This window comes from Tiliqua scincoides, chromosome 2, assembly GCF_035046505.1.
Source record: "Tiliqua scincoides isolate rTilSci1 chromosome 2, rTilSci1.hap2, whole genome shotgun sequence".
In the NCBI taxonomy this organism is placed as follows: Eukaryota; Metazoa; Chordata; class Lepidosauria; order Squamata; family Scincidae; genus Tiliqua; species Tiliqua scincoides.
This window is the reverse complement of record NC_089822.1, coordinates 55224477-55347218: the sequence shown is the minus strand read 5'-3', so window position 1 is coordinate 55347218 and position 122742 is coordinate 55224477. Positions and strand designations below refer to the sequence as shown.

At 41.9% G+C, this 122742-nt stretch overlaps 1 protein-coding gene across 4 annotated transcripts; it reads left to right on the top strand.

Moving 5' to 3' along the window:
• The first annotated feature begins 1500 nt into the window (after positions 1 to 1500).
• Positions 1501 to 121229, top strand: ZNF608 (zinc finger protein 608). Of its 4 annotated transcripts, XM_066616577.1 has the most exons (11): positions 1501 to 1582; positions 3748 to 4006; positions 4793 to 5807; positions 53781 to 54036; positions 108177 to 108264; positions 109014 to 111438; positions 114910 to 115327; positions 115780 to 115952; positions 117522 to 117675; positions 118947 to 119028; positions 120280 to 121229. In XM_066616577.1, exons 3-11 carry the CDS (start codon positions 4953 to 4955, stop codon positions 120284 to 120286), a joined length of 4458 nt encoding a protein of 1485 aa, XP_066472674.1. In that variant the 5' UTR covers positions 1501 to 1582; positions 3748 to 4006; positions 4793 to 4952; the 3' UTR covers positions 120287 to 121229. The 4 variants fall into 4 exon arrangements, with proteins under 4 accessions (XP_066472674.1, XP_066472675.1, XP_066472676.1 ...); XM_066616578.1 differs by lacking the exon at positions 3748 to 4006 and having other exon boundaries at positions 1506 to 1582; XM_066616579.1 differs by lacking the exon at positions 1501 to 1582 and having other exon boundaries at positions 3578 to 3873.
• The last annotated feature ends 1513 nt before the right edge of the window (positions 121230 to 122742 follow it).

Sequence of the window (122742 nt, the reverse complement as noted above, 5' to 3'; positions counted from 1 at the left end):
GTGTGTGCATGTCTCTGAAAGCCTGAGTGTGTGTGCGTTTGTGTGTAAAAGCCTTTGTATGTCTGAAAGCCTGTGTAAAAGCCTGTGTGTGTCTGGAAGCCTGTGTGTGTGTGTGAAAGCCTCTGTCTGGAAGCCTGTGTGTGTGTGTGTGTGTCTGCCTGCAAGCCTGTGTGTGTTTTAGAAAGATGGGGGACAGGCTCTGCTGGCTAACTTGCCTTCTTCCAACACAGACTTTGTCAGCTTTCTGGCAGTGGAATGTTCTTGCTATTTTAATGTATTCTCAGTTCTAAACGCAAAGGACAATGCAATTGTGGACGCCTTGCTTTCATTGGAAGGAGGTTAACTGGAGGGATGGGGGGGCTGAGAATAATAACTGCATTCTCACTGATGTGTTCACGTGGTCGTTAAGTGGTTTCTTGCGATTCCAGTTCAGTGCTTGCGGTAGTAAATCAGCCAAGCTGGAAACAAAAGGGTTACTCCTTTCCATAATAGTAACGATTAAAAAAAAAATCGAACTGTCCTACTTAAGTTATATTGCAAAAAGGAGCAGAATATAAAATATGGGGAAGAGGGGCTTGCACACAGCAAGGGCTGAGAGAAGGGCGATCACACGACATGTCCCTGCAAACAGGGCGGGTGGGGGAAGGGAAGGCTGTCCATGCAAAACGTTTGGGAAATCGGTTTGCTCCTGCACCGAAAAGGCACACCCAAAGCTGTAGCAAAAGGATCTACACAAACACACACACGGTGTCACGTTGTTACAAATGTTCAGCGAGGGGCCATTTGGAGAGATGGTAAAGGAGATTTGCAATTCTTGTTTGGGGGGAAAAAAAATACATGCTTGGGGAAGCCATTGGTTGTGGTTTTGTGCAAAAGGGGGCACAGAGCACCGAAATGCCAGCAGGGATGGAGCCTTCCCGCCTGCCTCCTGTGCACTTACTCAGCCCTTTCCCCGTGCCTTTTAATTTAAATAAAATGTATGGGCTAATGCCGTAATTGAAATGGGAAACATGATTTGTATCAGCCTGTAGCAGGAGGCTGCCTATTGCAGCGCTCAGTGAGCAGCCTGCTGATTGCAAAATACAAGGCTAGATGTGCGGGGACGAGCATTCCGCGCAATCAACCCCCCCCCGCACGCGCTCTGGATGCTCAGAGGAGCGGCCATCCAATCAGAGAGCCCGGTTTCATAAAAGCTGGCCTGTGATTGGGCAGATGGGAAAGGGCATTGGGAACAAAGAAAAGTCCCTTGCAGGTACGGAGCCTGAGCTCGCCAGTCTGTGCACTGTTGCAGCAAAGGCAGCTGGTTGTGTGTAGTGTGTTTAGATGAGACTCTGTGTTGTGTGTGTGTTTTAAAGGAATTTTTCCTTTTTTTCCAAAAAGCATTTTCTTTTCAGTAGAAAAAAAAAGGAAAGTTCATGCAATCTGGTGCTCTTTTTTCTTCTTCTTCCAAAGCCCCATAAATCTATTGAAGGCAATAGATCTTTTTCTTTTTTTTTTCCTAAATAAAAACCGGCAGCAACCAAAACATACTCAATGCAGTTGTAGAAGGAATAAAAGGTCAACTCTCGATTCAATTCAGATCGTAAGTACAGCTGCGTGGTGTCTATAGCACTTTAGAGGGGATTTTTTTTTTTAAATTATGATGATGATGCATATGCAAGAGGGGAGTGAGTGTGAAAAGAAATTGGTGCATCGGAAAGAAACTGGTGTGTTTGGGTTAAAAAAATAAAATAAAGCCAACAAGGTGAGGGATCTTGAGCAGAGGGTGAAAAGCCTTGCAGTTTGTCACACAAATCATCCTTAACCTGCACTAGAGGAAGGGGAGGGAGGGGGCGCGTTAAAGCATATTAGCTTTTGGGGGGGCTTAACTGACCAAGTGGGGGAAGTAAAGGTGACATAATTATAGACCAGTCTTCATATTTCCTCCCCCCCCTTTTGAGCCTGCCCTGCAAGAAGTGATCAAGGACCTTGTGAAATAAAAACTACGATTTTTTGATTCCTACATGCAAAAGAAATCATGTCATGCTAAAACTGGGGCAAGAGAGGACGCCTGTGTGTGTGTGTGTTTTTTTGGTGCAGTGAGCGTTCATTTTTTTCCCCACCACAAGGGAAAAATAAAACAAAAAAACCCGCCTCTCCCTTTGCAACCCCTTTGGTGCAAAAATAAAAATCAAGCCCCCACTGATTGTGAAATGGTTTGGTTTGTGGCTTTTGCAACCCCCCTACCCCCCCAAAAAAGATTGCTAGGAATAAAAAAATAAAAATAAAGAGCCCTTCCTTCCTTCCCAGCTGGTGCCTCTTAAGAATTCCAAACTGCACACAGAACAAGAACTGGAGGAAAAGGGCTTGGAAGGTGGTGCTTCTCCCTGCAAAAGGAGCCCAGCGCTCGCGTGCAATGTATTCCACCCACGCTTGCTGAGCTTGCTCCAGAGAGAAGCCCCTGCTGCAAGAAGAGTAATGTCTCAGATTCATAACTTGTGGCTGTGCCAGCAGCAGCAGTGGAAGAGAGAGGGGGGAGGGAGGGAGAAGAAAGAAAATAGACCTTAATTTTTTTCCCTCTCTCTTTTAAAGACCAGATCAGTATTTTCTTGATACGGTTGTCACCCATTTTTTCCCCCTCTTGTTCTCACGACAACCAATTGAGCCCTTGATCCTCACGTGATGTGCAAAGGGGAAGGGGAAAAAAAGCTGGAACTGTAACCAAATCGCTCCTTTTAAGAGAGGGCTGGTTGTTACTAAACCGCCCATCCCCCCTCCTTCCCTTCCTCTCTATACATTTTCTTTCCCCTCCCAGCGAAGCAGCCACTCGCTGCACTTTCCAATCTATCAACAATTCATTACAGCTTTTAGCTTCCAAGCGCCAGCTGATTAAAAATACTCAAAGCCAAGCTCCCCCCCCCCAAAAAAAAGTGGAGGAGGAGGGGTAATAAAAGAGAAAGATGCATTGGTTGCAATGATATTGAATAAAGGGAGAAACACACACACACATCACAACCTTTCTCTGTCCTGAAAACAAGGTGGCCCATTTTTATCTCTTTGGACTCTAATTGCTGCATTATGACTTAAGTCACTTTTGGGGCAGCCTCATTTCCTGGACAGCATCTGGAAAATCTGTTTTTTTGTGTTTTTTTGCATTTAACCCTGCTTTAAATGGTGGAAAAAAAATCATATGCATGGGAATTTTGGCTGGTATTTTTAAACACACTCTTGTTTCTTCTGCTCTCCCACCAAGTGTTTGGATAAACCGGTTTATCAGACTCTGATTGTATTCCCTCCCTTTTCCTTTTCTCCCTCCCCCCTCCCCCCCTTCTCCTCCCTTTCCCCTTAAGTTAGTTCAAGAAGTCAGATCTGTCAGGACTGGAGAAGGGAAAAAAAATGCCACTTCCAGACTAACAGGCAGAATCCAGCCCAGATTTTCAGTCCTTTCTTTGCCCCCCTCCCCCTCCCTCCCTTTCACTAATTTTCCCCGATGTTAGCACATTCTGCCTTGTAACAACCGGACGCCTCTAGGTTTGTTTCATGGAATCATTACTTACTGATCAGGATGGCTGCAGAATCTGGAACTGAAGACAGGATGTGAAGTTGGGGAGGAGGGGGGGAAATCAAAACATTTTTGCATTTTTTTAAATTTTTTTTTATTGCAATCACATTTTGATGCTTGTTCAAGCAAGGGGAAAGAGGAAAAAAAAAACCATATTTTGGTGCTGGAGGCTTCTGGTGGTGTGAATGTGAAATACTGTCTTCCAGCCTGCAAAGCTGTGTGGAGCACAATATTTAAGGAGGAAAAATCACATCAGAAAAAAAAAGGACGCCTGTTCGTGTGCCAAAGTGGAGGGAGATATGTTACTCGAAGATTACTCTGGCAGCAGCAATGTTAGTTGGTTTTTTACTTCTTGATCACTTGCTCTTTAGAGTAAAATGAATTGGGGCACTGAGTTCTTGCTGAGACCAGTGAGGACAGGATTTTGATTTGCTGGCTTAATTAAAAAATGAGAAAGGATTAAAGGTAAGCAATGTATGTAATGTGTATGTAAATATTTGGACACTCAACCATTTAAAAAAAAAAGACAGATTCCTTTAAAAAAATAATTTTAGCTAAGCTGTGTGACACACACTCATTTGCGGTTAGAGGCCACCTCTGTAGATCATTTAAAGTGTATGTCTTAATCAGTTTCCTGTACAGTCAGTAATACTAGATTTAACAGAACTGTAGGTGACCTAAGGACAGTAGAACCACTTTTAGAAATGTTATCTTCTGTACGTTTTTGTCAACATGATGCATTTTTCTCTGATCTAAAGAAAATTTCTGAAATGAATGCACTTTTATTGGTTCTTTTTGTGTTTGTCAGTGCCCTGCTCTGTGTGTCCCCTCCCACACAGAAACAAGTTAATCCAATCTAGAGAAAAGTCACACAACTTGAAGGGGTCTGGTTTAAAATTACAAAATCTGTGGAATGCATTTTGGGAGGGAAACTGTCTCTCTTTGTGCCTAAGTGCTGATCCAGAATCACATTCCCAGCTTGGTATTTTTGAGCTTTGTGGATTTAAATCCTGAAAGGGGTTTGGTTTTTGTAATTTTTTTTTTGTACATGGCATTTTAAAGAGTGTTCCAGGATGATGGGATGCAACTCTAGGGAAGATGTTCATGATCAAAGGCTTCCGTTTACCCAACCTCTTAAAAATTAATATGTGGAGTGTCCTCTCTGTCTCTCCCTTGCCTCTATATTATTATTTTTATTATATTCTGGTAATACCCAGCCAAGAAATATTCGACTTTTCCCCTTCCTCACAGGAAAAGGTGGACCTGGACTTCAGGGTATATTCCCAGATATACCTGGGGAAGGAGAGCAAGAAGAATTACACTTTAAAAAGCCCCACGGAGATAAACGAATGTCCCCTCATCTCCAAAGGAAAGTTCGTCTGATTTTTACTCAAGAGGTCTCATCTTCAGGATGTCATTGAACACTTCCACCTCTGGCAAAGGTGTGGATCCAAACACAGTTGATACCTACGATAGTGGTGATGACTGGGAAATTGGGGTTGGGAATTTAATCATCGATTTGGATGCTGATTTGGAGAAGGATAGACAGAAATTTGAGATGAATAATTCTGCCACTTCCAAGGATTGTGGGGGTCTTACTTCTAGTGGGGTTAATGCTACCTCAACCTTAGCTGATGGCCTAAAATTTGCTTCTGTTCAGCCCCCTGCTTCTCAAGGGAATTCTTCACACAAAGAAACTAGCAAATCAAAAGTGAAAAGGAGTAAAACTTCGAAGGATGCTAGTAAATCTCTGCCTTCTGCTGCCTTGTATGGAATTCCTGAGATCAGCAGTGCTGGCAAGAGGCAGGACGTCCAAGGGCGCCCAGGCGAGGCAGCTGGCATGAATTCAGCATTGGGTCAAAGTGTGAGCAACAGCCCAAGTGGCAGTAATAACAGCACCAGCAACAATAACAACACTATTGCCTTGTGTGGGAAAAATAAAGAGGAGAAACCAGGGAAAGCCCAGGGCAGCAGAGGCTCCAAACGGGATAAGGATGGCGGGAAATCCAGGAAAGAGAAGCAACTTGACCTGCAGCAGGGGCACCCCAACAACAGTAGCCAGGCTCCTCCTGGGCACTTGTATGGCTTTGGGGCCAAGGGAGGTGGCGCTGGGAGCAACAGTCCTTTCCACTGCACCTCCTCCACGGTGGGGGATGTGAGCAAGAGTGCCCCGGATTCAGGGTTAATGGGGAACTCTATTTTGGTAAAGAAAGAAGAGGAAGAAGAGGACAGCCACAGGCGAATAAAGAAGCTGAAAACAGAAAAGGTAGGACAATCTGTTTTCTCACTTGCTCCATCCTTTCTCCATTGTCTGATAAACTTCCAGTTGTGTCTACTTCTTGTGTTTACATATTGTCAGATCTTTCCAACTCTTTTCTTCTTGGCTAGTTTTCTCACGCACCTACTTGTACCTTGGAATGAATATCACCTTGTGTTTGCTGTGGATGTGTGTTTGAAGGAAAAGGTGCCCAAGTTGTCGTTCCTGCATTAGTTTTGGCTTCAGGGTGTGTATTTTGCAAGTTGTAAACTTGTCTTGGTTGGTGGGTGTGCTACTTGGAATGCCTCTCTTGTGTGTGTGTGTGTGTGTGTGTTACTGCCTGTATCCTGTACTAAAATATTGGTGGTGTCCCATCTCCCCAGGTGTCAAAGACATGCGCATCATCCCTACAGACAACAAGGAGAGATACAAAGAGGATTGGTCCTTTTAACCACTACTATGAGTTCCTGGAGTCTTGTATTTTTTTGTGGTTGAGGTAGAGTAAGGTTGAAGGGTCACTGTTGCTTGTACAAAAGCCAAGAAGCCCTCCATAATTCAGAGACAGCTATATGAAGTGCATACAATGTGCTTGTAAAGAGGGTAGTGGGGGAGGGGAGGAGAGCGCATGCTGTACTGATATCTGTGTGCAAAATATTTCCCTCCAAATATAGGGGAATGCTTTGTCCTCTATCCAGCAGTCTCTCTTTATCTACATTCTGGATGTGCACTGCCTGTTTTGTTGAGTGGTTTGAAAAATGTGTGTGTTTTTCTTCCTCTTTACTAAAGTCTGAAGAATGTGCTCCTGCTAAGGATGAATGGCCTTGCATCATGAGGGGAGGTGGCAAGAACTGGTTTCTCTTGGCTATTGTTGCTCACTTGGGCAGGGTTTGGTGTACACAGTGATTGTTCTGTATCCAGGGGACAGAAGGTTTCTTTGTCATCTAGGGAGCTATTGTTGCCTTGTACTTAAGAGCCAAATTAATTCTACAGGTTGTTTAAACCAAAACAAGTTTTTCCCACCCCCACCCCAAAAATACCCTTCCGATTGATGGTGTGACACAATTGTCTACAGTGGTTCATTGTTCCTTATTTCCAGTTTCCGGGCTCGATTTTCAGAAGTGGGAAACTTTTGACCTGGTGTATTAAGTACACAGAGTTGTTTAGAAGTGTTCAGGAGCACTGAAGGTGTGGGACAGGTTTGCACTATTTACAGCATGCGCAGCTCTTCTTGATCTCGGATTGGTGTCTAATGCTTTAATAAATAGTGGGTTTGTAACCCTCCCCCTTCCTCAGACCTGCCTAGTTATCTGCTGCAACAAATATTTGCTTAATTAAACAAATCACAGTCTCTTGGACAAGATCCCATTTTAATATTATTTAGTATGCATGCCCATCTCATTTAGCGCATAATGTTTAGTTTCATTCATATTTAGTGCTTACAAGCATGGCTTTGAAAGGGCTGTGATTCTTTCCTAAATGAAGATGAAACATACACACACACAGACACAAGATTGGTTTGCTTCCCAGAGACAAGTGTGTCTGTGTTCTGGTGTAGTGAAGTGCTTCTGCTTGTTCTGAAAGCTATCCTAAAATCCCAGGCTGGTTTTATTAACTCAGTACAGTAGGCATTTGCTTTTGTTGCCAATAGTCTTCAAATTGCAGTTCTCTAATCTGCTTTAACTATCTAGATAAATTGCCCTAATCCAGTCTTCACAATGGTTGTGGTTAAAGAGTCAGAGCCATTTGATTGGATTCAGTGGATGCCTGGAATGTGGGAGGTACTGCCCTTTTGTAACCCCCTTAGCCTTTTAATCTTTCAGCCAAATGTTCACATTCAACAATTTTGTTTAGCTGGCAATCTGAACATTTCAGTATCTCAAAGGCTGCTGTCATGGCAACAAGAGATTAGAGAGTGGTGTGGTTTTCTCCAGTTTTTGTGTTCCTTTTCATTCCAGTCACACAGGAAATTATATGAGGAATGAATTCATACACAAGCAAGTACATTTCAGCCAGTGTAATGTAAATGAGGTAATGTGTAAACTAGGAACAAACTGTCTGGAGGAGCATTTTGCCAAAGGAACACTTCACATTGCTAGTTCTTGCCTTTATAGAATTGGTGGAGCTTGAATTACCAGCAACACCCACTGCTGTTGGCTCATACTGACTTTAATGGCTTCACTTGTTAGAGCCCTGCAGCGTTGCCCATTGTCTGTCACACTGGTGTGTTGGCTTACTGTCTAAAACATCCCTCAGGTTTTTACTTCTGGCAGAAATTCCTTTCAATCAAGCCTTGCGTGTGCGAATGCAAAGCCTTGATGTAAGACGAGGTGGCAGGTTTTGATGCAGTTTTTGAGACAATCAGGTATAGCTCTTGTTCAGATAAAAATGTATCATAAGGAAATGAAGATTTAATCTTTCTCTGTCTACATGGATGGGAAGACACAGATATGTGACTTGCACAAAAAAAGAGTTTCCTTCTGAGGGTGCTTTTTTCTAACAGTGGAGGTGGAATCAATTTTAAATATCCTTTAAATGGCTTCTGGTTTAAATTAAGCCTTGCTTTTTCAAGTACACTGTATGACGCTGTCTTTTATGCGTTGTTTTGTGGTGGTGGTTGTTTTCTTTCCTTCCGTAGAAAGCTTAGAGCAGATTCCCAAGAGGTACAGTCCCTATTTCATCTTCACATCTAGCTTAAGAGTCTCTTTTGGGCGTCTATGTCTCTGCTTCAGAAAGTCATGCAAAACATGATCAATTGAATCCTATAGTACCTAATTAAATCAATGACTGTTCTTGAATCCTCCTAAGGATGCCACTCCCCTAATGTGTGCATAAGTATGCTGGAATTCTAAAACGTCTGAGGTTGTGTATTTGTTTTGCTCATAGTGGTTAGCCCACTAGTGACATTTATAAATAAATAAAACAAAGGTTTTGATTTGAAAGGAAAGATTTGATAGTCAAGTTGTGGCAGGCGAGCTAACCATGCATGTCAGATCTCTACCATAAGAAGTTATAGAAATTATTAATCTGGGTGTGTTTTCCTAATGTGTTCAGTTTTGCAATTTCTGAGTTGCTCCTTAGATTGTATTTCTCTCTCTCTCACACACACACACACACAATATGTTGTGTCACAGTGAACGCGCATAGATGAGCAACATACATAACTACTGTTCATTGTTCACACTTGCCAAAACCAGCACAGAATCTGTGTAATGCCTCACATTGTACCTTAGCCTGTTGATATGCATGGCCTCCAAAACAATATGCACACTTGCCCAATTATTCTGAAGAATTCAGATGTGTTATCATATTATGTACATTTTCCAAGGCTCAACACTGGTGTTTGCAATGGCTGATTATCCTGCGCATAGCTGGCATACCTCACATTTACTGGAACACACCCATTGTGGGACTCTGCACACATCTTTTCCTTTTTTTTCCACAAGTTCCAAATTTAAGTCCTTGTTTTGACTTAATGAGTTTATGGAGAAGTTTGGTTTCTTTTAATATGTTTGCAAATGTTACTTCTAAGGGGTCATTTATTCACTAGGGGGAGAAAAAAGGGCACAAAGGTCACTGGTTGTAATTAAAGAACAAAGCCTATTGTTGCTTGACAGCAAACTGTTTTGAAAGCTTCAGAAGGGATTTAGCTGTTGCAAACATTGATAACCATTGGGTGTTTAACAATGAGCCCAGCTCCAAGTTCTTAACATTCTATAGTGCTGTCTACTAGTGTGACAACGTTTTTGGGTCTGGGTGAAGAGGTGCTGCCCTTTGGCTGAGGAGAGCTTTCTTTGTGAACCCAGTGACCTTTCAAACCAGATCCATTCTGCACTGAACTTATCTGCAAGGTTAAAGTAACACTGAAACAATAGAAAATAGCCTAGAACATGTATAAAGCAAAGCACATAAACAGAAATTGTTGTTGTAAATTGTTTGGAAGGAAAAAAAAAAGAGTACATTTCACACAGGACACCAGTAAATGTAACCATTTAAATTACTTCATAAATACCTAGTTAAAAAGGAAAGGATTCTCAGGATGTGTTGAGGTTAAGTTTGTTCTCCATGTTTCAAAAGGCATTTCTGCAAGCCTGTTTTAATTAGGGGTGTATAAAGACTTTTTTTGTTTTGCAAAGTAGCACTTTATAGTCTAATAAATGAAATGTATGTTAAAACTGCTAAGCAAAAATCTCCTGTAACCACAGAGGTGTTCAATAACCAGATTCAAGTAACTTGGAATGACCATCTGTTCCTAGTTCCCAGTGTAAAAACAGGCATTAAATAAATTGAAATTTGCTCACATTTTTTATTTAAAATGCTCACCTGTAAGTTGTAGATATGTTGTGAATTTGCTAGAATATAAGAAAGCCAGGGAAAATATATGCTCATATGTATGTTGTTTTTTTTAACCATCTATACTTTTATTAAAAGGTTAGTTTGGCACTGAAGAACTGAGAATAGAAAATAAACTCCTGCAAGCAACCACGAGGGTCAGTTTTTCAAAGATCTCATTATTTAGCAAGTGCCGGAATTGTTCTGTCAATTTTGCCCTCAAAGACAAGAAATGAAAAAGAAAATTGGGAGGAAACAAAGCTCTCAAAGGATAATTTTTGTAAGTTATTACCAATTATCAAATTGTACATGATAAAAGCTGCTCATGACAATTTTCTAGGAAGCAGATTCCTCAAAGTAGTTAACTGCAATTGTCAATGCAGCAGTTGAAAATAATTATTTGCCTAGATAAAAAAAAAAACTAGATTTCTGAACTGTTAGGGAATAGGATTCTTGGCTGTAGACTCTGTACCTTGGCTAAAACATCATCCGGCCTTTGTTTGAGGTCTGTTATTGAAGCTAATGACTGGTCTTGTGCCGCCTTGAGATAAATGGCATTATCTCTGAGTAGGCTGACAGGAAACAGACATGTTAATGGTGAAGCTGCAGGGAGGATCTGCTGTAGTTCTGACAAAAGAGTTAAGCATGGACCCCTGGTTGCTATCATTAACACATAATGCATTCCTGCTTTTCCTAGCAGGTCTGTGATAATTGGAATGCTACTTTATCAACAATTACTCAAACTACAAAATGGATTCCCTCCATATCTCAGCATATAAAAACTTGTGAACCTTTTGCTAGAAAAGAGTGAAAGTATTTAAATAACAATTATGTTCTGTTTGTAAGTGTTATTTATAGGAGAATCTTTTTTTAATTAAATAACTGCAGTTTGTTGGAAATTAAATACTATTTTTTAACTATTGGAAATGCACCATTCTTATAACATTGCACTTTAAAATAAGGCAAGTCAGCTGACTTGTTTTAATCTAGTTTGAAAGCACCAGTGTCCATAAGGACAAAGAGGCATTCATATTTTGTAAAAAAAAAACAACAACACAAAAATTATAGTCATTCTGTTGTAATTGCAGATGATTGACTGTGCTGTCAGATTTCATTAACATGAGAATACAAAAGCTTATAATGGTAGTATTAGTACTGGTATGACCCAGAACTCATATGAAATAACATACAGAATCATACCTGGAATTTTTGACACCCTTGAAATAATAAATGCCATTTAGGGTATTGTCATTTAGAATCCCACTTGCAACATTTACCCTTCTATCAGGTTGAGAGTACATGCATAATAATACCTAAGTATCTGTACAGTATTGCAGTTTTCTTGTACTCGAAGTACTTTACACATATTATCTCAATAATCTTTACAACAATTTTGCAAGATAGACCAGTATTATTCCATATTGCCAGTGGAGGATTAAGGCAGTAGTGGCTTTTTCTTAGTTAATACACTAGTGCCTAAGCAGAAACTGGATTATCAAGCTCATAGCTCATGTTCTTAACCTCTATGCAACACCCAGTCCCAAAGTATCATACCCTTTTGATTTGGCAACTCAATCCTATCCAGGGCTTACAGTGGCAAATCTCACAATCTGGATCACAATCCTGGACCTGTGGTGCAAAAGCAGTGTGCTGTTGTGTGCACTGGGGCTGCTGGCACAAATGGCTGGTGGCCTTGTACTTGGATCTGTGGGTTCCCTACACTCCCCTGGACTGAGCAGGCATGTTAGTGACAGGGTAGTTTGGGAGAGAATTGGTTTAAGGTGGGGAGCAGGCTGGGGAAGGGGCGGTTCAGGGGCAGGAGCATCTGGATCTTCGTGCAGCCATGCATGCCCCTTTCTCTACCCCAAAATGCCCTCTGAGTTGCCTTGAACCAGCTAAATAACTGACAGAAGTCCAAGGAGACCCATTGACAGCCTGGCAGCCTATGGGGTGGTAAGGAAAATATTTACCCTAGACCATCTAATTCCCTCCCTACATAGCATGCAGCATATGCTTCAGTAGTGGTGCTGCTTGCTGTGGACTGGTGGGGACAGATTTGGGCCTGAAGTTAATTAATCTTGGTTATTTTACAATTCCATATTTGCAAACGTGAATGGGAATTTTGACTCCATTCAAAAGATATGAAGTGAAAAGTGTAGGGGGGATATACCTTTTTGAAAATCTTTGGAAGGTGAATTCTTCTGCTTGCAGATGTCCTCCTGTTCTTTGTGCGTGTTATGCTTTGCCATGCATTGCTATCTACATTGTGAATAATCAGGGCAATTGATAAGAACTCCTTTCCTCCCTAGCCAAATCATTACTGTCATTCAGCATCTGCGCCATATTTACAAACCTTCAGATGTCCAGTTGGCAGTTAATGCAGGACAGAGACTTTTTTGTTGCAGTCCTCAGGTTGTGGCCTGCCTAGAGAGATTCATTTGGCTCTGTTGAGATCTTATACCCGTCCTTGGATCTACTGACCTTAAGCTCCTTCCCCTTTTTGGGTAATTTAAGCTCAAGGATAAAAGAAGGGCTGGATGGGTTGGGGAGTGTTTAGTTCCTTCATACAACGACAAGAAAGCTTACAGAGTATCACACTTTCTTAAACACTTCAAAAACCCCAAACTGAAGTCTACAGAAAGGCTGTTCAAAATTGTTAATGGAGAAGCATATATTCACATACAATTCCAAGAACAAGAGAAAGGGCAGCTTACACAAGAAATTTCTCCTAGAGCTTACGTACAGCTGGCAATGAGGCTCCTCTCCATTCCACACTCTTTCATAGCCTCAATCCTTAGCCAAATCAGCTGACCAGCATCTTCCCCTTCAGTAATCACATTAAATTACCCCAGGTGTTATAAGAATAAATACAGCCTAAGCAAAACAAAACCAGCTGAGGCCTTAAGGGGGCCAGCACATAGCAGATGCTGAGTCCAAACCTATCCAATTTTCCAGTGCAGTTGTGCAAGTGGGGTATGGGTTGCATCCTGCAGTGGAGGGGCAGTCCCTTGGGCCTCCTCAAGGTATGGGAACACGTGTTCCCTTACCACGGGTCTGGATTGTATCTACACCAGAGCTGGAAAGTTGGATAGGATTGGGCTCTCCCTCTGTAACTGGCGATTCAGCAACTGGCAAAGATGTTTTTGTATCTTTCACCAGGCATTTCAGTTATGTTGTTGATCTCTTGCTGAGTTGGCTTATGTTTCCCTACTCTTCTTTGTTTTGATTATTATTTTAATTGATTAACTGTCTGTTTTTAACATTGAAATAGAAACATTGCTTTATTTTGTATTTGAGAGCCCCTCTGGGGGTTGAAAGACAGAACAAGAATACCTGAATAAATTAAATTAACTGAAAGGTAGAGCTGATGACATAATAGTGATGATTATGTTAAAACCAGGGTTTGGAATATTTCTCTGATCAAGTATCTGAGCCTTATTGCACATAAACCTTTCCGATAGCCTCAGACTGGGAAGAGCCAGACAAGTGCTTCTTTGTCGAAATGCAATAAGTTCACCCTGATTCCATTTGAGGTCAGCGTCAAAGTCAGCCAGGTTGACCCCTAAAGCCCCCAGACCCATCTGTGACACCCAGGAGAATTCTTCTTTGTTTCCTGCCCAGTTTCTGAACAGCAGATGGAAGAGAGTTCTCTGTCCCACCACCTGCCATGGCTGCTGCTTGTCACTTCCATCTCCCACTCTCCATCGCTTACCGGATATCTGTGGACCTTTTTCCTCTGTGCAGCCTCCTTTTTGTTAAATTTCTGGACTGCCCCAGAGCACTGGGGGTGGGGCATCTCAGAAAATTTAACATGGAGGAGCCTGCACAAAGGACTCCCGCTGCCGTGGCTTCCCCTACATTGCTCAGCAAGCTATGCACTTACTTGGTGATGGGGAGCTACAGCAGTCCTTCCTTCTTCATCTAGGCTCTTCCATCCATGTTAAATTTCCAGGGTGCCCTGTCTCTGCTGCTACTGAGGTGACATGGAAGAAAAGTCTCCTCTGTCTGTTATCCAGTTTCTTGGGAGCTGGTGAGTGTGCATGTCCTTGCAAAAGGGGGCCCCACCAGGCTAGTGCCCCAGGTCCCTTGGAAGGCCAGTGCGGAAACTATTTCCTTCACAAAGTGCCTTCTTCTCTATTGACTAAACTGGGTTCGTGGTACATAGTTTCTTCTGTATTAGTTAAGCAGCTGTGAGTATATAGCATAAAAACATGTACACCATGTTAGATCAGGGGTTTTTAAACTCATTTCATACAGTGAGCTAAATAGCATTAATGGTTCCTGCTGAGGGCCAGAAGTGATGTCTTTAAGCAGGTGATGACCAGAAATAAGCATTTTTTTTCTTGCTTACGAATTTCATTAGCTGCAAATGATGGCAGAGAAAATATGCAAATCTTGACCATATTTTCAAGGCATCCCAATTATGTGGACTACCCTTGAGCACCCTTTGACCACCCTGCTTCTGCTTGAGCCATCAGTTTGCGATTCAGCAGCTGAGAGGTGCTCTCTAAAGGGATGGCTCAGTAGAAGTAGCTCTGCTGAAAGTGCAACCCGCATGATAATTGGGCTTTCCCAGTACCTCAGCAGCTTCTCTTCACCCCTCTTAGTCTTCCTCTTCCCCTCACCTGAGATTTTCCGTTTCTCCCTCCCAGCACCTCAGCAGTTCCACTTCTGCCAGTGTGTCCTTTGCAGCTGAGAGCAGCTGATGGTTGTGCTGGGAGAGTCCAGTTATCACACAGTCAGGATTAAGAGATTCTGCAGGACATATCCGGTCTCTGGGCCTTATATTTGACACCCGTGAATCAGATAGTCTGAGATAGAATAAAAAGTTTGATAAACCTTCAGTTGAAACCTCAGGGCGTCTGTAACTCAGCCTAGCATTATAAATCAATTAATATAATGTGCATAATTGGCAGAAAATGTAGGTGGTATACTCTTGGTACCACCAGAACCCTACCCACTTAACAGCAGTCAGCAGATTGATCAATGCCGTTCTTTATATCATACGATTTATATCAGGATCAGGATCAATCATGAAGTCTACAGGCATTACCATTTACTCCTGTAAATGTCTTTCAACATTAAGATGACCAGTTCTCAAATTATGGATATTTGTTTAATAATGTCAACATGGAAATTTATTTCATAAGCAACCCAATTTCGTTCAGTAAATAAGATTCAATCTACATCATGGTGCATTCTGGGGCAACCTTGGGCAAAAGAGAGGAGCCTCCAAGTAACCAGGAATAGGCAGCTCAAAAGACTTGAATGTCAGATCAGTGGACTCTGGGGTACACTTGTATTGATTCTAACAACTATATGACAGCCCAATCCTGAGCTGCCTGGGGAGCCAAGGCTCAGCGGCACTGAGGAGGGCTGCTGCCGAATCCAGCACCTCCCATGCTACCGCAGGAGGTGCCTCAGGAGAAGGGGACATTCGTCCCCTTCTCCCGAGTAAGGTAAGCCCCGCAATGGAAAAGGCGCTCGTGTAGGGCGCGCAGCCCTCCACGAGTGCCATGGATCCTGTGGAGCGGAGCTCCGTGGATCCTCCTTCCCCCTCGGCACTCTTCCCGATCGCCCCTCCCACCAGCCTCCCCCCTCTCCGGAACGCCTCCTGCCCGCCCCGCCTACCCTTCCACAGCTTGGCGGTCCCAGACACCACCGAGCCGCGGGAGCTGGGCAACCGCCTGGCACTAGTCCAGCACCATTATTTATTGCTTTAAATAAAGCCACCCTACTTAAACCTAAATATATCATGTTACCGCCCAATCCTATGCATATCTACTCAGAAGTAAGTACCATTGTGTTCAATGTAACTTGTCTGATCTCGAAAGCTAAGCAGGGTCAGGCCTGGTTAGTACTTGGATGGGAGACCGCCTGGGAATTCTGGGTGCTGTAGGCTTATACCATAGTCTTTCAAGACTGAAGGTTGCCAACCATTTCCAGGAAAGCTTGGATAGGATTGTAGCCATAGTTTTATTTAGGGTCATCACCACAACATTTTCATTTTAACATGAATAGTTAGCCCTGGGCAGCCATGAGGTTCCATTCCTGGAACCCCTGTGGATAACCAAATCCACAAGTCTGGGTGCTCATCTCACCTGTGGACATGACCTGAAGCATCTTCTGACACATTCAAGGGTCTTTCTGAAGCCTGGAGAGGCAGCATGCAGTCTCTTCAGGCCTCAGAAAACCTCCTGGATGTGACTGAAAGGCACTTCCAGTTGTATCTGGAAGGTCTGATGGGGCCCTCCACCGTGAGTTTGGTACCTGTGGTGAGTGACATTCGTGAGTCCTGAACTGGTGGAATAAAAGAACTCACCTGTACATAAGGCAGCTAATTGAAAACTAGTAGTTTTGCAAAGCCAATAATTGCCACTTGGGCATATAATTAAACTAGTTTAGCTTGCCCCTCTGCTCTTTTTCTGATTTAACTGCACTAATTGCTGAAGTTAAAAGGAAGTGTTTTAAATCTGCTCAGAGTGACTTGAAGAACAGTTGGTTTGTAGTTTGAGTTGAAAGAGTATTCAATGGATAGGAGTTAGTACTTTTCCCTGCATCTCAGCTTCTGTTGAATTTTCCTTCAGATAGACTTGACATTGGAGCAGGTAAGCTGTGGATGATGGTGTGTTATTTTGAACTATAAAGATGAATTATATGCAGTGTTTATACCAGACTTTTAATTCTGATGCCTCTGCAGTCATTCTCATCTTGTTTTCTCTAAGATGAGCTTTACAAAGAACTGGATTTTGGCACTTGGTCCAAATAGCATATGGATTTGAGTTTAGCAAATCTCAGAAATCAGGTTTGCAGAGCTCCTGTCAGGGGAGAGACTTTTCCTACAACCTGTTTTGCTGTGTAACTTACAGAGAGGTAATTGGGAGAGGTTGGGAAAAAATACCAAAAAAAAATAATGGTTTCAGGATTCCCCTCCAAGATCCTTTCAGATGGCATGCGCAGAATTTCGCTTTCTCTGTTAAAAATATTTGAAGGAGCATAAAATCTGCACTTTACAGGTGCTCGCCACTTAACAACAGTTCACTTAACAACAGACCACATACATGATGGTGGTCAAAGCACAATAAAGATGCTCTTAATGAGGCAATCGCATCTCCCATAGCCTGCAGCAGTACCTGTTTACTCAACAGAGAGGTTCTTATTGCAAAGAAGAGGCAATCTATCTCCAGTAGCCTGAGCAGCCAGCTAGTGTCTGGCAGGGAGTGTCTGTTTACACAAAAAAGGCAATAGATTGGACTGAATGTTCACTTAATGACCTAATCACATAATAACAGGATCGAAGAACATATCCCCATTGTTAAGTGGCACACTTGTATGGCCCACACATCATGTAACAATACAACAGTCACGAGCATTTGTATCAACATACAAGATCAAAATTTTTGGCATTTTATGACTTTAGTATTTGTGAAACAAAGGTGTTTAGTGGCTAGATTAGGACCCTGGATACCCTGGCAAAGGTTTCAGACAAATTATTTCAAACATAGCAGTTGCTCTCTTGGATCAGGTCAAAGGCCCATGTGTCCAATATCCTGTTTCTCACAGTGGCCTACTAGTTGCTTCTGGGAAGCTTACGAAAGAAAGTCATACCTCCCCTACCTACATTGTTCCCCTGCAACAGGTATTCATCTGCAGACTGCCTCTGGATTTGGAGGTAGCACATAGCCATTTTGACTCAAAGTCATTGGGATGCCTGTCCGTGAATTTGTCCAGTCCCCTTTTTAAAGTAATCTAAATTAGCTTCCATAGCCACTTTTTATGGCAACAAATGCCACAAACTAATTATGTGCTGTGTAAAAAAATCCCTCTTTTTTGTCTGTCCAAAATCTTCTGCCAATCAGTTTGAAAGAATTTCCCCTGGTTTCCAGCATTGTGAGGGACGGAGAAAAGCTTCTCTATCCACTCTTTCCAAAGCAAACATAGTTTTGTAGGTCTCAGTCATGTCTACCCTTAATCATCCTTTTTCTAAGCTAAAGAGTCCCAAATGCTGTAGCCTCATAAAGAAGGTGGTTCGGACCTTTGGTCATTTTGGTTGTCCTCTCTTGCACCTTTTCCAGCTCTTCAGTATCCTCCTTGAGGTGAGCCAACCAGAACTACTCATAGTATTTCAAATGTGGCCGCACCATAATTTATATTGGAGCAATATAATATCAGCAGTCTTTCTTTTGATCTCTTTCCTAATGACCCTTGGTGCCAAATTTGCTTTCATCACTGGTGCTGCACATTGGGTCAGTGTTTTTATTGACCTGAAGATCTCTTTCCTGGTTTGTCACAGACAGCTCAGACCCCATCAGTGTGTATGTGAATTTAAACATGTGGGTTTTTTGTTTTGTTTTTTGCTCCACTTTTCACTTGTTGACATTGAACTGCATTTGCCATTTGGTTACCTAATTAACAGATCCTTTTGGAGCTGTTCAAAATCTGCTTTGGTTTCACCATCCAGAATACTGTGATGACATCAGAAAACCTGGGCATCCCACTGTTTGCTCCTACCTTCAGATCCTTGCTGGTTTTCTGTGCCACGTTTCCTCATTTTATGCTATCTTGGTGTGCAGGTTAGGTGCTTTTAGTATTCATACCTGAAATCTGTGCATTCTTATCTCCTGGGAATCTTCATTGTCAGCTCTTAACATAGAGGGAATGTGTCCACAGGGACGCTTAAGCATATTTTGAACTGAATGAAGCTTTTACAGTTAAATGTATTTGTTTTTTCTATTTTGTTCAATAGTTTTAGAAAACTGATATTTAGGTTGTGAAATTGGCTCGTGTTAACCAGGAAGCAGATGGCATTGTGCCACAAAAGTATAATTTTACTTAAAAGAACTTTAAAGGTTTTGATGTTTTTCTTTTTCCTCTTATTTCCCTGATGGCTTCTTTTTATTGAAGGGTAACTTGAGGAGACCTGGTAACAATTTTATTGCCTTCCCATAGCAGTTTCAAATAATAGCATAGTCTTGGGTTGCCAGTCAATTTTATACCAGTCAGCTTGATTCTGGTTTTTATCATGTGGCAATAGACTATTAAAAATATATGCTTGTAGTGTTCCTTAAGAATCGGACTCTATTTTTATGCTTCAGTTAACAGCAGAAGAGTAATTTTCAACCAGTCATAAGGCTTCCTAGCAATTGCCGTCTTTCATCCCATTGATTAAAGAAAACACCTGAGTTTAAAGAGTTGGCTTCCCTAGAAGTTTTTGAGAACATCTGGTGTCACTAGCAGTTTGCAGTCTATTGTTTAATTTTGCACATGTACAGTCAGTCCCTCATAGGTATTTTATCTCAGTTTTCAAACATATTTTCCTAGCCATAAACTTAACTCTGTTTGGAAATCACTTACAGTCATTTGTTCAGCTACATTATGTAGCCCTATATGAGAAAAATAAATGTTCTTCTTTTGCCAAAGCTTGCTATGGTTTTCTTTTCCCAAAGAAATGAGATTTTATAGTTTTTTGCTGTTTCCTCAACCTTGGAAGTCATTAGGAAGACTCAAAAACAACTTGTAGCTTCCTTCCATAAAGCATACATGGCCAAACCATATTATTTTTGGATTTCCTATCACCTTCTTGGATAATTTGTGTGGGTGGCTCGTATTAAAACTGTTTGAACAGGAAAGTTAAGGTCTTTAGATTTTCATTCTTCTGTGATAAAAGTTTGATATATGGCCTGCCACGGTACATGAATAATGCTATCAAATCTAGGGGCTTTATTGTAGTCTTATAACTGTAGTGTAAACAGTACGTGTCTGTTTATGTGGCTTATGTTCTATATGTCTTTCTTTTTGAGATAAGACAATGAAATAAACGTAAGTGCAAGGGGCAGAAAGTACTCCCCGGTTCACTTCATTAATCTGCTGGCACCATTTGAAGGGTGGTGCTTTTGAACATTAGTGGAATTGAGCTGGTTTAAACTGCATGTACAGAAAAATATTCATAGATTTTTTTTTAAAATTCTATCCTGTGCTCCTCCCCATGAGCTCAAGGTAGCTAACATAATTTAAGAACAAATAATAAATTAAATATCAGATACGTTGATCATTGATTCTTTCTTGCCTTTAATTACTGCAATTTGACGGCTGGTTTCTGTGGCTCCCCAGGGAACCACTGGCCTAAGGAGCCCGTGTAAACTTGAAGTGTTCAGGTTTTATGCATTTATGTTCTGAAGTCACTCACCAACATTTTTCATGGCATTTCAGTTGATAGTGAATTCTGGGGTAGAAAGGGTGTTTTGGTGTTTATATAATGTAACGGTTTCCTCTTTCAGTGCTTTAGAACAGAACTGCAACAATTCCTCCTGATTGTGGTTTCTACACTTAAGTATTGGGAGAGGGGGTCACCCAGTGCCATGGAGCTTGGGCAAATATGCTGGTTTCCACCTCAGCTCACATGCTTTGCTATCAGATGTGGCTTGGGTGTTTCACATTGGTGACTGTTACTACATTACTTTTGTGTCAACCACTAGGACTGGATATGACATCTCTGCAGGAAAGTATTTCACCTGCAGCTTGGCTTTGTTAATTTCACAGCTCAGGGTCTTGTACTGTGTACCCTGTTTTCATGTTAGGCTCTTAGAACTGTGTTGGCCCTGGAGTTTGTTTCCTAAATCTATTTGGACTGTTTGCATTTGGATGACAACTGCCTCTATCCTTCACCTTCTGCAGTCCTTGAAACTTACTGTCCTTCACCTTTGCATCTGATTGTGAAACCTTATCTGGTCCGAAATTACTGACTGCTAACACTTCAGCTTCATGCCATATCACATCAGGCTAGGTATTCGGTTGGAACAAGATATTCTGCACAAACTTATGCTGTATTCACCATGTCTTGCCCATTTCTGATATTTTGCTTGTTAGCCACATGCAACTTTTCTCTCTAGGTTGTGGTACCTCATGGCATTTTGTCTATTAGAGCAGTCATCATAAACTTTGTGGCATCCAGTTTAAACCAAAATCCCTCCAGCACTCAAATGATTTGCTTATCTCATGCCACATGGTTTGCTTTGTGGAAGCAGCAGGGATTCCAAATCTGCAATTAACAATGCACTTTTTTGTTCCTCTGGTTTTGTGTATGTAAAAGAGAGAGAGATATCTTTTTGTGTGTGTGTGTGTGTGTGTGTGTGTGTGTGTGTGTACATACACGTGTGTGTGTATACACACACACACACACACACACACACGTGTGTGTGTGTGTGTGTGTAAGTCATTGTTTTGATTTTGTATGTCTTGATAATCCTGAATAGTATCTGTGGAAGTAGTTCTGGCATTACCTGCATGACTAAATACTACTCACTATAAATAAGGAATGCAGAAAGGACCTTAAATTAATAATTTGACTGATTATTACTCTAACTGATCGAGTTAATGTGGGCTTTCTATACATACTGTATAAATAGCTGCTTTGCATTTTTATACTTTCCTTCTCTGCCTCCACTGAAAATAATAGTTTCATAGCTATATGCTGTTATTGCTGAGATATGACTGAGAGAAACTGCACTCAGTACAGTGAAGCACATTCATTTTCATCTAGTACCCGTTTATTGCCTTGAGCACTGTAAATCTGTCAGCTCTTCAGGATGCTTTCACCTCTTTCTTCATTTGCTCCAGCTTCTAGTTTGACAATGTTCCCCTGAGGCAGAATTCTAATCTGCTTCCAATTAGTTGCAAAATGTGACTGAAATTTCCACATTACGACTGCTGTTTTACTTGCAGGAACACATCTAGAAACAAATTAATGCTCTTGAATATTTATTTTCTGAGCCCTTGGATTAACTTTAAGGGGGGGAATTGCCAAATGTTTCCAAGTAACATCCAAAGGCTACATTTTTTTAACTCAAATTCTATTTACAAATGTTTTTCAGTTGAAATGTTGTTTGTGATTTTTTTTTTAAGGCTGAATGTAAAATATTTGTAAAAAGTGGCATTCTGGGATTACTGAATGGAGATGGATGGAGAAGAATCCCAAAGTCACCCCAATAAATAAATAAATAAATAAATTTTAAATAATTATATATGTATGTGCCAGACTGTTGGAAATACAGATATTCCAGTTTCTCAGATATCTTTGAATATAGGACAAATGTAGGTAAAAGGCACTCCTCTTATACTACACATATTGGTGCTTACTCATTTTATAATAACTACAGTGGCTATGATCTGAATGACTGTAGTGTCCTGCATATACACAAAGGCTTCCTGTTCCTATAGGGGAGGGGAGGGCTCCGCTGGAGTATATTCACTATATGTATGATGGGCTACATCTGAGGCAGGAATTAGCAGAATGTGTTTGAGGTAATGCACATATTTGGACCACAGAATATATTGGACATGTTTTTTGATGACTGGCAGTTTCCCTTAGCAAATATAGTGTATCTGAAAAGAGGTTTGATTTTTTTACCACAAGTAGTTAATAATTAGATTAAAAGTAATAATCTTGTTCCCAACCGTACAGAATGCCGATGATAAGATGGTATAATTGAGGCCTGGAAGTTCAGATCGGTGAACTCTAAGAAAATATGCCTTTCCTTTAGAGTAGAAATAAGGGAAGGAAATGATGCCCTGCTCAGAAAAGCCTTTCTCCGAACATAATGACTGGGGGCTAGTAAGTGATTATTACAGCTCTGTGTCTTCCTTTTATACCGAACAAATAAGTCACGGTCACTTTGACTCTGTTAAGTAGAAGTGGCTTATACATTGTGCTGTATACTTAAAGTGAAAAGACTGATTCTCAAAACCCATTTTAACAATATATATTTGTGGGGAAGCCTTTGGTTGATGAGGTGTTTTTCTGCTTGCCCCATGAGAGTTTACCACAGTTGTCTTTATTTTAAGTTAGTGGTGTATGGGAACCATTGGATTCTACCTGGGACCTTCTGCTTAGGAATAGGTTACGTGGTCCCTGCATTGTATTATCATGAGTAGCTTATCTAGACAGAAGCTGTGTGTTTTAAGTATACAGGGACTAAATTTATAGGTGCAAATTTTTCATACAGCTTAGCACTCTGCAGTTTGGCAGATTGATGTCAGCAGCTGTAATAGACTTTAAATAGGCTTTCAGAATTTCATTGAAAGTGAATTGTCGAAGTTGATATTGTTAAGTACCTGTCATTTCTAAATGAGATTTCCACCTGTGCATTTAGTTATTGGAGTACTGTATCATCAATAATTCCATTATGTATAGTCGGGGAAAAATAATAGTAAAACCCCCTAGATTGACGTGATAGTTTGTAGCACAATAGAACACACTTATAGGCATGCAGTAGATGGCTATGAATGTAATGCTGCTTTGTATGATCGCATTTGTTTACATTCTTCCCACTAAAAGGATCTGGGGAAAAAAATGGAAAGAAACTGGGAATAAGTTTCTTGTGTGATTGGAAATAAACATGCAAGTTATCATCCACTAAATTATTCAATGACTTTCTACCATAGCTTTTTCTCAGTAGTTAAGAGAGTTCACAGCTAGAATCTACTATCAATAAGTGCTATGGGATTTTGTGAAATTGCATTTGTTTTGTAAAGCTTTCTCTGATTATATTTGATTGTGCCAATTGTTACGCTTACGCTATGTTCTCTCCCATTTATTGGTGGTTTGCGGTATTTTTTTATGTTGCTTTACTGCTTTCATATTTGATTATGGTTTTTAAAGTTATGTTGTTAGCTCCGTTGGGGCTTTTCCAGAAGAGAAGGGATATAATGTTTCATAAAATAAACAAATTCAGGGTCATCCAGTAATGCCCTGCTTGTGGTCTTCTCTAGGACTTCTGGTTGGTCCTTGTGAGAAACTGAATGCAGATCTGATGTTCTGATTCGTCAGATTTCCACCTGCTATTAATCCTTGATTTTAACCTTGATCTTCTTGATTCAACACCATTACTCTACTCTCTATCGTCTACATCACACTAGAGAATGAGGAAAACTAAGTAGAAAGAGGCCTTGGAAGGTAGGGAAACCAAGGCACATAGATGTTGGAAGTGGAAGAAGAAATGGAGCAGCGTTGAGTGCAGATGGCAAAACAGGAACGTAATGGAAAAACCGGCAGGAAAAAAATCAGAGTTTGTGGTGATGGTGGGTCAGTTCAGTAGGCTCTCTTGTAAGGTTAGCTCACACAGGGCCTAAGAATATGTATTGTGTATTATTGGCATGACAGGGTCGGATGAAAAATAAGGCTCTGCAGTTTGAGGTGCTGATGAGGTTAGCCAAGACATGCAGTACACAGATGGCAGTAGAGTTATAACAGTTGAGTTATGAAGTTGGAAGTAACTGAGGATAGGAGAAAGTGCTAGGAACAGTGTGATTTTTTTTGAGCAGTTAGCAGGCAGTGAATAGACAAGAAAGGTGTGGAAGCTAAAGGACTGTGGGCTAGGGAGCTAAGCGGAATACTATTGTTGCAGCAATATTTGTATTCCGAGAGGTCGCATTTAAGAGTTAAAGCACTGAAGCATTTAACTGGGACCATCAAATGCCTGAAGAAAAAATACATGCCTCAGCCTAGCTAGGATAAATACTTGCATAAAACCAAGCTTGTGCTCTTTCATCTTTAGGTGGTTGAGTAACTATGGTTGGGATCCAAGGAACTATTCAGCTGATTCTGTGTGCCCTAGGGAATTTTGGACACACAATACTCAAATAGCAGTCTCCCCCCCCCCCCCCATATCATATGAAAGGCTTGTTTTGAAACCGAGAGGAGCTTCCAATAATGTTTTTAATATTGCAAGAGGTTTTGCCATTCCAAGGAAAAAAAGGAAATTCTACTGGCCATACAGTGTAACTTTTTGGATCCCAGCATGTACTACACACATCTTCTTTCCAATCCCATTTTTGGGCAGTGCATGTGGACCTATTGGAAAATTAGCAATAGGACCAATCATTACTGGGCAAGGAAGTATGAAAGATTGGATTTAATTTTCCCCCATTGCCAAACAGAGTTAGCATTGATATTGTACCATATGGGTGCACACGGTTGGATCAGGGCCAAAATATTTTGGTGGATGGTTATTTTGTCAACAATTTTAAATTTATTTTAAAGCAAAGTTTCTAAACATTTCTAATTATATATATATAGTGTATAATTAAATCAAACCGATTTTTGGACCAAAATTGGTTGTGAAGCATAAAATGCTCTCAGTGATGCCCTTCTAGTTTTTATAAACTCTCAATTAGCTGATTGCTTTTAACCTTCAGGAAAGCTACGTAACAGAAGAACCCATGAGCTTCTACATTGGACTGCAGCCAAGCAGCCAGAGAAAGAAGGGGGAGGGATATGAATAGTTTAATTGTAGAGCAAATCATTTGTTTACAGATTAAGACCTATTTGATAGCCAAATCCTATGGACAAGAAGGTGAAAGAATGAGGCTCTGAGGTACAGGAAATGAATGTCTGGCTTTATATTTTGTGACTATGGTTTGCTATTTTTACCCCCTCCTGAAGCAAAGAAGCCAAGGGAAGGGAGAAAAAGTGGAATTGTTTAATAGCCAGGACTGCTGAGCAAAGTGCATATTTGAAAAAGCAACAAAAGCGTGGGGGAAGGGGAGTATCCGTAAGCCTTTGCCGTCTGACAGGAGCCTGACAACTCTGGGGCACCAGTTGCTGGCAAATGGAGCTTGCCTCTTTTGTTTGCTTGCATTTAAAAGGGAGCGAGAGACCAAGGCAGAGTGAAAGAGAGCGATACTGCTGTTAACCTGAACAAACACAATACATTCGCTTGAACTTGTATGGCTGAAATGCAATTTGGCTTTCAGAACGTTATTCCTCCTTCCCCAAGCCCTTCCTCCTGACACAGAGAGAAATTACATAAATTGACCTTTGTTCCAATAGCTGAACTAATTAGCAGCTAGGAAGAGCTCATAAATATATATCAAGAACAAGTCAGCCACTTGTCAACCTGAAGCCAACCATGTTGTTGTTGTTACGTTTTTAAAGCAATATTTTCAGTGTGTTCCCCAAACAGATTAAGGGCGCAATCCTAACCAACTTTCCAGCACTGACGTAGCTGTGCCAATGTGGCATGCACTGCATCCTGCAGTAGGGAGGCAGCCAAAAAAGCCTCCTCAAGGGAAGGGCATGTTACCTTACCTTGGGGCTGCATTGTGTCTAGGCCAGTGCTGGAAAGTTGTTTAGGTCTGCGCCCTAACTCATTGATCAGACTCTGAGACGTTTTCCCCCTGAATCCTGGATATTTACTATGGGGCAAATTATGGCCAGATAATGCACTTAGCTCACATTGACTTGTAAATGGATCAGTGCCATTTACTAGGGAAATTACGCTGTCCATCAACTTTGTCTTGGCAAACTTGGCCCCTCTTTGCGTTTCCATTTTTTTAAAATAAGACCATTCTGATACAGTACTGAATACAAAAAATATTTGGAACACATGAAATATTGAACACCTGTTTTCTTGTAGCTTTAGAGGCTGTAATAATAATTGGTGTTCCTTCATGTATGCATTAAATAGACCTGTTGTTTCTTTCACAATAGAAGAACCTGTCCCGTAAAATATAAAACTCCCTTATGAATCATACTTGAACCCAAAATCTGCAGTTGCCCAGTGTCTTTTTGCTCTAAAAAGCATCCTTCATGTTGACTCTTCTTCGGGAAGTGGAGAAAAGATGATCGCGCACTTGTTCTTTAATACCAAACTGTATTTGAGCATCACATTGAGACCGTCCCAAATAGGCTTTCTCACTGATTGTGGTGTTAGGGAAGTCCTCTGAGTGTGCAATAGGGTGTGCTCATAGGCATTAAGGTTTGTGAAAATGTCTGTGTACTGGAGCATTGTGTGAGCGGTGGAATATCCTGCAGGGTATGAGACTGCATTTCTCTAGCCATTGTCTCATAAGTAAGTTCCACTCATCTCAGTGGGGCTTATTCCCATGCAAGTGAGTGGAGGATTACAGCCTATGAATTAGGTGATTGTATCACAGTTAGCTCATTAGCTGCCATGCTGTTTTGTACCCTACACACTGTGCCAGCAACTGTAACAACTCCATGGGATGAAATTTCCCCACTGTGAATCTGTGAACCCCACCTGCCATGACACTGCTAGATCTTTTCTCTGTCTTATTTTATTTGCAGTTTCAGAAAAGAGACAGGGAGAGGTGATATAACTGATGTGCATGATACTTTAACAACACTGAATGGATAATAGGTGTGATAATTTAACTTTAGATCTGCTATATACCTAAATAGGGTTTCTTCCAGTGATCTTCTGTAGTCCTTCTATAAACTTATTTTTAAGAAGAGTTACAAATGATAATAATGTTTTATTACCTTCTGGGGATCCTGGTCTTCTTCAAAGTAGTGTGAAGGGAAAAAGTAGTGTGAAGGGAAATTAGACATTTTCATTGGCTGTTCCAGGCATAGTTCTGGATCTTAGAAGTACAGTGATTTGATACATTGCTTTTTATTTAGAATTAAGTTATTCTTGCCTAAAGAAAAAAAAAAAACAACCCAGTTTTTTCTTTCTGGAAGACTGGCCTGCTCTGTTACCAATGTTTCTTCATGAAAAATTAGTTATGTGTTAATGTCAAAAGCAGTGTTAGCAATCCTTTGAGCATATTATATTACCTTGCTGTACTTCACTTTCCCCACCGGCAGACTTGGGTTATGGTTGAAGGAAATGAGGGATCAGGGTTCTTTTTTAAAACTTTAAGGATTTAAAGCAGGGGTGCTCACACTTTTTTGGCTCGAGAGCTACTTTGAAACCCAGCAAGGCCCGGAGATCTACCAGAGTTTTTTTTACAATGTTCGCGCAATCATAACATACAACATTTATGTGTACAATGTATGTTGGTGTACCTTGAGCCCCACTGAGTATAACAGGACTTACTCCTGAGTAGACATGCCTAGGATTAGGCTGTGAGGCTGCAATCCTAGCCACACTTACCTGGGAGTAAGCCCCATTGAGTACAATGGGCCTTACTCCCGGCGTTTCCTCCCAGAGGCACCTGAAGCGGGGGGGGGGGGAGTCGGCACTCCACGATCTACTCAGTTTGCCTCGCGATCTACCGGTAGATCGCGATCCACCTATTGAGCACCCCTGATTTAAAGGGTTTGAGGGAAGTAGTACCCTGGCCCAAACTGATGTGTGCTGCCTCTAGACTACAGCAGTCATTTTCAGTCTCTGTGCCCTAGCACACTGGTGTGCCGCAGATGGTCTGCAAGTGTGCCGTGAGGGTTTTGGGGGGAGGGTCATTTGTTAGTACGGCCACTGGGGGATGCAATCCCCTGCTGCCAATGGGTGTACCTTGTCAGTTGTCAAAAAACTGATGATGTGCCTTGACAATTTTAGCGCCTTGTCAATGTGCCATGAGATGAAAAAGGTTGAAAATTGCTACCTTACATGGTATTTGGGAACATACATACTTGAGAGTTGAGCAGTCAACTTACTAAAACAAAAACCAAGATTTATTTACAAGGAGAGAATCAAAAATGGGCTAAGCAGGGGAACAGTTCAAATGAATAAAGAGTTTTGAAGATGACTGTATACAACTTCAAATAAGAGAGGAAACATCCCATAAAGTTGTCCATAAGGAATGAATAACATGACCCTTCAGACCTAACTGCAGATCTATAGTCCCAGGCTGGGGTATGACTGAAGACTTCAGGTTTCTTCACTGTTTAGGACCTGAGTCTAAGTAGACCAGGTAACTGAGATTCATGATTGAACATACTGTTTTTAAACTTTAGAAAATAGCAGTCATTGGAAGGTGTGGGTGTTTCAAATTGGATTGGGACCATTGTGCCAGAGAAGTGTTGAACAATACACTTAGTACATTTTATTGTTGAAAATTGTCCTTAAAGCTGCTATTTTCCTTATTAGGGGAAACTTGCACATACCTAAGTTTCTCCTAATAGGCTAAATAGCAGTTTCAGAGGTGATTTTCTTTGGGAAATCAGTGCTAGAGGCAACCATTAAACTCCTCCTTCATCCAGTGTCATATACTCCTCCAATTTCCCCACTCCCTTGGCTTCTATTTGCTTAAATGTAAAGAGACAGGAAATGTAATCCTAGATTTCCATGGCCTTTCTTGTTAGGCCCTTATCTTCTTACTTCTTCCTCTGATTTCTGCGCTCTGGAAATAGCAGTGTTTTAGCGTTCCAACCATTACCTATTTGGGCCAGCCATATCTGTCTAAAAAGCATTGTGCGACACAAGAATATGAGTAGACAGATGAGTAGTTGGGTCTCAGCCAGTAAAACTAATGCAGCTTCAAAAGACTTGCTGAAATGAATTCTGAAAAGCAACTTAAAGTAACTAGCTTCTTGAAGTAAAGTAACTATTAACTTGCCTTTCAGCAGAGGTGTTGATTTAGTGTAGCATAGCAAGTCCTAAGCACTAATCATCTATCTTTTAATCCTAACAACAACTCTGTTGTATATGAGCATTATTCCCATGTTTCTGAGTGAGTGAATGTAAGAGAGTGGGTGAAGCAGAATGGAATTGTTGCCTAATTCATGGCAACAAACCAAAGCAAACCAAATTCTGATTGAAGGTTTTCCTGGTTCACACTTTGCATTCTTCGCTATACCATGCCGTGATGGGCCTCCATTAATAAAATAAAGTTGTATAGCTACTGAGATTTTAAAATACATTATATTAGGTGTTTTTTATGGAATGTTAATACTTTGCTCCTATATGATATCAGTATTTACTTCTGAAAATAATATATCCTCATTTCGAGCAGTATGTGCTAGATCAGGGGTATCAAACCCGTTTCAAACCAAGGGCCAAACCTGCATTCATGATACCTGCTGATGGCCGGAAGCGATGTCATTAGGCAGGAAATGATGTCATTAAACAGGTCATAACTAAAAATAAGCACCTTTTCTCTCTTAGGAACTCATTAGCTGCAAATGACAGAAGATAAAATATGCAAATTTTGATCGTATTTCAAGATATGGGACAGCCCAATTTTCATGTGGGCTGCCCTTTCAGAAGTAACACCTCAGCACTGCTCAGCAGATGAGAGCCTGAGGGCCAGGTAAAAAGACCTTATGTTTGACACCCCTGTGCTAGATTGTGCCCTTGGCCCATCAAGTCCTTACAGGCATTGGACTGCTAACGTACATAATTGGTACTAAAAATAACTGGACATATTTTCAAATCTATCAGAGTAGAATGCTGATCTGGAGTGTCTAGCCTTTTTTCCCGCCTCTGTCAAGTTTAGGAGTCTTTAAACAAATGCATAATTCAAATTTGCAATTTGCCACTCATCCACTCATCCACTTGGGTGAAACCCTGAGTAGTACAGGTCACTTATCCTCACCCTTTTCCCCTAATGAATGAAAGGAATGGATGCAGTCACATATTGTAGCTAAGGGCTGCCTTGGCTACATATCAAGTCCTAACTTTTAAGCAGTAGAACAGGCATCTGGGATAAAGAAGGGAATGAGAGAGGAAAGGGTATGGGAGAGATAAGGCCAGAAGAAACAGTGCTACTGGAGTGGGGATGGGGAATGAGGACTGCAGTGGATAAAGTATCCACTGATAATTACAGTATTTGCAAAACTGGTTTCATTTTCCACATAGCTTCTCACCCTTACAAAGGTGCATCTGATTTTGTTACTGTAATGCACCTTAAGCAAGCTAATCTCTACTTTGCATTTTATTAATAGTTTATGACTATTAATACATTTTCACTGATGCCTTGTTTAAAATTCTCATTTAGATGCCTTACTTTTAAGATCTAGATTAGAGCTACATCAGTGGTTCTCAAACTTTTAGCACCAAGAACCACTTTTTAAAATGAGAATCTATCAGGACCCACCAGAAGTGATGTCGTGACCAGAAGTGACATCATCAAGCAGGAATGTTTTTAACATTCCAAGGCTGCAATCCTACCCACACATACCCAAGAATAAGCCCCATTGACTGTCATTGTTAAAAGCTTATACAGAGTAGCCTGTTAAAAGTACAGATCTGCAACACTTCCCCAAATGCAGTGACATACCACGGTAGCATCAAGTATAATATATTAAAAATAAAATATTGAAATGAAAGAGGTTCCACAAGAAATGGGTTCACGACCCACCTGGTGGGTTCCAACCCACAGTTTGAGAAACACTGATCTAAATGATCAGTTTCTGCATGCTAAGTGGAAGTAAATTCCATAGAATCAATGGAATTTAGGCCTACATAGTATTCTAGATGCCACAATATCAAGTAAGTGAGAATAATTCTTATTTGGTGTGGAATATGTGGTAGTGTTATAGCCTGTGGAATTCTAAATGTAATATTAGTCTTACATGAAACCACTCTCCAACTTCAAACAGCTATGCCTCCTACTTCAGGATATACTGGGTTGCATCTGTTCTGCCCTTCTTCTTGCAAGAAATGATACAGCATCCCAGAACACTATGAAACATAGTGCTGCACATGGAAAGAGGAATGCAAACAGGCCCAAAACACTGTTAAGATGCTGGGACGGGAACTGGCCATGCATTTAGCAGTAAAATACAGGCCTCCATATTTTGGGGGGATCTGTTCCAGGCCCCCTATGGATAGGAAAACTGCGGTTATGGGGGAATGCTATGAAAACAACAGCCCCAGCCTGTGCTTCCCATGCAACCATTACATTTCCTTGTTTTTTGGATAGTTGCACTGGAAGCACATGTGTTTCTTGCTTAAACATTCTTCCTTAACTGAAGAACTGAATGTGCAGGCAAGAAACCTGCATGCTACAGAGAGACTAGCAGGAAGCAGGAAATGTCTTCCAGTGTGGCTACACAAAAGACAAGGTAATGTAATAGGAGCAGGGGAGGCTGGATCCACAGATAACTGAATTTGCAGATATAAAGGTCTGCCTGTAGTTTCATCCTCCACAGGGTATCCTATTTACACTAATGGCCATAGGAGGAGATACTCCTAACTCTATAGATGATCCTCTGGTTGATCTCTTTGCATTATTTTGTGACTATTGGTTTGGGAAGTCATTCCTGGCTGTTGAGCAGCCATTTTCAACTACTGTGCCGTGGAACACTGGTGTGCCGCAGTTGGTTTGCAGGTGTGCTGCAGGAGTTTGGGGGAAGGTCATTTATTAGTATGGCTATTGGGGGATTTGAGCCCCCTACCGGGAACATGGTGTGCCTTGTCAATGGTCAAAATACTGATGGTGTGCCTTGGCAATTCTGGCACCTTGTCAGTGTGCCATGAGATGAAAAAGATTGAAAATCGCTGCTATAGAGGTAACTTATTGTGGCTGCAATCCTATAACCCTTACCTGGGAGTAAATTCCATTAAACTCAAGCAGGCTTACTTCTGAGTAGATTGTGACTGCTCAGCCTGGAAATGACAGTTATGTGTTATGCAGTCTGTATTCTTCAGGCTGTGAAGCAAAGAATGTTGGGGGGGGGAGTGGATGGGAGGGAGAGAGAGAGAGTTCAACTGTCTTTCGTGCCTTCAAGTCTCTCTCTTCATTGCCTGCTGACTCTTCTGGCATTTTTGAGAGTTCATTTACTATATCTGTCATTTGACCAAGCAATTCAAGAGAAGATGAGGCTTTTAGAGGTAAGATTTCCAGTTAATAAAAGATGCTGAAATGTTACAGTGTGGGAAGGAACTATGGTGATGAAGGTTTATTTAACACCAAGAGCATTCTGGCACAAAAAAAGAAAAAGGTAACCTGGGACTTTATCTTTGGCATGATCTATTTAAAGGGAATCAGTTGGGACAGGAGAGAAGATATTTTTCAAGAAGGAGGCTTGATAACAAATCAGTTTAAGAAATGGGAAACTGAAGAGAGTGTTCCAGAAAGCAAATATAAATAAAAGCATGTTAACTGAATTTGTTGTGAAAGGTTTGTAATATTGTCACCATTATTTCTGACCCCTGCACCTGTGTCTTTAACTACAGCTTGTTAGACAGAAGTTTAGGAAGAGAAGCTTTTCTTAGCTTGGAGATACAGTGGGTAAAACTACACAGGCGAAATACCTGTGCTGGGTTCCTGTCAAAGCACTGGAGCAGGACGAGAAAAAAGGTGGCAACTCTTTTGCCACGTATCTTTTCAGTATATATTTGGTATATACTATTAAAGATGTTTATCAGGTACCATTTTCTGTATTGCAAAAGAGGTTGATGCCATGTTTGATATTTGTGACAGTTAAACTGTCTCTGCCCTTTGCCAGATTAGCTAGTGACAAGCCACAGTTTTTGCATTCAGAAGTGCTGAATTATGTTGAATTACAGTTGAATTACAGCTGTTGAATTACAGCTACTATTCACACTCACATAGTTTTGTGCTTTGTTTTAATGTATTCTTTGTATGTACTGACACTGGAAAGAGGCATATGGCATTTATTAACCGATTGCAGAGGAGATTGCATCTCCTCAGCCTTCATGTGCCTTTGTTATGGATCCTTGTACTACTAGTAATTCAGACTTCCTTGAGGGTTTTTGGTTGGTGTATGCATATATACAATATGTTTATCACTCCCTGATTTTCTGTAAAGGTTTCAGCCAAAAACAAAAGGCAGTCGTCCCCCCATCCCCCCCCTTACAGTTAACCTCCTGTTTGAACCTGACAGTTTCAACTGGCACCAACCCATAACTCCATTCTAGAATGTTTACCTCCAGATGTTTACAGAAAGACATGGTGGGAGTTTCCAGTGATGACTGATACCATTTTTGCTGTTGAGAGGAGATGCTTTGCTGCTAGTTTAAATAACCTTGACTGACAAGTCGTTTTAGTTGATGATAAAGAGGGAGGGAAATAAACTTTTCTGTCATTCAGAGGGAATACATGCTTTGTCATAGTGTTTTCATATTACTTAGGCCATTAGAAAAAGAAATTAATGCATAATTGAAAAGACAAGGGTGTGTTTGCCGTGCTAGGTGTGGTTTTAATCCCCAAACTCAGAAAGTGAACATATTTGTCCAGATTGGCTTTGCAATGTGTGAATTCCTCTAGAGACATAAACTGTTTTTCAGAAAAAAGCAACAAAGGAAGCCAGATCAAGGTGTCTGATAATTTAATTTTTCAGGCATATACACAAGGATTTGAGGATATTTTTCAAAATCCTCGTATATGTGTCTTAAAAATAAATGCCTTCTTATGCAATGCGTGTGGTATTAATAAATGTATAAAACCTTGATCTGGCTTCTTTAGATATTTGGTGCACGTTGAAATCTTCTTTTCTCTTTATTTCTCTGGCTTTCAGAGGTGACAGTGTAATAACATTGAATGTTTGCACCCCAATCCTTGCTATCAACTAAGCTTTCTTATTGAGGGGAATGTTTTAGTTCTCAGATTAGTGTGTCTTCATTGCTCACATTGCCTCCTAAAGCTTCAGGATATCTTAAAATGGCTGCAGATTATGATGTATGAATCTTCTAGTGAAAGTGCCGCTTTGAATGTGAAAGGATATGGCCATGCTGAATTGGTCTTTTAGATGGCCATTAGCACTGCATAAGTGCAAGCTTCTTTTTTTCCAGATAGCATTTATTCTTCACAGCTCTCTTTCTGCAAGTATTTGATGGCAGTGCCATTTACCAAGCACTGAATAACAATGAGTATTTTAGTGAAGTAGTCTTCTGAATGAGGCAAGCTGAAATGAATATCTTGGCATTAAAGCTGAAGTTCAGAATTTTTCAAAGGTAACTGAATTTTCAGCCATTTTTGGTCACCTTCCTTCGTTTTGGCATTTTAAACAGTTCTGAACTTGCTTTGTAGGATTAACCTTCCAGTTTCCTGACAGTTCCTTGATGCCTTCTCCCAGTAAGAATAGTTTTTGCTTTTTGAGTGTCCAGAGTGCTTCCAAAACTCTGTGAGTGTCCAGGCGTATTATCTTGATAGAACCCTTGTTGGCATCTTTCAGTTTCAGAAGACTATGGTATCACGCTCTGAATGGTGCTTCTGGAAAAGAGTGTCCTCTCCAGTGCGCGAAGCCTGGGTAACCCTTACAGTAACCCTATACAGGCATGTATCACTAGCTCCATACTGCAGCCGAGGCTAAGAGGGAGGCCACCAAGTGAGTTCACAGCGGAGACCAATGCAAGAAAGTCTCTTTGCCACTATGGTATACTGCAACAGAACCAGTGTTATTGATTCCCCCATCAACCCATTTTGGACTGAATGCTATATGGTTTTATATATCATATGCATAGATATACTCTTTGATGCCCCCGACCTGTAAAACTGAAACAATAGGGGAAAAATGGATCTTTCATTTCTTCTCTTTACATGGTTAACAGCCTACCTGTCTGGTTGATGGGGGGAGGGGAATCTTCTTTGTTTTCATCAAAACGAAGCTGGATTTCAAAAATATGGGGACGATATAGGACCCAAAAAGCAAACTAAAAAACAGTCTGTTCACAGATCTTGTATTTCAGCTGAAGTTTAAGAAAGTTTTGATCACCTCCAATTCTGAACCAGTGTATTTAAGACTGCTTTAAAGTTTTTTTTTTTTTACTGTTCCGTTTTATGAAAATGTGAGTGCAGCAATAAAAGCCAATATGATCTGCTCTTTTGTGATGGACCAGACCGGAACCCTTGCGTGGCCAAAGATGTTTAAATGGCTCCTGTTGCCTAGGTGTATACAATGGTAACTGATGTGAATTCCTAAGAGTGTTCATGTATTACAGTTTTTCTACACAGATGATTTTTGTGGAGAAAAATATATAGTTGCTGTGTGCAGGGCATTTCCTGCCAAGCTACTGAGTCAAGCCGAAGGGCTTGGTCAAGTCTTTTGAAATCTTTCTTTTGAGAGACACATCCCCATGCATTGTCAAATTTTCAAATTTCAACTGCTTTTCAAATTTCCCCCAGTTTCAGAACAGGTTTGTCATGCAACGTGGAGGTAGGAGCGGGAAAGACAGTTATGTTCAAAAGACACATCTTTTTTGGCACCCAGAACTAGTTGTGCAGTTCTTGACACTGTACTTGTGCTTCACACATTATGGTAAACACTGAAATAGTCCTGCTTAAAGTTTATCTCTATGAAAAGCAAATATGCGTAAATTCTGAACATCATAAGCAAGAGAACTGCAGATAATTTCCCTGTCTAGTTTATGGTAAGGTGTGTGGCTTTAAAACCCCATCTTATTTGCAAGTTGTGGTCATTGCTAAGTTAGAACATACAGCCGGGGCCTCTTTATCATCGGATTAAGGTTTTACCTCACCGCGGGTCCCAAACCTGTGGATCTCCCCACCTGCTGTTCTCATAATGCAATTGGAACTGTGTTCCGGTCACATTCAGAGTCCCTTCAGAGGGCCAGGGAGGCCATGTGCTGCCTCCCTGGACCCTAGGAGGCCTTCTAAGGCCTCCAAAAGTCTGAAAATTGGCACTTTCCATTTTCAGCTGCTGATTTTTGGAAGTGCTGATTTTTGACCTCCGAGGCCCCCTGAGGGTCAGGGAGGCTGCGCACGGCCTCCCAAGCCCTCAGAAGAGCCTCCAAACACGACCAGAGTACAGCTCCAATCACGTTTGAAGGACAGCAGCAGTTCATCCGTATATTTAATTCTGCAAATTTCAGTATCCGTGGGAGGACCAGGAACGGATCACCTGCAGATATCAAGGCACCAGCTGGTTCCTTCCTACCATGTTCTATATCTCCTGCACTTTGAAACTGAGTTTTAGTGATTTCCAATGTTGTCATTGCTTAGTAATTTTTAAGTGTAGCATGATGTTAATCTGCTTAGGCCAGTGTTTTAAAAGTACTGTAAACTGCTTTGAATTAATACTTAAAAATATTTGATAGAACTGTTTTAATAAATAAAGTTTCAACATAGAGCAGATGGACAGCCCAATTGTGAAGTTGGTGGCTCTGCCGGGTGCAGTGGTACCAAAATACTTCCTCTTTAGAAACTGGGGGCCATGGGGGCACGCAATCTGTGATAGTTAAATCAGGCTCAGCTGGTCTAATAGACGGGTCAAAAAACAGGGACCTATAGTGCTCCATCCAGATGGGAGCCTCTATTAAGGGTCCCATATACCCTGGCCAAGAGTGACCTGATATAATTTCCCAGATTGTTTTTGAGTTATTAGAAAGCACCGCTTTCTGCAGGTGGTGCCAACTGGTTTGCATTACATTGTGCGAGCAAGCTTTAATTTTGTTGGCTAATCATTGTTTAATGGTGGGGGCAGTTTGGCAATACCCTTGCTTCTATATTTGTAATATATTTTCCGGAGTTGCATTTTTAAGTTTCTACACAAGTCACTAAAAGACCGGGAATGATTATTACCCTTAGCTCCTAAAAAGGAGGGGCGATTTTGACCTAAAGCAAGCAACAATGAGTTTACAAAATCCTCAAACACAACCATGGGTGAGTCAAAAGTGCCCGGTTCATGATGATTCGAATTCTCAAGGTATTTGCTATCCTCGGGCACCTTGGCTCGAAATAAAGTTTTAGCCTTATCGTCCCAGATTATTTTAGTTGAACTATGCGGGACTTTACGTGAACAAGGGGCAGAATGTAACAAACCTAAGTTGAGATTTAGATTTAAAGTGCAACTTAGTGGCAAATTCTCACTTAGGAAAGGGGATCCCATGTTAAATCCCATAACATTCGGCAGCAAAGGTAGCGACACAAGGATATAATCAATCACACTGGCCCCCTGTGGAGCAAGGAAAGTAAACTCGCCTTCATTATCCAGGTTAGCCAGTCCATTTAACCAAGTCAGTCCATAAGTCGCACAAAAGTTAGCTAAAAGGCATCCAGAGGAGTTAATATCAAATCTTTAGAAACATGTCTAATCACGCAACTTTCAGGTAGGTTAGTTACATCATCATCAACCTGCTTAAAAATTTCATTACTAGAGCCCATGTGAGCATTCCAGTCACCCGCCTATAGGAGCTGAGCATCAGAATGTTTGGTCTCAAATCGTCTGATAATGGTGTTTAAGTAATCCCATTGGCAGGCCCTCAAATAAGCAGCAGGAGCGGGCGGAATATAAATATTAGCTACACATAGACCTCTAGGGGTATTCTTGACCCTTACAATTTGAATCAGACAGAAGCTATCAGCCATGTAAATAAGGTCTAGACAAATGGCTGGAGTATACAAAATTAACTGGCCTCATGCTGTCAAAATGGACACAGTCTTTGATTGTGCCAATTTTCAAAAAAGGGGATAGGAATTTACCCACAGATTATCGCCCTATAAGCTTCCTTTCCCTACCTGGGAAATTATATGGCTCTCTCTTATTGAATAAATTGACCTCTTGGATGACAGACAATGATATCCTTGGGGAAGAGCAAGCAGGCTTCTGAGCCGGCAAATCTGGGTTAGACCATTGTTTAGTCCTAGCCCATTTAGCCGAAAAATATTTGGATAAAGCACATTCCAAATTGTACGTAGCCTTCCTAGATCTAAAGGCGGCTTTCAATTCTATTAAAAGAGATTTGTTGTGGTCCAAACTCGATAAATTAAATATTGACCCCTGGTTACTCTTCCTAATTAGTAAGCTTTATTCAAACAACTCATGCCAGGTTAGGGTGAACTCTGTGGGTGACTTAACAGATTCTTTTCCAGCTAATAAAGGGGTTAAGCAAGGCTGTGTCCCCCCTCTTTATTTAATTTATTCATTAATGACCTTGCCCCTTTTTTGCTAGAGACTGATTCCCACTGCCCAAGACTCAATCAACGCCCTGTTTTCTTTTTACTTTACGCTGATGACACGGCGTTACTCTTGTGAACGTGTGTTGGGCTAAGGCGTTTGATTTCTAGGTGTATCCAGTATTTCTCAGACAATGCTCTACAGCTAAATTACTCGAAATCTGAAATTTTAGTCTTTGAAAGACGATGGAAACAGCGCTCTTGGGTCTTTAACCGCAAGGCTATTCAACAGGTCAAAACCTTCAAATATTTGGGTTTGACCTTTCATCATAGTTTGTCCTGGGTTCCGCAGCGCAGAGCCACTCTCAAATCTGCTAGACTATCTTCACAGGGCATTTTACGCTTTTTCTGCGCAAGGGAAAATTCCTACATCCCTGCAGCCCTGCGTATTTTTAAAACCAAAGTCGTGGCCCAATTATTCTATGGGATAACAATTTGGATTGCTGTTTTTAATAAGGAAATGGAAAGAGTACTTTCAATTTTTCTTTATAAGATTTTTGATTTACCCCATTGTGTCCCGTACACTGCACTTTGTTTAGAAGCAGGACAACAAAAACTTGAATGTACAGCTTGTTGTAGATTTATTAGTTTTTGGTTAAGTATTTGTTTTAATAGGTGGAATAACTCACTGATTCAGGATTTTCTCTCTAATTCTTGGACTTACTCTGGCTATATTCACCTTTTTAGTAAGCTACGATCGATTGGTGTATCAGAGGACCTGGTGGGTAATGACTCTTTGATGCGAACCAGAAAGGTCATAATCTCTAGATTGAAAGACATTGAATACCAGGGAATCCTTGCTGAGGCAAATAAAACCCATTCACCCTTGCTTTTTCAGATTTTCCCCTCTTCTGGCCAGTGTTCTAGATTTTTATATATTTTTGATAATCCTTTATCTTGTCATGCTTTTACACTCACCAGATGTAATGTGTTCCCTTCCCAGGAACTGGATCTGAAATTTCATAAAACTACGCAACAGCGACTTTTTAACGAATAACGAATAATCCGAATAACGAATAATAATAACGAATAATATTTTAATGAATAACGAATGTTATTGTGAGTTGGGATCCAGGGAGTCTCTGATCCACACAGTGCTCCACTGCCCGCTTTACAAGGAGTCTAGATCTATGCATTTGGACTCATTTTTTGTCAATCACTCTGATTGTCATGATGAATTGAAATTACAGATATTACTTACAAATGAGAATATGGCAAAACCAATAGCGGACTTTTTATGTGAGATTTTAACTAAATGTAAAATGGACGGAAATTTTATCTGAATCTATATTTATTCTTTTCTGATGACCTGCTGGAATGCAACCGTTGTGTAAGTTTTATGCCTAACAAAGATCGTCTGACTGTCTGATACCAAAACAGTTACCTCTACAACCAGAGGCTGCCAGAGGTCTCCTTCGCAAAAGGGGACTTTCATCCCCTTCCCCTGGGGAAAGCCCCAAGCCCCGTAATGGGGATTCTCAAGTCTGCTCCAGCTATTTTGCTGGCACAGACTTGAAAGACTCCATGTTGGGCCTTCTGACACGGAGTTCAGGATTTGGCAGAGCTTGTCCCACCCCATCCCACCCTGGTTCCTCCTCCCACCTTTCCCTCCCTGCAGCCCAGAATGCCTCTCCCCCGCCCTCCACCCCCAAGGCCCTCACCACTACCTGGGGCTCTTACCTAGCTCCAGGCAGTGTCTGGCCAGCTCTTGGCTCAGTGCCAACTGGCACTGGGCAAGTACTAGTGCTGACTTGGCGCAGGTTGTCACAGATGTGCCTTCCGGCATGTTTATGACACCCAGTGTTGGCACTGGAGCTCACTGCAGGCACTGACCCAGGTCAGGATTCGGTTCTGACACAGTTGTGCCTGCCTTTTAATTCTGGGAAAATTGTGAAAGCTTTTCCATATCAGTCTGCAATGAATTAATTTGTCAATGTGGCCTGAATGAGAGCTCCACTGCATGTTTTAGATAAATATAGCCCAAGACAAAAAAGCTGAAGCTAAATCCTTGTTAAAAGACAGACATGTAAACTAGCTATCATTTATCAGAGTGTGATCACCTTTAGGTTATTGTCTGGCAAAGATATTGTATAACTAGATTCTTGCCATGTGCCTAGAAGTGGCGCAAAGGTAAGAATGTTGAATATTCATAATTATTTTGGTGAAGTTATTGTAGTGCAAACTAGCTGCACCAGCCTTTGTTTTTAATAATGTCCTTGCGAAAACATATTCATGTTTAAGTAATGTGGTGCAAAGGTCCTGAAATCCTGTTTGTGCTGAATTTAGCAGCTGTTTAGCAGTTGACCCTTGTGAAGCCAGGGATTTTGTTTCTTGTGGCCTTTTGTCCTGAAACCAAGGGCTATTGGATTTATGCATTCATATGCTTATTTTCCATCAATAAGGACGTGATTCTTTCCAAGGACCTTGGGTCAATTTCTACATACAGAGACCCAGCCTTCCATTTAAACTGTTAACTAGGTGTTTTGCATCTATTGTAGTGACTAGGAGACATTTCCTCATAGCTTTTCAAAAGTGTATTAAATACTCTATTATGAAGTCTGGCATGAAGGGTCTGACTCTGACACAGTGGTTTTCCTCTTCAAGAATTACTCAGTGACAAAGACTTATCCTTTGGGGCAGTGTTACAATTTGAGTTTGTTTGAATGTTTCCTTCAACTTAGATGGGGAGGGCAGGCGGGAGGTAGATAAGGATCTTCTGGTAGATCTGCAGATTACTTGCAGGAAATTGGCAATAGTTTCTGACTCCCAATAGATTAACAACAGAATGTAAAATGCAAGTTTAAAAAAAATGGCAGTGTGTTACTGGCTTTGTGATAATTGCATGTACCTCAGTCTCAGCATTATACTGTACATCCTTAAAATAAAATTATTTATTGGTTGCCTTTGACTGTGCAGCTCTGCTGGCCGGGTTTGAGCTCTAAGTTAGAATCCTTGGTCTATATAGTAACTCCGATGTAAATTTGTACTTTTATATGTGGACTACCCCACTGTATGGTTCATAAGGTGCAGCTGGCTGTACCCCCTGAGTAATGTTTTGAGTCTGCAACTGGTTTTCACCAGACTCTGGTTGGTGGACAGAACTATATGATCATAAAGGGGGACCCCATACTGATTGAGTTGCCCCAGGCCTGCTCCCTGCCCTCATCCTTCTAGTGTTGACTTTGTTGATGGACCTTGGCATTCTACTTCAAAACAAAAAAAAAGGCTCTGGAAGCCTGAAGTTTACTTACTCCCTGATCTAGATGACTAGATATTTCACAAAGTACTGTATGTGCATGCCTATACAGTATCCTAAGGATGTGTTATACAAAGTGAGTTAGCAAGCTGGGATGGTTGCGTTCTGGACAGCAGGTGAAGAATCATATTTTAGATTGCATCTTCCTGCAACCCTTCCGCTGAACCCCTCACACCTCAGTGTATCTTCCTGCAACCCTTCCGCCCAACCCCTCACACCTCAGTGTATGTAGCAAATGGATGGGCTTACTATATGCAGGGTGTCTTTTGTATGGGGAAGCTCAAAAATATGACTCCCCCATGTTCTGAAGTGGATCAGTCTAGTTTCCACCACTTCAACTTACTACCACTCTGTGTAATGTGTAGATTGGATCTCAGTTGGAGCAGCTGAGTGTGCTGCTTAGCAGAAACATTGTATATAACTGAGTGACTCTGCCTCATTTGTAGTTGAACTGCAGTTGTCATAGCAGTATAAACCACTCTTCATTCTGATATGTTGTTCTGTAGTACTGCAGTGTCAGCAGGAATGACTTGTTCATGGGATTTTATTAGTTGTATGGAACAACAACAAAGAGTTTTGAAGAGTGAAAGATTTATTGTGGCATAACTTTAATGGACTAGAGAGCCTTCGTCATCCCACAATGCTACCTTAGTTAGAAATGTTTTTAGTCTTGACAGTGGTCTGCTAGTACACATTTCATGCATGTTAATATTGCCAAGAGCTACTCTGAGGATTAGGCGTACAGCATGTAGCGTTCATACAGATGCCAGTTTTTTCCCAGAGCATTTTAATATTCCTGGATACAATGCCAGGTTAACATTCATTTCTTATGCTATTGTCTGCATTCCATCCACCAAGCAAGTGTGATAGAGTGATGGTGTTGAAGAAGATGGCTCAGATGTTAACATACAGCACTGAAATGGTGTTTGTGTTAGCATAAAATGGGTAATGATTGGAGCATTAAGGATATGTCCTATATAGGGTAGCTGAAATACACTAAAAGTGACTTGAGCTTTTGTAAATTCTTATAACCTTCAGAAGAATATAGTTCACACAATTTTGCTCTACTCCCGCATGCAGTACTGTGATCTTGTCATTGATTATTACTTTTATTAGTGTTTAGAGTTCATCATCTGGTGCCCAAAACCTACATAAACCTGAAATGTAGTGTCATAGATGGCCTTGGAAATGGAGTTCAACAACTTGATATGACCTCTATAATTTAAGCCAGTCTAATTCATTAACATGTCATTATTGGAGAGACATTATAGAGTTGTTCATAGTTCATTGATTATTTTGTTTAATTCTCCTGCTAGCAAAATATTATTACCACCCAACAATCCTGGATAGGCCAGTGGAATTCAGAATAACCAGGATCTGGGCCTGTGAATGATTCAGCTACCAAGTGATGGGATGTGATTGAAAAAAATGCACTAGGGCTTATGTTCTTTCAGTGTTAGGTTTTTATTCCATGTGAAGCAGAATCATAAACTAACAACAGCAGAATCCTAAATTAATATTGACTTTACCATCCTTCAACATTGACTTGATAGGTATCAATTGCTTTCTTCTATCTTCAGGAAAAAACACCTTTTTCTTAAGGTGCCTGAAGTGAATATCCATAGCAACAAGTTGGTAAGGAATACACACTGAAAAACAAACCTTCTTTTGTCCTCTGAAACTACTGGTACTTAGCTTTTATGCTAATAAAACGATACTTAACCAGTATTGGCAGGAACTAGTCATTTCCTTATTGCTGAGGTGACTAGATTCTCGATTTAGTTGAGTTAATTCCATGTACAGCTCATATAATACTGTTGAAATGGCATTTACACAGCTATGCCAGTTACACAGACAACGTGTTGTTTTTCTTTACGTTGGGAGAAAAAGGAACTTCTGTGTGATCGAGCCCACTGGTTCTCACCATTTTTGATGTGTTCATTTCATATGAGACATATAGTGTACAGAACTAGGCCAAGTTCAAAAAGTGTATAGAAGACTCCTGTTTCTTAAGAGCAACCACAGGTTCCATTGAAAGCTTTTGGCACAATCCTTCCTCTTTTGTGCACACAGAATCCTTTGCCTGTGCAATTCTGCACACATGGAAGGAGTCCCTAGACTGGCTCCCCTCTAGTGCATTTCAACTGGGAGTGCTGCTGGTGTGCTGTGCAGTAATATATAGTTCTTGACATTTCCAAGAAGATGAAGCCCTCCTGCACCTCATGTATGTTAATCAGCTGCTATTAAAAATAAATAATAAATAATCAGCATGCTACCACCTGCTCAGAAACTGGAAGTGCCACTAGGTTAGTGTAAGTGAAATTGTGGATTGTTCTGGTTATTGGGAAGAGCCAACCATATTGCTGTAGGCTAGTGAGAGATGACAGGAAACTTCATAGAAGCTTATAGGGATTCCCTTTACACAAGAAGTTGCTCACATGAAGTCTTTGTATATGTGGGTGGGAAAGGATTGTGCTAACTTCCTTTTCTGGGTGGATTTCACATAATCAGAGTAGTCTCTTAAAAGTCACAGCAAACTTACCGAATTGAAGTATGCTGTCCTATGCACCTTAAAAAATTATGAAATTTAGGAGGAGCTGAAGAATCCTAAGATTTTTGTTCAAACTGAAAAAATCTGTTTTGTGTGCACTTTAAAATACATGTGGAAGTGAACAAGGCTAGAAGAATTCCTGGAATGTGTTGGCCCAGGCGTCTAAAATTTTACAACTGCCACTATGTAAATTGAAATATTTATAATAGTTAATAGTTGCCTCTGGGGAGGACGGACGGACATGAGATTGACACCTAAGGATGTGGATAAATTTCTGACCATTTTGTCCTTCTCCTTTTGCAGTTGTTTTTGTTCATGTTGTAGTTGTTTAGAATAATATGCTTAGGAGGCTGCCTCATTCATTACGATTTACAAAATTTCTGGTTTGGACTGAAAGAATAGGGGTGATATTTTTCCAAATATCTGTGGAGCTTTGATTTAGCAAATATTTTAATAATCGCTGCTCTTGTATGAGAGCTGTTGTTGCCTTTGAAAGGAGAGGCACAAAAGGCTTTACTCCCGTTAATACACAAATAGAGCGGCTGCAGCCTTTTACAACTTCCCATATGTTAATGAAAATGTTTCCTGAAAATTGGCAGATCCACACATAGTAGCTGGTGCCAACTATTTTCATGGGCCAGTTCGAGGCACAGCAAGAGGGGAAAAATGCCTTGTTTTAGTGGCTGAATCAGCCCGACAGGCTTTCACATTGCCCCTCCTCTTATTAATATTCTTTTTGATGTGAACTTGTAAAACAGAGGATTGGCTGTTAATCTCCAGGATCTCAAGGGCTTTTGGCATTGGCCCATAATTGATGTGTTCACATGGCTGACTACTAATGATTAGACAGCCGTGTTATCTCCCAGAAAAATCAGTGTTGCTTATAAATCACACTTGATAAACGGCAGTTTCATTTCTTCAAAGCCTCTGTACATGTCTACACACTTTGATAGAAGTGCCAGAGGCATTTCATGATTTTACAAGAGCTTAGGTTTTGCTAGGCAAAACATTTGAATTTCTGTGAAGGGTACAGACATTTTTCAATGATCGGAACAAAATGAATACATGCTAGAACAGTGGATAACTTTATATGCTGTATATGAGATTTGTTTAAAAGGATTGACCACAGGTAATTGCATATTGCTTGCTTTTTAAAAACAGGCAGGGTTACAAAACTTTTGTTTCTCACGAGTATATAGCTGCAAATAATCAAAAAGAGAGCAAAAAATAATTTGTGACTTAGAATTTGTGGACTTAGACTCATGGACAGCCCAATCCTAACCCTGGTGGTACCCAGGACTCCAGCAGTGCTGAACCGGTGACTGCTGGATTCTGTGGGCACCGGGCTAGTGCCGGGAGTCTCCACAGGGTAAGGGAACGTTTGCTCTCTTACCCCAGATAACGCAGCCACGGTGCCAGTGGGTCTTCTTGAATTTGTGTCCACTTGTGAGCTGACACAGACCCAAGGAGGCCCGGGTCAGGCTGCCCAGGCCAGGAGAGAGCACAGGATATGGCGGCAGACCCTACTACCATCTCCACCTCCTCCCAGGCACAAGCTTCTCCTCCCCCGCCATTCCTCTCCCACCTTCCCCAACCATCTCCTTGCTCCCAGAAGCTGCACTGTCACCCAAGAGTACTTACCCCCAATAGTGGCGCTTCACCCTCTTCTCAGCGCCAGCGCTCCTATTCAGAGGGTACCTTTACAGCACGTTTATGACATCCAGCACTGGTGCTGGAACTCTGCGCTGGTGCTAGGGCACATTAGGATTGGTCCCTTACAGCCCAATCCTATGCATGTCTACTCAGAAGTAAGTCCCATTAGTCAATGGGGCTTACTTCCAGGAATGCATGGATAGGATTGGGCTGACAGTCTACAGACCTCCCTTAAGGCGTTCTGAAACATTAAACAAGGCGTTTAATGTTTCTACTTGTATTTTCTGCCCAGCTTTTAAATTAAGCTGTTAACGCTTCTTCAGTTGTGGCAGGTGTACGGAGAGGAAGAGACTTTGTCCGCCAACAACATATTCCAGCGTGCAATAATGTATCTTATTTAACAGTATGCACCATCTAGAAATCTCAGTTAGAAATATGTCACTTCTTGTGTCATCAGTTGTTGACATTTAGTGTCACTGGTACAAAGCCCTGTCCTGAGTTCTGATGGCACTCCCATCTCCCTCCCCCCACCCCGATGGCATGTTGGGCCACTGGTACTGAGACGTCATGGGCCTGCAGCCTATGTCTGACATGGCTTAACTCTGATACCTTCCATGTGACACCTGCACATGTAGAGTGGCCTGTGGATCTGTGTTGAAATTTATAGTCTGGATATTGTTTTCTGGTAGTTCTATCTGGTTACCTTTCTAGCATCACGGACATGGCTTGCAAAGTGACAGTTTGCCACAGGAGGACAGAGTTAAGTGAAAATCAAGACATCTTTCCAGTATATAAGGAGAACCAGACTCTGCCACTCAAGCAGATTGCTGATCCTTGTGCTAAACCTTACATTTTCTGCACATTTTGCCAACTAGCTAGCTTTTCTCATATTTGAGAAAGTCCTCTGACAGTGTGTTCCTGAGAAACCCCCGTCACATGGAGAACCATAGTCAGTTGTTAGCATTTTGTTTTGTCTTATGTAGGATTTTGTTCCTTTGTAACTGTAATGGAAGACAATGTGCTCAAGTGTAGGAAAGGGGCCTCGCTGCTTTTTGTTGAATTATAAAAGTGAGGGAGTATTCCTGGAAGTGGGAACCTCAAGATGGGGGGAAAGTAGTCTTCTGATATTTGCAACTTTCATAATTATGGCTATATGACATCCTTCACCTCCTACTGCAGGGAAACATAGCCTTGGAAATATTAAAACGAAATAAAAAAGAAGGTTCACACAGTGGCATGCATGGGAATCAGGTAGAATTGTGTCAGTATTTACATCACAAAAAGCATCATGCAGGTGCCAGTGGCTTGTAACTATCAGCTCTCACAATAGCTCTAAACAATGCTGTCTTCCTAAGTACAAAACAATGCATTTCATTGCTCCTCTAGAACATACCCTGCAAGAAGCCTGAGCTTGAATGAAAATGCAAAGAACTAAGTAAAGTAGAATTAGGAGCAAATTCATAATTAACCCTTATCTTTGTAAAGGAAAATTTTGATGGAAGTTAAATCCTTGTGTCGTGTGTATTTAGTATTGTATCAAAACAGAAGGGGCAGTTCTGGAAAAAAGCTTCAGTTAAGCAAATGGAAAGTTGGATAGGAATCATACTTAAAGAGCTGAAATGTCTGTAACAATGATAGACATTTAATTAATTTAACTATCATTAATGTCAATCATTAATGGCTTTAATTTGAACCAAATTCCAAACTGGATTTTTGTTTGGTGCGTGTAAGATTTGATCACATGGTGATCTTTGGGCCTAGGCTTGATGCTTTTTTTCTTTATATGCGACTTTCCCACAGTCAGGACATGAAAGGATCCTGCACTTGGATTTTTGCACTTCCTCCTATCCAGCAGGAAAGGAGTGTCTTTTCTATAGGAATTCTGTGTTATTCAGTGGAATCCACCCTGCAGGGCAGGAAATCCCCTGCAGAAGAGGTCGAATTTTATTGCTCTGGGACTGTGATTCTAGAGATTTGTGAGTAGGTCAAGGAGACTGCCTTTCATGTGCACCGCTTAATTTTAGCATCTCAAACAAAACAGTAGAAAACATTGAGCAGGAATTGTGTACATGAAGGAGAGATCACTGTTGTGTTTCCAATAATGGTGATGTTCCTTCTCATTCTTCCTCCCTCATGGTCTTTTTTTTTTTTTTAAAGTGCCTGTATCACTTTCAGAATGAGAACTGCTCACCAGGGCGCTTACTCTCTTTATTGGTAGATCCTTACTGTCAGCTTTCTAGTAGAGAGCCATCACTGCCTGAGGCAATCATACACTTGGGCAATGGAAAACTGCCAAGCACAACACTCTAAAACTTTGTAGCCTTCATTGCTAATCAGGTCCCCAAAAGCTCATGAAATTAGATGAGGGAAGGAAATATTGCCACAGTATTTTTTCTGGAGGCTTTCTAAGCTGCCAGACGGTGTGCACAAATGCAACAATATGTGCCACTAACCTGCCTACAGTGTGGCATGTTTTTTCTCTTCCTTGGAACTTCTTCTGTGATAAATAGCAGGGCTACCTCTCAGCATGCCCTAACACCTGGGAATAATCATGCAAAAATAACAGTGAGGAACTGCAGAGTGTCTGTTCTTGACATTAACTTTCCTCTGACTGCCACCAGCAGATGTTAGGCTTGTGTAGCTTTTCCCCTCACCATCCCCCACTTGAGACGTCTGCCTTCCTGCTTCTTGTTCCTTTTTAACCTCTGGTACCTCTATGTGCTTTGAGGGGTTCTACAAACCTTTTTGAGGAGAGCTCTTTATTCACTTAATCTTGTGGTTAGTTAACAAGCAGATCTAATAATAGAATTCACAAAAATGGAACTGGGTTGCAACTTAAACTGGGCATTTTTTGAAATCACAATTGAAAAAAAATGTATTTTTCACTGACTCCTGGTGTGTGAGCCAGTTCAAAAGTGCAGAAAGCACATGCTGCAGTCTTTGCAGAATTCTGTTATGTAAAACGATGGGAGCTTCCATGTTAAAATGCGTCCTACATCTAAGCATTCCCCTGCATATAAAAAACTCAGGGGGTCAGGTAAAATGCTATTTAACATTCTCCTGTTTAACAAGCAGGGGATTTTTGTTTTGCATTGTGGAACATTCAGATGTGATCATCTAATTGCATTCTGCAGTGATAGTCTATTGTTTCTCCAAATTTGATCATCAGCTCTCAGTAATTGACACTGCCAGCTTTGATTAAGCTGGTCACATCTTGAACATTGTGACTACTATATAAGATCTTTGCACAGTATATTGAACCCTGAGGTATTGAATGCAAGATCTCCCTTAGCTGTTCAATTTGGCCAAGGAACTATGTGGAAACTTGTGTGTCTATGTGGACTGGTTTCTCTAGATTGCATATACACTACTGATCCTGTTGTTTTGAAGAAAAAATATTTCCTGTTTCCCCAAAGACTGGGGGGTGGGTGGGCAACGGTTAGTGGCAAGCTCAAATAGAGGCTGACTAATAATCCAAGGCTGCAATCCTATACACACTTATCAAGGAGTCCTACTGAACTTTCTGTACTGAACTTAATGACTTATGCGTAGAAGATTAGATTTGTTTGTAAATGTTCAATTTGTAAATATGCATCTTAAAACTGGTAAATCATGAAAAATGCACACTTTTTCCTAAGCATCCACAACATATAAGTTCAAATTGTTTCTCAATATGACAAAATGATCCTGACAACTCTAGGAATATTTCCTAAATCGGTGGTTCTCAAACTTTTAGAATGAGAATCTGTCAGAACCCACCAAAAGTGATGTCAAGACCAGAAGTGACATCATCCAGCAGTAAAAGTTTTAACAATCCTAGGCTGCAATCCCACCCACACTTACCCAGGAGTAAGTCCCATGGCTCTTGAGCCACCTAGTGACCCACAGTTTGAGAAACACTGTCCTAAGCTATTTCAAGGAACTGGTCAGTTTCAACTAGAATTTTAAAATTAAAGTGTTTGAAAAGTGCTGCTGTCGTCCTACATGCTGAGAAGTAGATTGGGGTGTTGCTTCCCTGTCCCAGATCTGGAGGAATGCTGGCAAATATTACCAGAACAAACTCTATTTGCATTACTTCAGAAGCATGAAAAGAAAACTAGAAGGCCTCTTTATGAGAAGTCCCTGTGATGGCCAAAACTCATGTAGTGAAAACTCTGGCCATGTGTCATGAATGTAGTTCAAAGATAAATATTTTTTTTTATCCTTACTTAACTGACGACTAGTTTGCAAGGAACATCTGTTTTTGAGGTCAGTTGGTTTTTTATTTGCCTGTATGCTTGACTTCTTGCTGAAAAGCTTTCTTGCTTTTAATGCTGCCAACATCTTAAAAGTGTGATGGCAGCAGGATAAACACATAACAGAAGTGCAGAACTTCTGTACTCAGTCGTGCTTTTTTCAGATTTTTGTCAGATAATTGCCAAACTTGAATGTTCAAAAAGCCATGTTTTAGTCCACTCGCTGAACATCATGAAAGACTAGGTTTGCCTTTCAGGGTTTAAATATGGATTATCTGTAGAAGTTTGAGTGCAGTGGGTAAATTAAACTCCATTTGTCTATGTATTTTAACGTATTTACGTTTAGAGTTCCAGTACATTAATTGCATTGTACAGTTATCTTTAGATACTTGCCTTCTTCTATTACAGCGTATTTTTTACCCATGAATAGATTTCCGTGGTCTGCAATTACTTTAGAGTGGGGACACTTTGAAAGTGTGAGGGAAGGGACCCCCCCACACACACACACACTCCTCATGTTTTAGTCCAGAGGTTCCCAAACTGTGAGCCATGCTGGGGAGCCACAGAAACCAACCAAGGGAGCCACAGATTCCTTGTGAAAAACCCACCACCTTACACAGTGTATAGGATTGTAGCCCTAATGGGGAGCCGTGGCCAATAGGTCAAAGGAGCCACAAGTTTAAAAAGTTTGGGAACCATAGGTTTAGTCATTTCTCTTTCTTGCTACCAGGCTGTAGTCCTACTCGCCTAGCAGTTTCAACATATGTACTGTCTTCTGTATACATGGTTGTTGGAAGTGTGTTGACCATGTCTCATTTGATGGCTTGGTTTCAAAGAACTGCTTAGGCACACTGAAAGGCTTGGGTATGCACTGTGGCCTCTTTGATGTCTTCCTTTTAAATGACACATCTCTATGCTTTTGCAGATTGCTCTTCAGACTTTTCTCAGCTTGCCATGGCAACGTGGTGAACTGATGTTCAAGAAGTGCAAGTCCAAATGTCACTTGGGCATGCAGAACCAGCCATACTGCTTTTGGTAGAATTAATAGCATGTGCAGCAATACATGTGGTCCATGTTCTATGTTTTCTAAGGATCCAGTCTGACTGATTTTTAAAATGAATTCCTGCACCAAAACAAGTACACGCATGTGCTCTCTGTGTGCGTATATGTGTGTGTGTTTGTGCACATGTTGGCCTTGTACTGAATTGGACTACTAGTTCATCTGATTGGCAACTGTAATAGGTAGGTCTTTCCCAGCCCCACCTAGAGATGGCAGGGATTGAGCCTTGGATATTTTGCATGCATATAGGTTGTAGCACATGCCCTTGTAATGTGTGAGAGGCATAGGAAAGGAAAAACATGCAAATGAGCAAAAGGATTTTTGTTCTGCTTACACATTCCTCTACTTTCTTTTTTCTGCTTTTTCTTGGCAAGATGGGATATAAAGTCAATAATTTCATTTTTTGCATGCCCAGGTGCTTCATTTACTTCCCTATTCCCCCTTTCATCTTTCCTGCCTACTTTCTGATTGTGAAAACTTACAGGAGACAAAAAAACCAACACAGATGGATGTGTATTCTTTAAAAATATTAGTACAGTTTACCCCTTTTCAACAAAAAAATGTTTTTAAAGCTGTTTTTATGGAGCATTTTCTTCTTTTTCTCTCTTTCTGAACACTGTAAAGAAAGGAGGGAATGTTGGTAAAAGTGGGTTAATCAATATCTTCTATGGGGCCAGTGATGTCCCTTGGGATGTTATGTACACATACATTCACATATACATATATTCACATATCTATAATCTAGTGTCATATAATCTACCACTCTCTTCCGCTTAATACACCTGTAGTCTTCAAGGCTGCAACTATGAGTTTGATATTATTGGTGTAAAAACATAGGCTGTAGTTTCTTGCAGGGTGGGCCCCACATATTGCTTAGCTAGGCATTAATATTAGGAATGAAGAATGCTTGAGAGCCCAATCCTGTGCTTGGTTGCATGGCTTCGTGCCACTGAGCACTGTCGCAAATGTGCCATAAGGCACGTTTGCAAACCTCACTGCCGGGCTCCCATCCGTGCTAGCCCAGCGCCGGCCGATGCTGGGCTAGCATGGTTGCACAGCCTCCGCGGCTCGGCAGCCTCATAGGCCGCCGAGCCATGGCACGGTAAGTAGGGGCGGGGATGGGGCGGGGAGGAGGCGTTCTGGGGATCGGGGAGGCCGGCAGGGGGTGGAGAGAGGGCGGGGGGAGGCATGACATGGGGAGGGGGCGGGCTGGAGGTGTACCGGGGGAGGGAGGGAGGTGGGTCCGTGGAGCTCTACTCCGCAGGATCCAAGACGCTTGTGGAGGGCTCCGCGCCCTACACAAGCGCCTTTACCTAAGGTCGGCGGTAAAGTGGGTAGCCCCATTGCGGGGCTGCTTAGCTTACCAGTGGGAAGGGGATGAAAGTCCCCTTCTCCTGAGGCACCTTCCGCCGTAACCAAGATCCAGTGGCAGCCATTCTTGGTGCCTCCGAAGCTGGGCGCCCCAGGCAACTCAGTACTGGGCTGTGAGTGTAGTCATTAATGGAGTTTTATTATGGTTCTCAAAGATGTTTGACATCCACATAAACAGTGATTTGCTTGAAGTTGGAATTTTTACTTGAATCTATTTAGAAATAAATTACGCATAGCAAATCTATTCCATTGATATAAATTAAATGTTAAAGCATCTTGGTTCATCTCTGTGGAATAAACATTCTGATTAAGTTCATGCTACTGAACGTCTGAGAAGCCCTGGGAACGAAAGAGATAGCAGAATGTACATCTAAAAGATAATTAGGCGAATTATTAAACCAGTCTAGTAGTGCCTATTGTTGGCAGCTTTACAATGTATAGTTTCAAGCAACACAGAAATAAGATGGTCTTATTTCCAAGTAAGACTGTGTAGATTTACAGCACAATCCTATGCATATTTACTCAAAAGTGAGCTCCACTTTTTCAATGGAGCTTGTTCTGTAAGATTGCAGTCTTAGGGCCCAGTCCTATCCGAGCCTTACACTGCTGGATCTCACAACCCATTGTCATAAGGCCCAGGCCACTGGCGTGGCATGCAGTCCACTGTTCTTTGAGCTACCACTATCAGCACAAAGCCTCAGAGACCCAGAGCAGGCAGTACCAATCCGCAGAACCTTCGCCTCCTTCTTCGCCGCTGTATATTCTGCCTCCTTTTTCATCTTCTTGGCCTGAATTTGCCCAATTATTCTCCTCAGACTTACACTGGTTCCTTACTATTTTAGACCTCTGTGATTATTTTTCTGTTTGGCATCAGTATCTCAAATGTATATGTAACAGCAGCCTTTCCCCCTCCAATAATTTCAGTGTAACAGGTTATTTTTTTTTTCTTTGCTTTTTCTTGCAGGTTGACCCCCTCTTTACAGTGCCTGCACCTCCACCTCCTATTTCCAGTAGTCTTGCACCTCAGATTCTGCCTTCCTACTTTTCCCCATCTTCATCCAACATTGCAGCCCCAGTTGAGCAACTTTTGGTACGGACTCGTTCAGTGGGTGTGAACACTTGTGATGTTGGAATAGTAACGGAACCTGAATGCCTTGGACCTTGTGAACCTGGGACGAGTGTGAATTTGGAAGGGATTGTATGGCATGAGACAGAAGAAGGTAAGCTGTTTTCTTTTCCATTTTGTTTGACGTCTATACTGGGGATGTATTAAGTGTTGACGTGATGTAATCTAGTCGATATAATTTAAGGGAATTCCTTAGATTATTTATGTCCCTTCCAATGATACATGCCCCCAGTCTACAAATAAATGATATATTTCCTTATTTAACATTTTCCTAAGTGATTTCAGTAGCTTACTTTTGATGCTTTGAGGTAAGATTCAGTGGTCTCAATTTTAAAATGAAATTGTTCCTAGAGTAGCAAAATTACGCCAGAAGAAGAAAGGTTTTTAAAGTGAAACAGTTCCAGAACTATTCATGCTTCGGTAGTATTTTTAAAATACTTTATTCCAATAACACATGTGCAAGTCTTAATTTGTGCCATGAGATTTATTTGTTCTGGAGATTTTTCTTTTGTTTGCATTGTTCATAATTGGTTTAACTTTGTATAAAGATAAAAGTATTTTGATGCAGAAATACATTTTCTGGTGATATTAGAGATGCAGAATTTTGTCTTAAGCGACTTGAGAGCTGTGCAATATTTGTTTTTGAGCTGCAAGTTTCTTAAGGGTCACCTGTCCCTGTCCACTTAACTTTATCTATAACATAAAGCTTTTTCTGCTGTATCTAAAAGACTATACCTAGTGCACGGACACCGGATGACAGAATTATCTTATCAACCTGACTGCTGTTTTGGATGTAGAATCTGATGCCTGGTGCAAGATCCTTTTTAGATACTTTCATCTGGTTGCTTGAGCAGTATTTAATTAATGGTGATCTAATAGCCACTGTATTGAAAACAAAAAAGTTCATTTCTAGAGTATACAAAAGCACGTCAGCTGATGATAATTTTAACATATTTCACCATACGCACAATGGTCATCCATTCCATGCAATGATATATATAAGACATCACCAAAGTGCTTTACACTGTCTACTTGAAAATCAATAGAAAGAGTCTGATTTACTTGCCTTTCTGTGTTCTCATTCATCCATCTTTCTCTGTACGTATGCCTTCATCTGATTCATAAGCTAGATTGATCCTTTTAGATTGTTTTTAAGGTACATATAAATTCTGTTTAAAAATATCCTGGCAGAGACAGCTACTGATATTGGCTCCAGTGTTCCATCTCAGTGACCTGCATTAACCAGGGTTGGAATGTGCAAGTGCGAATTGAGGTGACAGGAAAAGAGCAGTAGCTTTTAATAGTGTTATTCTTGCTGAGTAAACTAAACTCCTGACCCCCAGTGAATTAAGAAGTGTTCCTTGTTAAAGGTCTGGAGGGCACCATTGTGGAATTTTATAATGTGTCTCTGTGCTATTACCTGCTCCTATGCTTTTGGAGCCCCTGCTTGGACTACTGTTGGGAAGAAAGATATATTCCAGGAAGCCCCTGTTGCTTATCATCTGTTCTGCTTGTACAGCAGCGAATCTGGGGCATTCCTGTGAAGTTAACAAGATAAATATGAGTATTCAACCTCCACAGGAGTAGAGAATAGTGGAACAAAAGTAAAGGTCTTTGTTGCTTCCTGGTATGTTAAAGCTTCTTGCATCATACTGATAGCATCTAGCTTCCCTTCCTGCAGAGCAAGGCCTCCAAAGCAAGGGAACTGTGGACTGCTACCCATAGTATCTATTGCTAAGGAATCATATAGAAAATATGGTGTTTTTTAATTGGCTTCTAAGATAAGAAAGAAGAGAAGAAAATGTTTCACATCTTGCTTAGTTAAAAATCATTGCCTTAAGAGGTGGTCTGGGTCTAACAGGAGCCTGCCTCTTCGCCTGGAATCTTTCCCTTCCCCTGTTTCTCCCTTGCAGGGTAGATGCACCCCTTTCTTCCCTCCAAATGTCCCTCTCAGTTTCTCTTTATGTTCCTTCAACTGCAAATCTGGAGTCTCCCCTCTTCTTTCTTCAGTTTCTCTCTCTCTCTCCTCTACCATTGCACCATTTTCTCTTTCTCTCATGGTTTCACTTTTTGAAGAGTTCTTAAAGAGTTTTTCTTTTAAAAGGCTCTCTTTCCATCCTTTCTCCCCTGTCCTTCCCCAGTCTTCCAGCTCTGTGTCTCTCCAGGCTTTCATCTTTCTTTCTCTACTGTTCCTGTCCTGGTCCTCTTGTCTCTGCCTATCTCTTTTTTATCTCTCCATTTTCCCCATTGTTCCTCCTCCTGTCTCTGTCTTTTTCCTCTTGTCTTTCTCTTTTCTCCGCCTGTTCCCTTAAGGACTAGCATCATCCCCATGCTCATCTGCAACTGATCTGTGTCAACTGTATTTCTTGTCATCATGTTGGGCTTGGGTGTGACAGTAGCCAATGACATCATCAGCTGTCCCATCTCACCTGCCCTGGAGCTGGGTGAGTGTGCAGCGCACACATGGCAGAGGCATAGCTAGAAGAGGTATAAAGCACTAAGTTTTTCAGGGAGCCTCACTGCGCCATGCAAGCGACCCGTCCCATTTGGAGCCATTCAGGGTTCTGGGATCAAAGCAAGAGGCTTCTCCTTGCCTCCTTGCATTTGCCTCCATTTTGCTCCCACCACCAGGAATGGCTCCGAAGGGGAGGAGCCATTTGCGCGGCGTGGTGTGGCTCCCTGCAAAACTTAGTGCCTTATACCTCTTCTAGCCACTGCACTGACACATGTTAAATTGCTTTGTTCTTCCTGACCCCAATAGCTCACCTAATGTAATAATGTATATTGCCATTTTCAGGGCTATGTAATAAAATCAGGAACTCCATTCATGCAAGACAGTATGTTTGAAGGGAGCCCTGCCACAAATTATGCATCACTAACACCTATACTGTAAGATTCATACATGAACACTGCTATCTTTTCATGTTCAGAGTTTGAGCGATACAAATTGTGTTTATGCTGTTGAGTTATCAGTGAGGAGAAACCCTGCAGTGATCACAGTAGGTCTGTGCTCCACATATGGCAACCACATACAAAATGCATTTTGAACAGGGAAAAAAATTGTCACTGAAAGGAAAAGAGAGTGGAGATGGTATTAGCAGCTACAGTGAGAACAATATAATGTGTAGAGGTGATGAGATTGTATTTCTGAGTGTATATTATAATACATACTGATTTCACGCTTTGGAGAAATGTGCTTGGTAACAGTGTTGTGATGGTCACTAATATTCTCTTTTAAGATATGAACTGTTTGCCACACTCTACTGAGTATGTTCTTTTCTTAAAAGTGGCAAGAATCATAATTTTTATAATGGTTTTGAGCAATCTGGCCACAGCATAGATTACAGTGTGTTTAATGCTACAGTGTGGATTACTTGAGAATTTACTCCCTAGTACATATCAGTAGTGTAGCTAAGGGAGCTCAGGGGGTACCGGTTGCACTGGGCAATAAGCTTTAGGGGAGCAACAAGCTGAACTTGACACTAGTGGCCAAAGTTGCGAAAAAAATTGATATGTTCCAGTGGCGTAGCTGGAGGGGGACGGAGCACTCAGCCTGGCAGGGAGGAGAGAGCGGCCCCTCCCTTTGGAGCTATTTCCAGCTCCGTTTTGCCATACGGCTCCGTTTTGACCCCCCTGCCAGGAATGGCTCCGATGGGAGGGGTCGTCGCCCACCTCCCTGCCAGGCGGAGTGCTCCGCCCCCCTCTAGCTACACCACTGGTATGCACAAATAATACCATCATATTATATATCTTGAGGAATGCAATGCAACAAACCCCATTGGAATATCTGTATTCTTTCAAAATTTATGACCAATTAACTAGAAAATGAAAGCACAACTGCCTTATGGAACAAAAAGTGGATTTCTATAACTCAAAACTGATCTATGAGACTGATTGTTCTGAGAGCCAGTGAGGTGTTATTATGATACAGCATCGAACCAATAAGGTGTTAATATGAGTAAGCTCTCATTTCCATGTATCATAACATAGTTATCCCTTCTAAATGAGTAAGGAGACACTTTTTAAGTGGGGAGAATAACTGTCCCTCTTCACCCCAGCACATTGTCTCTAACCAAAAAGGGGCACACTTTCTATTTATTTACTTAATTAATTAAATTTGATTTTGTTGTGGGGGGGGGGGGCTACAAAATCTTCTTTGAGGCCAGATAGCAGATAAATGCCTTAGCTATGCCACTGGCTGAGGGGACACAGCAGAACAAGCTGGTGACGAGCTTTTGGGGGGAGGAGGCATGTTTTCCCTTGATTTTCACTTTTAAAAAGCCCAGGTGTAACATCATTTCTGGTTGTGACATCGCTTCCAGGGCATCATTTTGAGTGTGGCACTGGCCTACTCGATCATTAGCTACGCCACTGGTACATGTGTAGGTGATTCAGCTGACAGAGCTGGAGCAGTTGCATGTATTGGTGGGAATGGATTATATGTTTTAAAACATATATATAAGTTTTGTTGGGACTTCTATGCATGTTATTGCTCTGAGAACTCTACATGCAGTGTTGAAAGTGGATTAAATGTGATAATAAAACACTGGAATGTTTGATCAGAACTCCATTTGTTTGTATCCACCCACTTTCACTAGTGTGTGCATATAACTCATGTACACCATTTCAGTCTAATTTTTTGGTTAAGACTTCTTCACCAAGACTGGTGATTGTTTTCTGCTTTATGTCAGTTTTAATATATAGTGTGGCACAAGAAGTATCACTAGGCTTTATGATGTTTTACTCAAAGGGAAACATAGCTCTGCATATGTGTTGAATTCCGAAAAGAGAAGGTTGCTTCCAGAGCGCTTGTGATGTTGGATCATGGTTCCCTGCTCCTTTAAGGCTTTTATATCTTTTGTAATCTTTTTAACCTTGTGATCATGGTTAACGTTTAGACTATTGAAGGTATCTTGCAAATCTTGCTCTTTGTTACTATACTGTATTGAAATGTTCACCTGAATGTAAAGGGTCTGCTTAGTGGTTTGGAATCTGGTGAATTATATAATGAAACAAAGGTTGGTACTAGAAAGAGTACCGTGCTAAAAATGGGTTGCAATCTGATTAGACAGCAGTTACCTGTGTTTATTCTTACATTTATATAATACTGTACATGCTGCCTATTTGTAGGAAAGGCCACCCTGGTTTTTGTCACTGCACTGATCAAGAATCAAGGACCACTCAGAAGTTGCATTATCCTGATGCTAATAAGAACATCAGGAACACAAAATCAGGCAGGATCCAAGTGGATAAAAATGCTTCTTAACAACTCATCTCTTTGTCCTGGCACTGTCAAATTGATCTCTATCCATTATCCTTCCCTCTCTTCCATCACATGTCTTTGTTTTCTAGATTTGAAATCATAGGCCAGGGCCTGCAACCAGTTTTGATTTATTCCCAGTATCCCTTTGTCAGCAATATAATATATTACATTTTAATTGTTATTTGTATTGAATTTTAATTGTTCCTTTCTGGGAGACAGTATTTGGTCTGAAAAGCAAGATAAAAATCTGACATCTAAATTACCCTAAGACCGTAGGTAGCTTACAAATGTTGGTATAAAATGACTTTATCTGTATAATTTAGACTAGAACATAGCAAAACATCTGCATGATTGACCAGGAGACGTCTTTATTATTATTATTATTATTATTATTATTATTATTATTATTATTATTATTATTATTTTAAAGAGACTTCAGGAGAGGGCTAAAAACACGTAAGGTGACAGACAGCTTGTCATTAATGACATCATTATGACATTTCCCTGCTGAGAGGGAATAGGAGAGTGGTGAGGAGGCAGAACCCCTCTCCCCATGAACTGTCGTTTCCCATACTCCAGGCTGTTAGTTTAAAGCTAAGCAATTTTCTGTGTAGCAACTTAAAAAGTGGTAGTGGATTGAAAAATTCTGGTTAATCTGCAAGAAGGGGTAAAAAAAACCTACAGTTTTGTTTTTCTTCAGCTGGCACAAATGTCTCTATCTAGACCAGTAATTTTCAACCTTTTTTGTCTCATGGCACACTGACAAGGTATTAAAATTGTCAAGGCACACCATCAGTTTTTTGACAATTGACAAGGCACACGGCACTGCTGGTGGGGAGCTCCCATCCCCTTTGGCCCTATTAGCAAATGACCCTTCTCCCGAACTCTTGCGGCACACCTGTGGACCATTCGCAGCACAGCAGTGTGTCATGGCACAGTAGTTGAAAATGGCTGAGCTAGACAAAGACAATGAAAGGAAAATATCTGAAAGGAGAACTGAATTTATGAAAAACAGTATGGTTCAGTGGTTGGAATGTCAAACTAGAACGAGGATGAACCTGGCTTAAAAACCCATTCATGAAGCCAGATGACTTGGACATGTCATGAGCCCTTAGTTTAGCCTACCTCACAAGATAGTTGTGAAGGCAAAATGTTGAGAGGGAGACCCATGTCTGCTACACGGACTTCATGTAGCCATTTAGTTATTTGATTTTACTCTGTAAACCACTTTGTGAACTTTTAGTTGAAAAGCGGTATATAAATACTGTTAATAATAATAATATAATAGAGGAAGAGCTGGAATAACAATGAAATAAACAAATAAAATGAAATTTTTTTAAATGATAGCATATAGCAGGGGTGCCCAAAGTTTTTGACAGGAGGGCCACATCATCTCTCTGACATTGTGTCGGGGGCCGGGGGGGGGAAGAATTAATTCACATTTAAAATTTGAATAAATTTACATAAGTTTACATTCACGAATATAATAAAGTGGAACTTATATGAATGAATGAAGGTCTTGCAATAGCTCAAGGCATATAAAAGGCCTTGCACAAAGCAAGGCTGGCCTTTCCTTTGCTGCCGCCACTGCATCATAGATGTGAAACAGCGAGCAGTGAGGGGAGCCCTCATCCCACAGCTCATGCAAGAGGTCAAACAGTCGCCCTCACACTGAGAGCGGTTGCGTCGGGCCAGTGTGGGCTCCAACAAATCTCCGGAGGGCCAGAGGCTCATTGGAGACTGGGGGTTCCCTGAGGGCCGCATTGAGAGGCCTCGAGGGCCGCAAGTGGCCCCAGGGCCGGGGTTTGGGCACCCCTGGCATATAGGGTTTGATATGAGGGTTAACAATGAAGCAGCTTTAATAGTTGCTTCCAGACTCACACTGGAAGTTTTCCAAAACCTGAGCTCAAGCATCTTTTCAGGTAATTCAAGGCCTTTCTAGTCAATCAAGCATCTGATGGCTAAAGTGGAAGCTGGATGTTTTTGTCTGTGTTAGCACATACTTGAATATTCTATACAGTTTTATCAGAATTCTTAATATAAGGTAACAAATGAGAAATACTTCTAATAATTTTAATAGTGATAAAATTAGTTTCTTAAGGCGCAATCCAGAAAGTGCCCCGAGTTAGCCCATGATAGTTGCAAAACTGCCATAAAGCATTTTCGTGCTGCTCCTGGAGGAGGGAAGCTAGCGAATGGACATGCGGTGGGCTCCAGAGGCTGATGTGGGAGCTGTTCGACCAGCCTAAATGGTAAGCCCATGCCGGCTGAGCTTGGCCGATGCAGGGCTCTGGAGGGTGTTGGGAGAGTGGGAGGAAGGCATTTCAGGGTGGGGCGAGAGGAGCGGTGGACCTGTGGATGAGTGGTGGGGAACTAGGGAGATCCAGCACTTGTCAGATCCTGAAGCATTTATCTCTTCTCAGTTTGCTGGTTGGCATTCTTAGTGCTATATGCTGTTCTTATTAGATATTAAATACAGAAGAAATATAGTGGCATTTTTCATGTCCTGTTCTCAGCATGTCTTGTGTTGATACTTTGAAATAGAGTTGGAAAATGAAAATAGCGGAAATTTGGTCTTTGACCATTTTGATTGAAATGGTTTTTCCTCAAGGATAAATAAATTGTATTCCCTCTGCCAACATAACATTTTGAGAACCCATAGTTCCATAGACAGCTGGATGTCAGTCTGTGGCGCTGCTTTTCAACTCTTGAATGGTCTGAGTCCAAGATGTTTTTAGGATAATCTCCCATATGGATCTTCCTGTACTTAGGATTCACCTTAGAAACCCTGCTCCAGATTCTTCCACCATCTGGAAGACAGGGCCTTTCCAGCAACAGTATCAGAAGACTATACAATCTGTCCCTCGGGAACTTCACGCTACCCTATTTGCTTTTAGGCATCCGAGACTGGTTTTTCCAGAGGATATTTGAAGTTCTCTGAGTTTGGATTCCTTTGCTTGACTAATTGTGCTGTTCTTTTTTCTGCCTCAGTAACTACTTTGTAAGTTGTTAAATAGGTTAAGATTTTAGCTTCTAATGATAATTCTGATATATTATGAATTATCCAGGTCATCAGACTCTGCTAGCAGAATAGCAATGCACCAGCGATCAGGAAATTGTGACAAATTCTGAGAGCTGGTACTAGGAATTAGCACCAACTTTTGCTTCCTTGTCAGGCTACAGATGCTGAGAACTAGAGAATAATTACAAGGATTATATTGTATTGTTTGTGGTGTGGTTAAAGAGAAGCTGTATATGTTGTGTAATTATACATTTATTTATATAAATATATTTATTTGTATTTGTAACCCTATATGTTTTGCATTTCTGTTGAACTGCTTCAGTAATAGAGGTGGTCCACTGTATCTGTGGGAGTTCCGATCTGGGTGGGTGCAGATATGGAAACCACGGACATGGGGGTGTCTGTATGCATAGCAGCCCCCACCCAGGTCTTTACTGTATCTTTTTGCTTTATGTAGAAGTGCTTGTACTGTGACTGTTGCTGGGTTAACAGTCTACCTTAACAAAAGATGAAACTTGCAGGCAACTAGCATGTAAGTGACAGAGAGACTTACAGGCAGCAGGATCTCCTGCTTCCTGTTACTCACCTCTAGGCCTGCAGGCTGGATGCCTGCACATTCAGCTCTTCAGTTAAGGAAGATCGTTAAACAAGAAACACTCTGCAACACTTCTATATAAAACAAAGATACAGCAATTGATGTGTAGCGGGGCTGGATCTGCAGATAATTGGCAGTTCAATCCTGAACTGCCCAGTACCTATGGCTGCAACAGTGCTGAAATGGCTGCCACTACATCCTATAACCATTTGGGCAGCCACAGGCGGCTGCAACATTTGTCCCCTTCTCCTGAGTAAGGGAAATGGCCCTGCAATGGAGCTACTCGACTCTATGCTGGCTAAATAGTCGGTACAGAGTAAAGCCCCATGTTCGGCCGGGAAGCCCAACGTGGGGCTTTGGATCTGGTGGAACTTGGCTCTGCTGGTCCTGCCCCCTCTCCCATCACGCCATCCTCCCACCTTCTCTGTGCCTACAACGCCTCCCTTCAAGCCCCCCACTTATCTCTCCACCTCCCGGTGCCTCACATGGAGTGGTGGCTGGTCAACCTTCAACTGATGCTGGCCCAGCACAGGCTGGCGCTAAGCCTGCTATGGTGTTGGACTGGCACTGACTGCCGCAAGTGTGCTCTACAGCATGTTTGTGACAGTGTGTACCAGTGATGGGCCAGCATGCGTCTAATAGAATTGGACCCTGAATCCACAAATACTGGTCCTGTGGATACAGGGGCCAGCCTGTACTTAGGACCACATTGTGATTTAGGTTTTATGGTACCACTGTTTCTACAGTTGGTTATTATAAGGTTTTTGAAAAACAAAACACAGTCATTCTGCGTCTTACATGAGGGTTTTGTTCCAACGTTGGCATATAAACCAAAATCGTGTACAGTGGGCCCTCATCTTCAGGGATTCCGTTCCTGGAACCCCTGTGGATACCAGAATCCACAGATGTTGGAATTAGTGGATTTCTGGGCCCTTTAAACCTTCAGCGGTGACTAGAGCAGTGCTGTGGCCGCCTCTAGAGGCTTTCTGAAGCCTGCAACCTCTGAATGAAAAAAATGCAACTTCTAGTTTTTCAGCAAAACTGGAAGTTAGGTTTATATGCCTTTAAAAGGCATTCTGAGAGCCAGGGAAGCCCTGCAAAGAAGTATCTCTGGAAGGGGGGGGGCGGCGCATCTCTGGTATCTGCAGTTGTATTATTGGAAAGATTACAAGGGTGTAGTTCTTGTTGAAAGTGTATAGGGCTCAAGCTTGGATTGAAGTCCTAGCCACATCATGCTTACTGCAGTCCAGAGAATTGTGGAATTAGCCTTGGAGTACTGTGAGAGATTATTGCATGGATTTTTAGATTGTCATCTATATTTTATACAGTTCTGTTCACCAATTGCAATGAGAGTGATGTAGCCTCCATTCTGCAGATTGCTGGTTTAAAAAAAAATATACAGTAGATTTTCTTATCAGTTGTGTATGTTTCAGTTAGCTGATCCCCAAGTGTTTCATTGTGGTCAATTATTTCTGACTTTTGGTGAAAGAAATAAATGTTCAATAATATGTGAGACATCTGAGTTTCCATGGCTTCCTCTTGCCCAGAACTGAAGTTAGATATTAATAGCAAAAGGGAGCCGGGGTGCAAACTCTAAACTGTTGTAATAATTCCTTCCCATTTTCACTTAAAATGTGTAGTATGTGCAAGATAACAGTGATCTTATTAAACATGAGTTTTGTAGTAACCATCTTATAACTTGATGGTGAACAGTTAATTCAAAATTATTGAATTCCATTTTTCTTTTAGTGTTCACAAAAATGAGGAATTTAAAATTTGTGTATAATGAATACATTACACAGCTTGAGAATGGGGAAGACTGAGACTTTGTGTCTACCCAGCATCTATAACCTCATAGTTGGTTTTCAGGATCTGTTTCATATGGAAAAGAAAAAAAAAGTGACTTTAGACCATTCTCACATTTTATTTTGACTATCCTGTAGTTTAAATTTCTTGATTGAGAATGCCTTACAGCTGGTTTTTTTCAGCCTGCATACTTGGAAATGTCTCATTGCTCAGTAGGGTTTATCTCCTAATAAACATCCATAAGATCAGACTGTTGGTGCCTTATTTAACTAGGGCAGCAAAGTCTAACTTGTTTAAAGGGATTCAGCAAATGTCACTGTTCATAGATCGAAGTAGCTATCTTTTTATAGCCCAAGGCAGAGACTGAGGAAAGTCTATAATTTTGTCGTACAAGATCCTCTGCATCACTTGCATGTTATATATCTGTAAAATAATACTCATTTTTAAAAATTAAATATGTTTGAGTGGGAAAGGGTGGGGGTGGGTAGAAATGCAATGAAACTGGATGGTTAAACTGGGCAGAAAACCAGTGATTTTTATGAATATGAAAAGGATTGCTTGAAAGACCCAGAAGTCAGGCAATTAAAAAAAGGAAGAATAAGAACTGCAAATGGAAACAAGATCTAAGCAAATGTGCTTCCTCTGTGCGTGCTTTTCATGTTTTAGAGACCGTTGAGGAAATTCAAGTTAGATGACCAAAGCAAATACTGTAATGCAGGGTTGTTAATCTTTATTACTGTTAATATGGGGGCTTTAGCCCAATGAACTTAGTCAAACTACAAGCTGAATGCTGAAAGAGTGTTTCTGCCTAGTTTATAACATGGAGAGATTCAGTTAAAAAACCCACTCATCCATCATATAAATATAAAGTAATTGAGAACTTACTGATAAGCTGAATTTCTTAAAAGTCTGTTAGGAAGTGGTTCCCAACAATTTTACTAAAGGTTGCTGCCTATAAAATAATATCTCTGTATTAACTTCTTCACCTGTACATATACTTTTTTGGGAGTTGTTTACGGCTTCCTGTTACTGATTTTAAATAGTATGTATTTAGCTAGTGGTGTCAAAAGTTAGTTTCCCATGAGGGAATTAAAATAATGATAAAAAGAAAAGAATATCTGGCTTAACAATATGGATTAGAATAACTTCGTCTTTTGCTTTTTCTTGGAAATGGCATTTTGGAGGTCCATTAATAAAGATGAAGAAAAGATAATTAGATGGAATTTTAAACTATTGCCCTATTTAAAAACCAGCCTTGCAGAACAAATTCAATTCTAGCGCACCTGTCACTTCCAAACTCATATTGAAATGCAGGCCCAGAAATAAAGAAAAAAAATTCATTTGATTTTGAAGGCATAGAAACAAACAAACAGGTACTGGTGTGCTTGGCATGCAAACCAATTTGATGCAAATCTGTTAACTAAATTCTATTAAAGCAAGAGTGTTCATGTTGATTTCTAAAACTAGACCAGGTGGTATATTATATACAATGTAGGACCAGAACAATGGAGGGATGGGTTCAAATTCCTGCTTACCCGTGAAACTCAGGGCTACTTCACACTTTCCACCCAATATCAGATCAAAGTGTACCCTCAACAGATTCTGCTTGTTTAAACAGACCATCCGATTTTATCAGATGAATTAGAGATGTTATGGAGTGGGAGGCAAGATCAGAGGACTTAAATCCACGTAGTGTTTTAAGATTGGGGTTTCATGTTAGTTCATCTTGCTTTCTGTAGGACTAAGCTCCATTGGCGGCATTAGGATTCCGCTCTGTCCTAATGCCTCCAATGGAGCTTAGTAACATTTTTGCATCAGAGTGTAAGCCTGGTGGTCCAAGGGTAAAGAAGGTGACTGGGCTGCAAGTGGTTCAGTTTTTCTAAGGAGACAGCTAATAAGCACCTGGTAAAATGTGCTTGTATCTTTCAAGTGTTATCTTTCAGCAACACAGTTTAATAAGACAGTAGTCAAAAGCAGCTTCCATTTGGGACAGACAGCTTGATGCAGGCAAACCTGCTAATTTGTTTTCACCTTCAAAGGGATTTAGAGCCTTTGCATCTTGGCAGTGCCATACAATGTAATTGTTTCCTGCTCTTTAATCTTCAGTCTAGTTGCAAAGGATTAGCGTGACTAGGAAAGCATGAAATGTTGACTGTCTTTGCTGCACTGTTCTCCTCTTCCTGAAGTCTTTGGAGGAGCTGCTCTCACCTTATAACGTATTATGGAAACAGTGGACCGTACATGAGAACAGCCCCACTGGATCAGGCCATAGGCCCATCTAGTCCAGCTTCCTGTATCTCACAGTGGCCCACCAAATGCCCCAGGGAGCACACCAGATAACAAGAGACCTACATCCTGGTGCCCTCCCTTGCATCTGGCATTCTGACATAACCCATTTCTAAAATCAGGAGGTTGCACATACACATCATGGCTTGTAACCCATAATGGATTTTTCCTCCAGAAACTTGTCCAATCCCCTTTTAAAGGCGTCCAGGCCAGATGCCTTCACCACATCCTGCGGCAAGGAGTTCCACAGACCGACCACACAATGAGTGAAGAAATATTTTTTTTTGGCTGTCCTAACCCTCCCAACATTCAATTTTAGTGGATATCCCCTGGTTCTGGTGTTATGTGAGAGTGTAAAGAGCATCTCTCTATCCATTTTATCCTTCCCATGCATAATTTTGTATGTCTCAATCATGTCCCCCCTCTTTTCTAGGCTGAAGAGGCCCAAACGCCAAAGCCTTTCCTCATAAGGAAGGTGCCCCAGCCCAGTAATCATCTTAGTTGCTCTCTTTTGCACCTTTTCTATTTCCACTATATCCTTTTTGAGATGTGGCGACCAGAACTGGACACAATACTCCAGGTGTGGCCTTACCACTGGTCCCAGGACAGATCCTTGGGGCATACCGCTTTTCACCTCTCTCCATTGTGAAAATTGCCCATTGACACCCACTCTCTGTTTCCTGGTCTTCAACCAGGTCTCAGTCCAGGAGAGGACCTGTCCTCTAATTCCCTGACTGTGGAGTTTTTTCATTAGCCTTTGGTGAGGGACCGTGTCGAACGCCTTCTGAAAGTCCAGATATACATCCACATGCCTGTTGACCTTTTCAAAGAATTCTAAAAGGTTTGTGAGGCAAGACTTACCCTTACAGAAGCCATGCTGGTTCTTCCTCAGCAAGGCCTGTTCATTTATGTGTTTTGAAATTTTATCTTTGATGAGGCATTCCACCATCTTGCCCAGTATAGATGTTAGGCTGACCGGTCTATAGTTTCCCGGGTCCCCCCTCTTTCCCTTTTTAAAGATAGGCATGACCAGTGCTTTTTTTGTAAATAAAAAGGTGCAGGAACTCACAACTTGTTAATCTTTTATTTATTTATTTATTTATTTATTTATTTATTTATTTATTTATTGGAGAAATAAAATATTTTTTATGTGCTTCCCCCCTAAAGATGAACTTCTGAGTAGACATGCATAGGATTGGGCTGTCAATCTCCACATCCCCTTCCCCCAAGCTATTTTTTCTACACATGGGGAAAAATACTGTACAGATTTACTTGTAGCATGTAGTATGTAGTGTGGCACTACTTCGAGGAGAGGAAGCAGTGAATGGATTCTGAAAAATGGCTTACATGAGTTCCATGTAGTAAAATTACTCTAAGCAACTGTGGGAGTAAGAACAAAAAAAGAATTCTTACACGAGAGGGGTCCTTACGTGCACATAGAAACAGCTAAGTTTGCAAACAAGCAATTAAATATGGTTTCATTCAGGTATCAGAATACTCTGGTCTTTGGGAAGGCACTTGGCATGCAGTTGTGTGTTCTCTGCTGCCCTGAGCTGCTGCTGTGCATTGCTGGAGAGGAGCTGCAAACGCTGGCTGGCGGAGGGCATGCTTGTGGGGGAAGGACGAGGAGGATCTCTGGCAAGTCTGGACAGCACATTGTACACACGTAGAATCCCTTTTCACCTGCCCTTAGCATGTGAAAACGGGTGCAGATATATATCTCTGCCAGGATTAAGAGCCCAATCCTAGGTATGTCTACTCTGAAATAAGTCTTGTTCTAGTCAATGGAGCTTACTCCCAGAAAGTGCCTAGGATTGCAGCCTAAGAGCCCAATCCTATGCATGTCTACTCAGAAGTCCACTTTAGTAAATGGGGCTTACTGTGGATAGGATGGCAGCCTCAGGGCCCAATCCTGTGCCTGTCTACTCAGAAGTCAGTCCCACTAGAGGCAGTGGGGCTTCCTCCCAGGAAAGTGTGGACAGGACTGCAGCCACAGATCCCTTCCTCTGCCTGTCTACTCAGGCTGCAAGGCTATGACACTTTCCCAGGAGTAAGCGCCATTGAACACAGTGGAACTTACTTCTGAGTAGACATGCTTGGGCTCTCAGGCTGCATGGCTATGCACCCTTTCCCAGGAGCAAGCCCCATTGAGCACAATGAGACATACTTCTGAGTAGACACACCTAGGCTCGTGCTGCAGATTGGCACGGGGCTGCACCAACCAGTTTCCTTCCCCTCCTCCTCCACCAAGCCAGTACCTGGGCGTTCCATGGGTGCCGCAGCCCATCTCCCTGGCTGGCTGTCCGTCCTCCTCCTTGGCATCAGCACGTGTCCCCCGCGCCCTCCACCGGCTTGGAAGCTGCGCTGGGAAGCAGAGTGCGGGGGGAGGGGAAGCGGGCTGGGCTCAGGCGAGAGCTTGGAGATGGGGGCAGGAGGGGGTCGTTGTGCGGTCAGTCAGGGGCCAGGCGCCAGCCCACCCTGCACCCCCCAGCACCCACCCAGTGAATGCCTCTATTTTGCTTCTCCCCTCCTGGAATGCCTCCAAAGGGGAGGGGCCCCTGCAAAAAGGTGCCGGAACTCCGTCCCCCCGCGTTCCATTAGAAAAAAAGCCCTGGGCGTGACATTTGCTATCCTTCAATCTTCTGGCACTGTGGCCGTTTTGAGGGACAAGTTGCGTATTTTAGTCAAGAGATCAGCAACTTCATTCCTTAATTCCTTAATAACTCTTGGGTGGATGCCATCCGGGCCCGGTGACTTATTGATCTTTAATTTATCAATGAGGTCTGAAACATCTCTTTCAGCCTCCATCTGACTTAATTCCTTGGTCAGGAGGGGCCGTTCGGGCAGCGGTATCTGCCCGAGGTCTTCTGCCGTGAGGACAGTTTTTGATAATGTCTCATCATGAAACGTCCTGTTAGAAAAAAACCATAGCTGAAATACATTGAAAGTGAGAGCCCAGAATTGGAAACCATTGATTAGATTTGCAAAAGAAAAGGCATGCACAAAATAGCATTTTGGTATCAGGCTGTTTTGATTAACAGGCTCACATTAAATGAGGCTCATGATTCACAATTTGCATTAGTTTTCCAAGAAAGAGAAGTATGTATAGAAATCCTGTGCATTGCCTTTTTGGCATAATACCTCTGTAGCGTGTAAACATAATACCTCTGTAGCGTGTAGTGGTGAATATAGTGACTAAGGACTGAGTTGTGAATCAGGATTTTCCTGGTTTGAATTTTATCCCTTCCCCTGAGCTCATTGGGTGATGTTAGGCAAGTCACTCCCTCTTGGTCTTCACTACAGTGTGGGAATGTGTACCTTGCAGATTTTATAGAATACATCCAGTCAAGACACATGAAGGGCTTTGTGCTCTCAAAAGCAACATACAAATGTCATGAATTGTAACTCAGCAGCAGCTGCAAGAACAGATGGCTAGATTCAAAAGATGTCCAATCACTGTGAATCACTGCTACCTGAGTTGTTGATGGCATAAGCTGCAGTGGACCCAAGCCCTATACTGTTTAGTCAGCATGGCAATAAAGAATGGGCAAGACTTGAAAAGTATGAGGGTCGCCCAGAAAGTAATGCACCACATTTTTTTTTCTCAGCCTACAGTAATGGTACGAATGCGAAACTTTAGATATACATTATTTGAATTTTCAGGAGTGCACACACAAATTTTTGGTTTCTTCAGACAGATAGCGTAGCTGCAGCAGTGTTTCAAAATGGCGTCTGTAAGTGATGTACGTTACAAGCAGCGTGTCGTCATTGAATTTCTCACTGCGGAGAAAGAAACTGTTGGGAACATTCACAAACGTTTGTGTACAGTTTATGGAGAATCTGCAGTCAACAGAAGTACGGTTAGTCGCTGGGCACAGAGGGTGAGGCCATTAGAAGGCGGTTCAGCAGAACTCCAAGATTTGCAGCGTTCGGGGCGGCCATCCATGGCTGTCACACCTGACAAGACGCAGCTTGCTGATGTGCTCATTCGCGAGGACCGACGCATAATGACTAGGCAGTTGGCGCTGAAGCTGTCAATCAGCAAAGGAAGTGTGAATGCAATCATCCGTGCTCTTGATTACTCAAAAGTGTGTGCACGATGGGTTCCGCACTGTCTTACGGTGGACCACAAATCTCTCAGAAAAAACATTTCTTCTGAGTTGCTGAAACGTTTTGAAGATGAGGGGGAAGCGCGTTCTTGTCCAGGATTGTGACAGGTGATGAAACCTGGGTTCACTATTTTGAGCCCGAAACAAAACGACAGTCGATGGAATGGCATCATCCTCAATCTCCACAGAAGAAAAAATTCAAAGCAACTGCTTCCGCCGGTAAGGTCATGATCACTGTGTTTTGGGACTGTGAGGGCGTCATACTCATTGATGTGATGCCAAGAGGCAGCACCATTAATTCTGAAGCTTATGTGAAGACATTAACCAAACTCAAGAAGCGCTTCCAGCGACTTCGGCGCCATAACAACCCAGGTGAATGTTTGATTCAACATGATAACGCTCGGCCTCACACAAGTTTGAGGACTTCAGAACACATCACTAAACAGGGTTGGACTGTGTTACCCCATCTACCCTACAGCCCTGACCTAGCTCCCTCAGACTTCCACTTGTTTGGGCCATTAAAGGATGCCATTCGCGGAAGACATTTTGAGGATGACGAAGAGGTGATTCGCACAGTGCAGAAATGGCTTCGTGACCAGAACAAGGAGTGGTACCGACAAGGCATACATACCCTTGTGTCTCGCTGGAGGAATCGCTGGAGGAAAGCCATAGAACTGGACGGAGATTACGTGGAAAAATAGGGAGTGTAGAAGAAACATCATTCTTTCTTGTGTGTAAGTTTCATTGTGTTCAATAAATAATTGTTGAAGAAAAAAAATGTGGTGCATTACTTTCTGGGCGACCCTCGTATATTTCACTACTTGGATATATTCCTGGTGATGAATAAATGTTAAAAATTATTCTTGCTTTGAACCTTGATACATGTACTATAGTACTATACATGACCCCTGCTATTTGGGTAAGAGGCACTTTTTCAAGTGGGTGTTCTTTTTTTTAGCAGGGGGAGAGTAACTGGCCCATCTCACCCCAGCAGCGTCTGTTCTGGTGGCTGTCTGCTGGTATTCTTTTGCGTCTTTTTAGATTGTGAGCCCTTTGGGGACAGGGAGCCATTTAGTTATTTGATTTTTCTCTGTAAACCACTTTGTGAACTTTTAGTTGAAAAGTGGTATATAAATACTGTTAATAATAATAATAATTAATAGTTACAACGAGGTTGAGATAAATTTGTAACCTTGAGGTGGAATTTAAATGGGAGGGATGATTTATGTTGACTTTTTGAAATGCTCTGATCCCTGATCCATTTTTTGTAACTTATCAGAAAACAGCAGTAACATACTTTAATAAATTTGTATATACTATATACACTTCTTTGTACAAAGAGTAATTTTGGATGAGCCTGGCAAGGCATTGAAAACAACCTCTTTCCCTGATTTTTGATTATTCCTTGACTCAGTACTTTTATGATAGGGGGCTAAGGGGTGAGGGAGAATCTTTTTTCTTTGTAGAGTCTGCCTAATATTCTGATTGCTGGAAAGATTTGCTTTATTGATCATTGTAAACCCTTCTGTCTTATTACAGTTATATCATAGAATCTGTTTTTAAGGAGTCCTTCGGAGAATTAGTTGGAGAAAAAGCCATTTGATTGTGTTTTTTAATCATGAACAGGCTGAACAGATGGAAGGCCAGACCTAAAATAGTTTGTTGGCTGCCTGCCATCATGCGATGAATTTTTATTTGTGTGGATGTGTAACAGTTTTATTTTTCCCTTTTTGGGGAGAGTGTATGTGTGTAAGTCTTGGGAAGATTAATCCTTCGTTTCCTGCAAAATGTGTGCTTGTAAAACAAATGTTGCACCAATGTGCTGTGCAGACCCTGCATTGTGTCAATTAGGAGGCATGACATCAGGAGACTGCACAAGCTGTCAAAGTCTAGAGCAGTTTTCAAATGCATCTTTTATTCTTGAATTTTCCAGAAGGAAAATAAAAGAAACCTTCTTGCTTGGGGGGGGGGGGAGAGCAGTAGAAGAATGGCATTCCACACCAGTCTCATTATTTGAATCTGTGCCCTTATAAGGCTCTGTAACCATCTCAGAAATAAAATTCTCCTGTGGTTCTACCAAAAAAATACCTGGTTAAGTTGTGAAACGTCTTGAGCATCACTAGTAACTGTCTTAAAAGTATTAACCAGTGACATTTACACTGTTAAGAGATTCATGAATAGTACAAACCAAAACCCCATCGTGGTCCATTACATACAGCATATCTGTATGTTCCTGGTGTAGTATACAACACAGCTACACTTTCATTACTACTGATGACATTTTAATATCTAAACCAAGACCTCTTAACCACAGGGTCCTTTTCTAATAAGGTCCTGCTAGAGCAGAGGACTTCACAAGACAGTTCAGGACCCAGCCTCATTTTGTTTTGAGACTCAGGTCCCACGCAGTCAGGCCTCAAGTCTCCCATTCATCTGCCTGTTGTCCATTTCCTACTTTGCCTGTTTTCTCTCTCTGCATTTCAAAATGTAGTGCACTTTGTTGTCGTGCGTTCTTCATTTTCCATTTGAATTAAACTTAAGCAGCATGTGCTGATTGGCTACACCAGATGGAAAAAGAAGACGGAACTGCGACCATTTACTGCCCTTCTTCTCCACTGGGCTCTTGAAGGCGTCCCATATTTACAGCTGGAGGGTTGATGTGGGGCCCAGCTATTCACAAGTTGAGGATCACTGTGCTGGAGCATAAGTGCCCTTCTGCTCAGGCAACAGAGATTTGTGGCATACCAGGATACAGATAAGCAAAAATTCCGTCATTGTAACATGATTCCTGGCAGCCTATAGATTCCTCCCCACCACAGTGAAGGGAGCAGTGGGAAGATTAGTTATAATGGCTACAAGCTACCTTCAAGTTCAGAGGCAGTATAAATATCAGAGTTCTTTCAATTCCTCTTTTTTGAGGGGAGAGATTGGATAAGGTTGTTGTATTCAAGGTCTTCTATAGGCTTCTTAGAGGCATCTGGATGGTCGCTACAGGAAACAGAATTTTGGCCTACGCGGTCTGATCCAGCAGGGCTATTCTTATATTCTTGTGAGCTCTCATTTGGTTTAACAAGATAAGAAATGAGACGAGTCTCTTCTGAACAGCAAGACATCTGTTCCATACTTCCATATACCAGACAAGACACCACCTTTTCCCCAAGTCCTTTCCATGTGCCACAGGATTTGGGGGAGGAAAGTGCAAATAATGGCTAGATGCTAAGGAGCCCAGTATTTTTTTTGATAGGAACTGTGGATCTGTGGCATAGCTTCTTGTCTATATATTCTGTCTATATAGGGCAGGAGGTCTGGTCTAGAGGGTAGAGCCTTCATTTGCCTGAAGATAACATCCGAAGGTCGCCAGTTCAAGGCCACCGGCACCGTCCGACCTTGAAGCAGCTGACAAGCTGAGCCGAGCTATTCCATCTGTTCCACCTGCTCTGAGCATGGGAGGATGGAGGCCAGAATGTGCGGCCAGATCAAGAAAGAAACACCTGAATGTTGTGGTTTCTTGAAAGATAGAAACCTTCTTTCAAATTGTAAAAATCCCTACGGGGATTTAAATTTGCCTGCCTATGTAAACCGCCTTGAATAAAGTCTTGAATAAAGACCAAGAAAGGCGGTATATAAATACCTGTATTATTATTACTTTAGACAAGGCGACTAAACAGCCACCGGGTAGATGGGACTCGTCAGCCTGGGAAGGCAGATCATCTGAGAGAAGGAAAACTCTGATCCTGTTAGAGATAATTGGGCAAAACACAGAGATAGCAGAAGCGCAAACCGGCAGCTGCAGAGTGTGGTGCTCGGAGCACAGGGAAGGACGCCAAAAAAAGGAGGCAAGACCCAGGGAAGTACTAACACCAGAGTCTATTTACAGGCAGTATTTACAGGTAGAAGGCAGTTCCAAAAAATCAGCAAGCAGAGGCAGTCCAGCAAACAGTCCAAGTAGTCAGTAAATCAGGTATCCATCCAGCAGAGATTCATTCAGCAACTCACTCCTATAACTCACCCAGTGGAGTGTGCTTGTTGGCCATTTATACTCCTGTCAGCCAATGGGAAAGGCCATGACCTCATCCCTGAGGAATGTCATTGCATCATCCTGGGTGGGGATTGCATTAGCTTTTCCCATCTCTCCTTGTTCTGTGCAATGACTCAGCACTTTGCCCTGATTGGTCCTTGCCCCATTGTCTGACAGGTATGCTTACATTTGCTTATACACAGCAGCAGTCTGGTAGGCCTGCCTTATCCAGCCACCAAATTGCCTTGCTGTATGGGGCACATACTGTAACAGATCCCAAACCTCCACTGCCTTGTGGCTACATCCAGTTATGGAAAAGGCTTCAGGAGTCAACCTCGAGGAAAAATCCAGAGCTGGAGTCCCTGAGGCAGTTCATGGCTGAACACAGTCACGTTCTGGCAACTCCTGCGACGCCGCTGGAACCAACCGTATTGGCTTCTGCCTTTCCATTGGACCATTTCAGCGACGTGGAGAGGGGGGATTTGCTGCATGGGTAACAGTCTATCCTCCATACCTACTTTACCCAGGCTTCGCGCACTGGAGAGGACACTCTGTTCCAGAACCACCATTCAGAGCTTGACACCATAGTCTTCCGAGACTGAAGGATGCCAACAACTATTACTTTATTATTGTCTAATGCTCCCATGGGGCCTGCTTGCCCCATAGGCATACCCCCTCATGTTTTTGTGAATAATCAGCATCCTTGATTCTAGGGAGACAACTGAAAGAGAGAGAGTGAGCTGAGAGCCTATAAACAACAACATTATCCATTATTTTTATGCCTAGACATTACAGTATGTGTCTTGGATGACTGTTGTCTGAGCACTGCAGTAATCTGTCAATTCCTGACTTGCCCTGGATCCCAGAAGAGAAGCAGATTGCAGTTTTAAATGATGATTTCATCATATTTGAATGGTAGGCAAAGTATATTGCAGGGGGGGCATGCATTAACATTAACATGCCTTCTGGTGAAAAACAGTTGTTTCCCTATCCGTACTACGTGCTTTCTCACCGAACTTTGTTACATGTAAGCGAAGTAGCTGAGCATTGTACTGTGACTAGTTAGAATGAAGAGTTAAGGTTTAATGCTGTAAATGCTAGAGATTTAGTACATAACAGACTGAACAGGTCATAGTTTGCTTCTGCAGTTTCTTGCTGGAAATGTAAAGAACTCAACCTCTCGCTGTTCAGTGTTTGAACCTTTTAAGATCAAAAAGCCTTTTTATTTCAAAGAGCTTTATGTTGTTATTTAAATGGTAATGGGCTCCATCCTTGGTTTCCAAACCCTGTTTTTAAGCAGGGTTTGGATTTTAGTTTCATTTTTTGGGTGTTTCTAATAGACAGGAACGTTTGAGGGCCAGTACTGTACATGCTTATCTGGAGAGAACAGAGAGAAAGATTACAGTACTGTACACTCTTATCTGGAAGTAAATCCCATGGAAATCACCGGGACTTACTTCTGAGTAGACATGCCTAAAATTGCACTGTTAGGCAAGTAGAAGAAACCAGTTCTTGCTAAGAGGCTGATAACTTTTGGAAGGCACAAGAATGGTTTGAGAAACACATGGTTTGAATGCTTGGTTCTGTTTTTGTACTTGTCTGTCTTTCACTTGCTATTGAATTTCACACCTGGAGTAGTTTTTCGTACAGACAGCTGAGTGTTTTTCTTACAGTGTGGACTATTTATTAAGCTCAAACTGTGAAACTTGATCAAATCACTTTCCTGAAAATATTTTGTCTGATGCAGAAATCTCTGCAAGAAGGAAAAAGCCATGCATCTTACTACCTTGATTTGTTTCCTGTCAAATGTATGGATTATAGTTTGTCCAAACTTTTTGTTCTCGGGTTTAAATTTTAGACTCAGCTCCTAGAGCTTTCGCACCCCCCATTACTAGCATTATCTGGAACTTCTGGAAGGAAAGTGCCTTTGAAAAAATGCATTTCTCACTGTTAAATAACCAGAGTTATTCAGTAACCAGGCCTATGGTGAAATCTTATGTTTCTTCTTATGTTCTTCTTCTTATGTTAAGAGTTATTGTTCTTATGTTAATTAAGAGGTGTGGCTTCCAGAAGACAGGGCCCAGGGGTCTAGGGAGGGGGATCTGGGACCGTTCTGGGGGGTGGGTGGGTGGAGGGGGGGCCGTGGTTGAACCGGACTTGGAAGGAGAGTAGAGCCAGGATCTGGCACTTAGGCTGAATCCTAACCCCTCTCCCAGGCAGTTCAGCCTAGTGCTGGGTTGCTCGGATCTGCTTCACCTCTTTAGGTGACACAGATCAGAGTAGCCCCAGTCGGGCTGCTGCTGCATTACCTGGGGTAAGTGGAATTGATTCTGCTTGCCGAGGATTGTGCCATAGCTAGCTACAACCCTGCAATGGATGCAGCTCAGGCCGGCTGGCCTGCCTGTCCAAGGGCAGGATAGGACTGGGCTGTTAGTCTTGCTCAGCTGAAATGGGTCAGAGAAAACTGCAGTATTTGTGTTTTGTACGTAATTAAGAATTTTCTCAGTATCAACAGCTGTAGGGCTACTTGTTGTCTTTCTCTACTCGTTTTATTCAGCAGGACGAAGAAGGTGGGGTGGGGAGAAGAGGAAGGAATGGGGGGCACACATAATTGTAATGCGACTGGGGTCAGAGTGTCTGTCAAAATCTGCCTGTGAGCTGGATCTGGTTCATGGGCTACAGTTTGGAGACCCCTGATTATAACTGTTTAAATGCATGATGAGAGTTAACGTAGTAAATACATTCTTTCCTACTCCCGCTCTGCAGCACTGATTGAATTATTGATATTCTTCTCTGTTTGGGTGTCATCTATCAGGCAGCTATACAGTACAGCCATTGGTGTACACACAAAAGCACATTTGTAATGTTAAGTGTGAAACTGCTCATAAACGTCAGGGAAATGAGCCTACCTTTACCTGCTGCTCTAGACGTTCATGCATTTATCTATATAAGACAATCGGCGTCCATGCTTCGCGGTCTTTTTGTCCAATGTCTTCCCTGGGTGTTTCATTTTAACATTTGCTGAGTGCTATCAGAGTGTGAAATGATTTGGTCACCCAAGATGCTGCCATCTATCTAGTCAGACTAGTGGTTCCCGAAGTTCTCCTTAGGAGGAGGGAACCATGTAAGTATTTGCTGGGGGGATTGCGCTGTATCATGCTGCTGCTGGGGATAGGAGGGGGGTTTTCACTTACCTACAACCAGCTCTGGAGTCCTGAGAGGCCCGGGGGGGGGGGGTCAGGGGAGCCCTCTGTAGGGCTCTGTAAGCCTCTCTAAATCTGAAAAATCAGGAAAAAAATGGGCACTTCTGTTTTGTCATGAAAACCAGAAGTGCCTTTTTTCTTTTTTTACAGATTTAGAGGCTTGGGGAGCCCTGTGGAGGACTCCCCAGAACCCACAAACCTCCCAGGACTCCAGTGTTGACTGGAAGTAAGTGAAAAACCCCACTCTCATCTCCAACAGTAGCGCAATCCTGGGATCGTGTTGCTGCCTCCCCCCCCACCCCTTAAAGGGACATAGGCCAGTGCGTCTCTGGCTGGTGGTTCATGAGTGACCAGTTTGGGAACCACTGGATCAGATCATGACTGTGTCCAACTCAGTGTTGTCTTCACTGCCTCACAGCAATTCTTCAGGTATTCAAACGGGCATTTCCAAGTCCTATGTGCTGATGCCAGGGATTGAACCTAGGACCTTCAATGCCACTGTCTTCCACTGAGCCACTGCCCCTCTCCAGAGGTGCTGTATAAAACACAGAAGGTCTTTAACAGTTGTCTCTGTTTACTATATGCTAGCCAGTTCATTAAAGCAGGCTGTTTATGTGAAGTGTTTAAAGAGGTTTAGTCAAAGGATGCTCCCAGTCAGTGGTATTGAATCTGTTTGTTCAATACCTAAGTGTTTCTTTCCCTTCGTATATTTATTATCCTCTTTTAAGTCTAGACCACCCAGCAGATCTAACCTGTACACTTTTGTCTCTGTTCTTCACCCCCACTCAAACTAACACTGCACATGTATTCATGGTTTTGCTTTCCATTCACGGAGGCATCCAGCTGGGAAAATATAATGTGTACAATACTCTGTGCCTTCAACTGACATTTCTCATAAATTGCAACAGAAACACTGCTATCAGCAGCTTAATAGCAGGTAGAATAAAGCTCTACATATCAAGTCTCAGCAGGATACAGAAACTATGGTTACCAAATTTCCAATGGCGCTGGGGGGAGGAAAGGGGAAGCTTCTCTAACAGGCTCTGGGTGGAGGGAAAAACCCATTGAAAACAGATTCATTGAAAGCTGCCTTTCTGAAAAGGTTTTATGGGGACTGAATCAGTTACTGCATCACTCTTGCTTTTTGCTGAATTGTTATTTTTCCAGACCTCACAGGAGGTTTTTGTGATAAGCAGTGCAGTAAAGCCCAGACTTTCTCTTCTAGATGTCTGGGGAGGGGGAGAAAACCTTCTTTCTTTAATAAACTCTGTGTAAAAGGGCAATGGTAAGCTATCATTGTAATACATGGTGTTTATCAAGGAAACAAGTTTTAAACTGGATCCTCACAGATGAAAACATATCCTGCAGCAAGAGAGATTTTGGTGCAGAATAGACTAGTAAACATGCCCATGCCTTGAGCAGGGGATGGGCAGCCCAATCCTGCGCTCCCTACGCCCAGGGCTGCAGTGGCATCGAACATGGCTGCCGCTGCATTCTCTGCACTCCACAGGTAGCACCAATGGCTCCTCGGGAGAAGGGGACTCCTCACAACAGGGCTACTCAATTAGTCGTCGAGCCAAAGGTCGGTATAGAAGTTGGAGCCTCCGTGTCAGTCTGGCAGCCCTAAACAGAGGCTCAGGAACTGGTGAACAAGCTCCACCAGTCCCACTTCGCCCCCAGCATGTCCCCTCCCCACCCTCTGCCCTCCCCGGAACACCTCTTCCCTGCCTTCCTCCATGCTCCCACCTACTTCTCCGCTGCCTGGCCATCCATGTAAGCAGTGCCGGCCAGTGCTGAACTAGCACTAGCGCTCCACCGGTGCGCACTGTATGGGATTGGGCCCTTATTCAATTAATTGTCCCCAGGAACTTCCTGGCTTTTGTATCCCTCTGTTGAACAGTGTTCAAATGTATACATGTATAACAGTGTTCTTATTTCTAAATCTTAACAAATGTGGATAGAATTATGAATAACAATTTTCTTAAAAGTCCGTTAGGTGTGTGGATCTGTGTAGACACCCATGTGGTTTGCCTGAGAGCAGATTTTTGCCACATAAGAATACAGAACAGCAATCACTTCAAATTAGTCATAATTTAAACAATACTTTAGCATACTTAATTCACATCTTCAGTGGTTTAAACCAGTGTTTTTCATTGTGGGCCATATGGCCCTCCCAGGGGGCCACACCATACTTCTAGGAAGCCACATGGAAAAAAATGGAACATTAGGGGCCACCCAAACTTAACTGTCGGGCATATGATGAATTTGTCACAAGGATCACACTAAATAAAGTGCCAATATTTTTTGTTAGCAGGCCTTATGTTACTAAGATACATTTTATGGTTTAAGCATTGTCTTTCTTACTTAAATATGGTGCACCAGTTAGTATACAGAGCACTAAAACAGTGCAGATGATAAAGTATCTTTTTTTTTTCAATTAACTGTGGCTATGACCACAGAGGGCTGGGGGATAAGAATAGGCCCTCAGTTTGGCTGTACTTGTCGTAAGAGGCGACTAAACAGCCACCAGGTAGATGGGACTCGTCAGCCTGGGAAGGCAGCTCATCTGAGAGAAGGAAAACTCTGATCCCAAACCTCCACTGTCTTGTGGCTACATCCAGTTATGGAAAAGGCTTCAGGAGTCAACCTCGAGGCAAAATCCAGAGCTGGAGTCCCTGAGGCAGTTCATGGCTGAACACAGTCACATTCTGGCAACTCCTGCGACACCACTGGAACCAACCGTATTGGCTTCTGCCTTTCCATTGGACCATTTCAGCGACGTGGAGAGGGGGGATTTGCTGCATGGGTAACAGTCTATCCTCCATACCTACTTTACCCAGGCTTCGTGCACTGGAGAGGACACTGTTCCAGAACCACCATTCAAAGCATGATACCATAGTCTTCCGAGACTGAAGGATGCCAACTAACTAACTATGACCACAGAGGTAAATGATGGGTCATTAGCAAAAAAAGAGAAACCCTGGGTTAAACAATGGAAAGAGAAACCATTTAATGAGTTACCTGATCCCCAGATGCTGCTTCCTTTGTTCAGTCTCTACAGTCCTTAAGATGTATTTGTTGATGAGCAGCTCAGTTAGAGCACATTCCTGTGCATTACTAGGATGTAAATCACAAAAAATTCAGAGGAACTCAGTCAATGAACCTGGAACCTTTTGCTGTAAGTTGTGGGCTTGTGGACTTATAGCCCAATCCTGAGATGCCCAGGGCTGCAGTGGCTGCATAATGACTGCCACTGCATACTATGGACATCAGGTAGCCTTATGGCACGTTTGCGACTAGTGGTGGGCTGACGCAAATTCATCAAAGTCAGGCTCTTAATTGATGCCTGGATTGGGAAGACATACTGAAAGGGAAAAGGCTCATCTTTCTATTGATACAGGATTTAAAGTCAACATTCTAGTCATCTTTTCTCTTTGATAATCATTGCTTATATCAGGGGTCTCCAAACTCCGGCCTGGGGGCCAGATGCGGCCCGCAGAGAGCCTCTATCCAGACCACAGCCAGCCTCTGATTCCCTGAGAGCCTCTGGCCCAGTTGACCAAACACAACCAGAGTTGTGCTTGTGAGGTGGGGGAATGGGGGCCCATTTAAGTGTGTGCTTTATTTCTTGGGCTGTGTTGGTGCTTGGAGAAATCCTGGACATTCATTCATTCAAGTTACATCTCTAATATATTTAAATTTTATATTTATTTTTTTCTGGCCCTCGACACTATGCCAGATATTTGATGTGGCCCTTCGGCCGAAAAATTTAGAGACTCGTGGCTTATATGATGATGATATGTTCTGTTTCATTTAGTCCTGCTCTCTTCTATGGCTTTATTTTGCTGCTACTAAATGTTTAATCTGCTGGTATGATAGAGGTACTAGTTGGTTTTTATAGTTGTTTGTATTTTGTACATTTAAAATTAGGTATTTTGTATGTTGCTTTGAGCTTTGGATAATGTGGTATAGAAATTTTTTAAAATAAATCCAGACTCCCCAATTCAAGACCCTAGAATTGTGGTTACCAGCCTTCATTATGGCTGCACACATGTTAGTCATAAAGCAAAGAAGCAGAAAGTTCATTTTGTACCTAGGAAATACCCAGCTCCAGTTGGAAGTGTTTGGGTATCCCATGTTCAACTCTTTTATAAGAAAATCCTTCTAACCAACTTGTTTAGCATGAGTCATTGGATAGATAACAAGTCTTCAAGGAGGCTATAAAAGGAAGGCCTTGAAAGAAAGTAAAAGGGTAAAGCTTGAATAATGTCTTCTGTCTGCTTCGTAACAGAAGAATCCCAAAAACCCTTCTTGACATGGACAGATCAGGAAAAAGGGTATGATGGGCAAGTTGTGCAGGGAGCAGTGTGGAAAGGAATTTGAACATGCGGTCATATACCAGTAGGCTGCTGGCTGAACGTGGGTTGGGAGCCTTGGAAATAAATAAATAAATAAGTGTTGTTGACCAGATCTCAAAAATCAGGCCAATGTGGTTTGTGTTCATCACAGTCCTGTAGGGAGGAAGTGGTTGAATTTATGTTACGAGAAAGGCTGTTTAGTGAATACATCAGCAGATCTATAGTGAGGAGTATTCCCTGAAGGCTTGCTTTTGTGGCTTGTCAAAAGCAATTTTCCTTGTGTGTAGCAGGCGAGAAAGTACATGACAATAAATATGTCAAAAGAATCATGCTTAATATTTGGGAAAAAAAATGGGCCAAACTAGAAATGACTTTGGACCTATGCGTTTGCTTTATTTTGCCTTGCATTTTTGTAAATATCAACCACAAGAGCCTCTGATCCACATAAGGATCATGACATGGGGGGATATGGGCATTAAACCCTGTATTCCATTGTGGTTCTTATCTGAAGTATCTCCCTCCTCTGGGTTACCATTTGTCCTGGCTGTTAGCTGTTTGCCAAAAGCAGCTTTCCTCCTGGGAAGAATAGCAGTTGCAGGGGCCCCAATCCAGATCTTGAATCCACCCCTCCCCCGTTTAGCAGCGATAAACAAGAGTAATGACACTAAAGCTGAAGCAATCTGTGCATCCCGCCTCCCTAGTGAGGCGTGGCTAGCCTCCAGGGGCGTCACCAGGCATCTTGGGGAGAGAGGCTGCTCTGCTCTGCTCAGCTATATATGCTGCCTGCTGACTTGCAGCTTTTCTGTAGCTGTGAATGAGGTGGGTGGGGCAGCGTGAGGCTGGGAGAGCATGTGAAACATGGCGGGGGGAGGTGGGAGAGAAAGTTGGCTGGGCAGGCAGAGGTGCTGCATCTCATCATGGAGGTCTCTCCATGTGCAACCTGGCCCCAAGGACTACATTTCCCAGTGTGCCCCTCACCCTGGGCATCCTGGGATTGGTCAAGGCTGGAGGAGAGAAGAGTGCGGAGGTGCTGCATCTCATTAGCACAAGGCATACTCCTGGCAGGCTTTAAAGTAAGTACAGGTAGTGCAGTGCTTTTCTCTGCTTGGGAAGGAAGGAGCCAGCCTGCTCCTAGTGGGGGGGGGGGGTTGTCCAAATGCCCCAGCATGCATCCCTCCGTCTTGCCTGGGGGGAACAGGGGTGGCATCTGCATGTTGGGGTGTATGTGTGTGAGCAACGCCCGTCTACTTTGGGGTGAGTTGTAATCTTGCTGTATGTGGCTGCAATCCTTTCCACATTTTACTGTGAATAAGCCCCATTGACTCAAATGGGGCTTACTTCTGGGTAGACCTACATAGGCGTGGGGTCTGTGTCAGCTTAACCCCGGATCCTCACCTTTTTCCTCCCCCTCCAAAAAAGAGAAAAAAGCTACTCTTGATGACTTTGTCTCCAAAAATTGATTAAAAATAAAAATCCCCATTCCTTTTCAGCCATTCCCCTTTGTCCTCCTGCCTCCTTTTGGGGAGGGGGTATTCTGTTGGCTGCTATTGTATGACAAAAGGCACAATCCTAGCTAGGTCTACTCAGAAGTAAGTCCTATTGTGTTCAATGGGACTTACTCCCAGGAAAGTGGGGTTAGGATTCCAGCCAAACAGTCTCTAGGTCTCAGTTTGCATCAGTTTGCAATTAGAAGATACACACAAAACAAAGTCTTCCCCTCCCCCGGCAAATTCATCACTTCCCCTTTCCAGAACCCTCCAGGTGTGCTGCTAACAAACTCAGGGCACAATCCTAACCAGGTCTACTCAGAAGTAAGTCCTGTTTTGTTCAGTGGGGACAAAGGCTGCATACATGCATACTTGGGATGACTACAAAGAATGCCAGACTTATTTTGACAACTTTGTTCTTTAATGACCCACTTTCCATATAATTTTTTAGAATTTGTTTCCTTGCATTCTGTCACATTCACTAAAAGTGCAGGTTGAGCCTACGTATCTGCACGTTTTCTGTCCCTGACTTGCGTTGAGCCAGACTTGGATCAACCTGAACTGTCCAAAGGCAAGTGCAGGCTTCAGAATGCCTCCTAGATTTGTTGTCCTTCAAAAGTGACATTTTCATGCCGTTAAAGGACATCAGGAGGGCTGGGGAAGTCCCAGACAGGCTTAAACCTTTAAAGGGTTTAAGGGACCAAAAACCGCAGATTTGCTTATCTGCATTTTTTGGTATCCAAGGAGGGGTCCAAGAACAGATTCCCAATGGATACCGAGGTCCCACCTGTATTTTTAAATTGTACCAACAGTGCACTACAGTCAAACAGTAAGGACACAAAGGCATTTTTGTGACTGCCCCATAAGTACAGAATTTCTTTGAATCAGAGTAATCATTGTCAATCCTGAGAGTTTTCTTAAAGTACTGTAAGACATCCTTACATGACTGTTGTTGGTGAACAAAGTGTGGGCAATTGTGGCATAGCTGCACAGTTGCTATGCAGTACTTGTCAGGAATGGGCAAGAATACACCAACTTCTTTCTCCCATTGCAGGAGGCCTCTCATGGCGAATGGAGTCTGGTCCTAGACCTTGTATCTTGGTAGTTTTAATGATGAGTTGTGAGTCATCACATTTTAATGATGAGTGTCTAGAGCCAGTGAAGTGCTGGATGAAGGCTCACAGCTGAAAAATTTGAGCAAGAAAGGTTTTCCCTGCTGGGGCAATGATGACCTTTCAACCTCTTCTTGATGGGATTGCACTTTCCCTGAAGGATCAAGTGCACAGTTAAGGATACAGGAATGCCCCGGTTTTCATGGGGGGTTCCGTTCCGGAATCCCCCACAGATACCTGAAACAGTGGATACGCAGGACCCCCCCCCCCATGCCCTAGACCCTCTGGAGGCAAGGGGAACTGTGCTCTTCTGGCCTCTGGAGGCTCTTCTGAGTCCCACCGAAGTTGTGCACATCTCCCTATGGCTTCTTTGGGGCTCAGAATGGCCGCTTAGGCAAAATAAAGTCATTTCCAATTTTTTAGCAAAACCGGAAGTGACTTTTTATGCCTTTTAAAGGCATTAAAGCCCTCAGTGGCTTCCCTGGCCCTCTTAATACCTTTTGAAGGTTTAAAAATGTCATTTCTGGTTTTACAAAAAAACCAGAAGTTGTGTTTTTTCGCCCTAACCAGCCATTTTGAGGCCCACAGAGGTCACAGGTGGTTGCACGTAGCCTCTGCGGGGCTGAGAAGAGCCTCCAGAGGGCGAGTAAGGGGTGGAACAGCCCCACTTCTGCAGTTAATTGAAACCGTGTTTACAGGATCAGCAGATACAGAGGTAATTTTGGACTTGGCTTTGGTTCTGGATGCCTAGGTGGTATCCAGGGCCAAGGGTGCCTTTATTCAGCTTCAATATGTGTGTTAGCCTCAACTGTTTCTGTCTCAGCCAGACCTGGACACAGTTAGCCTTGCATTTAAATTACTGCAACACACACTTCCTGGAACTGCCCATGAAACTCTGAACACTTTGTTTGGTGCAAAATGCAGCTGCTGAGATGTTGATGGATATCCATTTACATGAGCATGTAATACCAACTGCATTGGCTACCAATATGTTTCTGAGCACAATTCAAGGTGCTGGTTATTGTTTAAAGCACTAAGACCAAAGCATCTCAGAGATCAACAGTCTCATGAGATTCTGCTCATCTGGTAAGAGCTTTAGAGAGTCCCTCCCCTGCATTTTGCCACCTTCAGAAGTATGGTTGGCCGTAACCTATGGGAGAACTTGTACTTTGGCTGCTCCTGCCCTGTGGAATTCCCTTCCCTGAGTAATGAAACTGGCTCCCTCACTTTTGATCTTCTAGCAACAATTAGAGACTTTTTTTAGTTAACCTTTGCTGCTTTTTTTTTTTTTAATAAGATGCCATTAGCTTATTTTTATCTCATTTTCTGTCTTGTGCATTTTATTGACTTTGCTGTTTGTGGTGGTGGTGTTATTTGTGTTATAGTGTTTTGTTCTTTAAGCCAATCTTACATTGTAAGTTGATCTTTGAAGAATGGCAGGTTATATGTATTTTTAAATAAAGCGTTGTGGGCTCTACCACCTGCCCCACAACTCTTCTTCCATTCTGTTCTGTACACAGTGTGACCTGGTTTCCTGTGAATCACTGCATAACAGTGATTCAGTTAGGGGTAGCAGGGACAGGAGTGAGGTTCAATCATCTTTTTCTTCCTTTGTCTAAGCACATTAAAGTCTGCAGGAAATCCTAAGCTCTCGTAGAATTGCAGCCTCTGGAGCTTCTCAGATATCTCCCCCCTTTGCTTACCCACATGCCTGATGAAAAATTTTGTAAAATTTCAGTAAGACATCAATTTCTTCTTAAAAGACAAACTATCCCTATAAGCATTTTTAAGTAAATACAACCAAGGATTTGTGCAGTTTATTGGAAACAGCATTAAAACAATCATTTGTATTTTTATTGTATTTGTGCTGTGATTTTGTATTTTAACCTTTGCTGTTGGCTGCCTTGAACATCTCGTTTTGCGGCAGGATATAAACATTTGCAATAAATACAAATAAATCTGACATGCCAAAGTGAAGAAAAAAATCACATGGTACAAATGCTGCAAGAATTTAAAAACGTGAATCTTTGTGAACAGTTGATAAATGCAGGATTGAGAGAGAGAGAGAGAGAGAGAGAGAGAGATTTAGCAGAAGTAGTTGAAATGTTGATGCCTGTGGCAGTTTTAACCTGGCTTAAACTCTCTTGACAATATATTTGGTTTAAGCAAACTAAGAGCACAAAAGAATCTAAACAGAGACCTTGAAATGGCATACTATTGGAAAAGCTGTTTTCCAATAATAAATATGCTGGATAGGATCTACATTTCTGAGTAAATCTCCTTGAAATCAATTGTAGGTAATGACACATGCATATTGAAGAACATCAGTTTTACAAGATTTACATTCTGCATATAAAATTTATGACCCCCTGAAAGGCAAAGGAGACTACCATTTCATGCTTGCTACCCTTCCTTGTGTGTTTCCCTTTGGTACACACAAGCACACATGGGTGTGTGCTAGCACACATATTTTGAGAGAACAGCTTTATGCTCTGTTGCATTTGTTTTATAAAAACCTTGTTGTTTTTTATTGCCTTTATCTATTACATCTGTTAAACTTATTTAAGCAATGACACATCTCTCTTTTGGGCCCAGTGTCTAGGACAATAACTACTGTCAAGCTGTTGCAAGGAGATTTGTTGTCTATGACTGTTCATTAACTTGCAAGGAGCTGAGGAGGAGACTGGCTGCCTGGAGCTGATATGGGTAGTGAGGAGCCATGAGCTTAGAGATGACTGTATCCTGCAAGTTTCTTGTTTTGTACCTGCAGGAAACTTCTGAGGTTTTTTTTAATGCTGTATGATTCATGGAATGCCTATTCACAAAATAGGAAATGGTAAAGATTACAACAACCTTTTTTCCTCAGTTGAGCTTCATGTATGCATGCATGTAGTTGTATGTGTATAATGCCTGTGTGTGGGCGCAATATCGTACTTCTGTACAGTGCCTGATTAACAAAGAATAAAGCCCCAGTTCTATCCCCTGCTGGCCATGCTGGTGCAGGTGCACTAAAATGTGCGCACTGTATGAAGAGGTAGCGGGAAAACCTGAGGGCAAACAAGGGATATGTATAAAACATTTGCACTCAACTTCCCGGTAATATCTGGGGCCGCCTATGGGTCTCATCTGACATACACAAGCACTTTTGGTGGCATATGTCTGAGAGCAAAAGGGTGGGAGCTTCAGAAAGGGGTAGGATCCAGTGTGTGCCATTGCCACCAGAACCACCCCCTCGCCTCCATAAGAACGTAAGAAGAGCCCTGCTGGATCAGGCCAAGGGCCCATCTAGTCCAGTTTCCTGCATCTCACAGTGGCCCACCAAATGTCTGAGGGAACACACAAGACAGCAGACACAACCTGTGTCCTGGTGCCCTCTCCTGCGTCTTTCAATCAGAGACAACCTGCCTCTACAACCTAGAGCTTACACATAACTACTATGACTTGTAACCCGTAATGAACTTTTCCTCCAGAAATTTGTCCAATCCCCTCTTAAAGGCATCCAGGCAAGATGCCATCACTACATCCTATGGCAAGGAGTTCCACAAACTAATTACAAGCTGGGTAAAGAAATATTTTCTTCTGTCTGTCCTAACTCTCCCAACGCTCAACTTTCGTGGATGTCCCCTGGTTCTGGTGTTATGTGACAGGGAAAAGAGCATCTCTCTATCCACTCTGTCCATCCCATGCATGATTTTGTTTGCCTCAATCATGTACCCCCTCAGTTGCCTCTTTTCTAGACTGAAGAGGCCCAAACGTTGTAGCCTTTCCCCATAGGGAAGGTGCCCCAGCCCAGTAATCATTTTGGTTGCTCTCTTTTGCACCTTTTCCATCTCCACTATATCTTTTTTGAGATGCGGTGACTAGAACTGGACATAATGCTCCCTTACCATTAATTTGTACAACAGCATTACAATATTAACTGTCTTATTCTCAATGTCTTTCCTAATGATCCCAAGCATGGAATTAGCCCTCTTCACTGCCGCTGCACATTGGGTTGACACTTTCATCGAGCTGTCCGCAAGGACTCCCAAGATCTCTCTTCTGATCTGTCACAGACAGCTCAGAAACCATCAGCCTAGATGTGAAGTTTTGATTTTTTTGCCCCAGTGTGCATGACTTTACACTTACTTACATTGAAACAAATCTGCCATTTTGCTGCCCAGTCTCCCAATTTGGAGAGATCCTTCTGGAGCTCTTCACAATCTCTTCTCGTCTTCACCACTCGGAAAAGTTTGGTGTCATCTGCAAACTTGGCCACCTCGCTGCTCAACCCTGTCTCCAGGCCATTTATAAACAGGTTGAAAAGTACAGGTCCTGGGACAGATCCTTGGGACACTCCACTTTCCACCTCTCTCCATTGTGAAAATTGCTCATTGACACCGACTCTCTGCTTCCTGGACCTCAACCAGTTCCTAATCCAGGAGAAGACCTGGCCTCTAATTCCCTGATTGTGGAGTTTTCTCAGCAGCCTTTGGCGAGGGACTGTATTGAATGCCTTCCGAAAGTCCAGATATATAATGTCCACGGGTTCTCCCACATCCACATGCCTGTTGACCTTTTCAAAGAATTCTAAAAGGTTCGTGAGGCAAGACTTACCCCTACAGAAGCCATGCTGATTCTCCCTCAGCAAGGCTTGTTTGTCTATGTGTTTAAAGATTTTATCTTTGATGAGGCATTCCACCATGTTACCTGGAACAGATGTTAGGCTGAGTGGCCTATAATTACCTGGGTCCCCTCTCCTTCCCTTTTTAAAGATCGATGTGACATTTGCTATCCTCTAATCTTCCGGCACCGTGGCCGTTTCAAGGGACAAGTTGCATATTTTAGTCAAGAGATCAGGGATTTGTCTTATCCCTTTTTCAATTAAGAAAACCTTTGCTAAGCATTCCTAGCTTGGAATTTACTTTTTTAACAGCTGTCATACAGATGAGTTGACATTTTCATAGAACTATCTTCTGTGCCTCCCCCAATTTCCTTATTAGTTAGTCATTTTCAGATCATACCCCATCTGCATTACAACACATCAGTTTACACTAACAGCGTGATCCTGACTCATGCATGAGCCGGCTCGCTGGCTCAGAATGTTGCAAACATGCTGTAAGGCATGTTGGCGCCAACTTGGGAGCCGGCTGGGCTGCTGCGGAGGCCTGCATCATCTCAGCAATGTCGTATCTATTCCCTGCACCCGATAGCACAGGAAAGTTCGTGCCAGGTGGCATGGGGTGTAAGAGGGTGGCAGGAGGGCGGTTGGAAGGCAAAGAAGGAACATTTTTGGGAGGGGAGGGTGGAATGGGGTGGATTGGTTCCAGGGTGGGTTCTGGGAATGGAAGCCCTGCAGATTCTGAGGCACCACCCGTATATCCCCTCACTCCAAAGTGAGCTCCGGCTGCCTCCTAACCTGTGTAGGATACAGCAGAGGCCAACATAGGTTAAGATTGGGCTGTTAGTTAAACTGAAACTCATTTGTAGTTGTGGTTCCCATTTACCCAGTTTAGAGTAACCCTTTTGGACATTTGTAATCTGCTTGAAGGTTCACTATTATGAATATTTTTGATATCATCTGCAAATTTGACAGCCTCTCTGCTCATGATTAAATATAATGTATAAATAAATAGCCCTGGATCCTTGGGGAACTCAGTGCTTTCTTCCATTGCAAATACTTTTCAACTCTCCACTTCCTGTTCTTCAACGGCTACCAGTCTATCAATCCAAAGAGCTAGACTCCAGGAGAATTGATTTTTAGAATGGCTGCAACTGATTTTTGATTAGATTATCAGTCTTCATTGCAGAACAGAAATGGCGTTCTCTTGTCTCTCCTTATTCTGTGTTTATGATCCTGTTAGCTTACTGTCATTTAATTTTTATTTGCCAAAGATTTCAGATGGATTGAACACCAATTAAAATGAGAGTATTGTTGGGTAATACAGACATCCTTACCAATAGTAGTTTGGGGCTGCAATCTGGTGCACACTTGTCTAGTTTCATTGTGGTATTTATTTCTGAGTATTGTATAGCCTAGGATTGTGCTGTAGATGAATCAAGATGTACTTATAGTTAGGGTTCAAATGTACATTCTGTTCCTTTAAAAATCCTATGACAAAAATAATTTGAGTAAATCATGCATGAATCTGTTTTATAAACGAATTTTATTTGCACTATCAGTTCTGGTGTCATAAATGTATACACTGCTAAATATACTCGTAAATTATTTTTTCTGCACCAATTTCATTGGGGGGGGTTATAAATATCTTGGCAAGGATGCAAGTGATACAGGGCGAGGAATGAAGGAAGACTGTCAGTGGGTTGTAGGAACCAGTGGAGAGGCATTCACAGCAGAATATCCAGGCTGTGTTCAGAGAAATATTAATGAATGAAAGTCACAATAATAGATTCTGTTTTTTTACTAAAAATACCACATGGGAGTCATGAATCCAAAGAATAGATATTTGGTGTTGCGAGGAAAGAGCAGCACCGTTAGACAACTTTTGAAAAAAACATTCTGCCTCTTTTTGCAAACATGTAGATAGCAGAGTACAGACTGATACATTGCAGATGTACAGGTTTGTTTCCAAGCACATTCATTCTTGGTGGAGTACTTAAGGTATGCTATCTGTGTTGTAACTAGGAAGGGAACAGCATGACAAGAGGATCCACTTAGTTTTTGTGAGTTATATCTATGAGAAATGAAATATGGTTGTTGTCTTTAACGCAATAATGCATTACATTTAGGGGGGAAGACTGGTAGATTGGCAAACTCTGGCATGCTTATAATAGTCTTTTTCACTGAAGCCTTGGAGTTGCCCTAAATTCATCAGCATAGACCAAAAAAAAAAATCACAAAAGAAGGCATACAAAAGGAGCCCTGGAGTTTGACTTGGGCCTAATGCGAAGAGGCTGTAAAAGCTGTCAAGAAACGTGATTGATTGGCTCTCACGCTGCAGTCCCCTGCGCAAAGCAATAATGTTTTTGCCTCTTTGGAGAGGGTTTTATGTGCCACTTGGGGTCATCGCTTATCAGACAGAGGGGCCAGCACTTCAGATGAGGCTAAAGTGCAGTCGATAATTCAGATGAATTTGTGCATGCAGTCCCCAAGTGAAACAACTAGAGCACTTTGCATGGGCAGCAGTATTGGAACAGAAGTGTGTGTGGCTGGTTTTCTTTGGGATACATAAGAGTAGGATGGAACCAAGAAAGTACATTTGGGGTCCCTGTGGCCCTTGAGGCCTTAGTATCTAAAATATTTTGGGCTCCAATCTAGTCAGGTCAAAGGTAGATGAGCTTTACTGTGTACACAAGCATAGGGAAATGCTATCCGCTTCATGGATCATTGCAAGTCGAGGAAAGTTCAAGTTCATGAATTCCTAATAATCAAAGCAATTGGAACTCAGTGTGTTAAGGGAAAGAAAAATAAGACAATTGGCAATTTAATCTCAGGCCGGTGAAGAGAAAGCAAGTTAGGCCCCTTTTGCTGTTTTTATGGCTTGTATATTATACTTCCATGGGCAAAGCAGCTTGTTAGACATGTCACCTGTTTGAGAAGCAGGAAACTAAACCCCAGTTCTCAGTCTTTCTCATCTCATGGCACACTGACAAGGAACTAAAATTATCAATGCACACCATTGGTTTTTTGACATTTGACAAGCTACATTATGCTACCAGTGGGGGGGGGGGCTCTGATCCCCCATTGGCCCTACTAATAATGACCTTCACCCAAATTCCTGTGGCATACCTGTGGACTACTCGCAGCCCACCAGTGTTCCACGGCTTGGGTTGAAAATGGCTTTTCTAAACAAACAAAAACCTATCTGGGTATCACAATACTGACACCAGCTCAGTTTGATCACATGGTAGCCAACTAATTGTTCTGTTGCAGCACATAGATTATCTGTTTTCAGTTAACCAGTTTCATGCTAACCAAGGTCATTTTTACCTTGCCTCTAGTAACTAACACCATTAGTACCAAAAAAAAAACACCATTAATACCACTTCATTGGGTTCATATGCAAGAAGCATGTGTGCCTCTAAGAACCTTATGAACATTCTTGGAATGGGTTTGAGTGACTAACTATAATATTTTTGGAGTATGGATAGAGCTACTATTAGTTTCTCAATAGCCTAATAAGGGTGTTCAAATGAGAATTGTATACATTATTTAGCCCTGAACGCTCTAGAATAGGGGGATCAAACATAAGACCCATGGGTCAGATCCGGCCTGTGGAAACTCTTTATTCAGTTCATATGATAATTGGGCTCTCCCCAGTGCTATCCTTTCTGCAGTGCTGCTTCTGCTGAGGCCCTGGGAGAGAGAAACAGAAGGAAGCCTCAGAAGGCAAGGAACGCTACAGAGGAAGGGGCAGACCAAGATGGGGGAAAGAGATGGTGCTGAAGTGCTGGTAGAGCCCGGTTATCAGGCAGGCTGCCCTTCCAGCAGTGCTGCTTCTGCCAAGGTATCATTTCACAGAAGATCTCTTAGCTGCTTTTCTGCAAAGTGATGGCTTGGCAGAAGCAGCAGTACTGAAAGGGTGGCTTGCATGATAATTGGGCTCTCCCATACTTTGAAAATTGATCCAGAGTTGCATATTTCCCTTCTGTCATTTGCAGCTAATGAGTTCCTACTTGACAACAAAGTGCTTATTTCTGGCTGTCATCTGCTTAATGACGTCACTGCCAACCCTCAGCAGGTGCCATGAATGCTATTTGACCCTCTGTATGAGATGAGTTTGACTTCCCCCCTCTAGACCCTTATTCAGGAGACAGTTTTTTTCTCACATAGTATATTCTCTCTCTCTCTCTCTCTCAGAGAGAGAGAGAGACAGATTTTTCTTGACTTTAATTCAATAAAAGCTAGCATTTGGGGCAAATAGAATTGTCTGAATTGCCTACATAATTGCAAAAGTAATGTCTTTTTCATACTATGAGCAGATCAAATCAAGATTCTTAGTGACTGATTGTTTCATTGTGCATAACATCCACAAAATCTGCTAATTAGAAATAGCTATACATTTAACAAAAAAGGAAGCAAAACTGTTTGTTTTTCCATTGGTGTAATATTTTTAAATGCATGCCAGATTCTTACTATACAAAGAAACGCTGAAGTCCCATTCCTTCAGTGCTCTTTCATGTGCTCTGCTTAGATGTGTATGAAGCAGATGTGTGAGCGAGACCAGTTGTATGGGATTGTGCTCAGAATTATTAAGTACTTAAAAGATTTATGTCCCACCTTTCAGACTAGAAGCTAGTTTCTCACAAGTGCTAACAATCAAGTAAAGCAAAAGTCACAATATAACAAAAGTCAGCCCCACCCTTGCAATTGTTTCAGTAACACAACCCAAAGCCATGCAGGTTTGCACCATATGGAAGTAGCACCCTAAATGACAAATAGATGTGGTCCAATCCTGAGCTCGGAGGGTCGGCTTACCGCCGGTGCACACTGTCACAAACGTGCCATAAGGAGCTTTGCTCCACTGGATCCAAAGCCTCTATGTTGGGCTCACCGCACAACACAGAGGCACTTGATTCACTGCCGACCTTTTGGTTGGCGGTCAATCAAGTAGCCCCATTGCGGGGCTACTGCATTTACCTGGGGGAAGGGGACAAAAATCCCCTTCTCCCAAGGTGCTGCCCACGGCTGCTCGAAGCACACAGGATGCGGTGACAGCCATTTTCAGTGCCGCCACAGCCCCAGGCGGCTCAGGATTGGACTGCCCCTTTATAATCATGAAGATGGGAACAGCACAAGAACTGGAAATAAAATCAGCAAATACATATCTTATACTACATACACTATTCCAGTAGACTACATGTTTTATTGACAGCTCAAAGGTAAAAGCTAAATGGTGACACATTTCAACAATTTTAATGAAGCATTTCAGTATGTCGCTTTTTATTTATTGGCAGAAGAATGGTTCTGTGATGATGATTTGAAATGAAAGCTATTAGCCAATTATATATATTTAAAGATGCATGTTTTTAAAAAACACTGGAGAATGCTGCCTCCTCTTTATTATACTTGCATCTGTCTTAGGTACTCTCACTACCCACCCCCATTCCAACCCTTCCCTTCAAAGTAAAGACAATGAAGTCTTTAAACGGTACGTGAAATTTAATGCACGCTTGCATATTAGGAAAATGCAGTTCAGTGGCTTTCACTATTTTTCAGCTGCTGTTTCAAATTGCTGTTTTAAATTCCATTGAGTGGAATAATAGAGGAGTGATCATGTCTAGTAACTGCAGTTGGCCTTTGTAAAGAATGGCTGGTTAAGAGGCTTTATGATTTACAGAGGCCACAGCTGGCTGCCAATAGAGCTATAGGAATGTGTTGTCTCTTGGGTCTGGTAGCTCGAGATGAAAAGGACCCCAGAGCTGGCACAAAAGCAAATAAAATGCTTTGACTTTAAATAAAGCATCATAATTTATATGAGGCTATGCTTTTCCGTTCCAATGAGCTACTTGGAGATCAGCAGTGAGCTTTTAGAGGTTGTGCTCATCTGTCTGTTCTGACCCCACTGCATTTTGATATCCACAGCCTGACATAGAAAGTATTTTCTTCTCCCTGCCCTCCACCCTGGCTCCTCAATTCCTCAAACTACATCTCCTTCCTCATAATGTTTCATTATCTGTTGCCTGACAATTTACCATTGTTCACACCTGGCAGCCCTTTATAACCATAGAAAGCAGTAGGGGAGTAATCACCAAATGCACTTTGAGGTTTATTTACTTGTGGTTTTTGCATATGCCCTTTCCACTGAGTTCTTTATAAAGATCCAAGCCTTTATAGTCCCATTGGTCCTAGAGAATATGAAACTCAGGAGGACTAATAATTTTTTAAAAATATTTTGAACCAGGGCTTGGAATGTAGAATGCAAGATTTTGAGGTATTCTAAACTATATTCAGGCTGGCTGTTTAGAAAAGGAAGAAAAATAGAATAATATTTTTATCAATGCATGTTGATGTGCAAACTTATCTTATTGTCTATCAATTTATTTTTTTGTCCCTCCTAAAATGAAGAAGGAAGTTGGAGCAGGAATTTAATTAATCTTAAACATAGACCTGAATGTGTAATCTGATAAGGTCAGTTTATCCCCTTGAGACCAAATGGAAAGTGAAAAATACTCCTTTTGGAAATTTTATATAAAAACATTCTTGCAGCTCTAACTATATATACAGCAGTCCTCAGAAGGCAGAGAATAAGGTGGGGAATCGGGGAAGCCAAAGGAAAAAAAGTCATTATATTACCAATGCTAGACATTAATTCAAGGGGATCCTAAATGGAGAATAATAGATACAAAATGATATAGGGCTTAACTGTAAAACAGGGCTTTCCATTTAAGGAAGCTTCCCAGCAAAGGGTCTCCCACTTTGGCAATCTTTCAGCAGTTCACATACAGGGGCAAGAATATTCACTTTCATTAAAGTGACAACCGCCACTTGAAAGGAGGTCATCAGCCCTGTGTGAGGCAAGATAGTCTCCCTGCGACTGGCCTCCTTTAAAGTAGCTATAACCGTGTGTTATGCACAGCACAGTCTTCCCCTTCTAAGCAGCTATTTAAAGGAGGCAGTGTCCTGCCCTGTGCTGGCAAACTGTTGAGAGAGAGAGAGTAATGCAGAGATCTTACTGCAGGTCAGTCTGCAGATAGCTTCCTTTAAGGAAGCTGCTGCAGTCATATAGGAAAACAATCTTCAGCAGGACAGGCCTCAAAAATGACTTGTCAGATTTTGCAATGAATGATGATTTAAAAAAAAATTCTTAGGGCATATGTGCTCTTTTTGTAGGAAAACAGTTTGCACCCTCCCACACATACACCCAAGCCCTCCCACCAAGAACGTCACCTTTTGCTCTGAACAAGAAACTGCATGAAAAATTTGGCACAGTCCTAAAAGTTTATGTTAATATTTGGTGATTGGTGCTCTTAGAGTTCCACCCTTTTAGAATGAAGTTCCATTTCTCTGTCCTCTGTTTCCTTTGTTTCTCTCTGCTTGAATTTCCTCTTTGGAAGGCTAAAGTCTACTTAACCAGTTTGGTCTTGCAGGTATATCAGTTGTTTTCTCAGGTCATGTTGTTCAGCTGACAACTCATGCTGAACATGGTACTTAAATGTCCCTTTATTTATGGAAAGTGACTGTTCTTGAACAGCAACCTTGGAGCACTCAAAGGATGGCTTTAACTTTTTGTTTCCCTTGTTTCTAATATCATTTGGATTACTTTCTTGCACTCACTTATTCAGGTGTAAGTCTCATGTAAATTAGTGGAACTGACTTCTGAGTAAACATGCATAGGACTGCATTGCTCAGATGTTAAAATCCTGTCTCCTCTATGTTCGATGGCCACTAAGAACAGTTAGCTAGAGGAATAGTCATTTGCCATGACTGAATGCAGAGGATAAGTGGAAAGGCCTTGGATTTTGTTGCTTTCCTCAAATAGCATAAGGCTGCATGTACTTGTAAAAAACTGAACATGGACCTTTCTCCTGCATGCAGTTTCAGACAAAAGTCTCTGTGTGAAAACCAGAGGAGCAGGACAGAGGGGAGAGTGTAAATAATAATATGACACTCTGAAGAGCATACATGCAAGCAGAGTTCTGAAGCATGGTGCCTTTTACTTTTCCAACAGAAGTAAAAGATAGATTTTCTGAATCACATGTGGCTTATACTTCAGTTTAAAGACAAAAAATTGCTCATTTGCTCTTCAGGAGAGGCAGATGTTCGGCTGTTTCCAATGTTATTTCACTAACATTTTGATCTGGCATTCTCATCTTAGATTTTTTTTTAGATTAGTAAAGCAGTTTGAAGTTTTTTACCCACAGGGGAAAGGGATTATTAAATAAAAAATAAATCCCAGATTGCACGCTAGTCATCTCAAATTACTTTGTAGTAGGCGCTCCTAGCATGGATGCACCACTGACACAAAGTAACTGTTAAACAATAGTAGTCGAAACCAAACAGCCACACTTACAAACACAAGTGGTTTGTTGAATTTCACTCTGAAGATCTTTTTCATGAATAAAAATGTGCAAAATTGAGACCTGGGATAGTGTAGTGCAGGGGTGCCCAAACTCCAACCTGGGGGCCACAAGTGGCCCCCAGGGACTCCCAATCCGGCCTGCGGGGAGCCCTCAGTCTCCAATGAGCCTCTGGCCCTCCAGAGAATTGCTAGAACCCATGCTGGCCCAATGCAACTGCTCTCAGCGTGAGGGCGATGGTTTGCCCTCTCATGTGAGCTGTGGGACGAGGGCTTTCTCCATTGCTTACTGTTACTGTTTGCTTACTGCTTACTGTTTCACGTCTGTGATGTAGCAGCAGCAGTGAAGGAAAGGCTGGCCTTGCTTTGTGCAAGGCCTTTTATAGGCCTTGAGCTATTGCAAGACCTTCATTCATTCATATAAGTTCCATCCTTAATATATTCATTTATGTAAATATATTCAAATTTGAATGTAATTTAATTTGGGTTTTTCCCCAGCCCCTGACATAGTGTCAGAGAGATGGTGTGGCCCTCCTGCCAAAAAGTTTGGACACACCTAGTGTGGTGGCTATGAGCCTGAACCAGAAAGGCCTGATTCAGGCCTGTCAGCTTTGACCTCATTTTGTGACCTTAGGCAAGCAGTTTCACTTAGCCCTCCATGTGCAATATGGGAATACCAGCACAGTACTTTACTTACATAATTTCTTGGAAGAATTACTGAAATAACTGTATAAACTTAGAAGCTTCCTTGTGGAACATAAGGAGTGGAACACACATACTCAGTTGTTTTTGTGTATACCCTTCAACTGTGTTGCATACCTTTCTCTAATACTGAATTCTGGACTGGTATTGAGAGGTCTGTAGCTTGTACAGGTATCCCCCGCATACACAGATTTGGTTCTCTGTGATTCCCCGCACCCCCCTCACGTCCATTATGTTTGTTGTTCTTGTTTACAATCACACAAGGCAATCAGTATCTTGCTTTTACAGGAGGCTATAAGCAGAATGCTTATAGGCAGACAAGCAGGCAAGAAACCTGCAAAGTAGAGGGATGACTCATTGAACAGGAAGCTTTTTAATTTTTAAATAATCTATTCTTCCTTCTGTTACATAAAAAGAGCCTTACTGGATTGGGCCAAAGGGCAGCCCAATCCTTTCCCTGGTGGCGCCTTTTGTTCCCTTGTTCCCTTCCTCCCGGGCTCAGCAACAGGGCTTCTCAAATCTGTGCCAGCTTGGCGCGGGGCTCTGCCAGTCCCATCCCCCCTACTGGGTGATCACTCCCCCACCCCAGAACACCTCTCCTCCACCCTGAAGGCTCTTACCACCACCTGAAGCTCTTAGCTTGCTTTGGGTGGTGTCTGTCCAGTGCTGGACCCAGTGCCAAGTGACACTGGAGCGGCACTGGCACTCCCTCTTCACAGAGTGCCGTAAACGTGCTTCATGGCATGTTTACAACATTCAGCCCCAGCACTGGAGCTCAGCGTCGTCACTGGAGGGCTATAGGATTGAGCCCTTAATTCAGTATCCTGTTATTATACCGTAGTGGACCACCAGTTGCCTCTAGGAAGCCTGCAGGTATGCCTCTCCAATTGTTGCTCTCCAGCATATGGTATTCTAAGGCACACAGTCTCTGAAATGGGACGTAGCATTTATCTGTCCTACTACCAACCAGCAATGGATGTCATTCATGAATTTGTCTAATACCCTTTTTCAACCATCTAAGCTAGTGGTTTAGTAGTTCCTTGATACCAATATGGTAAATAGAAAGTAGAGCTTAACTGATTACTGTGGCTTTCACTGTTAATAATTTTATGTAGCCTTTGTTTGGTCTTTGCCTCCCAGTGAATCTATCATTAAGTAGGTAAATTCTAGGCAATGTGGTACTGCTTACAAACAATGTAGTTCTTCTCTGTTTAGACTTTGGAGAGTATATTGTAAATGAGGATTTAAAAAAAAAAAACTGGTTGAACAATAAACCTATTGTTAAAGCAACACAGCCTTTTTAAAGAACATTGAATGCATACCCGTTTCTTTGCTCTTTTGTTAAATAGTACACCACCAGTTCCAGAATTAGAAGTGGTTTTGCCCAGACATTTCAATTTCATGTCGTCCTCTGCACCCTGGTTGCCTAGTATAACACGTCATACCACAACCTGGAAAGCAAAATGTATGTAGAGATGCAAATAGAAGAAAAGCGATAAGCCCTTATTTTAGTAGCCCAGCCGGCTGAATATTGACCAGCTGTCTTCCTGAGAGAGAAATAGATGGTGGTGAATAAGCTAGAGTCTAGTTTTCCAAGAAGCTCAATGATTTTCCCAAATCAATACAACTCATCAGGCTTCAGAACAAAGGCTGCGAAGGATGTGACAGTGATGGAAGTGGCCATGTGTTCTTTTGAGTATTAAAGCACAGCAGCCCGTGGGGAAATGGAGCCTTTTCAGTTATGGTTTTCAGTTCTCCTTCTATGTTCTTGGGGAAAATCTTTAGAATTTTTTTTTTTAAGAAGAGATGAAAAGATTGTATCCATGATGGCCAGACACAATAGCTTTGTGTGTGTGTAAATATTACCTATTCTGCCAGTAGCCAGTGGGAAAACACTCTGCAGGTCTCCTTGTATGCAGGACTTTACTACATCTCTTTTGCTACATCTGTACCAAATCATTCAAATTACAGGGATTTCTGTCTTACCTTATTAGAGAAACTGATTGTATGGAACATCTGTCAAAAAAAAAAAAAGCCACCATGACCACATATTTTAAGAACATCTTTAGAAATTGCGTGAAAACAGAATCCTGAACCTCTGAATTAACAATTGGCAAGGATGAGCTAATGCCAACTTGATCTAATGATCAATAGTGCAAACTTCCCTATATCAGCTGTTTTTGTCCTCCAGGCCTTTAATCTTTAAACTGACTGTGTTTTCCTGGATTAACACCACAACAATGTGCCTCAAAGGTTTATGACAGTAGCATTAGTGCACTAGGGCATAAAGTGTGTCATTACACTGTTTGTCATTAATGCTGCCCTGACTCCACTGCCATACGTTATTTGTTGAGATAAAATTCAGGGTGACTAATCACAGTTGTGCTCCAGATGGTTTGATTACAGGATGTGTTTTAAAGGGTCATTCTTCAAACACGGAGCTTAGTAGTGGGTCTTTAAAAAAAACAACCAATAATTATGCACTCTTCCTGCTGCTGTTTTGCTAGTACAGATTCTGTTACCTGAGTAATATGGAATTATGGCCTAGTTTGAACAAAATGAGAAAACATGTTTTCTCACTACAAGAATAAGAAAAGCAGTAGGTCCCTTCTTGGTTTCTCCTGTTCCATATTCCTTTGATTTCAAATGTGTGTACCTTTCAGATTTTGCAGTTAAGAAAAGGAAAATTGCAGGTCTATGCAACTATGCACTCTTACTCTTTCACATGCAAGGGGGAACATGAACACTTCCATTTTTAACTCAACCACAGTTCCACATTATATATGAACACGAAACTATTGTTTCTTCAACCCACAAGGCCATGATTTAATCCTGGTTTGTTTTACCTAAATGTGGTTTGAATAAGCCACATTTGGTCATACAGAGCACAGACATGTACCCTGTAATTTAGTTCAAAATGAATGTGGAAGATTTCACTCTTTTTTTGAGTGCAAGTTAACAGTTCTGTTCTTCTCCCTGTACAAGTAGCTGGTGTTTCTACACCTGTAAAAAAAAAAATGCTAAAAAGTGGACATACTGTCACCAGGACAACCACAGCTTGATATTTTCACAGATTATGAGGCAGGCAGGTATAGAAGCAAACATATTTCTGATCAGGATGTTGGTCACCTAAAATCCTTCCCAATTTCACTAGTTTGGGAAATACAGCATCTATTCTAGTGTAATCTTGAAATCGTCCTATTTATTTTAATTCAAGAAAATATTGCTGCCAATGGGATATGACATATGGCGTATTTTGGTATGCCACAAAATAATGAGAATTAGAAACTTTAGGAGCGAATTTGCAGCCCAGTCCTAACCAGTTTTCCAGCACCAGTGCAGCCATGCCAACAGGGTGCGCACTGCATTCTGTGGAACAAATGAGCATTTGTTTCCTTACATTGGGCCTGCATTGTGGCTGTATCGGCCCTGGAAAGCTGGTTAGGATTGTGCTGTCAGTCAGATTGGGTGCCCTGTCATAATTATGTGCTAAATCCCAAACTATTTGAAGGCTGTCGTCAGAAGGAACAAAAATGTGTTTGTTCTAATGCAGTAGTAAACAAATTGAACTTTTTAAAAAAATCAATGCGAAGAGTCTGTCCCAGATCACCGATCTCATTTTCCCAAGGTAGATGCATGCAGCCGTGTGTTTTTTCCCCATGTATTGCTCATAACTCTCATAATTGTTTGGTTATTTGAAGTCCTGTTTGTACCTATCTGCTTGAAGTTCCTCATCATATCATGGCTGTTGCAAAAAGTGGCATAAGGCACTTTCGTGCAAGAGGTAAAGGCACACCACCTGCGCTGGGCCCAGCATCAGTCAGTGCCATGTGTCAGAGGACGAATGGCAAGGAGTCCCAGCGGTAAATTCTACTTCCGGCTGGTGGCAGACCTTTTCGGGGTGGGGAGGGGGCAGAAATGGGAGGGAGGAGGGGAGGAGCAGGCCTGGGAGGAGGCGGAGACAGCAGCAGGCTCTGCTGCCATATCCTAATCCCCCTCTCGGGCCGGGAAACTCAGCACGGAACTCATCAATTCTGCACCCGCTCAATAGCAGGCACAGATTCAAAGAGACCCATATTAGGCTGCCTGAGTGCTACCCAGGGGTAAGGGAATATTTGTTCTCTTACCCCTAGGAGACCTGATTCTGCTTCCCTGCTCCATTGGATGCAGCAGTCACCATTTCGGCACCACTGTAACAAACAACAACTCAGTATTTATATACCGCCTTTCTGGTCATCGGATTACTCCTTGACTTTAATCAAGGCGGTTTACATAGGCAGGCGTTTCTAAATCCCTCAAGGGGATTTTTACAATCATAGAGGTTCTCTCTTTCAAGAACCAACAACATTTCAGATGGATCTTCCTGGTTTGGTCTCACTTCTGGCTTCCAGTTCTCCCACGCAGGCTGACAAGCAGCTCCATCTCTCACATGGAGGGTAGCCAAGACGCTTCTTGCTCACACCAAGAGCAGGTGGAATCACTCAGCTGGGCTTGTCAGCTGCTTCAAGGTCTTGCCATTCTCAGCCGTTCAGGGAGCTGCCGGTGTCCTTGAACTGGCGACCTTCTGATGTTATCTTCGGGCTAACGGAGGTTCTAGACCTGACCTCCTGCCCTAGGGTAACATAGGATTGGGCTGTAAGTCAATTGTGTATGTATAAATACATACATACATAAATACATATATCTCATGCATTTAAAAAATATTTTAAAATGAAGCAAATAGTGTCTCTTGCTAGTAGGGCTCCCTGTACCCTTTCCCCCGGGATTTTTATAATGAAAAGAATGTTTCTGCTTCAAATAGCTCCCATTACCTTTAAAAAAAAAAAAGATCCACAGATTGATAATGGCTGCTGATTGGTAGCAGATCTAGTGTTCCTTCTGAAGATTTTTTTTTTGTTATAGTGAATCTAATTCTGAAGCTGGGAAGCACAAAAACCTGGCTTGCTGACACGGGGAAGCTATTTCATTATTGTGTTAAGCTAGGTAAAGCAAACAGCAGAATGTCATAAGCTATGTGGCATATAGAGAAGAAAGGAACCAAGATGATATTTTCATTATATCCATTTCTGTCTACCACTGTTGTCTTTCTAGTTCCATGGTTCCTGGTGAAGCAGTTTATTCGCTTGACCCATTTCAACAGTAGTTTTGCTGAATTAACTGCTCTTGCTTCATTGTTTGCTCCCTGAGAATGTTTCTGTGACTAAAGGGTGGAAAGCAGATGCACATAAAGCCATGAATAAATCCTCCTCCAGTCTTTTCTTTGATACACATGGAAAATCCTGTATTCCTCTCCCTGGGTTTTGCTCCTTGTATGAAATCTTTTCTGGATTTTAGATATTTTTTTAATGTAATAAATAAATACAGAAGATGTTTATGTGCTGAGTTAAATACTGCAAGGGGGGAAAAATTTTTTAATTCTTCATAAAGAAAAAAAGTGCATCAGCATAATTGTTCCTCATTCCTTTGAGGTATCAAAAGCAAGGAAAAGGAGAAATAAGGTATGCATAACTGAATTCCATAGACAGTCAAGCTTTAATTCAATTTTTCCTCTCATATATGAAATACCTTAGTAATGTTTCTAAATAATACTTCAGATAATTAAATATATTTAACTGTTTGATTTAGGATACTGCCTGAAATTAATCTCCTGCTTTGCTCATACAAAAACTACTACATCTTGTTTTCTTTTTGCTTGCGCGTTCCACTTTGTACTGGAGGCAGAGCTACTAGCTGTTGTATTTAAAACAAAAAATGAAGCATTACTGTGCCTTTGTCCTAGCGGACCTTGGTGCAACTGGAAATCTGTTTCGTGCCTTGCAGCAACTAATCAGACTAGGTCTGCGTAACACTTCCATCGCAAAACCATTCCAAACGGCAAATTTGGGAGCTTTTACATCATGCCCTACTCCCCCTTCCCAGCATAAAGACTTTGAGTTCTCCAGAAGTCTTTATGCTGGGAAGGGGGAGTAGGGCATGATGTAAAAGCTCCCAAATTTGCCGTTTGGAATGGTTTTGCTCATGATTTTGTGATATAGGTGGAGTCTTTTTATCCACAAGGTTATCCATGATATCAAATCACATGGATTTTGGAGTCCACTGAGCTCTGAACGTGTCTGGAGCCTTGCTCCGGTCATGTCCAGAGCTGTTCTGATGGCCTTTGAAGGCTGCGCACAGCTTCCAGAGGCCTCAGAATGGCTTCTGGAGGTCCTAGAAGGGCATTCCGGTTTTCAGCTAAAATCTGGAAGTTCCCCTTTAGGACCTCTGGAGACCATTCTGACTCCCAGGGAGGCTGCATGCAGTGTCCACGGGCCTCAGAACAGTGTCCAGAAGTGACTGGAGAGAGCGAGCGCGAACTGACCCTGAGAGTAGTATTTACAGTTAGAAATACCATTTAGTAACTTATACAACCCCTTTGTGTATTGCAGCAGCCTCATAAAGTCTTTGTGTGAAATTTTCTTGGTGTACTTCAAATCAGCCCAAACCACGGACAGCTATCCATGTGGTGATGCGCTCACACACTTGGTTCTTAGCATCACCCATGCAAACCACAGTACAATAAATCATCCTGTAGTGTGGACAGAGATTATGGCTGAGTGGTAGTCCAGTTCCATTGATCAGGCCTTGGCTTCTCCAGTGAAAGCATGGTGGGTAGGCCAGTGGCCCTTAGCAGGGCTGCCAAAGCATGTTTTGCAGTATTGCGCTAAAGAGAATGTGCTGATCTGAGGGCTGTAAAGCCACCATTTCACATCCAAGAAAGGAAGACATTCATTAACGGAGCTGACAAACATACAACTGTTTACTTAAGTTAGCTATATTTTGCTCATTGGCCAGGGTATGTAACGTTACCCAGGCTTTGTCAGCCACTTAGAGTGAATCATCCAGAAATAGTTAGGAGAGATTTACATTGCTGGTCATTAACCGATCTTTCCCAGGAAGCCACCCAGCTAGCCAAATGACTAACCGTTTTTCTCTTGGGCAATCTCACTGTCCTTTAGGGCAGATTTTCCTCCAGCCCAGAATCACTTTTGAATGCTGTCTCGACCTACTTGTGTATAAACACGGCACAATTTAGCAGACAGTCACCTTTCAGCACAGTCACAAGCCTAGTTAGAGCAAACACGCTGGAATTTGATTACCAAGGCAGGAGGCGCTGAAGCAAGCCTCTCCATTGCACAGATGCTGCCTGGCTTGCTCCCTTCCCCCTCATCCTGTTGCCTCCTCCTTGCACAGGGCTGTGGAGTTGCATCAGGATTTTCCTTTGAAGCTGGCTTTTTGTGGCCTGTGCTGCATGCATAGCCCAGCCAATCAGATAGCAGCGTTCCCAGCAGGCGCTAGCCAATCCAGAGCGTGTGTTTGCTGGAAATATGAAGCCCTTAGGGGAAGGCAATAACAAAAGCCTTTCACTGCAGACAAATGTTAAGTGTCTGTGCAGACTTTTCCTGTTTTTAATTTTATTACTCCAAGAATGGAAGGCTTGTTGTTTCTTTCATGTTTCCCTTTCAAGCAATTTTAATTATACATTTGTGCTACATGAGAGACTCTGGAACAAAGTGATCCAGCCTATTGCATCTAAAGCTAAAAATGCGGTAACCTTCTGGCAATACAAATATCTTCCAGTGCTGTAAATATAGCTGACATGCTGAAGAATTTTAAGCAGTTGGAAAGGTCTCTGACACCACACGCGGTGCCCTGGAGAGCAAATGATGAGAAAAACAGTGCATTCTTTTTTTCGCCCCTTCATAGTTTCATCGGGTATATCTTGGTGTGTTTTTTTTTTCCTCAGGGATGGGAATAAAATGTGTTTTTCCAGCTGTTAAAACCAAGCACAAGAGCACACACACATAAAAACCCATGCCATTAAAAAAATGACTTAATTGCTTTTCATCTTACTAAAGATTTATCTTTTTATCTGGAGTTTCTTTTTAAAAACGTAGACCAAAAGTCAGGATACCTGCACTATTCTGGATCCTGCTGTCATTTTACAATAACAAGCTAAAACCATGCAGGGATCCATAGCCCACCCCCCCCCCCACCACGCTCTTGAAAATGCTTAAAGGAAATCCCTGCTTCCCTGGTACTTTAGCTAATAGCATTTCAAAATACTTTCCTGCTGTTAAAAGGACCCTGAGGAAATAAGCTGCAGGTTACATGTTTTCTTTACATTGGTGTAGCAGTCTAGGGGAAAGGTTTAATGCAGAATTAGAAATTGCACTGGTGACGTAAAAGCAAGCCGACAAACTGAGAAACATGAGGCGCACTTCATTATTTATTTATCTCCTTATTATGTCACCGCTTTAAGAGCTGGGACTGGGAACTAGGAGACCCAAAGGTGTAGGGCAAGGAGGGGCCCTCATTCAGTTTTGGCTATTGAGGTTAAAGCTTTAGAAAGATTTTCTTTCCAGCTCTTTCTTTGTGGTACTCGGGGCCTTTTTGACTGTGCGTTGTAATGTTTTGAAAACACAGAGGACTGTTCAGTGCGTAATGAATTCAAGGTGCATTTAGTGAATTAAAAGTGTCATTATGTTCACTAACCTCCAAGCTTAATTGTTATAAATTGTATTTCTGTGACTGTGAGCAATACTGAGGCAAAACTTAATAGCTCTGTATGGGGGGGGGATTGCCGAAGAATATTTATTGTCACACTAACTTTTGAGGTACCTTTTGGTTATAAAAATATAGTATTCTGCTTTAGAAAGGGTAAAACTGTATAGTCTGCATCATTTTGCAAAAATGTCTCTCTGTAGATTGTGGCAGAGGTAAATGAAGGGCATCCAGTATCAGTGTGTCAATATTACATCAGTCATCTATATTTAATAGCACGTTGCAATGTATTTGTACACACATTCGTTAAAATACTGTATGTGTAACTGTATAATAATTAAAATAACGGCTATAGCATCTTTGAGGACAAAGCCGAATCTCCACCAGTTTGCCTACTGCTTTAAGCACTAGTTGCTGGTACTTGGTGGATGTGAGCTGGCTGCCAAACAAAAACAATTATGTGCAATAATAGCAAAATTAAGAGGTAACTGTTGCCTTGTACAGCAGGATAGAGCAAAACCCATTTCCTTTGCACAGCTGTATCTTGATTACTCTCTCCTTCTCTGTCTTGTGCTCCTGTATGCAGGCCCGTTTTCCTGCAGGTTTTAATTGGAGGTCACTGAAACCCAAAAAAAGAGGAAGCTTGTAAACCACCACCTTTGAAAGCAAATGAAAATGGAGCCCTGGGTTTTTTTTTATCCCCCTGTTTTTTTAAGCCAGGTTCCAAGCCTGGTTCTAACTGTGGTAATGTTTTGCTTCTCTCTTCTCTGCAGGTGTCCTTGTTGTAAATGTGACATGGCGGAATAAAACTTATGTTGGCACACTGCTTGATTGTACGAAGCATGATTGGGCTCCACCCAGGTAAGCTGTAACGCTGAGTCGGTTGTTTCTTTGCTTTCTTCTCAATATTCTGTATGGGGAACTTGCCAGAGACTAAGAGAGAACAATCTCAGGTAACTGAAACCATCCAGGACAAGAGTAAATTCTTTGTTGGACACAGTAAAATGGAAGCCTTGAGGGGAAACTTGTTTCTGGTGTTGGAATTCAGTATTAAGGCATTCTCTCTCTGCCATTAAGCGTCATCAGAGTTGCCCATTTTTTTGAGAGAGAGAGGGGTTGCCTTCTGCAGTGTCATGGATAAGCAACAGACAGAGGCCTTTCTCCATTATCACTGGTGAAGTTCAGCTAAATTCTTCCCTGTATTTAGAAAGCTCATCAAGACCTTTTTGGAAGTCTTCTATGACTTAGCATATTGATTGGAACCGATGTTGATTTTATGCTTCTTGTTATTATTTTCTGGTTTTATTATTGTATGGTTTATCTTATCTTACTGAAAACTGTTTAGGAAGACTTCTTCTTCTTTTGGCTGGTAAGCAGAGTGTAAAGTAAGGAATAAATAGAGTTATTCTTCTCTCCCGCCCCCCCTCCCCAAGCCTAAGCTTCTTCCTTTCTTCTTTTTAACACTTCCTTTAAGGACCTATGAGCCTCTTATGGTTTCTTCATGCCCTGTATATTGTTTTGATATGTACTTAGTCCATTGTTTACAGTCATATCTCTATTTTTTTTTCTCCTTGACAACTCAGTCCTGACATCTGGCTTTATTTACACAGGTTTTGTGAATCACCAACAAGTGACCTGGAAATGCGAGGAGGTCGAGGCAGAGGGAAACGAGCAAGATCTGCAGCAGCTGCAGCCACACCTGGGACTGATGTGAGCTTTACAGAGTCCAGAGGGCTCCAAAACAAGAACCGAGGTGGTGCCAATGGAAAAGGGAGGCGGGGCAGCCTTAATTCGAGTGGCCGCAGGACGCCCCCAAACTGTGCCATTGAGGATGTTAAAGTCAGTCCCTTGGCCACCAATAAGAGGAAAAACAAGCCACCCATGGAGCTGGACTTGAACTCCAGTTCAGAGGACAGTAAATCTGGAAAGCGTGTGCGTACCAATTCCAGAAGCACTCCCACCACTCCCCAGGGAAAGTCGGAGACGACTTTTCTGGACCAAGGCTGCTCTTCTCCAGTTTTGATTGATTGCCCCCATCCCAATTGCAACAAAAAATACAAGCACATTAACGGGTTGAGGTACCACCAGGCTCATGCACATTTGGACCCAGAAAATAAGCTGGAATTTGAGCCAGACAGTGAAGACAAAATCTCAGATTGTGAGGAAGCGCTCAGCAATGTGGCACTTGAATGCAGTGAGCCAAGCACAAGTTTATCCCATTTTGATCCGTTGAAGGCCCCAACATCTCCTTGTTCCCTCAGCACCCCCGGGACACCAAAGGGGAAGAGGGAACAGGCTAATAATAGCAAGAATTCTGGCAAAAAGAGGGGCTTGAATAGTGAGCTGAACAGCCTCCCAGTCATTTCTAACATGACAGTGACTTTGGAGAACTGTCAAGTGGCAGATGGCAGTTTGGCCACTGAAATGCCCAAACTGGAAGCTGAAGGACTAATAGACAAGAAGAACTTGGGAGAGAAGGACAAATGTAAAAAAGCCAATAACTGCAAAGTGGATAAAAACCTTTCCAAGCTGAAAACTGCCAGACCCATTGCACCAGCTCCAGCTCCCACACCGCCGCAGTTAATAGCTATACCTACGGCAGCCTTTACAGCCACCACTACTGGTACAATACCAGGATTGCCCTCGCTAACGACGACTGTTGTGCAGGCGACACCAAAGAGCCCTCCGCTAAAACCTATTCAACCAAAGCCCACAATTATGGGAGAGCCGAGCACTGTAAATCCAGCTCTCACGTTACTCAAAGACAAAAAGAAAAAGGAGAAGCGAAAGCTGAAGGACAAAGAGAGCAAAGAGAGTGGAAGTCCTAAACTGGAACTGAAGCTGGGAAAATTAGAGGACACAAAGGGGTCTGGGAAAGAGATCGCCGGGCATTTTTTAAAGGAACATCTCAGCAAGAATGAAGTGTTAGCTAATGGACTGTCAGAGTCTCAAGAGAGCAGGATGGCAAGCATTAAAGCGGAAGCTGATAAGGTTTACACTTTCACAGACAATGCACCCAGCCCTTCTATAGGGAGTGCGTCCAGAATGGAATGCAACACTTTGGTGAATGGGCAGTCTTCTATAGCGCCACTGCATGTGTTGACACAGAACGGGGCAGAGGGCACAGCTGCCAAAACCAACAGTCCTGCTTACTCCGATATCTCTGATGCCGCAGATGATGGCGGTTCTGATAGCAGGTCAGAGGGTATGAGGTCAAAGGCCAGCTCCCCATCAGATATTATTTCTAATAAGGACAGTGTGGTAAAAGGGCATTCCTCAACCCCAGTTCAACCTCCCCAAGTAAAAGACGGCCATTCTCCCTATTACCATGGTTACGATCCTTATTATTCTCCAAGTTACATGCACTCTGGACAGGTCAGCACCCCTGCAGCTGGGAACAGCAATAATACACAGGGGATGAAGATAAAAAAGGAGGCAGAGGAAGAGGCTGAGAAGAAAGAGAAAGCTGAGCCCACTGAGTCCAAGAAAAGTGAAGCCAGTGCCACCAACCTGCAGCCTCAGCACCAGTCAGTCATCACTCAGAGGCATCCTGCACTTGCCCAATCACTTTACTACGGCCAATACGCCTATGGGCTTTACATGGACCAGAAGTCCTTAATGGCTTCTAACCCTGCTTACAGGCAGCAGTATGAAAAATACTATGAAGACCAGAGGCTGGCAGAACAGAAAATGGCACAGACTGGGAGAGACTGTGAGAGGAAAAGTGAGCTCCCCCTTAAAGACTTGGGGAAAGATGACAAACTGAAAAATGTCCCCTCTGCGACAATCTCTAAAGCTCCTTCAACTCCTGAGGCCAGTAAAAACAACACTAAACTCGGGTCATCGGTCCCAAGTAAAACTGAGGAGGCCAGCAAATCGCAGATTCTTTCCAATCATCAGCAACAGATGCAGTCTGATAGCTTCAAAGCAAAGCAAATGGAAAACCACCAGCTTATCAAGGAGGCTGTGGAAATGAAATCTGTTATGGATTCTATGAAACAGACAGGAATAGATCCTACAACAAGATTTAAGCAGGTGAGTGTTGGGATTCAAATGATTTCATGGCTCAATGAGTCATAAAAGTTTTGACACAGGTTGATAGTCTGCTTCTGTCTGACTTCTTAGACGCGAAGTCACTTGTGTAGCTGTGTTTTCTGTTACATCCCAGGATGTTGCTCTCAGGAGGTTAACCTCAAGCTTAGCTTCTGTGGCAGAGCTCTGTGTTAAAGTGTCCGCCCTATAGAAGCTGTATGCTGGGCTGTCATTTCTTAAATTGGAAGGGCTAATGGGAGAATTAGCTTTATCATCTCAGTAAGGTCTTGCCTGATCTGCTGGCGGCAACTTTTATTTGCACTAGTGACTAGGGAAATGAATAATTTGAAACTTGCTGGATATTCAGTCCCTTTACAGAGAGCATAAATCCGATGATGATGATTTATTATTTACGTATTACTTTTCAACAAAAAGTACACAAAGCAATTTATGTAGCAAAATGAATGAAAAGGTGGTTCCCTATTCCAGAGGGCTCACAGTCATAAAACAAAAAGATGCAGAAGAGTCTCTAGCAAGCAGCCAGTGGACAAGACTATCCCAAGGTGAGTAGGGACAGATGCTTTCCCCCTGCCCAATATAAAAGAACCACCACTTTAGAATATGTTGTTTTGCCCAGTTAGCAGAGGTTTTCTACTATGATTATCATGATTTTCACTGTGAATAAGTTAAATCATCTTCATCATTTGGGAAACACTGCTAGTATCACAGGGGAAGCGGAGTTAGTCCACTTAGCAGGGACTAGGCAAGAGCCCAAGCCCATCAGAAGGCCCATCATGCCAGACCATTCCCAGTAACGGGTAGTTGTAACTCCAAATGCACCCTTAAGTGGTGTGGGGAAAGCATCTTGGAATTCCAAGTACAGAGCTTTGATGATTCTGACATCAGCACTCGCTAGTTTAATCAGAAAAGAGACAACTTCTTGCTTGCCAAATTGAATACAATTAATTCTTACACATTGTATACTTTGAAACCCACATGCGTATTCCTAGAAAAGACCCAGTCCAGAGGCAGAAGACTTTGTCCACCAAAAGGGATTGCCTATGCATCTTATAAGTTGCAGGTTTTCGAAGAGTTGGGTAGGAGGTGTAACAGAGTAATTTTGAAGGCAGAGGGTCTTCTCAGGGCTGAGTATGGGGGGGTATAAGTCTTCTGTAAATCCGTTTAAGTATAAGTCCTATATGAGTGTAACAGCCCAATTCTATCCCAGGTGGCACTGCTGGGTGCAGCAGTGCCAAAATGGCAACCACTGTATCCAGTGGCACACTGGGGCCGCTGACTTTCTTCCCCTTCCCCCAAGGAAAGCCCAAGTCTCCGCAATTTGCCTTCTCAAATCTGTGCTAGCTGTTTTGCAGCCTGACGCGAAGGATAGGATCTGGACCTCCTCCCGGGCTGGTCACTCTCCCTGCCCCAGAACACCTCCTCACCCCCAAGGTCCTTACTGCTGCCCAGACACTCCTACCTGTCCTTCTGGTGCTGGGCTGGCACCAGTGCTCCCTTTTCTTTGGTTGTTGCAGATGTACCTTAATGGCACATTTGCCACACCAGGCACTTGAGCTCAGCAGCGGTGCTGTAGGATTGGGCCCTAAATTGTCTGTAATTCTCTATATTCTTTTGTTGCTGTGCCTGCTTTGCCTTGGACCTGCAACTTTTGTCACCACCTCTCACAGGCACCTTTTTCTGATACTCATCAAACACCTTTGTGCTTGTTGGGTAGTGAGTAACAGAGTACTTGTTTGCTCCTCCTCTTGCCCCCTCCTTTTCCCTGAACAAGTAAAAAAGTGTATGTAGCTTTTAACTGATGGTGGGGTTTTTTTGATGTTAATTAAATCTACATTCCTATAGACACTTTCTTGGGGGTAAACCAAATTAAACACAGTTGGACTTACTTCTGAGTAATCATGCATAGCATCACACTGTAAGACTTCCAGAGTGCTCTTCTGTATGCACAGGAATGTGTATTCTGGGTAGCATTTGTGATTAAATAACGCTATGGATTTCAGCCGACCTAAGCATCTGTTTAGGAGAACTGTGGACTGCTTTCAGTATGACTTTATACCACCACACATCTTCTGGGTAGAGGTACTATAATAATGCATCTCCATTATAGTTATATCTGTGGACAGGCATTTGGGGTTCCCACAAACAGCAATAACTAAAATGGAAAAGTACTAACAGTACTGTCAACACTATCTGTGTTACCACAAAAACACAGTCTGCAGAATTCTACAAATATACAAACCTTTATAAATTTGTCTTGAGGAGCCAAATTGAGCTTGTGACTTGGGAGGGTTTGTGCAGTCTACACTTACTGTGACACTTGTAGCCCATTCCTTTGCACTCTTCATCACAAGTAAGTCCATCAGAGTTCATTGGGGCTTGATCCACAAAAGTGTGCATAGAATTGCATCCTCGCTGTGTAGGATGATGAAATGTACTACTGAAGATTTCAGCATTCACTAGAATTTTTAACTGAATATCCAAAGGAATTGCTACTCCTTAATTAGGCTCTAAGTATATTTCTTCTCTAAGTGTTTTCTCTAAAAATAGGAGTTTCTTATGTTCCTTCAGTATAACATTTCTGTGTACAGACTAGCATCCGAAGATATTAGGCTGAACCCAGTGGGAGCCTAAAAGCACAGTGGGATTTTTTTAATTGAACAGCAGACAATCCCAGTTACAAACTTCTTTTAAAACTGCCCTGAGTTTCAAAAGAGGTTTGCTTTAAGGCAAGAGTTGGGGTGAGAGTGGGGTCTGCTGCACAAGAAACATGTGCCTGAAGTATTAGAATTAGTGGGCAGAATTAGTTGTGCAGTTTTGGATCCCGGTCACTCTTTCAGTGTCCAGATAATAAAGCCTTATGTTCTTATGCCTTTTATTTTCTACAGTGTTTCTTCCCATTTTCCTAACTGGCAAAAAATAAGTTATTTTTAGCTTCCCTAGGGTACAGCTCCTTGGTGTTTCCATGTTTACTGAACATATTTCAGATAAAATATTGGATATTGTTTTGGATAAAATTTAAGGCGTTCTTAGCATTTAAATGTGATAAATATACCCAACTACAATTTTATCTGCTAAATAAGTTTTCTGTAATACCATAACAATCAATAATGATTAAATGTTATTTAAGCAATAAAACCTACAACTTAGATTTGATAAGTATTGCATATATTTCAGTTTTTCCTCAAATGTATTTTTTCAGCCTTTCCTCATTCCCCCTGGGGGGCAAGACACAGTTCCCACAATGTCTCTAAACAGCTTTTGCCAACTCCTCGGAATCTCCAAAGCTCTGAATGATATGAATAGGATTTCTTGTTCAGTGAAATAAAGGCAGTGCCTGAACTGGGACCACAATTTTACTTTCTCTGTTTTTCATTTCGGTGTGACTGCAAAGATGCTTCTTTTAGATGATATATTTAGGATGAATTGATGTTTGTTCTTCCCCTTCCTTATCAGGACCCAGATACAAGAACATGGCACCATTATGTGTATCAGCCAAAATACCTTGAACAACAGAAAACAGAGGAATTGGAACGTGAAAAGAAGTTAAAAGAAGATAGCCCCAGAAAAACACCTAATAAGGAAGCTTCCTTCTCCAGCCTTCCTGTCTCATTAAACAGCATTAAAGAGGAGCCTAAGGAGATCAAACGGTCTGATTCCCAGTCATTGGAGGAGAACAAGATGAAAAATGATGATCGAAAGACTCCTGTAAATTGGAAAGAGTCACGGGGCGCTAGAGTGGCTGTTTCCTCTCCAATGACTCAGCATCAGTCATACATACAGTACTTGCACGCTTACCCATACCCACAGATGTATGATCCCAATCATCCAGCATACCGTGCTGTGTCTCCCGTCCTCATGCACAGCTATCCAGGTGTGTACTGAATACAGCTAGATGGACACAAATGGCAGCCCATCTATTTTGATTCTGCATCTTAGTGAAATAGATTTAACACAAGCTATTCCCCCTTTTTTAAGTAAACTATCAGCATTTACAGATACAGTTTCCACAACCAGTGACATTCTGCTATGGCCATTTTATTGACAGACAGTTGACTGCCTGTAAAAATATTCTAAGCACTCACTGTCAGAACCATTATTGTTCCTGTTGCTTTCACTCAAGAGGACCTGTAAATGTTCACAATCACTGTAAGCTCAACCCTCTTTATAACCTCCATTCATTAGGCTTGAATTACTGGGGTGAGGGTTTGGAAATCAAATTGCATGAATATGATTTTTGTGACTGTAATGTGTTGAATGTGGAATTGCTTGCCTCCAAAAGATAACCCTAACTTAAACTGGCATTTATTATTTATTTATCTGCAGGGGCCTATCTCTCACCAGGATTTCATTATCCTGTTTATGGGAAGATGTCTGGGAGAGAAGAGGTGGAAAAAGTCAATACCAGCCCTAGCATCAATGTAAAATCAACCACTGAATCGAAAGCACTGGATTTGTTGCAGCAACATGCCAACCAGTATCGCAGCAAGTCTCCTGCTGTAAGACATCTTCTCTTGTGGCGAAAGAATTCCACATATTGGACAAAGTTAGAATTAGAAAAAAGTGAAGGAAGAACATATTCAGGAGTGGAATTGGGATTTCAGCAAGCTCCTTATGTGCTTATACAAGAATCAGTGTCCCTTCCTGCCTCCAAATGCCTCCCTGATTCTGCCTTTTTCACTTCTTACTAGAACCATTGCTTCCTGGTTTCTCAGCTATGATAATGTATGTACAGTATTATAAAGGAAAGGTGATATAGAGACTTACAGGACATCAGTCAGTGGTGTACCTAGGAGGGGGCAAGGGGGTCAGAAACCCCAGGTGTCATGCCTACAGGAGCAGCAGCACCTTCTTTGCTGCCCTTCCTGCCCCTTTCCTAGCCTTCTTTTGAGGGTGTGGCCTTCCCAGCCCTCCAAAGGCCTTCTGAGGCCTCTGGTGGGCCTTTACAGCTCACTTCCAGTTTTTGTTGAAAGCCAGAAGTGACACTTAAGGCCCTCTGAGGCCCTTCCCCAGTCAGGGGATGCTCAACTAGAGAGGCAGTATTCTGCAGTCCTGACCCTGCATGGCATAGGGGCAAGGATCGTCACTAACATCCCCAAACAGACCCAGAGTCCATGGGATACCTCCTTGTAGCAGTGTAAAAGGACATATTCTTGTTTCCTGTTATAAATCAGAAATATTTAGTATGTATAATCCGGTTTTCTGCAAAAAAAAAAAAAAAATGCTTTGAAGCCAAAGGAAATTGTCTGAGATGAAAATGTGCACATATATGCAGCTAATGCTGTATAAGAAGAAACTCTTATTTGAGAATAGTGAGGAAAGAAGTTGGGTTGTATAACTGGTTTGAGCTGCCATTTGACAAACAAGCTATGGGATTTAATTTTAATTTCCAAGTAATTTGTGTATGGTAGGTATTCTTTTTTTATATAGGGGTTTTTTTCCTCCTTAATTTATATTTACCCACTGCAGTGTGCAGCAGTGTACATTGAGCTAAATAATATGTATACACTCATGCACCCACATACACACAAACGGGACTGAAAAGGGAACACATTAATGCTATCTACACATTTCCTTGGTTTTTACAATTTCCCTGTCAACGTGTAAAGCTGTTATGTGGTTTTAAATAAGTCAGACCATATTTTAATTGCTGAAACAAAAGCCACGTACCCCAACCTTCTATTAAAATAGGTTTTCTCTTTCTCAGACCAACTGAGCGCTGGTTCTGTTTCCAGAGTAAATTGGAGTAGCCAGAGAGCAAGTTGGCACAAGCCACCAGCGGTTCAGATTGGAGCTGCCAGGCAGCAGCAGAATGTAAAATAGCTCCATTCTGCAGAGTTGATGGGAAGGGAGAGTTTGGGCAGTCATGTTGTGCCGAACAATCCTCTGTCTAGGGCTTTGCTACAGAGGACAGCACTGTGCCTAGTGAGAATTGAATAATGTTTCAATGTATAAGTAACTTGTGTCAGATGACAAATGACTACCCAGGTTTTTTGTGAATTTGATTGTGATCCTCTGCATCCTTACAAGTAACATCTTTATTGTTTTTACCCCTTTCTTGTTGACAGCCTGTAGAAAAATCTACAGCTGAGCGTGAGAGAGAAGCAGAGAGGGAGCGAGACCGTCATTCGCCCTTTAGCCAACGGCATCTTCACACACATCACCACACCCACGTTGGAATGGGCTACCCACTAATTCCCGGGCAATATGACCCATTTCAAGGTGAGCCGAGGCTTTGTGCTTTGGAACCTTGAAAGTGTGTCAGCTCATTTTGTGAACTTGGATATTACGCATCAGCAACAGTTAGGTGAAATGGGACAACATTTGTGCCAGTTATATTCCTTATTGCTTATTTTTCTAAAAACAACTTAACTCTTGGTCTCAGGCTAGATGTAAGCATATAGTATTCACTGAGTATCTCAACTCACCATGTGAATTTATTTTAAAATGATAAAAAATCGTCTCAGGGACATTTAAGAATGTATTTTCACAAATCTCCTTTCATAAACACTAGGCATGAAGTCAGGTTTTTTAAAAAAAAAATTTAGAACAATTGTTAACTCTGAAATTCTTCTGGTATAGAATCTGGCCTATTATAGGACCTAATCCTACCCAACTTTCCAGTGCCGATGCAGCCTGGAAGTAAGAGAACAATCATTCCATTACCTTGTGAAGGCTTCCCTGACTGTCCCCCCACTGTAGGATGCAGTGCGTACCCTGCTGGCATGGCTGCATTGGCACTGGAAAGTTGAGTAGGATTGGGCCCTTAGTATACTCACCACATAGTCATGGAATTACAAATGGACTCACAGGAAGACATGCGAAAGACTCTGTATTCTGAAAGTATTAAAAGGAGAGCTTTCCTGCAAATGTCTGACTGTGTAGAAGCAAAGGGATGCTATACATTGTGTCGCTTAAATGGCAATAATTCATTATGCTCACCCAGTGCTTTAGCAGCTCCTTATGTAGAAGTCTTGACTGTTTCAAAATGCAATTCAGTGGTTCCATACTCCTTATGGGACACATTATGTGCATTCAAAAGGAAAAACTTTAAAATGATAGCTATTATGAAAGTATTATGTTCCAAGGAGCTGCCACGTCGCTGCCGCAACTGGCTGTGACTTTTGGTCCTTGTTGTTTCCTGGTGCCTATTATTTCTACCGAGCTTCCTATTCAGGAATTCATACAAGCCATTTAGCACCATGCAGTGCAGTACTTGGAAAAGAATACAATAAGGCGGACTGCCTTCTTCCCCTATAAAATGCCTATTAGGTAGAATCTTAAGAAGGCGTGCTGGTTAGAGCAGGCAGCCAGGTTTTTCTCCTTCTGCTTGCCTCAAATAATTATGTATGCCTCCTGCACAAAGTGCAGTGGTGCTGTTGTGATTCCTGTCTTGTTAAAACTGAGGTCTGTAAGTGATTGTCGACTCTCTTGAGCACCAGCAAACTGAGAAAATGCATCCACTGAGATCTACTGTTTTGCTTTTCCACCAGGTCTGACCTCTGCTGCCCTTGTTGCCACTCAGCAAGTGGCTGCTCAGGCATCTGCATCTGGTATGTTTCCTGCACAAAGAAGGTAAATATGCTGTAAACCTTGAATTATATTCACGAAGACATCTTAACAGGGAGGAGAGGGAGCAAACTGCAGGTTTCCAAGAGGAGGTGTTCATAGGCATTAGTCTTTATAGGGCAACTGCATTGTTTGGTTACTAGCAGCATTGTTCTACCCCCTATAACATTTTCCATAGAGCTGTTATCATAGAATATAGATGTAATTAATTAATCAATCACTGACAACCCAATCCTATATAATTTCCCACACGGCAATGCAGCAGCAGTGGCACAGCCTCCACTGTATCCCACGGTGGGAGGGGGTTGCTGCTGGAGGTCTTCTCAGGGTAAGGGGACATTTGTTCTCTTGCCCCAGGGTAAACCCTAGTAGCTGCCATGGGTTACCTTGGATCTATAATTGGTGCAGATCTGAGATAACCCATTTTTGCCCATTCCGCAGGTGTACACATTTGGTCCCTTTTATGTACATGCAACGTTGGACAGAAATGGCTTAATTGTGCAGATCAGGCTTGGGAAGGGGGTTTGGATTCTGTCTGCGGTGCTGCTGCCAAACTTGCCCCCATCCTGAGCCTGATCCACCCATACCCCCACTCCTTTCCCTCCCTGTTCTGTCCTCCCCCACCCCATTCCACCACCTCCCCACCTTCCCTTTGCCCTGTTCCACCCCCTGTCCCAGAATTACCTGTGCCAGTGGATCTTCTGAAGTCTGCCAGGGTATGGCCTGCACGCTGGCAGCTTGTACTGGTGTCCTGTGCTTTATGGCTGCTTTTCAGCAGCCAGCACAGCAGCCCAATAATATCAGGCTGTGATTATCTCCTGAAATAGCTGTACCTATCTTGCCCGTCATATCAAAACAAGTTCTTTAGATCTCCATGGAGTAGGACCTGGGGGGGGGGGAGGATATGCTTGGATATACTTGTGCAATCCAAGTCTCTTTACCTCTTTGTGTTGTCCTCATACACTTTCAAGACTTAGCAGAACATAGGGGTGCCACTTCGAATTCGCGTAGCCTGTGATATGCATTTCTCCGTAAATAATTTATCTGCTTTTAAAAAGGATTACTTTTCAGCCTTTCGAAAGAAATGGAAACCTTATTTATAATTAAATGCAAGCTAATTCAGTGCAGCTTTTAATGACGAAATTTGTCCAATATTGCTACAACATTACTCAAGATCTTTTTTTCCACTTATAAAATTGTTGATTTATAATTACTTGACGGACACATCATTCTAACCTTTTTTTCTTTTTCTTACAGAGAATGATGAATTGGGAAATGTACATTATCATGTGACTGGATCACATGAAAAAAAGAAAAAGCGCTTTATTACAGACATCAGTTCCATGGTGTTAATTTGAAATGCCTTAATGGCAGGCAAAAACCAGTCATTTCATTTTTGTAAATTGCAGATTTTTATCACAGAGTAACAAATGTTCCTGTATTTAGACTTCTGTTTTTATATATATATATATATGCTTATATAAATATAAATATATATATAAATATATTCTTTACTTTTTTTGTATCAGTAATCAGGCTCGCACAAAGAGTCTGCTGCTAAGTTGTAAACCACAAAGTAAATTCAAAGTGTATTTGTTTTGTTTAGAAAGCGTTAACCACAAAAGGTTGTTTGTTTCTTTTCCCTTTGCTTTTTTAAAAACTGTAAATAACTAATGTTATGTATCTGTGTGCCTGAACCTTGCATATCCTTCTAATATTGCCCACACCCCTCAATAGAGGCTAACTGTGATGACGACAATGACACTTTGGTACAATTTTAGATGTCTATTTGGTGGCTCCTATTAAGATGCATCAGTGTAAAATGTTACTGTATTAACTGTTCCATTGTAATTGTGTATTGTGAAGAATATACATTTGGAAGGCATGGGGTTGCCAGTACCACAAAAACTGTGTTGTACATAATGTATAGATTTTAAATGGGGAAATAATGAGCATCTGTGAATAATGAAATGTCTTTTTTATAATCTTGAATGGCAAATAACCCAATAGCCTGCATACCAGAAGACGTCTGTGATTGTTCTATTACTTGAATAGTCCTGCAGTCTTTTTTTTAATGTTTACAATTATCCCGTTTTAGAAGAGAGACTTTAATGCCATTGCCTGGTTACTTGTTTTATGCTGTAATCTAGTTTATTTTATGTAAAATGTATATTGAATGCTTTCATTTTTATACCTGCCTTAAATAATTTGGCAATCAGAATTAAAAAAAAAAGCTGTTTTTGTACTTCTTGGTGTCATGTGGCTGATTTGGAGAACATTTTTTAATGTACACCTTCTGTGTGAGCAGCTGGCCTGGATTTGAAAAGATCATTCTTGAACTTCAGTGCAGTATAAGGGGAAAGCATGCGCCCTATTTTTCTCTTTCACTTGCTACAGTATCCTATTAAAGTGCATTAAAATGTCTGTCCCCTTGGAATCATAGTAATGGAAATTCTGTGAGGGTGCTAAGGGTTTCTGGGATTGTCAGAAGCATATTATATATGCAATTTCAGGGTTCTGGGAGGGAAACCATGGTACTTAAAGCCATTTAAAAGCATTATTATGTGTCTGTGGGGCCATAGGCTTGCACAAGAAATATCCAAGAACTATAGGTGGGCCCTTTTTATCCATGGATTCAGTACACATGGATTTGTCTCAACCACGGGTTCTGAACCCACGGATTGCCCCACGTAGACCTCCCAGGTGTGACCAGAACCTTGTTCCGGTAACGTTCGGAACAGGATGGCTCCAAAAACCAGGGATTTCATTATCCACAGTTTTCATTATTCATGGGGAGTCTGGGAACAGAACCCCTGCAGATAAACAGCCTCCACCTGTAGTTCGGAATCTCTCCGTAGGTTGTGAGAGACAATACAACACCAGGGATGAAGAAACAGTTAAACTTTAAGTCAGTGCATAAGACTGATAGATGAGTTCCTAAACTATTTCAATATGTTATATTAATAGTAGTATAACAGTAGTTTGGTAATGGGTTGTACGCTAGTCATAACTAACAGCCCAATCCTATCACCAAATAGCGCATTTCATACCAGCTAAAGTTTCCAGCCAGCTCTGCAGTCTCTATTGATGTGGTTCCAACAATGGCCCAGGCAGTGGTTCCCAGACTGTGGGTTGTGTCCTGATTTTTGGTGGGCTGCAAAACTGACAAGCTGATAGCTGACAAGAAAAATGTATTGAGCCCTATGAAACAAAAACAGAAGCATGTGCACATTTACTCATGAGTAGCAGACTTTGCCTTGGTCCAGTGCAAAGAGAAACATGAGGCCACCAGAATGGTTCAGATCCAATGAACTTGGAGCTTAACAATGCTCCAGGAGGTAGTCTCCCCACAACTGTAAAAAGAATAAAAACAGCAGTATGAGTGGCTGGTAAAGAGAAACTTCTTTCAGCCTCAAAAAACAAGGTGGGTCCCGATAGAGTATCGTTTTGAACAGTGGGTTCCAGTATTAACAAATTTGGGAACCAAATGTGCATACCACACGTGAAACATTCAGATCCTGCAGATAAAGAACAAATTTTATATTGGTGTTTTGCTACACTGCAACAAAGCCGTATTCTAGGAGGCATTACCAAGGACTTGCTTTGTGCCATAATGTCATTGACCATGATGTCTTTGGTTAAATCTTGGGTTAAAATGCTACGCTGACTAACACAGAGTCTCATTGATCAGTGCTTGGAAAATAAGTACTTTTGCTTTTA

What these genes read in the sequence shown, in the direction of transcription:
- ZNF608 (XM_066616577.1), top strand. Translation starts at nt 4,953, where the DNA reads ATGTCATTGAACACTTCCACCTCTGGCAAAGGTGTGGATCCAAACACA. An exon ending in AGAAGCTGAAAACAGAAAAG is followed by an intron (nt 5,808 to 53,780) that starts GTAGGACAATCT and finishes TTTTTCTTGCAG; the next exon opens with GTTGACCCCCTCTTTACAGT. An exon ending in ATCGCAGCAAGTCTCCTGCT is followed by an intron (nt 115,953 to 117,521) that starts GTAAGACATCTT and finishes TCTTGTTGACAG; the next exon opens with CCTGTAGAAAAATCTACAGC.